General features: G+C 44.7%; 1 protein-coding gene across 1 annotated transcript; it reads left to right on the top strand.

Annotated features, from left to right (window-relative positions):
* Positions 1-60,359: 60,359 nt before the first annotated feature.
* On the top strand, positions 60,360-124,810 carry LOC138249216 (adiponectin-like). The gene is made up of 3 exons (XM_069203194.1): positions 60,360-60,406; positions 99,300-99,501; positions 122,918-124,810. Exons 2-3 carry the CDS (start codon positions 99,300-99,302, stop codon positions 123,142-123,144), a joined length of 429 nt encoding a protein of 142 aa, XP_069059295.1. The 5' UTR covers positions 60,360-60,406; the 3' UTR covers positions 123,145-124,810.
* The last annotated feature ends 19,369 nt before the right edge of the window (positions 124,811-144,179 follow it).

Here is a 144,179-nt window from a genome sequence, read left to right as displayed (position 1 = left end):
TGAAGCAACCACAACTTTCTTTGGACCAGTAACCCCCCCCCCAGTTGAGATTCACAACAGCCATGGGGTGGCTAAGAGTGTTGTTATGAGCGTCTGTCACTTGGTACTGGTGACCAAGTAGGTGTTGTTGAGGGTGTACCAGTTTCTCTATTACCATGGTAACACTGGCACCTGTGTCCTGTAGGCATGAACCTCAACACCATTTATTAGGGGAAGTTGCTTGTACTTATCTATAGTAAGGGGACAAGCAACCAAGGTGGCCAAATCAATGGCACCTTCAGAGACTAACACAGCCTCTGTGGTCTCCCTAACAAGACGAACCCCAACTAAATTACCAAAAGTGAGCCCAGCTACTCCCTTGGATTGGCTATTAGTAGGTTTGCTCCCACCACCACTGCTATTACTAGGGGCACTAGAGTTTGCAGTAGGGGTTGTGGTAGTGGGAGGTTTGGTGTTTTTCTTTGGACAACTGGCATCAGTTGTCCAATGGCATTTGACTTTACACAAATAACACCAAGGCCTTTTAACTTGATTTGAAGAGGATTTGGACCCACCACCCCCACCAGAGGATTTTTGTGGGCCTGATGAAGACTCAGTTTTACTTTTGTCCCCACCCTTGTCAGAAGACTTTCCAGCCTTCTTCTTGCCATCCTTGTCCCCCCCTGTATGAACTTTTCTGTTCACTCTTGTTTTGACCCATTTGTCTGCCTTCTTTCCCAATTCTTGGGGAGAGGTCAGATCTGAGTCCACTAGATATTGGTGTAACAAGTCAGAGACACAGTTATTGGAAAGCAGAGAGAGCATAACCACTGAGGTTCTGGTTAGCAGAGCCTCAGTGAGACAGTTAGTCATCACACAGGGAACACATACAGGGCACATACTTATGAGCACTGGGCCCCTGCCTGGCAGGGTCCCAGTGACACACAGACTAAAACAACATATATAAAGTGAAATATGGGGGTAACATGCCAGGCAAGATGGTACTTTCCTACAGTGCCATCACAGTCCTTAGAAGTGGGTTTTTCCGGTTGATCCTGCAAAGAACCACTAACCGACCCTGTTACGCAGATTGGAACCAACGCATCCCCTTCGATGCTTCATTACCACACCACCCCTACTGTGAGGATTGAGGACACAGCATAAGCCCCGAAGACAGCATGCCGCTGTTGTGCGAATGGGAGCACAGCACTGCCGACTGCACAAGGCATCGTCCTCTCTGCGTGGCTTGGAATGGACGAGTCACCTTCATCCTCCAGATTGACGCCGATACATAGCTTCACTGCTTTCTTCAGCATGGTCCCCGAACTGACGCATCAACATAACTGCGCCAATTAGAATCAATGCATGCCAAGGATCAGGGCACTTTTGCTCAGTTGGCCCTCCATGGGTCTTGTAGACAGCCTGTATTTCTTTTCTTTTTTTTTTTTTTTTTTTATTGGAAGGAAACACATAACACATATATACTTATGTCATTCTACACTGAAGGCTTAAAAAAAAAAAAAAAAGAAGAAAGAAAATATTACCAAATTACATCATACGTACTACAAAACACAAAGCCTAGCCTCCCCTCGAACTCTATCTAAAAGTGATACCCATTGATTCATTCAAAAGGGAGTGGCCCGATCATTATGGGCCTGTATCCAAGCCTGAAACAGACCCCATATTATCTTCCCTTTCCTCCTGGCTTGTCTCCCCTTCCGTTCATACAGTGACATCTCCAAGTGATATACAGACAGCAACCTAGCCAGCCATTGTTGCCAGGACTGGGGTCGTAGGTCCAGCCATGCTGTTGATAAACAGATTCGAAACACCGCCATAGCTACAAAGATAAACGCTCTGTGAGGTCCAGCGATTTCGCCATCAGTCCCGAAGACCATAATCTCAGGCGTAAGGACAAGATCATAGCTCACTATCTCCTTCAACACAGATTGAATACCTTCCCTTGAGGCTTTCAACTCCCCACATGTAGCCATCATATGTATAATATCTGCACCATGCATCCCACATCTTGGACAGTTTGTTCCTGATACACATCCCCATTTGGCGAGATGGGCTGGTGTATGATACAGATCAAACAAGGTCTTGTAATGCTGTGCTTGTAGGGAAGATGATAATAGGATAGTATATCCCAATTCCAGTGATCTCACAAAATTATTACTACCATCCGCCAGCTTCTTACTCCACCTCTCCTTGTTCTTTTCTAGATCATCTGCTTCTTCTACCATTAAAGTAGGGTACATTGACCTAATAGTTATGCTGGGCTTAGCCAGAATATCATTCAACAGTTGATTACTTTTAAATCCCTGGACCCCCCCTGTTTTTTTCGCGAAAAAGTTCCTTATCTGTAGATATTTGAAAAAGTCCCTTTTCTGTAAACCATATTGCTCCTGAAGATCTCGAAACGTCTTGACCCCCGAGTTGTCGAAAAGGTTTCCTAGCCTGGTAATACCTGATGTACACCACTTTGCCATATATCTATCATGAAATATTTCAGGAAGTAATGGATTCTTCTCGATCATGGTATAATAGTTGTATCTACCAAATCCTTTCTTTTTACACCATAATCGCCAACACTTGTGAGCCGCTCCTAGGACTTTATATCTAGTTTTCTTATAATATCCCGGCTCATGGAATGTTACCAAACACCCATTGGCTGCAGCTCCTATCTGCAGCTCATATATATTGGGGCTATCTGCCTTTAAAGCGCCTTCTGTGTCAGATCCCAGTAGCAGACGCATATGCTGAAAGGCTGCTGCCATTTGATATAGTTTTACATTCGGCAGGGACCACCCACCCCTTTCACGGGGAAGAGACATAAATTTGCTCGATCTCCTACACTTGCCATACGCCCATATAAATCTCATAATTATTCTATCAATCTCTTTGAATTTTACGTTAGCAAAGTTCAATGGTATAGCACGAAATAGATACAACAACTTTGGGAGGAAGATCATCTTTATCATATTACATCGCCCTACAATGGTTAAATGTAGATTATTCCATCTGCATGTATCTTCTCTAAATTTGGCGAGTATAGGATCTATATTTAGATTTACCACTTCGTCTACTTTTGGTGTAATATTAATGCCTAAATATACTGCATGGTCCACCCTCCGTGGATCTTTAATATTTGTATATTGATTAGCCAACAGCTGTGTCTTAGCTCCATTTAACTGATACCCGGAAAACCTTCCGAATTTTTTCGTCACCACTTCAATCTCTCTCAGTGCTGAATCAGGAGAGGGTGTTAGTATGGCTATATCATCTGCATATGCTAAGACTTTGGTGTCCCATCCCTGCCTATGGATTGGTGGAATCTTGCTATTTTCTTCCAGTTGTCTCAGCAGAGGATCTATATACAAAGCAAACAGAAGAGGAGAGCAAGGGCACCCCTGCCTGGTGCCTCTCCTAATTAGTATAGTCTCAGATTGTCCTCCCATTAGTTGTATTTGCGCAATCGGGGATCTATATAAAGCCCTTACTGCTGTAATAAATTTCTTCCCTAGCCCATAATATTCCATAACATGCCATAAATACTTCCAATTCACCCGCTCAAATGCCTTCTCTGCATCCAAGAAAACAGCCGCCATAGGCTCTTTTGCTACTTCCGTAGAATCAAAGAGTGCTAGTACTCTCTGTATATGATTGGTTGTATCTCTTCCAGGGATAAACCCATGTTGCCGTGAAGAGACCAGCTTTTTAATCACCAATGCCAATCGAACTGCCAAGATCTTTGAATATATCTTGGCATCACTATTTATTAATGTGATCGGGCGATATGAGGCTGGATTTAACGGGGGTTTTCCCTTCTTATGAAATATAACTATATTAGCTAGATCCCAAGATGGGGGAATTTTCCCTCCATTTTGTACCTGAATATACAATTCCAACATAACCGGAAGCAGAGGTAGTTTGAAAACTTTATAAAATTCTAGAGGGATCAAATCAGGACCAGTAGCCTTCGCTGTGGGCAGATTGCTTATTGCTGTTTCTATTACTGAGACATCTATCTGTTCTCCCAGGCGTGCCTTATCTTCCTTATCTAGCTTTCCCAACTTAATGGGATAAAAGAATTCTAAAACATCTTCATCCGAATATACTGATGTTTCATCATAAAGTTCCTGATAATATCCATGGAACACCTTTCTGATCCCGCCCACTTCTGACGTTACCCGTCCTTGCCGATCTTTGATCTCCCTTATTACTCCTTCCGCTGTTTTCTGGGTTGCCCGGATCGCTAGTAGCCGTCCAACTTTTTCTCCAAACTCAAACCCTTGCGCGCGCTGCGTTAAATATTTCTCTGCTATTTTTTGGGCTATTACCTCATTTGCTGTTGCTTTTATTATGGCAACCTCTTCCTGTGCTTTCATTATATCTACTCCGGTTTCTATAGCTATAGCCAGCTGTCTTTCTGCAGACCGCAACTTCGCTTGAGACTCTATTATTTTCCCTTGAGCCTCCTTCTGTCTTTTAATACTAAAGCTTAATGTTTCACCACGAATACCAGCTTTCAGAGTATCCCAGACAATCTCTACTGGGGCTGAACCCTGATTAAACCCCAAAAATTCCGTTATCCACTTACTCATATGCTCACAATATTCTGGATTTTTTAAAAGTCCCCTTTCAAATGTCCATCTGCTGACTTTTGGTTCTAACCCATCCAATTCCACTTCAAGTACTAAAGGATTATGATCTGACACCATCCGTGAGTATAACTCGATCCTGGCTTGTTTTAAGAATACAGGGGAGATTAGAAAATAATCAAGCCGTGCTAATTTCACGTGTGGAGCCGAGTAATAAGTATATCCGGGATCGGGTTTGCGCAGCTTAACCCAAGCATCCACTAGCCCTAATTCTTGCTGAATAGCACCCATTGCCTTGTACACCCGAGGTTTACGCCCTTGATACTTCTCAGTTGTGGGTGCTAATAAATCCTGTAGTCCCTCCCACTAGCCATTAAAGTTAAAATCACCACAAATGATATAGGGAGGGGCCCATCCTGTAAGCTCAATAGCGAGGGTGTCAATTACAATCGGGTCATCCGTAACTACCCCATATATGGAACATAATGTAAAGCGATTATGGCCATATCTACATTCTACTATTACCCATCTTCCACCGGTATCGGCCTTTTGCCGAGTAAATTCTAGTTTACCAGTCTGGTCTAAAATCGCCACTCCTTTAGTTCTAGCTTCTTGTTTAGACCAGGCAATTGCCTTCAAACCAAGTGAGCCGAAGATCCTGGAATTTTTATATTCCACGTGAGTTTCCTGCAGGCAGAAAATATCTGCCTTAAAAGTTTTAAGTTCTTCGGCCACTCTCCTTCTTTTATGAGGATCGTTCAGACCACATATATTGATTGACACAATTCTGAGTCTAGCCATACCCCTTCCTTTTTGTAAATTCAAATCTTTTCTCTTTGCGAACCCTCAAGTTACCTATTCTAACTACACCATCTCTTGTGTTCCCTTTCCTTCCTTTTCTACTTCTTTGCCCCCTATCTCTCACCTCCATTGATCGTTTCCTTTCCATTTTCTCGCCCTGATTTATCCCTATCGCTCCTCCCCCAACCCCTCCTACTTTCCCCTTCCCATTCACACCCCCCCTTCCCTCCCCCAGGGCCAGTCGCCCCTTACCCCCTCCCTGGTCCCCTCCCTCCCCCCCTAATACTGGCCCCCCATTTTGTTGAGCAATCAGACCCCAAATGGCCTGAATGTTGGTGTTGTGCATGCATCGACCTACCCCACCCCCGGTGCCCCGAGTGCCTATATCTTCACGAGTTCTTCTATACTCTATATATTCACCCCCATTAAGTATTCTTTTGCCTTAATTTCTGATGTAAAGATTCTTACTTTTCCACTCATTACTGTTTTTAGCCTAGCGGGGGCCAACAAATAAGCCTCTCCTCCTTTCTCAAAGAACGGTTTAATAAGCTGCCGAAGCCGCCATCTCCGCTCAACTGTAGCATGACAGAAGTCGGGGCGGGTAAAGAAGGTAACCCCATTGCAGGAGCGTGGGGTATTGGGAGGAGTCTTATTGGCTACCTCTTGACGTACCAGATAGCTCCCGAAATATACCAAAATCGCTCTTGGGTATTTAGAGTCTGCCCGATGTCCCCCCTCCCGCCGGTTTATCGGGAACCTGTGAGCCCTCTGCACCTCATTGTCCCAATCCCGATTCCCCAGTTCTGGAAAGGCCCCACGCAAAAGAACAACCATATATGCCTGTATATTGTCCCCTTCTAGTCCTTCTGGTATACCCAGAAATCGTAGATTATTCCTTCTTTGTCTGTTTTCCAAATCTTCTATCTTCCACATCACGTCCGTCAGTTGTCCTTCTCGGGCAGTGTTCTGCTCTTTAAGAGTATCAATATCATCCTCGACTGCCACTATCCGATCTTCCATAGAGCATAGTTTGGCTTCAATTTCCATGCATGATTTCACTACCTTACGAACAGATCCTTGCAGCCGCTTTGTGGCGACCCTAGCCCGACGGCTTTCGATCCTAGTCTCCGTTTGTAGCTCTTTGATTGAACTATAAATTGACTGTAGGATCCCCGCCTCGGTGCCCATCGCGTGAGCATCACCAGTGTTACCAATACTCCCGGCTGCGGCTCCTGGATCGGTATTCTCTTTGATGGGGCTTTGGTTGCCACCGGTAAAGGTATCTGCCAGGCTTATCCCCGAATAGTCCCATCTTAAAGTCCTACCACTCATGGGTGCCGTAGTTTCTGAGCCCTCTTGTAAACCAGAACGTGATTTAACAGATTTCCGTTGACGAGCCTTACGTACTGTGTGTTCCCCACTTGGGGATTTGTTGCCCGTTTCAGAGGTCTCACTCTCATCAGTTTCACTGAAACTGCAGTCAGCGCTGCCAGGATCAGACTCCTCTGTCAGAGAGTAAAACTTGTCACTGCTTTCTCTGCCCCAGTCAGTTAATTGGGGATTTTTCCCCCCCATAATATTATCCCGTTTTTTAGGGCTGCCTAAGGGGTTAGTATAGTTGTTCTCCTCCACTGTATATCCTGATGGACTTCCAATTCTCCCCTCATTCTGAAGATCCAGCTGTTCGCCTTGCACCATTTGTTGGGTTTGCAGCTGTTCATTTCCGGGGGGACTGACCACTTTTCCGATTGCTTCCCGGCTGTTGTCTTGATTGCCTGATGGGCTTATTATGGGTTTATCACATTGATCTTGGTTTCCCATACTTGAGTCTAGAGGAGTTGATCCTATTCCCGGCCAGTTATGTTTCAGGGGGGGGGGTTGCATTTGCAGCAGAGGCATCTTGTACTCCACTGGCCAGAAAAGCCATTATAGTTGATTGATTTTTATCTTTCAATTTGTTTTCCAACAGGGAGATAGTGCTGTCGCTTATCTTAGCACTCATATTGGAGTCTTTCATCGATCCTGGGGCAGAAGTATTTTCCCCCCCGACTTTACCGGTTGTCGACATTAAGCGCTTATTTACTCCTGCTGACTCTCCTTTTCCCCTGCCAGAGCGTGCGCACTTAGCGCCTTCGCTTTTATTCCCCAGATACCTATTGACTTTGGGTGCCATATTTATTGTTATAGTCTGAGATAATAATCGAATAAGTCTTGTTATGCCCACCGCTGCCGACAATACCTCTGCTATTGTTTGTTTAATCACGCTCCTGAATGGCCGTGCAGGGGTAGACATATACCATAATATATTATTATGCGTGATCGGAAGCATTAACACTTCCTAGGGTTCTTCCTCTTCCTTCCCCTAAAAATAGAATCTTTCAACACTTTGCCAAATCATTTCTCGTCTATTTTCCTTCCACGTCCTTAATCGCTGTCATGTTATGACAAAAAAAAAAAAAAAGGCAGCTAAAACGGGTGCAGGTAAGCGCAGAGCCCTTAACAGTGGCTATTCCGGCGTGAGAAAGCGTGACTACTTAGTGTATAACAGACAATTGTCACTGAAACGCTGGTGTCCGGAGGGGATACAGTCAGCGCTGCTTGTAGCTATCTTAATGTATACTGCAGCTATAACAGCAGTCAGACACGGCGCGAGGCTCCAACAAACACAAGCTGTAGTCTTTGCATTTTGCGCCTTCACCTTATTGCAAAAAAACTAACCCCCTCGTGTTGTGTCTTCATTGTTGGGCCCGGCTGTTAGTTAGTAAAGTTTCAGCCCACGATCAGGCTTGAGCCGCCCTGCTCCGTAACGGCTCGTTAATTCGCGCTGTTACCTGCGAATGCCGTTGTTGAAAAACCACCGCCTCTGCCTCTGCCGCAACTCTCTCCTCCGTCCACGACAAAATCCCTTGGGACGCCGGAGGTTTGCCGGCAATTCTTCTCCGCTCCCGATCCTACCCGGCCGCAAACGCGGCACCAACTGCTGCGGCTTCGGGATCCCAAGTGGGCGGGGCAGGAAGCCTCGCAGTTACACGTCCACCATGTTGCCAGACAGCCTGTATTTCATTGAGGTCAGCGTGAGGTTTTGACTTCAGCCCGGTTTAGTGTGACTGGATTGCCCCGGTTGGTGCTTCCTGCTTCTAAGCACTACAGTTTCATTTATAATTTAAAAATTCATATCTCAACTTCCAGTTACTGGATTTTACTTGTTTTGTTCATTAAATTAAGCTCTATTTTTCTAACCTGATGTGGATTATTTTTGTGTGGTGTTTTCACTGTTGTACTGTTTGAAGTGTTGCACAAATACTTTACACATTGTCTCTTAAGTTAAGCCTGACTGCTCTGTGCCAAGCTACCAGAGGGTGAGCACAGGTTAACTTTTAGTGTGTATCTGACTTACCCTGGCTAGGGTTGTGGTTCCTGCTTGGACAGGGTGCATACCTCTGCCAACCAGAAACCCAATTTCTAACACTCCGTAGTCCACACAGAACCTCAAGTCAATAAACCTGTGCTTTGGTAAAAGAGCGACAGGACTAGACCAAGGACTACAAGATCACTCAATGACCCCAATGCCCAATGTTTTGGCAACCTTTTGCTTAATACATCCCTGAACCCGGTCAGACATTCTATACATCCTACCCTTCACTGGCAGACTGTTAGCTGTGTCTGTGTCATGCACACAGACAAGTATCATCCCTGGCTTCAGCAAGAAGAGGTTGGCAAAGCTTTCCAAAACCTCTCTATGCCCTCTCTGCTGCTCAGGCATTAATTTAAGATAACTGCACCCCTTCCACAGTACTATCCTTCATATCCCTATGCAACAAGTCAGGAAGAGGCTTCCTCTACTTCCACTGCCATAACCATGATATTCACTGTGTAGTTTCTGTGGAGGTAAGGCTTTAGCCTGTTCACATGGAACACCCTCTTGGGTTCCCTTGTGGCACCTGTGTCCACCAAGTAGTTTACCTCAGACGCTTTCTTAACTACTTTGTATGGCCCATATCATTTGTCCTCCAAAGCCCTGGGACAAACAGACTTCAGCCCCAACACCTCCTGCCCTTATTTAGTACCCAGTCAGTGAAGGTTTCTAGGTGTACCATTCCTCCATCAAGGCTTGACTAGCCTGAAGGATTTCATTTGCCTGATTCATGTATTGCGCCTTCAGCTTTCTGAGGCTGACCACATAGTCTACCACATTCTTCTGTGGGATTTCCTTCCCATCCTTCTCTAACTAAGGCAAGTGGACTCCTCATGGGGTGTTCTTACAGAAGTTCAAAGGGACTAAACCCTACTCCCTTCTGCAGAATCTCTTGGTAGGAAAATAAGAGGCATGGCAGGAGAAGATCCCACTTCCTCATGAGGTTCTCTGGTAGAGTTTCATTATGCTTTTCAGTGTTTTGTTAAACCACTTGACCAAACTATTGGTTTCTGGGTGGTATGCTGTGGAGATGTAGTATGTCACACCAGCTTGCTCCCACATCTCTCTCATGTAAGAGATGAAGTTGGTCCCCTGGTTGGCATTACCGTCCTTGGAAATCCAACCCTGGAAAAAATCCGTAGATGAATTCTTGCTATCACATTTGGAGTCATACTCCTCAGAGGTACAGCTTCAGGGTACCTGGTGGTGTGATCCACTACAGCCAAAGTATACTTGTTGCCTGACTCTGAGGAGGGTTCAAATGGACCCACAATGTCTATTCCCACCCTCTCAAGTGGAACACCTACAAATGTCAGAGGCACTAACTGTGTCTTTGTCTTCCCTCCTGTCTTATCACTCAGCTGGCAAGCTGGACAGGTTCTACAGAACTATTCCGTATCTCAGCGCATCCCTGACCTGTAGAACAGATGATCCAACGTATCCTGGGTTTTTCTAATCCCATAGTGTCCTGCTAAGAGCACTTTATGGGCTAGTGGCAACAGGACGTTCCTGTACACTAATAGAACCACTAGCCTCTTGATAGTACCTGGCTCAGGAGTTACCGGTTCACTATAAAGTAGAGCATCCTCCCAGCCAACATAGGTCCTGATTTCGAGTTTGGCAGAGGGGTTACTGCGTCACAAATGTGACGGATATCCCATCCGCAGTATTACAATTCCATAATAATTTATGGAGATCGTAATATTGCGGATGGGATATCCGTCACATTAGCGATGGAGTAACCCGTCAACCAACCTCTAAAACAGACCCATAGTGTTTCCTGACCACCCCTTTGCTTACCTGTTCTTGAGCTTCCTTCTGAAGTTCCTCAAGCGTAGGGCACTCTTCCTGTGCCTTCTGGAAATCTTTCAGATAGGCCCCCCAGCAGCTAACAACCCTTGTAGATCTGGAAGTGACCCAGACTTCAGCATATGGTCTGCTTCTGGAGTCTCATCCTCCTTTACTTTTGAAGTAGAAGTGATGACCTCCACGGCCACTGCCTTCCCAGAGTCTGTCCTTTCCTGCAAACCACCTTGCCCTAGTCCCTGCAAATCAGAGATGATCCCAGTCTTACCCTGAGACTGCAATGCATACAGTGCTCTGGTCAACACAGCTGACGTTGTCCAAGCCATAAAGACTTCTGGTCCAGGCATCAAGCCAGGCGTAATCACACCATTTCCCAAGAGACATCCAGTGCCTTGCTTTCCCGTACACCGACATAAACCATTGGCACTTTGCCATTAAGCTCAATCTCAAACTGGGAAAGTGGATACTCCATGCCCTCTCCACTGGCTACTAATCCTGTACCCTTAGTTCCAGGGAGTATCTCCTTAGGTTTAAGGTGCTTCCTTTTTACCATAATGCGGAAGGCTTCAGTATTCCTCAGGATTTCCTCCCATTGATACTAACTTCCTGCACAAATTCCAGCGTATTAGGATAGATGTGCTTCAGAGCATCTAGGTCCCTTTCCCAAATGCCCATAGGTACTATGTTGCGTGAAACCAGCCACTCTCAGGTACTTTTGCCTATGTGTAACAAGCTTGCTATCACAAGTCTGGCTATGTCAAGTTCCTTCTTTTGACAGTCTCTTTTGTAATGTCCCACCTTGTGGCACCTAAAATAAGCTGTGCTAAAAGGAATAAAACAAATTAAAACAAATAAATGAGCATATTATCTGGGAGAAAGGGCACAGGCTGCAAGCCTAAGCTAAATACTGTGCCAAGGCAAGGAGATAAAAATTGACCCACAACACTACACCCTCCTCCCTTTCACCCAGTATCTCAAACAGGACCCTAATAAAACTAGCAAGGACCTCTCTGTCCCTACTCCTGAGAATCCTCCACCCTCTGTCCCTACAGAGATCCTTCATCTGATCTATGGACATGGTGCTGAGGCCAATTCCCAACCCTGTGTTCTCCATTGCCTATGCATGTAGCCTTTATGTGTGAACAGAACAAAACTGGACTTATCGCAACTCTGCTGCAAATTGGAAACAGGCAATTCCACCTCTACATCTTTTGACTCCTTAGGCTTCCCACCGCTAGTCTGACAGAACCCTATTCAGAGGGCCATGGGGCACACTGGAGTTACTGGGTCCATCCGAGGTGGTTGAAGCCTTTTACCCCTGATGTCCCGGGTATACCCTACTAGGGATCTCGCCCCACTGGGTCTATCCCTCCTTCTGCACCTGACTCCCAGTTAAGTAGCATAGCACAAGCAGATAAGGCTCCCTCTGGGGGAAGTGTACATACACATCAGTGAACACAACTCATAACTCAATGTGCAAGCATTGCACACCCGGAGTGGTGTCTGCATTAGGGCTTTGGGGCCACGCCACTCCAATTTTGCGCCCTGTAAAATGTTTTCATGAACCTTACTTAAAATGGGCTGGTTACCTCATCTTTTATCTGTTCCGAGCATAATCGGAAAGTTTAGCCAACCATGTATGGGAATGTCTCCCTTAGGGCTTAGCATTTTACATCCCTTGATTATCATAGGAAAAGCTCTGCAGGAGTGATGACATCACGACAACAGTAAATTATGTCAGCAGAACTTTGAATTTTATTGAGTGAAAGCTGTAAAACATCTTATTTTTTTATTACTACATTTCTCTTGTCATTTACGTGAGATAATTCAATGCTACTCTGAAGAAGTGTGATCAAGCAAGCCACCTTCTGGAATATTGTATACAATGTTTATTGTATTAAACTACAATGAAATAATGCTTGTTGACATCAGCGCTCCAATAAATCATGACCTGCGGTAAAGTGCAGTGTTTCCATTGCATTTACACACCAAAGTGCATTTCAGTAAACATCACTTGTGTTCTTTGTGCCCCACCATTTTCATATTTCACCAGCCACCACTGGTGCACCCAATAAATCATTGTCCAGTCAATTACTTATTTTCTATGAAAGAAGTATTTTAATTCTAATTCTAACACATACAAAAATGAACGACATTCAAAAAGCAACAACACAGTTCCCCCCTTGAGTTAGGCACACTAGTAGTTGTTAAGCCATTCTTTGTCTACCCATTTCTTATGTAACGGATGTGCTGTCATTCCCCATTCACATGCAGCAACAACCAGGGTATGTAAACTACCAGACCCTGTTCATGGAGTATCCCCTCTTGGACTCAGTAAGATGTAGTCATTTAGAGTCAAGCAGTGATGCATCAACCAAAGGCGGCATATCCCCTGGAGACCAGTAGGCCCAGTTCTCAGTTTACCTGCTTCGGCGGTATGAAATCTGGCAGTAATGCAGTGCGTTCCTGGCTCATATCAGCAAAGGCAGGCTGCACATGTTCACTTGCGCAGCTCTTGGCAAGCGCCGGCTCTCCCCCCTGAGCCATGCTTACTAATGCTCTGATGATCAGAGTTGCTCCCGCTCCAGCCACATATGGTAGGTCCTTTTTCTTCCTTTAGCTGAGCTCCAATGGTATCTTCTCTGTCCTCGGGCCTCCTCAAACATACAACCCCTGCATCTTGGTCATCTTGGCTGTTTTGGGTTACGGCAACAACCCAGAATCTCCAGCCTCAGCACTCCCTCCACCAAATCTCACTGTTGGGTCACGATGCCCCATGACTCATCCTGGCGTCTGAGGTCACCCCAACTTCACACACAGTGGCCCCTCCTGGCATACGGGGTCGCCAAACCTTTACCACGTTGCACACAGGCGACTGCCTATTGATGCAACACTGCTCTTGTAGCATGGTGGCCACTCTTGGCATACCAGGTTGCTAACCTTTGCAACGTGGCACATGGGCAATAGCCCAATTGATGTGGCACTGCTCATCACTCAGGAGCCCCATACATCTGGAAACCGCTCTGAATCTCGCTTCCTCCAAAACACTCCTGCTCCAGACTCCAGGGCATGTGGCCTTGGTGTCTCTGGAGATGTCCCCTCACTCAGCAGGGAGACTAGCATGCTGGGACCCTAGCCCTGGTCACAGGTAGAAGTCATGCAGAGCTTCCCTGCCTCATGCAGCCTGGCTGGCTGCTCAGTAGATGGCAACCTATGGTGTCTCAGACTCCTCTACTTATAGTTCTTTTCCAGACACAAAAGGTGATGTAGGGTATGAACCTGAGGTTTGATGTTGGGATTCTACTTCTTTGAAATGGACATCTCTTCTCTTCATTCTTCCTCCTGTAGGATGTCTGTCACAGCAGGAAGGACTCCAAAGTTGATTAACCCACAACAAGATTCATGGGAGTGACCAGAGTGCACACCTGGATGTCAGTCACAATGATATGTGCATCAAAGATTAATCTTGGGCTCTTAGCCCTACCCTTTATGATTCTCTTATCAGGCCCATCTACCTTTTATGATATGTGTCCAGGATGCTTCCTTGTGATCTGTCACTCAATCAAAGAGCCCTTCAAAATGCACAGGGAGAGCCTCACTCCCACTCATCTGGTGCTTGTCCCATCCAGCTTACAGCAATGCAGCAATATACAATTCTGTCTGGAGGGTGTTCCTCTACTCCTCAAGTTTTCACCAGGCAGGCCTGGGATTCCCAAAATGGAACCGAAGGTCCGCCATGTAATATACAAGTGCGGGCACTTTTGCACTCAGTGCATTCACTGTCTAGCACTACTATTCTCATGCATTATGCTATCATCAGCATATCCACATATAACACATGGACTCAATCAGAGCACACTGTTTAGCACTACAGTGCCTCTGTACTGTACCAGAGTGTATAACTTTAAATCCACACTGCCAGTGCACACACATACACCTTATTCACACTATACCATACTTCACCCTACGTGTAGTGTATCCCCTTGAGAGCATAAATGCACTCATCACACGTTTACATCACACATGCACTTCCACATCAACCTGATGTAGGCCAGTGGTGAGTTAAACACACAGCAGTGGAACTTTTAAAAAGGTGGATGAGCCTGTAAGCCTAACCTCAGTGACACAGGTTTAAAAAGGACCTGTTACTGATCACTACAGGGTATGCTGCCACCATTGTGCTTGTGCTGTTTAACTCTAGGTGAAGGCAGTAGCCTTCCATCACTATGAGGGTAGCGCTTTGGGTGTCCCTCCTGGTCCAACAAGATTGCAATCCGTGAGATATGCCTATGTCATGCCACACACGCATGATCCACGTTTGACTATGACAAAACATCAGCATTAGGGATCCAGATAACAATGCAGTTGGGCACTCAGGGCAGGTGTACATGTCTCTCACCATGCAGAGGACATTTCCGTCCCAGCAAGGGTGAAGTTGATCCCTAGGCTGAGTGCATGTGACTTAATGTTAGTTGATGGCTGTATCTGTCCAGGTACATGTCATTGAGCCAGGTATGGAGTAGCTATTGGGTGTTATTGTGGTGAATAGAGGAAATTTCATCTTGGTGGGGGTGGATTTCAGGTTGGTACTATACATTTATGTCTAGAAAAGTTGCAGACAGTGTTCAAGGAATTGGTATCACAGGTGGAGGTGACTTTACCTAGGGATCTAGGGATATGTGTCATCAGCCTGTTGGTCTGTTTTGGTGTAATCTGGTGACAATTGATTTTATAAACTGCTTCATGAGCTGAAATTTGAATCCGAGCCCAGGTCAAGACTGGTTGTGAGAAGTGGACACCCCTTCATCCTGTTTTGGGATGGGGAACCAGTCCATAGTTATTGAATCTTGTTTTGAAAACTATTTGCTTCGTTTATTTGGGCTGAAGGTAGGGCAGTCTACTTCAGATGAGGAACAACTCCACCCTAGAGAATGAGAAGTGGCATTTGTAACTAAAATGTAAAAGGTTGATTTGCCACACGTGAGCCACAAACTAAACTACAAACACCCATGCCTTTTTTTAACACTGTTTATGGTGTGCCTTGACACCACACCTGTCACCAGACAATTATGTGAGCATCACTACAGGGGGACTTAGGCTCTGTCCACACGTTGGGAGCCAGGAGGACATGTTTGGATTGGAGAAGAAGTTGTGTACTTCCACAAAAAACTGCTTGCCCTCTAAGCAGCTCTGACCATTTTGTTTATTTATCCAGTGGCCTGAGCTTGAACTTTCAGGAGGGCACATATGGCACTATAGTGCTTCTGAAATGTCTTAGATAACTACATAATTTATGGTGTTTTCTATAGCAGCAGCACAGAGGAGGAAAACAGCCATTAACTACATGAATTTTTAGGAAAGTGCAACTGTCACCTGACCTTTTAATGACACCCATATTATTCTACAACTCTTTGCTTCCACACAAACGCATATACATTCCCATGCCATCTACTTGTAATGTTTCACATTCCCATACAACATTCATCTAAAGCCAGACATATTGGCACTGCCAATTCTTGTTCATACTTAGGGTGAAACTAAACTGTCCTTAGTAGAGATTTGATTTGCGGTCTACAAATAAAAACTTCAAAGAAAGAAGATCTGTGTGTGACCGGTAGTGTGAAATAATGTTTGCAGCCTATATAAAATGACCACGGTGGGCACATACACTAGGTGCAGGGCAGTGATAAGGCCAGTGCTAAGTGTTAGACTTCTGTACACAGCATGGCCAATGGCTATGCCTTGTGTCTACCGAACATGGAAGTTCCTAGCTGCACCGGACAATCTAGTTCCGGGTAAAGGACGTGTGCCAAAGCCGCACCCTGTGAACAGTGCCTGTAGTGCCTGCTTAGTGCCTACAGAGCATGACTAGAGTCCCTGCCCAGTAGGCAGGGAATGGCCCTTCCCATTAAGGAATGTTTTCAGTGATTTCCTTTGTTTTTTTTAATGCTATAACTTGAACCATGACCGCGATCTTTAAGGCACTCTTCAGGTCATGCTCTAGTCCAAGCACAATGCCAAGCGAAGATCACATCCTTTGCTCAATTTATGTACCCAATGAGCAGAGTGGCAGGGGTACAAGGCAGTGGACGTCAATCTGGATAATGCTTTGTGCTTTGTATGTACAGTGAATGGCCAGGGCACTGCCCCGAGGATATTGCAATTACAGGTTAAAGGATATCATACAAAAACTACAGAATTCACTGAAAAGATGTTCTTAACAGAATGCCTGGTTTGACTACTAAGATTATAAACTCACAGATTATATAAACCACTAAGAATTTCTATAAAATGCGGTACTTACCTAGAAGTTGTAGAATGTGCGAATGTGAGGTGTTTTTTTCACAAAAAAACTCAATTTTCATGAACATTATACAAAAGTATGCATATTATGTGAAATGTGTTTGCTCGGTATCTTGTGTGAAAATGTCATATGGAGTATACATCACGTAAAAAAAACATGAAAAATACCAGCAAGACTTGTAGACACAGAAAAAGTCTTTAGCAGCAATTTTAAAGGTCCCAGAAAACACTGTCTACTCAAACCATCTTTCTGTGGCACTAAGCTAAAACAATTGTGAGAATTTCACATAGAATTAAATTTGCCAGTTACACTTACGCAATCATGAAACTTCAAATGCATTGATATATGACGCCACACATGACGTCATATATAAATTCACTGGTGACATCATTTATTATAATATGTATAACATTACCGATGTTATCATAAATGTGCCATCCCATATGGTATTGCGTAGTGATCAAAGACTGCAGTACCACTGCTAGTTAATAGATGCCATTCAAAAGAAATGTTATTGATGTGATCCCATGTTTGTGTTTATAATTCATGAAGAATGTTTATTTTCGCTTCCTAAATGCTCTGTACACTTTATATTTTCTGGAATAAGTCATAAATCCCGATCTCTGGAAGGTTAGCGAGAGGCTACTGCATTCACAATAATGGCCAGGTTCCACTGATACTGTCATCCGTGTACTTGTAGGTCTGGCTGTAGACCGCATTAGCTGTGTACTAGATCAATTGTCAGTACTTTTCCAAAAGTGGCCGTTAGAGGAGTATTGATTTCTCACTGCATGCTATTGGCTGTTAGGTGTATCTTTCTACTTGAAGTGTTTTTCTTGCAATGCATAGGCAAGGACTATTTTAAATCCCCAAACGACAATGAATCCTCACACTTGTTGTCAAGTTTAGTAAACAATATTATCATTGCACATCACATGGCAAAACCACCATGCCATTATTAGGTTAGCAATGCACTCCCACCCAAACCTGGACCTAATATCATCACACTGCTGCTTCGTACTACAGCATTACCAGCACCATACTATCACATTAACAGTACTGCATGACTACCCAAAGAACCAAAGAAAACACCCCACCATTGCACTACCATCTTCCATCACTACCAAAATACCTCAGACCTGCACACTTTTACCCAGCACCCTGAGACTGCCACACACCACTACTGCACTAACCTCCCCATGCTTACACTATCAGCCACCTCTATCCCCCGATCATGCTCCAGTAAATACACTACTAACTCGCAGCATTGCACTGTTTTAGCACTGCAGTACAGCACTCACACTGTTGTGGATTCATTTTACACGTTTTTTGGGAACACATATATAAATTATCTTAGGCCTGTGGCCTGTGCCTTTCCACCTGCATACGTGCTCTGATTTCATTTATACATTTCATTCATTTTTAGCTTAGCCTGCTTTTCAGTGGGGATGTTGTATTTTTCTAATCAGCTGTGATTCTGCGAAAGTGTTGTTAGTATTTGTGTGCACAACGTTTCACCATGTACCTCTGTCCAAGACTGACAAGAACAGTACATGATAATCCAGCTAGCATTGTCACCACAAGAGTATGTAAACAGGCAGATGCCCACGTCAGGCCTATTTCACGGAAAAGAACTATGTTTTTTATAAAAACACTTTACAGGCCAAGAGAAACAGGTCATTTCAGCCAGGATATCCATCCATGCTGCATGCCATTTCACTACTGAACTCAGCCCTGTCTCTACCACCAGCAAAGGAGATGGCGGGCCTACCCCTATATTCCAGTTAAAGGGGTTGGGTGCTCCTCTCATAAACTAAGTACAGCCAGATTGGGCCATCACTGCTATGCTCTCGCTTAGGAGTTAGGGTTTTGGTAGAATTCACTGGTCACAACAATCCTAATCCTGCTATGTCTCATTGCCCTATTAATTGCAGCTCATATATTTTATTGTAGATTGCAGTCTTTTCAATAAATGTATTGAAAACCATCCTGCATTCTTTCTTTCACCTATGTGTGTTTATGAGACGTTTTGCTAATAAGAGAAATGAGTGAGATTTGTCGACCACGACTTTCCCTTGAGTGTCATGCATCAGGCTGCCACAAATCACTTTTGCTTTCTATGTTTGGGTGAGGTGCTGCTAGCTAGCCGAAGATGGTGTGGGATTGACTCAGTCACCCCACAAATGGTGGTATTGCTCCCCCGAATCCAGCAGTCTTGTTCCAATAACGAAAGTCCTATGATGACACCACTGAACCACTATTGTGTACATCCACACTCCTAAACACTTGTGGGGGCAAGGGAACTTGCTGTGCTGCACTGCATGAATGGAAGAGAACGGAAATGCTCAATGTTTTCAAAGATATGGAGCATTTCTGCTCACTCCTTGTGCTGTTGCACTATGTGCTGCCTAGCGCCTAGCGCCAACGCAGACACCCTTGCACAGTGCAAGTAGTGAGTGAGTAGTATTGTTCTATTACTGCAAAATACAGTTTGGGAATCATACCTCTGATGTGTGCACTACTTCCTCCCATACAAGCAACATCCCAGCAAAACTACACATCTAAGCATCACTCCCAACACTGCACTGTATAATCATCCCATAGGTGTAAAATGCAAACCCCAATATACAATTACCATTCCCAATCCAAATCTACAGCTTCATGAGTTCATCAATTGCCACCATACTACCAGAGTCCATTACTGCACTGTGACTGTTCTAAAGCACTTCCAACTAACAGAACCAAACTACCATCATCACACTGAAGAAGCCTGTTGCTGTGCTCCCTCCTCCCATGCCTACAACCCCCACAATGGCACTATCGCCAAAGTGTGGCATATGATCAACCGCACCCAAAAATTGCATCCAGCGCCACTGCAACACGCCCTTTACCACTGCATCACCATTACCCAGCATCAAATTACCCCCTACCATTGCCTCACAACAAAACATGACAACACACAATGGGGTAACAGAACAAAATCTACACAGTACGCCAACATAACACAACATACCAACAATAACAACACAATAACACAAATCCCAACCAAAACAACACATCACAAAAACTCTGCAAATGTGACAACAGAATACAATACAATGATAACTACAGAAAAAGACATCACAGTAACACCATAACAATAACACACAATCACAATAGGAGTGCAGCATACAGACGAAAATAACTTGACAACAGACAACATAACACAAGACTAAAAAAATACAGAACAACACATTGCAGTAGAAACACAACAATAACACCGCATAGAACTACTTTAGCAACAACAATAATAAGACAACAGTATAAAAATAGATAATTTGACAACAAAAAACAATACACTAACATATGACTACACAACATTATAACAGCAGTTAAACACACCAACAAAACACTTTAAACAACAAAACACACACTACTACAAGAACACAAAGGCAAACAATTACATAGCACAGGAGCTGCACAACTGCACAATAATACTAACACAACACAGCATGAGACAACATAATAATGAATCTGTTTTGAGCATGCGTGCTATGTTTTAGTGGTGTTTTTTTGTATTCTTATTGTGTTATGGGTGTGATTTGTTGTGTTATTTTAGAGTATTATTATTGTTATGTGAAATTGTGTTTGTTGTGTTCTGTTTTGGTGATATATGTTTGAAGTGTGTTGGGGCTTTAGTTGGGATTTTTTGGGGGATTTGTTTTTTTTGGAAGGCATAATAAATAAGGATCTCTTTTTATTGTCTTGGAAGTAAGGACATTGGCAATGTTTATGGATATGTTTAGTAAAAAAAAGTTTCATTGAGAATGGAGTACGCACAATGTGTGTTTTATTTTGGCTGTTAGACCTGACAGCCTTAGGGTGGTCTTGCCCCCAAATTTTTGCCTGCCTCTCTCCATTTTCTGATCTCGTTTTTGATGGCTTTATGACTCTGTGCACTTTACCACTGCTAACTAGTGCTAACGTGCTTGTGCTCTCTCCCTCAAATATTGGCAACATAGGGTTAACCTCCAATTGACATATTTATTTATTTATAAGTCCCTCGTAAAGTGCACTATGTGTACCCAGGGCATGTAAATACATTCCACTTGTGGGCCTGCAGCATTGGTTGTGCCACTCAATAAGTAGCCCTCTAACCATGTCTCAGGCCTGCCATTACAGAGGCTTTGTGCAGTTTTACACTGCCATGCCCACCTGGCAAAATTACCCTTTACCAGACCGAAGCCTTCCTTTTGTGTATATGTAGGTCACCCCTAAGTTAGGCCTTGGACACCCCAGAGGGCAGGATGCAATGTAGTTAAAAGGCAGGACTTGTACTTTTAAGTGTTACATGCCCTTGTAGTGAAAAACTCCCAAATTTGTTTTTCACAACAGCAAGGCCTATCTCTCCCATATGATAACATTGTGATTACCCTATGACATCATATAAGTGTAATTCACAATCTGGAAGAGATAAGTTTATCAAGTTTAGTGTCTCTGGTCTCACAATTTGAAATCACAACTTATGGTGAAGTCGGATTTTAAATTGCAGTTCTGAAAATGCCACTTTTAGAAAGTTGGCATTTTCTTGCTTTAGCCACTTGGTGCCTACTGCTTGTCTTCAATACACGTCTGGGGTGGGGTGATAGCTGGGCTTGTACATTCCCTCTAGAAAGCCACACATAAAGGGAGCTTAGGTGTGACTGATGGACCATCCATAGCTTGATGGGTAATCCTGGGCAGGACTGGAGGGAAGGGCTGACACTTACACCAGAATGGGCACCCACAAAGGGCTGCACCACCCACCTGTAGTGAGGGGGCAAGGCAGGGCAGGCAGAGTGGACCTTTCTTTGAAGCCTATGCCACTTCAAAGGCACAACTGGGTATAAGTACTGAACCTCTGACCCTACCAACTCAATACAATTCTGTACCTGAGGATACTGTGCCAAGAAGAAGGACTGTTGTGCTGCTGAAAGGACTGTCACTCTGCTGGAATATGCTGCACTGCTCTGCTCTGCTGACCTGCTGCCTTCTGCCCTCCTTGCCTGGTAGTGAGAAGGACTGGACCTACATCTCTCCAACCGAGAGTGATTCCAAGAGCTTGCTCGCCTCCTGTTGTCTGAAGTCTCAGGGACACAAAAGACTTCCAACTCACCTGCTACAGCACCTGGACTCTGCAAACTGTGAGTCTTGCCCTGCCAAGTGGTGCAAATTCAGTCCTGAGCCCCTGGAAGTGGGTATAAAGTGCTACTCCTGCAGAACCAGCGCATAGCCGCTGTTGTGAGGGACAGAACTGGCGCATCGCCCCCACTGTGTGGATCGGAAATAGTGCATCATCTATACTGTGGAGATCAACTCTGATGCGTTGCCACTGCTGCAAGGCCAGAACTGGTGCATCGTCTTTGGAACAGCCTCAACTCGGAGCCACCACATAGCTGCTGCTGCATAGTGACATTCGACACATCTCCTCCATTGCATGGGTCAAATCCAGTGCATTGCCTTCAGAACCACCGCACTTTGGTATTGCCGCTTCTTCATCACTGTGTGGAGAAAATTGACACATCTCCTCTGCTGTGGGGCTCGACACCAGCGCATCACCTCCTCTGCTCCCTGCATCAACGCAACCAGGATCAAGGCACTTTTGTTCAGCGGGCCTCACTGTGTCCTTGTAGTCGGCCCGTACTCCAAGGTGGTCGGCCTGAACTCTTGACTTTGTCCCAGTCTAGTGTAACCAGATGTCATATGTTGGAAATGCAATATCTGTAGATAGCAAATTCCCTTGCAAAAGAAAGTGAACAAATGAAAGGCTGTGTCAATGGCATGAAGCAAAGCAACAAGATCGGATGTTTCAAAAGAACATATGTATGTGTGAGTGTCCAACAGGTTGCCACTGTCCAAGCCTACCTAGACCTGAATATATGACAGACAATCAGAACACTACTTTGTCACTTTGCACATGCAGTGAGTGCACATAAAATAGAGGGGTCAAGAACATTTCACAATACCGATCACAGTAATTTACTGCCTGAATATGAAAGTCAGCATGTAGAAGTGTCCAAAGTATCAGGACATGGTCACCATTTGCAATGACACAGAGAACTGGAAGATGCATATATAAAACAATGTGTATATATAACACAGAATGTTCAATACTGTAAGAGATATGTATGAGTTAGTCAGTATACATAACATACATGGACCGGTATGTCTTTGTAACAATGTGCATAATTAATAGCAGTTGTATTTTTTTTTACTTTCAGCTGACCAAGGATATGGTTTGCAGCTATGGGTCATGACCCCATTTGTACATCCCCAGACAGAGCTAGAAAAACAGTTCAACTAGGGACTGATCAAGACAAGGAATGTGGTTGAACGGACATCTGGAGTACTGAAGTCTAGGTTCTGATGTCTGGACATGTCAGGGGGAAGATATAACCCCCCCATGGTGTGCAAAATTATACATGTGTACTGGTGTGTTTGACCCTCCACAATGTATGTGCAAGAACTAATGTCCAGTGGGACTCAGAGCCTGAAGAAACTGACCAAATGGAGGAGGATAACGGAGGAGATATCCACCACATAATGGCTGGTTGGCAGCAACACAACAACATGGTTGCCAATCTTTTTCCATGGAATTATGACATGATGGACAAATTGTCCGTAATTGTCTGAAATGTTCAACATTAGAATAAATGTTTGAACTAATTCATTTTGTTGTCTTTATGTTATAGTCAATGTAAACATTAAGTCACTCGCATCTTCTCAACTAGAAGTAGGCCTAAACATGTGTCAATCATGTTGCCAGAAGTGTTGAGCAACATGGGCACATGGCTCTAAATATTTAATCAACCAACTCAACAATGGAATTTGTCGCAGTGAACTGCATGTAAGGGACAGGCCAGGTTTGCCAAATATCCACATCTAAATAGTACATCTCTGTTCTCACATACTTGAACAGTGCAGTCCTGCACAACTAGCAGTCTTGCTGTGTTCTGCTGCAGCAAAGTGTGTTTAATATGGTACTCAGAGAGTGATGGAACACAAATCACCCAATATGTCTATACTTGAGACAAACCACTCATTGTAGCGTGTCTCACCAATGTGGTAACATGCAGAATGTCAGCACTTTGCAGAAGCAAATTTTGTTGCACATGTCATCACAGATCATGAGTGACAGTTGTCATGGACAAAGACCAAATATTGAGTGTACAAGTAAAAATAAATTTGTAAAGAAGGCATACATGCATGTGTGGGGGTCCTCAAAATACTACACATGTGAGTCTATTCCTGGCCATATTGCCATATATCCCACACCAGGCCACAGTTAACAAAATACAAATTTGACATGCACTGCGCAGCAATGCGATGAGACTCAAAGTCCTGTAACAAAACACTATGAACAGATGACCTTGCAATGTGAGACATTACCCAGAGAAGTAAGACAATGGAGATGCTTTTACAAACATCACACCACCTGAAGAATACAGAGATGGCAAAAGTGTGAAGTGTCCATGTCAAAAGTCACACAAAAATGTGTGTGTATATACAGTAACTCATTGAACATGGTGCAATGGAGGTTTTGGATATGACCTTACCTCTGCATGAGAACCCGTGCCCTGAGTGTACATGTGCATAGTTGAGGGGATCACAAATCATGTATCATCCCAAATGGGTAATAGCATTTGAGTGTGTGCCATTACAAAGGTCTGTGTCATGGACTGCATTCTTCATAGACCAGGAGGGGCACACAAAGACCTGCCCCCAGAGTAGATATACTGTTACTGCCTTTGACAGGAATAAAACAGAGCTAAAACTAAAGTGGGTTTGGCAGCATGATATTTATTGAATAGTAGCAGTGAACATGACCATGTGGCCCTAGTTCACTGCGGTAAGGCCTACTGGCTCACTCACCTATTCAAAGGGTCTGTTGCTGTGTGTTACACTCACCCCTGCCCAACATCATATTGATCAAAAAATGTGTACATGATAAAACCATGTGCACAATGCATGTGCCCGTGCAAGATACACACAACACATAGGTTCAAATGTGGAACAGTGTGCACAGGGTGAGTATGTGGGTGCTGGTAGACTGTATTCACCATCAGACACTTTAGCACAGTCCATAGGGAGTGTAGAACCAAACAGTGTGTGATGCCTAAGTGTGTGCACTGCAAAGCATGATGCTTGTGGTCGGCTAATACATGTGGATCATAGTACTGCTTTTCTAATGTAATGTCCTGTGACTGTAAACAGAGGGGCATATAATGATCATGGCCACACAGTGACTCACAGATAGTCACCCTACTGCACTGTTATGTGTGAAAGCAAACATATCTAAGAGAATACAAATCATTCCTGCCCTTTCCCTGCAGCAGTGCTGTTTTGGCTGCCTAGGGCCAACACAGGCACACTCACACCATGAAGCTAGGGTGCTTGTATCACATTCAGGAATGTATTTGTGCATGAAGGTGAGCCTTACTGCTAAGCAAAATATCCTGAGAGCCATATTCTGCCATCTTTGTGTGCTGCACAATGCAGCACACGTTGAAAGATGAAGTAACAAGAAGATTTAAGGGTCTATCTCCTTGCAATGCCACTCCTGGTGCATTCCCAGGTTTACCTGCTTTGGTAAGTCTGGGAATGTGTCTAAAACCATGAGATGTGACTGAATACCCACATGCAATGGTTATGAAGACTTTCTCTTGTGCAGAGTAAGGCAATGCAGTGATTTGCAATGCATTGTGTCACTAGAGATTAATGACACTTTTCAGGGCTACACAAGGTGGTCTTGTGTGGCTCAACAAATATCTGAATAGATTTGCATTGTCAATTTGCCATGGTACGGGTGCAGGTGCCACACATATTGGGTCATAGCAGTGAGTGCAGAAGTGTCTGCCACCACATTACATGGAGGACCTTGCCTAGCTTTGTGTGCTAAGACATGGCTGGCTGACAAACATATGTGCAATAGTGGAGTTACACCAGATGTATTAAGAAAGTCCAGTAAATCTGCAAGCTGGGTGGCACATACACTGTAGTATGAGTGAGCCAGCCTGTCGCTGTGCTTCCCTAAGTGTGTGTTGCATCCATGACACACCAGTGGAAGGATTCCTGACACATCACATGAATAAAGAGATTGGGCAGAACAGGGAATACAATAGGGTGGGCCTTAGGCCCCAAGAGCAATCTTCACATGCACATATAAATGTGGGGGACATCTAGGTGTGTACCCTGGTACCTGTTGTGATAACTGATGTGTGATCATGCTGTCATGATTCCTGCCTTGCTGTGCTGTCATGTTGCCTGCTATTCCCCTGCCTGGATAAAGAGGAATGCACATGCATTCCTTGAACCCAGGCTGACTCTACGGCCCATGTGCCTGCCCTACTATTATGAGGTGACATGAACATGAAAGACTTACAACCACCCAGATTCACCACCTGGACAATGCCCTCTGTCACACAGACCTGCCAAGTGGTGCCACCCCAGTCCACAGCTCTGCCAATTACCACACAACACAAGGAATACTAACCCATTTTGTACAAATCCCTGCATCACCGCAGGTATCTAAGTACATCTAATTCTACTACAAATCACGAAAGTCATTTTTATAATTAGTCTAAAATGTTGAAATGTCACACATAAATACGCTATGACCACTGAAATGTCACACATCAGCAAACTGAAAACTTGGCAGGTATAAGCCCAGGACCAATAGAGGTGGGCCCAAGGTGTATAATCCTGGATTTCACAGTCTCTATAGTTAATACCACAAATTAGGCCAGTTGTGTGGGTCAGACCTGTTGAACGGCACATTGAACTAGTTGCTCTATTTAGAAGCTGTGCATTGACACAAATACCTGGAACAGACTCCAGAAGTGCCACTGCGCAGTGCAGCCATCGCACATGGGCCATTTGACTAGCAATGCATCATAAAAAATGATTCATTTGTCAGAAATGGGTGGGATACACCTGGGAAATGATGCAATGGGTGTGCCAGATTGCATACTAGGTAGTGTTCAAGTTACTTTCACTTTCTCTAATAGTGTGTTAGTTTGTGCTTGGTGTTGGAGGTGTTTTGGAGAGTGGCTATGAATGATATTGTATTTTGGTCTTGGTGGTGTCTAATTTGTCCCTGTGTTGTGAGATTTATATGGCTTTTGTGTCTTTTAATATTGTAGTGTCTGAATATTTGTCTTTGTATTGTGTTTGTCTTTTTAGTTTTTTTTAAAATTAGGGTTAGATATAATGTTAATGGGAGTTCCTCTGGCCTTTTGTTTGTCAGTTAAGGATAGGAACATGTTGAGAAGGGGTAGGGGAAAGACTTTTTCGGAGGAAGAGTTGGGTGGACTCTTGCGGTTAATAATTGATTATCTGCCCAGGATGCTGGCCTCTGGGGTTAGGGTCAGCCAGAGGTACCCTCCCCCAAAGACCGCAAGGACAGGTGGGGAGAGGGTCCGGTTCTATGTTAAGTACTTTGGCCAGGATCAGACTGTCATCCAAATCAAATATCACTGGGCAGACATGGTTGCATGGGAGCAAGATCTTATGGACCTGCTTGGACTGGCGATTGGAAGCCCAGTAGGTATGCATGTATGTATCATCTGCATGTTGTAATGTAACTATAGCAGTCATGCCAAATGGTAACAATTTAGGGTCATTATTTGGTTTGTTGTATTTTGACAATGCAGCATGTAACAGCAAACATGTCCATTGCAATGATTAAATGTTAAGCTTTTAAACTAGCCTAAGAGATGTTTGTGTGCCTCAGAGTGCCTACATTAAGCCAGCATAAAGCAAACCAGTGGCAATAGCTGAGTTGCCATACCCTGGGACAAGGGGAGGATCAATAGTTTGTGGGTGGTATTATACAACAAAAATTAAAGGAGTTATGAGCATTCCCTTCTTTAACATACGAGATTGGCCAGGCAATGCTCCCAAAATGACAGTGCACCACCATTGCTGGATAAGGAGAAAATATATATGCAATTTCCATCAATGTTAAAACGTTCCATGTGTGATGCCTTGTGCTGTACACATACAGTTTAATAGGCTTCCAACAAATGTTAATGCACAGAAATGTGACTTACTAGAAAGGACAAACAAAACCTTTGTACAAAGCATGCATCCTTCTACAACTTGGAAATGTACAATGAAATTCTGGTATTCAGCACTATGTGCACCAGCGCCAATACAAAATATGATATAGGCTTAACGATGTCATAGACACTGTAAACCTGTCCTTTCACATCACAGCAATACCTTGTTCCGCTTAGGGCCAATGGTGTCACCCATGTGTCATGGTAGAATGGGGCCTGACACGATGCTGCCCAGCTTATTTATAAAAAAACAGATGCCTGAGGAATGCTTCTGGCATGTGATGAAAATATACCTCCAACATCAAGCAAAAGCAGCCCTGCAAGATGAATGGCTGCAACCCATTTTAATACAATGCATAAATATGTGTGCTTAGAGAGTTGTATATATCTGATATACTGGGATGACATAGTTATTAGCATTTAATTTTGACTGTGTGTGACTGCACTACTTACAATGAAATGTCCAAGACGTTGTCCTCTAGGTGTACTTCTCCCATATGCCCAGGGTGAGGTGGACAGCTTCAGAGACCCCCGTGCTACCAGTAAGTGTAATAAGTACATGTATATAGATTTTTTACATAAGTGTGTGATCTATATAATTGTAACACTGTGATGTCTTTTGGGAGCTATCATTCACCTACAAACAATTTTCAGTCAGTGTGCCAAACCAACAGAACACGGCCGCAGAATAATTTGTAATGAACTAGGAGACATATTACTGTGAATGATGGGTCACTGTAAGCAGGGCCACATTCTATAAACTTTTTAAAATCTGTGGTGAGATTAGCATATCTATAGTCTTGATGCTTTTAGCACAGAATCCATCATCTGGGGCATACTCTGCAAGTGTTTAACATAAACAAATGTGGTCATACTGGATACAGCACAAGGCTAACATATCTGGTTTCATCATAAGTAGCATCTAAGTCCCCTGAACTTGGTTCATTTTGTCTGGGCAGGTTTATGTTGCATTTGTGCGAAAGTGTGTATGACACAGGTGCTGATGATGTGCAGTAGTAATACACAGACACTGTTAACAATTGTGAAAAGAAAGGTATCACAAATTCATGGTAATATCAGTCAATATGACACATTTATTTTCTATGCAGCACACTATGCTCATCCATGTTGCATTCATATGAGCTCTCCTGCTACATAATTCCAGGGTGACTGACCATAAGTGTGCCAAGATAAACCTGGGGTGAAAGACTGAAAATGTTCGTACACACATAACTATCCCTGTATCTGTGTGTCAACTCTAAAGTATAATTCAGATCCTCCAAGATATCGCAATTTCGTGATTCACAAAATGCCCGCAAGATTTATGAAGTCCTGCTTTGGCCATAAAATTAAACTAACTTGCAGCGAAAAACGGAAGTTGCGAGCCTTTACTCCCGTCGTGCTGGTTTTGTTGCTCTCAGTTTAAAGCCAGCAGCGCTAGAAAAGGGCAGTGCTCATAACAGCTTGCAGACATTAATGGAGCTAGGCACAGTGTCAAAGGTAGAGCACGGACGGGGTAGAGCTGGGATTATAGTACCAGCAACAGCAGCACTTTGGGGAGATGAGCGGCCTCAAATAATTGAATCAGTCTAATTGGCATTGTGTTGCCAGCGGGACGAACGCTCTAGTCTACACATGGTTTGGCGTCTTCCTTCCAAACTCCTTCCGTGTACATACTTTATGTTCCCTTTCTTTTAGGAATACATGTTGCTGCACTGTGAAAATAGTTCAAATGCAGGAATTGATGTACTGGTGGCATACATTACACTGGGTAGCAACATTGTAGTCAACCTGCATCATGGTGCAAGGTTATAAACATTCAATGCCACAAACTTTTTGTCCAGATGAGTACTCCCACATGCATATGCACACGCTACTGAGATGCATTGTTTTATGTAAAATGTGTGTTGACAAATGTTGCCCTGGGAGAATGACTGTACAGAAATATGGATAAGTAAAAAGCAACATGTTTTTGAGACAAATATATACCAGAATGAATTAGTCAGATTACAGTCCATTTGCCTGAGCCTAAATTTGTGAAATGTACAAAAGTACTGTTTTGTAGGCGAAAAACCACTACCCCTAACCATGTTTTGCTTACCTGCCACTGATTAAGTAGTCAAAGTCTTCAATGCATACTTCCTTGTGTGACTCATGATGGGTGATGTAATGCAGAGACTAACTACCTTGATTGTCTTACCCTGTCAAGTTTGATGTGTGTAGATGACCACAATTATGCCCACTTGCATGATGCAAGTCCAAGACCTTAAGTTACAAATTTCATGCCATGTGTCCAATTTCAATTTCAAAACATCATCATGAGTGTGACTCATTGCTCTGAATGATATGGTTGTAATCACATTATGACTACAGTTCCATAGTGTGCATCTACACTCAGTGCACTTGACTCAGTTAGCCTTGCTCAAGTAGGAGATGTCTTAATACTCAATGTATAGTTTCCATATCTCCATATCATCATGTACAGTTAGTCTGAACAGACACATGATTGTATAACAACATCTGCATAGATTCCTACACATCATGTATATTTGCAAATTGTGCTAATTTTTTTAATTTCACCTCCATAGCCAACAGGACAGCTGACCAGGTGAAGACCTACAAAGCAAGAATGGAATGCTAATGCCACATTAGGCATGTCTCAAAGGCCTTCAGAAAATTTGTCAAACTTTATGAGAGGGCCAAGGCAACTGGGTCATGGAGAAGCCACATACTAGGGCCAAGAAGTGCATCCGGGGTCCCAAAGCCTGATATCACATAATGTGCAGCAGCAGCAAGCCCAACCCCAAGCAAGCCCAGACACATCTGCGGCCTAACAGCCACTACCTGCTCTGGCCAGATGCTAAGACGAAGGTGAGGCTCTGTGTTCTAATATTTTGTTCTCAGTGAACTCAAAAAATAACCAAGAAGAAGGACCAAATACAGAATGATCAGGCCAGCCTGAAAGAACAAATGAATAACATGCAAGATACAATAGTGCAGGATGCCCAATTTATGTAACTCTCTCCCTCTGTACATTACCCTTACCTTTTTTATTCTGATGTTTTTATATTCTGAAAATTAGAAATAGTGCTAGTTAGGGCTTGCAATAGGTATGTGGTAGGTAGGTGTTAGTTTTAAGATTTTTTAGTAGAGTTTTATAAATATGTTTTAACAGTTTTGTTTTAAGTTGGTGGGAGGCTGATGTTTAGTGTAAAAAATATAAAAACAAAAAGACCAAAACAAATATATATTTGTTTAGCGCTACATGTAGTTAGTATATCTTTAGGTGTAGTTGATGTTTGTATTGTACCACTCTATGTTTATTAAAGGGGGGTGTGGGGTTAATGTTTAACTTGTCATGCGTGTATGGTAGTTATGATAGTATAAGACAAGATAAATTTAGATAGTATAAGTTTAGGTAGTTTAACATTAGTGTAGGTATGTTAGGCTAGTGGTAGGCTCCCAACATGAAGCCCTTGCACTTTTTTTGTTATGTATAATTACGGGATTTGAATTTTCCTTGCTCCACCTTGTGGGCACAGGTATGATGCTAATTCATGATGAATATTGGCATGAGTATCTTCCTTTTACTGCTACAACTATGCAGATATATTTACAGGAGAATCATTATAGTGTGCCCATTGGTGTTATAATTTTAGGATGATGAAGTTGACACGTTCACTAAGTAACATTTATATAAGTATTAATGTGATTAGGAGCAGACTCTCAATGAGTGTCAGTCAAGCGACTGCCGCTTGATGTTACACACTAAGATTCTCTTGGGAGAGAAGACATTGCTCATTAGACCAAAGCAGAGGTTATAACTGGTGTAGGTGCATGCCCAAAGACAGCATGTGATTTTGAGTTTTGCTCACTCTACTTGTGATTCGAACAAGTCAGTTATAAATGTGCTCTTCCTCCATGGTATAGGTAGTCCTTTAAAAAAAAAATACAATTCAATTTTGAGGCTTTGTGCCGATTTGTGTACAATTGTTATTTTATGGAAGATGGATTGTCCTTCACAATCTTTATCAGGAGTCTCATTTTCCTGACCAACACCAACAGTTATAGAACAAGTAGATGACTAGACAGAGTCCATTTGAAGGCATGTCATGGGGCATGTAGAGGTGAGGAGAATTTCAGTGAGGAGGTACAAATTGCCAATATGGAAGGTATGAGTGTTTCAAAGTCCAAAAGTGGTTACAAACAACAGGTGCCCAAACAAAGAGTACTGTAGTGGGTGACAATAGAGGTGGCCTGATGTCAAACACAGGACCACTATGAAACTTGTCTGGAGGCACTGAAAAACTGGTGAAGTCCACATCTACATTCTCTGATGGATGTTGTGCCTCCCCTGTTTATGATGGAGTTTATATCGGAGGCATCTGAGACACACACACATCATGGGCCGAAGATGGGCTCCCCTGTCCCACCGGGCATCATCAGTTCCAGTAAGGCAACATGGAAATCCCTGACATGAGTATGGTTGCTTGCCAAAAAAGCAATAATGTTGCTATTGAGGTCACCCATTGTTGTTATGTAGGAGTCCAACTTGCGCCCCATGGATACCATGATGTTACGGATGGCCCCCAGCTGTGTGGCAACTTCAGTGGTGTCAGACGTAGAGGGCAGATGTTGTTCACTCTGCATCATGACACCAGCAATGTCACACAGGGACACATCAATCGAATGGAGATAAGTTTAGGCGTCTTTAATAGCCGTATTCAAACTCTTACTAGGACTCAGACAACTACAGACTCCTTCTAGGGTTTCCACTATGGTCTCCATCCCCTCCTGCACCTCATCAGGCTGGACTTCTACCACTTGCCGTTGAAATTCAACTTGGGAGTCCTCAACTGGGATTGCACAGCTAGATTGGGCCTGTTCTGTGGATGGCAGATCCTCTGGAGATCCTGCAACATTGTCCTTACTTGGTAAGACCAGAGGAGGAGATTCAATAGAGTCCAGGATTTGTCAGAAGGTGTCATCATCCATGTGTGGCAGGACAGTCCTTAACAGGTTGGTCATCAAGGAGAGGCTGCTCTACAGGAGGTGTTGTTTGTTTCTCTGAAAAGAGATAGGAATATGTCAGTATTGCTCAGTTATATATGTAAACCTAAGTATTTTTACTGACATTCATACTGTTTCTTTTCAGTTGTCAAATACACATGGATATGCAGCACATATGTTACAAGAAGTAGTTTAGGCCACGTTAGACTATTGTTACCTTACACATGGCAGATCCTTAACATTGTTCAGACTACCTCTGTATGGACAAGGGGTATCATTAGTTTACTGACACTAAACGCAGCGCAGCTTGGCAGCTTGCTGGCCTGTTCTTCATGAAAGAGGGAGTGCAGGTATTGGGCACCTTTTACATTGAATATAATTTTTGTGGTTAGTGCCTATTCTGATGTTACATTAGGTTCTTCACCCCACTTCTGAGACCATTGCACATTGTCACCAGGGTGCCAGCATTCCAATACCACAGCGCCCAAGTCATGTTATTTTGTTATGTTTCATAATTTATTTTGCACTCTGGCTTGCACACAGTAAACCACGAAAATCTGCCTTGCTGTACTGTTTTGCATGCAATCGTAACAAATTATGTGACATGGGGTCATATGTGCCACACATCCAGGTAACTTTACTCTTATAAATGGGGTCTCTAGCTGGCAGTGGTTTGTACCTTGTTCAAGTAAGGATCCATACTTTAGACAGGGCAAGGGAGCCACACAGCTAAGATATCCCCTGCTCACCCCCTAGGTAGCTTGGCTCAAGCATTCAGGCTTATCTCAGAGGCTATGCGTAAAGTATTTGTACACGCACACATAGTAACACAGTGAACACACCACAAACATACTCCACACCAGGTTGGAAAAATAGCCAATATTTATCTGAGTAAAACAAGACGAAAACAACTAAAATCCAACATACACAAGTAAAGATATCACTTTTTAAAGGTTTAAATATGTCTTAGTCCATAGGAATCAATGACTATATTTTTTAGCACAAAGTACCTGACATGTGTCAAAGACAATACAGGCTGCAGGGGAGTTGGGGCCCTGAAAAGGAAAGTGATGTGTCGCTTCCTTTCTAAGCAGGAGTGGTGATCAGGTGAGGCGATGCGTCAGTTCCTTACTGGCAGGGAAGGCGATGCATTGATTCTTTCCTTGCAGAAAAGGCAATGCGTTGATTTCCAGACATGCAGCCTCGGTTCCTTTCTGCGGTGCGGGTCAATGAGTAATTTAAGCCCATGCCAATGCATGGAAAATCCATATGCGTTGTGATGATGAAACCGCGGTGAAACAGGTGATGCGTCGATTCTGCATGCCTGCACCAATTTTTCAACTGCAAGACAGGCACTGTGCCGATTCCCCAGGTGTTTCATAGATTTTTCAGATGCAGCACATCGGTCTGTGGATTTTCTCCTTCAGGTCACCAGCTTAAGCTTCCAAGGGCCCAGGGACTGGAGTTGGCACCACTTGGCAAGTCAAGACTCTCAGCAGAAGAGCCCAGGCACTGGCAGATGAAGTCCATGATATCCCTGGGTCTTCTTACCATGAGGCAAGCTGAGTTCAAGCCCTCGTAGAATCTTAGAAAGCAGGATGTAGAAAGCAAAGCCCAGTCCTTTTACTCCTGGACAGAAGCAGCAAGCAGCAGGCCAGCACAGCAAAGCAACAGGCAGAGTGGCAGTCCCTCGTACAGCATCCATCTTTTTCCTGGCTGAATGCCCTCAGTCAAGAAGTGTTCGAACTATGTGGTGTCAGAGGTCCAGTACTTATACCCATTAATGTCTCTGAAGTAGGCAAACTTCAGAGAGAAGTCTTTGTCGTGTATAAGACCCTGCCTGTCCATGTCCTCGCCCCAGACACACTCCAGAGGATTGGAGACAAGCACAGCCTATTTCAGACGCAAGTGTTAGCTCTTCCCACCACTCTAGCTCAGGTAGACCCATCAGCCTGTTGATGGGTAATCAGGATATGCAGGGCACACCTCAGCTCCCTTTGTGGAACTGTCTAGAGTGAATGCACAAGCAGCCCAACTGTCATCCTGACCCAGACGTGTATTCAGCAGACCGGCAGAGGCACAGAATGGTTAAGTAAGAAAATGCCCATTTTCTAAAAGAGAACACACTTAGGGGCAAGGAACTGGGTACAGACAATGTCTCATTTAAAATTGCTCCTAGAGGAATTGTTTATATATAATTCGTGTACATAAGGTCCAGTCTTCAATTAATGAATAAGACAACTCCGTACTGTAAACAAATGTACAACAAATACAATGAATGTCCATTCCATAGACAACACTGTATTTAACCTCCCTAAATCACACAATTGTATCCCAACAGAAGATCCAGGCAGGGGTCAGAACCCTCCTCTTGACACAGTCCTGCACAATAATTGCTCAGTTTTCAGTCTCAGTTCAAACAATATCATGGTATTTCGATTCAGCTTGCCAAATGAGAAGGTAATGTCGACGTTTCAGTCTGCGGTGGCAGTCAGAGGTGTGTCAGACTATCATCAGGATTCAGTGTTGTAAAATAATACCTACACATAAGGAAAATTAATTATTAAACAGCACCTGCAATCTGACAAATCACACCATGTGTACCGCCTGTTGAACCCAAGAAAACACCACAAACACAGGTGTGGATACTAGTTTAAACCACCACCTACATGACAAAGAAAGTTCAAAAAGTACCTCAAAAACAGAAAATGTGCAAAACATAATACACTGTATCAGGCTCCCAACCAAAATAGCTACATTCCGCTACTTACAACACGTTGCAAAAATAGACTCCGTAGCAACACACAAGGGGGCTTCAACCTACAAGCCCAAGTAAACAAATCCACAATTATTAAAATATTGCCTCAATTGCAGCATATTCATACCTTCTAAATATGGGACCACTAGCGTCTGTCTCCATTCTCATCTGCTCAATCCATGCAAGTCAGTATCAAACATTGCTGGCCTTCCCGGCGTGTTTAAATAAGGGAGTGATGGGTCATGTGACCATTCCAGTGACTATGGCGGCCATCTTGAAATGGTAAAAATGACTAACTAATACCCAGAGTTTAGAGACAGTTGTAATTATGGTAAGTTTACTGTTGTGGACCTCAATAATTTAATAAATATAATATAATATCCATCTAGGCCATCCGCTCAGTCCACGTTAGTAAGATACACACGCTGCCGGTCTCCCTGATGCAGAGCATTCAAGTAGTAACATGTCACATGACCACTAAAATGACTGTGGCGGCCATCTTTAAGTGTAATAATGGTCCATTCAAATGCTCTATGACACTAAATCCACACTCACAACCCTGCTGTAGGTAGCCCCAGAGTCAAACTTATACACAGAACAGAAAGAAAAGATTGACCCAACCAATTATTCTCTGGGCATTATTAGCCAGCAACGACAACAACCAATACAACTTAATGTCAGAAATGGAAGTACAGATAAAGGGACTCACAACCCTCATATCATATATAAGAAATAAAAGCACACAATAGGTAATCATGAAAGGGCCCATACCCTATCTAGTGGAACTGCTAGATATTGATTCAGCATCTGCAATTGCAGGCACAGAACCATGAAACGAGGTTAAGATCCAGAACCCTCTATGTGGAATACATCACATTAACTGCTCCATTTAAGATAGTCCATCTACGACGTTTCCAGTATTTGCCATTCCACCAGTTGATTCAGACCCGTCTTCACTGCATCTGCAAGCCAAATCCATTGGTTCTCTTTAATGGTCAACAGGTGATCCCCATTTACACGTTTCTTCAAGGGTTTTATAACATCAAGTACAAACCAGTGCATCTCTTTGGGGGCATGTTTCATAAGATTGTAATGTTCAACCACAAGAGCATTCACAACATTACACTGTATTTGTGATTGATGTTGAATAATCCGTTTTCTGACCTCCTGAGTTGTTTAGAATATGGGTGTTGAATATGGGTGTTGAATACAATAAATAAAATGATTAGAACCACAGTTAGTGAAATGTTTGAGCTGCCAAGCTCTCTTATTTAGACAGCATGTTTTTACAATTCTGGTGGAAGCACATGCACTGCAGTTCCCACACGGGTAATATCTGACCCTTGGTGTTAGCCCCCAGATCTTACTCAATGTGTGTGGTTCTGGTTCAATGTAGGCTCTCACTAGACTGTCTTTCAAGTTTCTTCCCCTTTTGAAAGCAAATAATGGTTTCTCAAATGGAACGTCAAGATAGGCTAACAAATGCCAATTTTTGAAAATAATCTTTTTTAATTCCATTTGACTCTGAACCACAAGATGTAAGACAAGTCATACGAGAGTGAACAGCTTTCTCTTTGACCTGGAGTAAGGCTTGTCAGGAATCTTTTACCCAATCTATATGGATAGTCTCTCTTAATCAATTTAAACATTAAAGTCTTGGCTTCCAAAAATTTGTCGTCTTTCTTGGTGCAATTATGTTTAATCCTTAAGAATTGCCCAAGCGGTAAATTGTCCCTTAAATTCCTGGGATGATAGCTATTATATCTCAGTAGAGTATTTCTGGCAGTGGGTTTTGTATGTAGGCCTATTTATATATATATATATATATATATAGCTCACCCTCATCAACTGAAATTTTCAAATCTAAAATATTTATGAGATATGTATCATATTCAAGGGTAAATTTTAAATTTGTATTTTGATTATTAATCCTTTCATGAAACTGTAGTAAGTCACTTATTGGACCAGGCCAAACAAAGAAAATGTCCTCTATATAGTGGAGTTATTTTGTGATGTAACTTACATAAGGATTGCCCTTCTTATAGATGGTATGGCCACGTATAGATTCGCAAAATCAGGAGCAAAAATAGCTCCTATCGCTACTCCCTTTTTTTGTGAAAAGAACTCATAATTGAACAGGAAGTAAATGCGTTCCAGTGCAATCTGAGCACAGCCTGTGATAAAATCAGTGGGGACTCTATGAGGTCTGGTCTAGAGTCAAGAATGGTGGTAATTACCTCAAGTGCCTCACCTTGTGGAATACTGGAGTACAGGTTTTGTATATCCATCGTAACCAAGATGTCAACCTCAGGATTAAAAGGAGCCCCTTCTATTTGTGTAATAACAGACAGACTATCATTTGCGTATGAATTGTTTAGAGGTACAAACAGTTTGATGAAAAAATCAACATATTCTGCAAGTGACTATAAAACCGACTGGCAGTCAGCCATGGTGGGTCTTCCTGGTGGCTTCTTTATATCTTTATGGATTTTAGGTAAAACATAGACAGCTGGTATTGCAAAATCATCCTTATTAAGGTAGTCATATTCCATTTTACTTAACCACCCACCATGCAGACCCTTATTGGTCAGTTCAAGGATTTCACTTTTTATGGATGTGTCGGATCTTCCTTTTTTTTTTTTTTTTTTTTAATGTGAAGGATAATTTAGTTGTCTTAAAATGTACTGTTCATAATCTGTTCTATCTTGAATAATGATGCTTCCTCCTTTATCAGCAGGTTTGATAACTATATGTTTATTGCTGGGTAGGGAGGATAAAGCTTCATTTTGATCCCTAGTAAAGTTGGACTGCACATATTAGTGTTCCTTGAATACTTTCTCTACCTCAAACAGAACTGCATTCTCCTTTTAAATACACTGCACCCTGCCCATAGGGCTGCCTTGTGCCTACTTTAGGGGTGACTTACAGGTAATAGAAGGGAAGGTTTGGGCCTGGCAAGTAGGTGCACTTGACAAGTTGAAATGGCAGTTTATAACTGCACACAGACACTGCAGTGGCAGGCCTGAGACATATTTACAGGCCTCTCATGTAGGTGGCACAATCAGTGCTGCAGGTCCACTAGTAGCATTTGATTTACAGGCCCTGGGCACACACCATGCACTGTACTAGGGACTTACTAGTAAATCAAATATGCCAATCATGGAGAAAACAATCACCAATACATATAAGACAAAGAGCAGATACACTAGCACTGGTTAGCAGTGGTAAAGTGCCCAGAGTCCTAAAGCTAACAAAAACAGGCAAAAAATCGGAGAAAGAAGGCAAAAGGTTTGGGGCTAACCCTGCAAAAAGGGCCAGGTCCAACATCTACCCAGCAAGCAACCTTGCTTCACTGCAGGCATGGGTAAAGACACGTATGTATGATGCTTCAATTTTATTTTCCTTCAGTATTTTCCTAGCATGCGCATTTATCTCCAGAGTACAGAACGGTAGACACTGACCCCATCTCTGAATTGGATTACCAACATCCATATTGAAATGATCCAGCATCTCAAGCTCAGGCCATTGACTCAGGACCCAAGATACTCGTCTGCAGAGTCCCATTAATCCCTTTACTCAGCCACACTCAGGCAATAACCATTCAGACCCAGCCACTATACTTAATCTCACACACTGATGACACACATACCATACAATGACTCTTAGAAGACACAAAACCACCAACATGTTTAGCTTATGCTGTTGTTCAGCATGCCTACCTGTATGTGAGAGTAATGGGTCATACTGAACCTCAGTAGATGCTAGTGAGGATATTCTGCAAAATGCACCTACCCTGTTTGCCCATGCAATTTGGCCCACAAACCTCACCCTCCAACCATCCCAGACATGTGACCATCATCCTGGACACCTACATTACCCTTACAATTCACAAATCCCTGCTTCACATCAACCTGATTTTACATATGTTGCATAGTCAAACGTCTTGTCTTCTTTTTCCCTCCTGACACGTGTGACACCATCCCCCGGCCCTAATCACATGTAGACTGTAGTACACCAATTCCTTCTACCATAGCATCTCTGCACAGCTGCAACACAAGTGTTAAACTATCATACACAGCAGTGCCTGATTATTACTCACCCTAACTTGCGGCACACACATCACTACTATAGATACAATTATGTGACACCATTGAGAGAAAATGACAGTTTAATCTGCTCCATCATACCTACAAGGCACTACACAACCTGGGCCCCACTAGGTCACACACTATCTACGCTCCCAAAAAAACATGAACCTCTGCTGTGCATCACTTGCATTAACTTCCACTGCCAAACTCCATATGAGCACAACAGGGTGCAGGGTGGTCTCTTACATGGCAGCCAACACCTGTAATAACCTCATCCAGCACATCAGGACAGCTGGGTGCAAAATGGTTCAGTTCAATTGACTGTACACCTGGCTCTACATATCCTCATCCTTGGTGAGCCGGCACTCAGCACGCGAATACTCTCTTGGATGAGAAGTTAGCACTCTAGCAGAGCACAGTACTAAACAATCCATTCCACTTTTGTCTGTGTAGCTCCAAGGCAAGCACACTTGCTATATGGTGCAAGGAAGCCGGCATTGACACTCACAAATCTGCACAGTTTCCAATAGACATGCATGATGTGCTGCTCCAGTTGCAGTTTTTTGCTTTATATTAGGGGATTTATAATCTAAGTCTATCATGTTGTAGATAGGACCACAAGTCCCATGATTAATTGGACAACCTGGATTGTACCAACACATCACACATAGATGAGTGAAAGTTAGCAGAGCTGGTGATAACCATATGTGACAGGGCAATTATTTCAGATTTATGTAATGCATGAATTCATATGTGAGACATTCCTGCCCTTTCACATGAACACAGTGCAGCGCATCACAGCAAAATTACTTACTGTTTTGCATTACAAATCTCTTTAATATGGCCCATGGTCCCTGTAGTTGTTCCTGGTCCTCAACCGCAGCACTGTCCTGTCGGGCAACTCCTGCCACAAACTCTGTTAGGATGGGTGACACCACCTGCTCCTCCAATGGGTACAAGTCCTCCTGGAGATCATAGTCTGTCCTAGACATCTCTGTCTTAAGGTTCTTGACCAATTTCTCTTTGGTCCTGCGCTTATAGTCATGCCCCCTTTTTTTCAACTCCAGCACTGTCCTCCTCGTTTGCCCTACACTGTTGATTTTGTCCAGTATGGATTTCCAAATGGCTTTGATCTTCCCTACTGGCAATTTGGAGGCAACAAAGAGAAGGTATTTACTTTTTGTCACGTCAGCTATTAATATTTAGTCCTCCTCCTCGATTAAATTGGTCTTCCACTTTCTCCTCCTCTAGCCTGCCGTCTGGTCAACTTGGCTAGGGTTAGGATGGTTGCCCTCCTGACTTGTAGATGGTGCTCTTCCATTTTGTGCAGTTATTTTTAGTCTGCTATTCTGATTTCTGAAATGCGTTTTTTTTTTTTTACACTTCCTGCAATGCAACGCAATGCAACGCATTCCTAAGTGATGCAATGCTGACTTGCGGCACTTACAAGTGCTTTATGACACGCAAATCAGCTTTATGTCACGTAGGGGCCAGTTGCCTTACAACACATTGCGTCCGTTTTCAAAGAACATTTTTTGCACATCTTCAGAGCTTACGACATGGTGCGCTGTTCCATAAATTTGGCAGATCCATATCTCAAGAAAATGGTGTTATAGAGTGCAAGGTTTTTTTTGAGGTTACGCTGCTGCAATGCTGAGTTGCATCACTTCTCATAAATATGGCCCTTGATGTGAAAACTACTCTAGATGAAGCTGCCATATACTCATCCTTGAAAGCATCAAGAAGATGGACTAGTTGGATGTCACTTGAATTCAAAGGTCTTAGAAGTTGAATCATTAGAAGTATCTCCAAAATTCTTGATCTGACAAAATGAAGAACTGTGCGTTTATCTTCTGTTAAAATACTGGTTTTCTGTCCTATTTTCACAGATTACCTGCAAAGGCCTAGTGCTAACAGTAGCAATTACTCAAGTTCTCTTAAGGAGTGTGACTTCAAGAATTTGAATTCCATCATGACAGTGGTTAAAGTGTATTGGTTCTTGTTTTATAACTCACAATATCCCTAGACTATATTTTTGGGACCGTCATTACGTTCACTGGATGATTTGAAAAGGAACGTTTGTTACTAAAACCTGCAGTTACAATGGCTTTTTTTGTGATGCACCTTGTCATAGTTGTAGGCCTTTTTCTTGTTTGAGATGTTAAAACTGCTTTTTTACTTGAACAGGAACAAATCCGCCCTGTTATTGACTATCCTGACTGAACAGTTTTTAGTGAGTAAGCAGCACTTCAAGATATTATCGGTGCACATTTACTTCCCCTCTTCTCACTAATTCTTAGGCAGGTGGGATGAGCCATGTAGTCCTTGACTTTTTATATTTTAACGCGGATTTCTAATGCCTCAATTGACAAGGAATGATATTTTAAACATTTGCTTTCCAAGCCAGTGTTCTTCTACTCCACTGTATGGAGTTTTCTTGTCTTTCCTTTAGACTAATTACAGCAACTGTGGGATATGAGTTATTATACAGGAGGTTGTTTTCTGCCTTTGTTTCAACTGATTTCACTAATATTTTTTGTGCCATGCATTGTGGGTTAAGTATTGCTTCTATTACAGGGGACACAGCATTTAAGATATTGTTTAAGTCACTTACCAATTTCTCCTTTATTTTTATGATGGACTAAAGTACTCTCTGTAGTGCTTGGAGCATTTCAGAAACATTCACATACTTACCAGAAAGGTTCTGTTAGAAATGGAGTCTTTGTTTGGCAGTCAGGTTACCCCCTGTCCAAGCAAGGACCCTCACTTTAGTCAGGGCAAAGGAGAAACACACCTGGTTAACCCCCACTCACCCACTTGGTAGCTTGGCACAAGCAGGCAGGCTTAACCCAGAAGTAATGTGTAAAGTATTTGTAGCAACACACACTACAGTAATACAGTAAAACACTACAAAATGCCATGCCAGTTTAGAAAAATAGGCAATATTTATCTAAATTAAACAAGGCCAAAACAACAAAAATCCAACATACACAAGTTAAAATATGAACTTTCAAAAGAATATGAGTCTTACTCCCTAGAAAACAATTGAAACGATGATTCTGCACAAAGTACCTGGTTTGTGTCAAAGGTAAAGCCGCACGGGCGAGTGTGCATCGGAAAAGTCATTGATGCATCGATTCCTTCCTCGCAAGGGAGGCCATGCGCCGTTTCTTCTCTGGTCGGGTCAGCGATGTTTCGTTTTACTCCCTCGCAAGAAAGCGATGCATCAATTTCCAGACGGGGCACCTCAGATCCATGCAGAGTCAGGATGACTTTGATGGCCAGGGACAATGCTTTGAAAATCCAGTCACACACTGTGTTAGAAAACCACACTGTGTGGGGCTTGTGTCATTATCAGCAGCCACAAGCAGGTGTTGCGTGTCATTTCTCCAGCCGCAATGCGTCGATCTCCCAGCCCCGATGCAGGTGGAGCGTGGATTTCAGCCGCAAAACCGGTGGCGCGTCATTTGTCAGCCGCATTGCAGATGGTGCATCGAAAATATCCCCGCACGGTGTTCTGTCTGTGGATTTTCAGCTCTTGTTCTGCCAACTTCACCTTTCAAGTGCCCAGGGACTGGATAGGGCACCACTTAGCAGGGCAGGAGTCTCAGCAAAGAGTCCAGGTGCTGGCAGAGGAAGTCTTTCATGGCCCTGAGACTTCAAAACAGGGGGGAAGCTCAGTTCAAGCCCATGGAGATCCTTCACAAGCAGGAATATACCACAAAGTCCAGTCTTCGTCCCCTTTCACAGGCAGAAGCAGCAACTGCAGGATAGCCCAAGAAAGCACAGCCACAGGCAGGGCAGCACTTCTCCTCAGCTCTTCAGCACTTCTCCTTGGCAGAGGTTGCTCTTGAATCCAGAAGTGATCTAATTTCTAGGGTTTTTGGGTCCAATACGAATACCCCTTTCTGCCTTTGAAGTTGGTAAACTTCAAAGGGAAGTCTCTCTTGTTTGCAAGATCTTGCCTGGCCCAGGGGGTTGGAGACTACATTGTGGGATGGCAGGCACAGTCCATTCAGGTGTAAGTGACCATTCCTCCCTCCACTCTAGGTCAGATGGCCCATCAGGATATGCAGGCTACACCCCAGCTACCTTTGTCTCACTGTCTAGAGAGGATTCACAAACAGCCTGACTGTCAAACTGACCCAGACAGGGAATCCACAAACAATCAGAGTCACAGAATGGTTTAAGCAAGAAATTGCCTAATTTCTAAAAGTGGCATTTTCAAACTAACAATCTAAAACCCAACTTCACTAAAAGATGTATATTTAAATTGTGATTTTAGAGACCCCAAACTCCATATGTCTATCTGCTCTCAAAGGGAATCTGCACTTTAATAATATTTAAAGGCAACCCCCATGTTAACCTATGAGAGAGATAGGCCTTGCAAAAGCGAAAACAGAATTTAGCAGTACTTCACTGTTAGGACATGTAAACCACATCAGTACATGTCCCACCTTTAATATACACTGCACCCTGCCCATGGAGCTACCTACGGCATACCTTAGGGGTGCCTTACGTGTATAGAAAGGGAAGGTTTGGGCCTGGCAAGTGGATACACTTGCCAAGTCGAATTGGCAGTTTATAACCACACACACAGACACTGCAGTGGCAAGTCTAAGCCATGTTTACAGGGCTAAACATGTGGATGGCAGAACCAGTGCTGCAGGTCCACTAGTAGAATTTGATTTACAGGCCCTGGGCACCTCTAGTGCACTTTACTAGGGATGTACTAAGTAAATCAAATATGCCAATCATGGATAGCCAATTACACATACATTTTACACAGGATCATCTGTACTTTAGCACTGGTTATCAGCGGTAAAGTTGCCAGAGTATAAAAAACAGCAAAAACAGAGTCCAGCACACATCAACAACCTGGAAAATAGAGGCAAAAAGTTAGGGGAGACCACGTCAAGGATGCCAAGTCTAACAGGTGCTTTTCATTGTCAGGTTAAAAACCAGGGAAACAGAGTAAGTTGCCTTGATTTATACATTGGTGCTGGTAATTAGAAGTGCTATGATCAGGTGATTTTGTTTATAATACAATTGAATTGGCAGGACTTCAAAGAAACAGATGAAGAAATAGGTCTATAGTCCGGAAGTCTAAAATTCATCCTCAATCCCTGTTCCTTCACTCTCAAATTATAAGGCAGCAACAGACAACAGGTGTGAATGAAAAACCAAGTTAAGTGTGTCTGGGACAGACCAAGAGGAATCAGATGAAAACTTCAGTCATCGCCTTACCATTGAATGACTGTTTTTTTGTAATTCATATTAAGAAGCAATGAAATGCAGGTAGTAGCAAAGAACAAGACTAATGGGGCTGAAAGTAAATCAATTGAAAATCAGGAAGAGCCCCACTCTGTTCAAAACATTTCTTTTGAATTTAATAGCCATGTCCATTTTAGGTCCCAAACATCAAAGGAAAAGAACATTCAGGCAACCGTTTCTAACCTTCAGTTTTGAAAACTTCAAACTATGATAAAAACTCACGTCTCCCAGAAGGACTGCCTTTTCCTGCTTTCTTCTCCTCCTGGTACTTTTCCATCTTTCCCTTCTCTTCCACAGGACAAACAGGCAAGCACCACTTACCCACCTCCAGCCATCGTAAGCCTCCCTCCCAACAGTCGTAGCCTGTGCTGTGCCTCGGCGTGGTTCGCACGTTGGTTCTCCAGAAAGGTACCTTGCTTGGTGGCAGAAAAGAAGATGGCAGGGTTTAGACCACGAGCCTGAGCAGGGCAGGCGTTACCATGCCTGGGCTTCTCTCTCCATGGTGCAAGCCGCAGTGGCCCATGGTCAAAGAGCAATGCCAGTTCCAGTAACCCAGCAGCCCAACAACAACAATGTCCAACATCTCTGTAGAGTGTTATGGCATTGTAATCTTATGGGGAAGGATGAGGGGCTGAGAGAGCAGCTATTCCGTTAAAACACGCACTCCTGTGAATTGGTCTCGCTTAATTGGCTTATTGAATTGTGCTGTAAGGCAATAGTAGATAGTGCAAGAAATGCACCAGCGGTGAAGAAGTTACAAGTCATATGTGGATCCACATAAATGAGCACCATTGTGCTTTGACTGGACTGCAGTTTAAAAGCAATACACTGACACTTGCCAAGGAAAAGTCCAAATGCCACATAGAAAAAAATGTTTTTATATTAGCTAGGTCACTCCCTAAAGTGTGCATTGTGTCAGGAGGCAAACTGTGAATATATGCAAACCACAATCACTATTGAACCTGCAGTCTCCCCAAAACCTGGATGGCCAACCAAGAATTAAATACCGTGCTGAAACCCAGGGCTTTTCTGGAAATGGAAAAAACAAGATAAATTGGGTATAGGTTGGGTCCAGAGCAAGTCTGAAAGATAAATCCAAGCACTGAGAGAAAATAAACAAGAGATAAGAGTCTAATTGCAAGCTTTTAGGTTAAAATGCAACACAACTGGTAAAGAACATCAAATTCACCCTAAAATGCTGAGTTGGTGCTGTCGTCTGCATAGGAATTTACAAGGCTGCAAAGCAGGTCCAAGACTATAAAGAAAGAAAACAATAAGTCCATGGTAAAGGGAAATGAGGGAGCGGCAAAACAAGAAGGGGGCACAATACAGGGAGGCTATGTGCAAACTGGAAACTAAGATAAATTCACCAACTTGCAGTGTTGATTGGTAAAGAGTTATCTTCCCTGTGGCCTTTGATACCATCTCTGGCTAAAGTAACCTGGAAGTTAAAGTTTTCACAGAAAGTAAAGACATGCAAATATAGTAAAGGACAGAGTTCCTGTGTATGTTACACCACTGTGTTCGTTATGTTCAGCCTCCTTCTTTTCCAAAGTGGACACCATGCATGCAAAAGAGAGTGCTTTTCCCAAAATGCCTACTGCATACTGGATTTGCTGCCAGCAAGCACACAAAATTGGCAGAAGCCACTTTATCAACCCTCGATGAATCTTTCTTCCGTAAAGAGATCTCTATAGGTTAGTGGCATGTGTGGTCTAGTGCGACACTGTGACTGGGACTGATTTCTGACAATTATCCTAGAGGGCTGAGTGTTTATGGTATAACAATGTAGCAGACTACATATTGGAAATCGTAAACAATTATCAAAATCTCTTTTTACTGTGTAGACAAAACTGTTGCTTCAGTAATCAGCCTATTTTTAATAAAACCATGGTTTGATAGGAAAGAGCTGAAACTCCTAGTGCAATGATTAAAAGTTAATTTTCACTTAGTGTTGGACCTGACCCTTTCTATAGGGTCATCCCCAAACCTTTTGCCTTCCTCCTCCTATTTTTTCTGACCTCTTTTTGTTGATTCTAGGACTCTGAGCATTTTATCACTGCTGATCAGAGCTAAAGTGCATGTGCTCTCCGTTCTAAATGTGGTATGATTGGCTTACACCTAATTGGCGCAGTTAATTTACCTGTAAGTCCTTTGTACAGTGGTATCCCTATATCCAGGGCCTATAAATTAAAGGCCACTGGTGGGCACAGTGGCTACACTTTCTCGCTAATTTCAACTGGAGCCTGTTGTGGAAAGAACCGTGGGTGCTGGCCAGTCAATTAGAGCTATTCACAGATGCAGCCGGGGGGGAAGGCTTCGTGCAATGCTTGGCTCAGCATGGACTGCGGCAAGGTGGCCTAGCAGGTGGGAGAGCAAGGGCATGACGTGGAATATTACATTAATGAAGTTATTCCCCATTGTAGTGGCATTTATGCGCCTTTTACGGCACCTGGTGGACTGTTAGTTAAAAGGGAACATAGGAATCCGGGCGAGGCAAATAACAGGCTGTGAAAACAACATTGCTGATACCTTGTCTCGTTCCCAGTGGCAGAGGTTCAGAGAACTGGCACTGGAGGCGGAGAAAGAAATGACGCAGATACCTGGTTTTGGACCTAGCCCTTTCTACAGCGTAATTCCTCAAACTTTTTGCCTTTCCCTCCTAATCTTTTTCTGTCTCTTTTTGGCTGACGTTTTGACTCTGGGCACTTTATCACTGCTAATCAGTGCTAAAGTGCATGTGCTTTCCCTTGTAAACTTGGTATAATTGGCTTGTATCTTATTGGCACATTTAATTTAACTGTAAGTACCTTATACAGTGGTTTCCCTATACTCATGGCCTGTTAATTAAATGTTACTAGTGGGCCTGCAGCGCAGCTTGCGCCACCCACTGAAGTAGCCTTTCAAACCTGTCTCAGGCCTGCTACCGCAGGGCCTGCATGCGCAGTTTACTGCCAAAGGGACCTGGCATCTAACTTTACTTGCCAGGCCTGGAACTCCCCTTTTACTACATATATGCCACTCCTAAGGTAGACCTTAACTAGCACTATGGGCAGGGTGCTGTGTATGTAAAAAGTAGGACATGTGTCTGTATGTACTACATGTCCTGGTAGTGACAAACAGCCTATTTGGTTTCTCACTGCTGTGAGTGCTGCCTTTCTCATAGGATTGTGTTGGAAATGCTCTAACACATGTCTAACCTGTATTGTCTAATCTATGAAGGGTAGCGTAGGCATGTTTGGTATAGCTGCTGTAGGTGAATATTTTATTGCTATTATAGAAATGCCACTTTTAGAAAGTGGGCATTTCTCTGTGCTTATGACTCTGGTGTTTTGCAGCTTACCTCCAAGCCACGACTGAGGCATAGTGACAGCTGGGCTTTGTGCATACTTTTAAGACAGCCTGTACACAGGGAATGTGGAGGTGTCACAAGAGTCCATCTGCATATTGAATGGTCTTCCTGGGCTGGGAGAAGGAGAGGAGAGGCGAGGCATTTATAAAGGCTGTGCCCTGGCCTCACACAAAGGGCTCCATTACCCCCCACTGACATCTGGAACCAGTGCTGGAGGAGAAAGGGGACACTCCTGGAACTGGTTAGTACTGCTTGGAACCCTTTCTCCCCCTTCTGCGCAAAATGAGTATAAGTACGGGGGGTCTTCCCCCACATTTGTAGACACTAATGGACTACTGAACTGGGCACTGGATGCTGCTGTTAAGACTCGCCAGGAACCGCCTTGGGACTGCTGCTGCTGTGCAGTCCTGTGACCTGCTTGGCCACTGAGAGGGACTGCCACTGCTTCTTGACCCTTGTGCTGGCCTGCTTGCTTGGGCCCTGCAGCCCTGTGCCCCATTGCTGTCTCCAGGGGCTGTGTGGTGTGCCCCCTGTTCCCCTGCATTTCCCCTTCCTCGAGGCGCAGGAAGGGTGCCTGGACATATGTTTTTCTAGCACAAGGAGAGCACTGGAGGCACGGAAGCACTGTGTTCCCTCTGTGCTGGCCGATCAGGAGCGCTACCTAATGCTTTTCTAAAAGTGCCTGAAGAGCGCTGCATTTCACTGATTTCCTAAGCACAAGAAAAACCCTTGTCTTTATCTCCCTTGGCGCAGGGAGCACCTGTGTCCCCTGGTGTGTGGTTACCCCCCTCCCCTCTCTGACGTGGGAGAGGTCGCGAGAGCTGGGGAGCTAGCGCAGATGAGTGCATGCTATGTAGTGCCCCCTGGCCACTATCAGGCACCTCCTATGGTACAATGACTGCCGCGGCCCAGGCCGCACACTGAACACATCGCCAGGAGGTGAGGAAGCTGCTGGGATCTGGTGGTGGCTGCCCCGTGGACCCGCGGGCCCCCACTTTGCTGTGTAATAACTGCTGGGAGATTAGGAGAGATCTCCCCGCCCCTGTGGAAGGCGTGCTGTGCGAGAGGCAGCAGCCCTACCATATGGATACGGACGGCTTCAGAGCATATTCTTTTCTTGTCTTGGTGTTGGGGCATCTGAGTTGGCAACCCTCCCCCCCCCCATAACCACAGTACTGCATTTCTAGTGATAGGGACCCACATAAGGAGAGCAGGATCATTACCCTGTCCACTGGCAAAGCACCATATTACATGTAATAGGCACGAAGGTGCCTCTGAGCCCCTCTATGGATGTGGGGTTACCGTATTCCCTGTAGTAGGAGTACATTAGCTCCTTTGCTGGGGTGGGCATGCCTATGATTTGTATGATGGTGGAACATTGCCCTCTATATGCATTATGATTATGTCTGAGCATTCCTGATAAGGAGTTTTACTATGACGTGCTTTTTTTTGGTAATAAAGACAACCTGACTACTGCTTGTGTTGCAGCATAACCAGTAACCTATATGTTTGCCTGACTACTGCTTATTGTTGCAGAGTACTAGTAACCTGTGTGATGTTCTGACAGATGCTTGTGTAGCAGGGTATTACTGATACATGTTTTGTTTGGTCTAATGTTGTTTTACGCAATACAGTTTATTTTCATATAACTTGCTTTTGTGTTTCCTTTGTGGTGCATTTATTGTGCCATGTGTGTTGTGCAATCACTTTACACATTGCCTCTGGGATGAGCCTGACTTCTCGTGCCAAGCTACCAAGGGGGGGACAGCGGTTATCTTGGGTGTGTAACTCCCTTGTCCTGCCTAGAGTGCTGGGTTCTGCCTGGCTTAGGTGCATACCCTAGCCAGTCAGAAACCCCATTTCCAACATTGGTGATCAGAGGTGAGGATAGGACTTGCACAATACCATTGTGACTCATTGTTGCACCACAAATTGCACTTAGACCATTACATGGTTTCTCTCTCCTGATTTCTCTCATTGTTTTTTTCCTGTTTTCAGCTCTCACACCTGGGTATTTTGTTGTTGCACTTGTGTTTAGTGTACTTTGTCAAAATGGGGCTTATCTTTAACATAGAGGACCTGTTGTATTATACTCAGGAGAAATTGGGAGTTTTCTGTAGGGAGATCCCTACCATAGAGTGGGGACCTCGTGAGATCTGTATATTTTTTTTAAAGATTTGTAACACATGACCGGGGAGTGGGGAGTGTTCTTAAGGAGTACCCAGAGGGTCCTGACTGTAGGGAGGGTTCCCAATGGGAGGGCTCCCAGGCCTCATCCCTAGTGAGCACTGAAGAGATGGCCCAGAAAGGAGGGAATGACTGGGCGGGGACACCAGTTGAAAGGGAAGGCCCCATTGATAGGGAATCCCTTGCTGGGTCCAGTATTAACAGCAGTGTCACCTCCCATTCCTTGTCGCCTGATGAGCTCAGAGATAGGTGGGAAGAGAGGGACCTGAAGTTGCAGCTGGCGCGGCTGGCTGTGGAGGAGAGAAGGGCTGAGGTAAAGAAGACCTTAGTCCAGGAGAGGATGGCAGAGGCAGAGAGGGCCTTTGCCAGAGAGAGACTTGCTGCTGAGCACAGTCTGAAAGGTCTGGACTCACAGACACTGCCGGTGGAGTCCAGTGGTGGTAGCAATCTTGAGTGCAGTGGCAAGGACAATCCCCGCATGCCCACAGACTTGGTACCCGGGTCCCAAGCGGGGGAGGACATACGTCAGTGGTTGAGGGAATATGAGGAGGCTCTGGTAGCTCGCAGGATCCTTGCGAAGGATTGGGGGACTGGCCTCGGAAGCTATATTCCTGAGGAGGGGATGGATGCACTACTGACCCTGGAATGGAATGGAAAGACGGCAGACATCTGTGTGAGTGCCAGAGGGTCTGGTAAGGCATTTGGGGTGTTCCTGAGGGGAGTGGCCTAGGTATTTCCCAACAAGGTGAGGTGGGGAAGACTTGCAGTGTAGTAGGATGGGTAAAAGATCCCATGTCCAATCTCAGAGGAGAGGGATTGGGGGTGGGCTGAGTCCCAGGATGCCCAAGATGCAGTCCCAGAACCTGGAGGGTTCCATGAGGGAACGCCAAGAGGGGGGCCTAGCCTGTACCGTAGGGCCATCTGCTGAGAGGGACCCCATAATGTCAGGAGGATTTGGGCGGGTGGCTGTCATCAGCGCTCCGCCTGTCCTGGTGTCTGGTAGTACCACACCAGAGTGGAGGAGACAGGAGGTCAGACAAGGGGTTCTGAGGGGGTTGCAGTCCCCAGTGGTGAACCTGCAAGGTCAGGGGTCAGCTCTGAGTTCAGAGCCCCCTAGGAAGGACCCAAGTGATACAATTTCTGGTCTCAAGGAGATTCAGGCTCTGCCACGTGGGCAGGGGTCAGGAGACCGGTGCCAGACAGACTTTAGTGCAACCCCTAGGGAAGGTGTTTCCCTTGTGGTGGGGGTAGGCATACTCCCCGGGAAGTCCTCGCTTGCCAAGCAGTAGTCCAGTCTAAGGGTACAGACCCTAGGCTGGATGGTCAGGTTCAGGGGGTAAACTCTGACCTGATGGGGGGTGGTTGGCCCAATCACACCCCTGGTGTGACTTCTAGGGGTACTCTCCATGGTGGGGGGGGGGCAGAACTCCAGAAGTAGGGGCGGGGAGGGAGAAACTCACCCCGGTCCCCGGTTCGATCCAAGGGTGCAGACCCTCGGTTGGGAGGCCAGTTGCAGGGTGTTGCCCCTTTGCTGGCAGAAGAATTGTACAGGATGGCTGTTCCCAGTGCCCTGACAGTTCTGCATTTTGGTGGACCACTCCTAGGAGAAGGTGGCGGGACCCTAGAAGGAGGGGAAGGAGAGCCTCGCCCCTAACCCCTCTGCAGCTTATGGGTGCCGACCCTAGGCTGGAGCACCAGCGGTAGGATAGAACCCCTGAACTGGTAGGAAGTGGAGTGGAGAGAGGATGCCAGGCACCTGGGGGTACCGCACACCACTCTGAGAGGTTTCAGAGACCAGAGGCCCCTGGCTGGCCTGGGTCCTGGCTCTGGCAGCTAGGAGCCCCCATGGGTTAGCCTAGGCTGTCTGGGAAGCATTGACAGAGGGATCCAACTGGGATCAGATTGGCGTAGAACTGAAACGTGCCCCTGCAGTTCCAGGCCAGGGTCCATGTTCCATTGCCCCAACCAGGGAAAGCCATCAAGGATCTTTGAAGTGCGTGGAATTTCCTGACTCCCCTGCCCTGGCTCCAAGCTGGCTGCAATAACAGCATGGAGTTGATGAGTAATTTGTGTGAAGGCAGAGCACAACCTATTCAGTGGAGCTGTGCTCAGCTCTGCCACCCCCTTCCCATCCTGCCAACAGGTGCTCCATTCAGGCACATCTAAACCCCCTATTGTGTGAGTGCCTGGGAGGAATTCACAAAGTCTGTCAGTTACACTCAGTCATGTGACCTCAGACAGGCTGTAGGCACAAAGGGACTAAGGGCAGGAAATGCCAACTTTCTAAAGATGTCTTTTTTCACAATTGTAATTAAAAATCAACCTTACCATTGAAGAGTAGTTTTTGTCACAATTTCATAGGAACCAAGCATCAACTGGCTAACTGGCCCCAATCAAAAGTCAGCACTTATTAAATGTAATAAGGCAACTCAATGTATACCTATGGGATAGGTAGGACTCACAGAAGTGAAAAACAAATGTAAGTTTTTCCCTACTACATGTAAAACTTAAACGTACATGTCCAACTTTTTAATTACAAGGGTCCCTGCCATATAGGCTACCTAGGGCCTAATTTAGGGGTGATGTTTGCAACAAAAAGGGAGTTTGCGGCTTTACAAGGGAGTGATATTGCCAAGCCGATGTTAAAACTGCATTCAGGTTGCACTGGCAGGCCAGGGACATGTTTTAAGGTGCTACTTGAGTGTGTGGCAGAACAGGTGCTGCAGGCCCACTGGTAGTATTTAATTTACAGGCCAGCCCTGGGAATGTGGTATGCCACTCTAACAGGGACTTATAAGTAAATTAAGTATGCCAATCAGGTGTAAGCCAATTAAACCACGCCTAGAGGAGTGAGCACAAGCACTTTAGAATTGGTTAGCAGTGGTAACTAAGGGAAACAAAAATGATTTTCAGCACAAAAATGGAAGTAAGTAAGCAAAAAGTTTGGGGGGAAACCACCCTAATGCTGCCAGGTCTAACAGGAATTCTATTTTGTTGTCTTGAGCCTGAAAATGGTTGGTACTTGTCGAACTTAACATGCATATCACTCTCTCCTCTTCTCCTGTCTGAAGATTTGTAAATGTAGGGTACAGTGTGAGATCTGTTTTGCTTCAAATCTTTGGAAGCATTGCTTCAGAACATTATTTGTGAGCACCTCAATTTTGAGTAGCTATATATCTTCTTGGTCTCCCATGCTCCAGCTCATTACATATGGTCTGAAGAGATGAATGCCTCACACTGCTTAATACCACTACAACTCAGGCCTCTCAAGCCTATAGTGGGCCAGATCTTCAGCGGAGCCCACTTACCGCTCACTGTGCCTTCACCAGCTTGTGGAAGTGAGTCCAGAGCAGTTTACATCCAGCTGACTTTTCCCCAACAATTACACAGTATCCCTGAATCTTTTCTCAGATTTTGAAAACATGCTTATGTGGGTAAATAGGAAATTCACATTTCAAATCATCAGAATTTTGAATGATTGCTGCGCCTTTGTTTATGGAATACATGCTCTGTTGCCCTGGGTGACAACCAGAAGTGGGGAGAGGCCCCATCCCCTCACCTTTATACGTAAAGAGTGTCTGTCAGGCTGAGCAAAGGCCAGCCTGACAACCACACTTTTGTTCAGATCAGGCAGCCAGGGCCTATAGAGAAGCTAAATGTGCAGTCGCCTGCCTGAGATGAACTTTGCAGGGCTGAAGATGTCACAGCCTGGTGGGTGTGACCTCCTCAGCCTGGCAAAGCACCTCGAGGACCACCCGCTCATGAGGAGGGGGAGAGTCAATGATAGCCTCTGACCTGGACGCTTGAGCTTTAACCCCTATAATACCCACTGCCGGGTGTCTATCAGTGACACTGCATCACAGAGTGTGGTGGGGTAAGCAGACTCACTGACCCCATCCCACTCTATAACTAATATGGACTGCCTCTTTCTCTCATTGGCTAACCTAAGGTCAGGAGATGGCAGTCCCAATCCTTCTGGACCCACAAAAGCTTCCCTCTAAGAGACACTTCAGCAGTTAGTTTTTTTTTTTTTTTTAAGTTTTGGTGCCTGTGTGCATGTACGAATGTGACTGTATTTCTGAGTGTATGCTGTGAATGGGTGTGCGTGTGTGTGTGTTTGTGTGAGTGCATGAGTGTGAGTGATTGTGCATGTGTGGCATCCCCCTACCCACCTGATCTGCACTGCTGACTTGGATTACCTTAAGGATTTTTACAGTCATTTTTGAGACATTGATCTGTTAGGCACACAAATTGAGGGCCTCATAGGGTCTTGTTTCAAAGCCCTTTATTTATATACGCCTGCCGGGGCTGACACCCCGCAGGACTCAGCCTGTGCAAAGCACTGAAAACTCCTTTTTGCCACATTTACAGACTATGGGCCTGATTTTAACCTTGGCGGACGGCGGAGGCCGTCCGCCAAGGTTCCGCCGCCAAATGACCGCACCGCGGTCACAAGACCGCGGCGGCCATTCTAACATTTCCTCTGGGCCGGCGGGCGCTCTCCAAAAGAGCGCCCGCCGGCCCAGAGGAAATGCCCCTGCAACGAGGACGCCGGCTCAGAATTGAGCCGGCGTAGTTGCAGGGGTGCGACGGGTGCAGTTTGCACCTGTCGCGTATTTCAGTGTCTGCATGGCAGACACTGAAATACTTTGAGGGGCCCTCTTACGGGGGCCCCTGCCGTGCCCATGCCATTGGCATGGGCACGGCAGGGGCCCCCAGGGGCCCCGCGGCACCCCCTACCGCCATCCTGTTCATGGCGGGTTTCCCGCCATGAACAGGATGGCGGTAGGGGCTGTCAGAATCCTCATGGCGGCGGAGCGCGCTCCGCCGCCATGAAGGATTCCCCCGAGCAGCGGTAAGTCGGCGGGAGCCCGCCGACTTGCCGCTTCTGACCGCGGCTGAACCGCCGCGGTCAGAATGCTCGTGGGAGCACCGCCAGCCTGTTGGCGGTGCTGGCCGCCAGGGTCAGAATGACCCCCTATCTGTCTTCTGGGAAGATTATATGGCTAGCTACCTAGTTCAAAAGGACATTCATCACTTATATCAAGATAAGCCAAGAAGTTAGGTTAACCATACCATGTACCTCTATCACAGTTTCCTAGAATACGTAAAAAGGGCTTTTAATTGACATGTGAGCAAGGACCCGATATTCCTGGGCCTAAATACTGTTACTCATTCGGGTTTAAATACATTGTGATGCCTATTATTTGGTTCAGGTACACCAGCCAGAATCAGATGTTCTGGTCCTGAAGTGTCACAACCTCAAATAAGTATTAAGACTCTATGTGTTCTGCATTAATGTTAAATGCATTTATTCTTTGTTACGCAATGCATATATCCTGCTTCTTCTTTGAGCATGGCACTGCTATTTTTTTCTTCTAAATCTTGATGTCTTGTCTATGACAAAAAAGCAACAGAAACCCTGTGGTTACCTCTAACAGATAATCCAAAATAATTGCTAAACCAGTGAAACGTACACAATCTTCACAAATAAATGTCTCCTTCATTAACTTCCAGGGAATGTCAACCATCTATAAAACACAATGCCATTGAACTCCCTGAAATGCTTGTAAGATAAACCACATCATGATCCAGTTCACATAGCTTTTATGGTGCTTTTGGCAAAGTCACCCAACGCATGTCATTGATCCTTGCCTCTTTCTACTTTTACCATTGAATAGAGTCAGACTGGCCTACAAGGCAATCTGGCACTGCCAGACAGGCTAGACTGAAAGGTCAGTGTAGGGGACAGATTTTTGGCTGTTTGTGGCCGACTTGAATCTCTCTGTAGGCTTTTAACCACGTCCACTCTTGCTATTCATTCTTTGTTGTGCTTGTCTTAAATGCAGTTCTTAATTTGTGCTTGCTGTTTCCGGTGCTGAGCACCGGCACTTATTTTTGAGGGCCGGCGCCTATTCTTCTGCCTCAAACATTTGCTGCGAACAAAAGACAAATATGGGAAAGACAGAGGTAGAGAAAAACTAAAAAAGCGTCACAATGAGAGAAAGCAGAAAGCTGCAAGAGTGAGCTGAAGGGGCAGGGAGTGGCTTTAAGTGGTTTGAAGAGGCCTGAGATGGCTTCCGGATTACGCTGCCTCGGTATTCTGTGTTCCCACATTTAATTGCAGCAGCCGCGTGTGTAAGAGGAAGACTTTGAGCTCCGGCATGTTTTTATGCACAAATTAAGCAGTGCTTAAATGCTTCATTTTTATTGGTGCATTTTGTGAAATGTCCCTCCTTTGTGTGCCGAGTTCCCTTCCAGGCGATTTCACTAAGTGAACATTTTTGTTGGCCATCACACTACGTCACACTTCCTCCTGTTACAGGGTGTGAAGGCCCCTCCTCCGGTTTCCCTTTCATCCCAGCCGCGATCCTTTCTAGACATTCACGCAGGGAGCCATTAACTCTCGTTTCCTCATGTACTTCATTTTGTCGAGTTATTTTAGCAATTATAGCCTCTGGCACCCGAGTGGTAACTGCTTTGTTTTAAAGTATTTTTTCTGCTTTGGTTGCCATTCTTCGACAGGGACACATCTCAACACTGGGGATGCTTCTCCACGCATCGCGATTATTTGAGTTTGAACACTTGTTGCCAAGTTACACAGGCGCTCCCGATGTGTGCTGGCTTCTTGCAGCCTCAAAGGCAGTGCTTGAAATGGGAAAATAGAAGTGCAGGTACTCTGTAACAGAGTACCTGCTTATTTCTGAGAAGTGCTGGTACTCTCCAATTAAAAGTACTGCGTTTTTCTTGAGCAGTTTGGGTACTCTCCCTCTCAAAATAAAAAAGTGCCGGTACTCCGTGTCGGACAGTCCCGGCCCATTTAAAGCACTGAAGGTAAGCACAAAGTGGCTGCATTTACTCCACTGAATTTCCACATAGTTTCTTACAATGTTTTTGTTCAGGTAATCTCATGAAGACACATCAAATCGTTGGCGATTTATGGCCTTCTTTTTCAGTTAAGACGAACCATTCCTGGTCCATACAGTAAGTGTGACTGTGTTCCTCTTCATGGTGCTGGTTCCCGAATACACTTCCCATCCATTTGTCACTTCTGTAAATTCCCGTGACAAATGTTATGTTTTTCAAAATCCATTTCAGGCTCCTTTCAATTGCGTGGAGCTCAGTAAATCCTGCCTAACGCGTCTTCAGGGTGATGGTTCAGGAATAAACCTATTACCCATGTGGCATTTGTGTAATCATTATTTTCCCATGATTAAAGTCATGTTCTTCAATGTCTATTTCAGATCCCCTTTAATTACGCTCAGCGAGTACTGCATTTTTTAGCTACTCTGACAGGTTACTGTGCAATGGTGTCCCACACCTCCATTAATTGCCGATCCTCACTTAAAAGACATATTGCACTTGCTTGTTGTGAAATATATTTGTGCCGCGGGTGACCCCAACAAACAACACGTTTGAAAGGGGATTGACTGACTCCCATTAGTGATTATATATCTATATCTTTGTGTTCCTTTCTTTGATCTCTGTTATTCTTGGCTGGGAACTGCACAATGTCCTTGGTGCAGTCAGTCACGTCTTAGGGGTAAGGGGGCAGGGGTGGGGCTGCGTATGGCGGGGGAGACAAAAAAATAACAACAACAAAAACTTACGTTCCTCGCTGTGCCGCTCCTCTGAACCCATAGCAGGCACAGGCTCCCAGCCTACCCTGCGGCCTGTCCCAACACTGCATTCATGATGCTGGCAGCATGAAAGCAGCGTTGGGATTGGCTGGAGGGCCCTGGCTTGGCGCTCCGAGGCAGAGTGGGAGCCTGCTGTCTCCAACTCGGCAACACAGTGCCGGGTTGGAGACAGCCCAGTGCGCATGTGTGTTTGGCCGGCCCGAGACAGCCAGCCAAACATACCAGCACAGTGAGGGGAGTGATGTGCACTCCTCCTCTGTCTTTGTCACACCCCATGGCCCACCCCTTTTACAATAAAACAATAGTAAACATAGGCCCAGATTTAAGAGGGCCTAGCACCTCCTTGCACCACATTAGCGTCATTTTTTATGGCGAGCGCTCCGTCCCATTCTGTAATCTCTCTTTGGGCTTCCAACCACACCCATGTCATGTCAGTCACTTACATTGGTTCGTGGGCTTGCCTTTTAAAATCCGCTTGCTTTTATTTGTGAAAGGCATGCATACATCATGCCTTTTCTGGTAAACTACTAAAAACATACAAGGCTCGATGTTTTCAGCATGGTGTCTAGACTACTTTCTCTGTTTATTTTCCACGCAGCACGATCTCGCTGCATTTTACATCGTGCGATCGCGCTGCGTTTTTTTTCTTTACAACGCTAATAGCTCTAACTCGAGCAAATGCGAGACCCGTTGCATTGAAAATGCTTGTTTTTTTATGCTAATGTGGCCCAACGAGGCCAAAATCGCTGCACCATATTTACAATGTGGTGCAATGCATGCATTGCACGCACTTTGCAACCCCTTGTGCCACATTATACCTGTGGCAGGCATAATGTATGCAAAGGGGGTGTTCCCCCATTAGGGGGACCGCAAAAATGGCGCAGTGGAATCGAAGAGATTCCACTGTGTCATTTTTTTGCGGCTACTTTTAACGCCTGCACAGAGCAGGCTTTAAAAGAGGGCACACCTTTGCTTTCAATAAGCCCCTATGTACTGTGCAGGATTAGTGCTAAAATGTTTGCACTAATCCTACACAGTACATCAATAGCATGACAAATTTCCATAATATTGCCCCTACACTGCGCCATGATGCGCGGTATATTAAATATGCTGCATGCATGGTGGCGGTAGGGAGGCGCTAAGGGGCGCAAGAAAAGTGGTAGTGCATTGGAAGCAGCGCCACTTTTCCTAAATCAGGCCCATAGTTTATTATTGTTTTATTGTAAAAGGTTTGCAGCTGCTGCTACTGGTGGGGGGGGGGGGGGGGGGACGCTCCTATGAGTCAGATGAGCAGTATGAGCAATGTCAGTACAGACACTCATATATCCAAAATGTACTCCGTATACCGAACATCTCCTGTTTTTAACTTACTGTTCAGAATACCTGCATATTTACTTATTAATCAGCTTTGTTTTGTCAATGTACCTTTTACAGATCTAGGCAACAGTACACCATAGGATTCCTGTTCACTCATTGTAATCCAGTGACAGAAACTTGGTTGTCTGTAGTACATATGTATTTCCAGTAGCCTCAAGTGCTAGACTGGATGCTTGCCTGTAGTGTACTGTAGAAAGTCGGTCATCCAGGTGAAATAACTCATTGTTCATCACTGAAGTGAGATCATGTTGATAGTACATCGTCTTTGAGTGACACCCGCAAATTGTCTTAAATCTAATAAGGACTTCAGCGGTTAAACTGTATTTTGACAATAAAATTATTAGGAAGAATTAGCTACCCTTACCTTTTATTGTTATTAATAAAGTTTGTGAAAAACAATATGTAGTGTGGTAGTACGGTCTTGGGAGACATGTTTCTAACGAAACCAGGGGCCAGCGATAACAAAGAAAGTAAGCTTGCTCAGTTAACTGGCTCAGATTATTATTTGTATTATATGAGGGCGTGACATTTTAAGGCTGCACGGAGGGAGGCGTACATGATAATGTGACAATTTTGGTGGTTTATATTTAACTGAAAGGTAATACGTTAACGAAAGGTTTAGTCTTTCTGAGAAAAGTATTTAATGCACTGAAGAAACGGAGCCCTATGCAGGTTAATTTGAAAAACAGGAAGATTCGAGACGACAGTTTGCAGAGAACACCCTGTAGGAAAGGTGAGTGAGTGCCATATTATTGAAACAAAGCCATTCTGTCCAGGGCAACTTTCACAGTAAACCAAGTTAAAAGGGAAAACAATTCACTTTCTTTTAGGTAATTTATAAACTCTGATAATCTTAACGCTTTAGGATTGACCAATAGTTATCAATAGTTGGAAGTAAATTAAAGGAGCAAACGAAAGGAGGGAGTCAGATCTTTGAAATTAAGTGGCCATCGAAAAGCAGATTATAGAATATATTTAATGTGTTTATGCTAAATCAGGTGTTACATTCAGTTAATCTGAAAGACATTTCATAATTGGTCGGTGATTGCAGTGTTATCTGCGCGTTTTCATTTTTACATTTCTGCTCAGGATCGCCAGCTGTTTTCAGTGGTGCTAACCACAAGACTCACACCTCTGGAGTTGCATGACCTCCATTAATAAGACACTGCATATATCTAAACACTCTATAACTAATAAAAATGAGAACAATTCCTGATCTTCATTTCTCAAACGTTCTACCAATCCGATACTGAGAGTAAATTGCTTTGATCAATAAGGAATTATTAAAGACACAGAAATCTGTGAATTTTGCATTCCCTCCAATGATTTGCACACATTTCCAGCTTTTGACGGATTTACACAAATACCACGGTTATGATTAATAATGCCCCCAAATTGTAAATTCTCATGGGCATGCCTACTGCCCTATGGTCAATCTTGAAGCTTGCGAAGGATTGTCTTCAGGAATACAATTTGAAGAGTGGAAATAATATGAATTTGTAAACGTAGCTTGTTTTTCTTTTTTCCCTAGTTGTAAATATTTTTTCATGAGCAAAAAAATCCTTCTTCTAGATCCCAGGAAATATAGGGGTGGTTTGGTATTCTTATCAAAGACCTTGGTGCTATGTGTAGGTGTGCAAAGTTAAAACACATTGAGAATGTTTCAGGAATAACCACATTGTAAAAAAACGTTATTGGGATTCACTCCACTCCACCTTACTTGGGAACAACCAAGTGACAAACCCTAAACACTGAGGAGCATATTTATACTCCATTTACGCCGCATTTGCATAATTTTCTTTGACGCAAAATTGGAGCAAAACTAACTTCATATTTATAATTTCATGTTAGACCCGTCTAACGTCTAAATATTGGAGTTTGCAGCATTTTTTAGATGCGTGAACCAACCTTACGTCGGTGAGATGCAAGGTAGGCATTGCCATTGATAGAGCGTTCCGACCATATAATTTACCTGTATCTCGGACGCTCCTGGGTCGACGAATCTTTTGACCTAGTTGGGCTCTCCCCACCCGAGAGAAACTCAAGTTCAATCAAATCAAATAATCAATATTGAACATAGGCAGTTCCACGAACAACGTAACACTTAACAATTAATCCAGACATCATTTCGGCGAAACCGTGACCTTTCGGCCGCGAATAACCACACCAGTTTATGCTAAATTAGTGAATTTATTTCCCTATATTAACAAAGCTAGCACAATGTAAATGTGTCTCAACACCAAATGATAAATGTAAATGAACATTAATAACTGTCCATATCTACGGAAAAGATGCAATCTATGCAGCATTTGAATAATAATGCCTTCTATAATGGCAACGCAAACTACTAAAACAATAATCTGTAATGAACTAATTGCATACATTGATCAGCATAACAAGGTCTCAAATTGCATCGTGCATCGAATGAATCCTCATCTAACCTCAAATTAGCATCAGCATGTGGGACTTCATGCAAAACAATTTAGTAACATTAATTTGGAAAACTCCTAACTAGGGCACTAATCAAAATCAGCAGTTGGTTACCTAAAGAGGAAACACAATGCAATTGTACATTTATATCTTTTCATATTTACCAAATTCAATCAGCATTCAAGGAAGTCTTCGTCTCGCAGGTACCAGGATCGATCGACATTAGGGCGGGGCAAAGGGTAGGGTGGATGGGGCAATTGCCTCACGGCGGCAAGACTAAAGGACAACTACTTCATGCAAGGGGCAGATCAAAGTTAAAGTCTCTAGGGCAAGAATCTCTTTCTCTCGATTAGAGAAAGCATCAGCGTCTCATTCAAAGTGGCGTCGCAGCAAGGTGGGCCATAATATCTGCAATGTCTCGATGGGCAATGTTCAATAATGGCTCGCAATGGCTATAATGGCTGCTTCCTCTTTGTGCACCTGGGTTTTATAGACAACAGTTCAAATCCAGTAGGGTCTTCCATTGGAGGGTTCATAGGTTAGCTTCAAATTGTTCAATCAAAAACAACAGTTTACAAGCTTTTACTTAAGCATACATTATCCTTGGAGTCGGGTACGTAGGTTGCAACATTTTGTACCAATTAACTCACTCTCAGAGCTTCCATTGTCCGCACCTGCAGATTGACCTTGGAGTGAAGAGAAAAATGCCAGGCTGGCACGAAACTTTAAGATAGCATGTGAACGAGCCCACTGGAAAAGTACAGCTTCAAGCCGAAATACACGTTTATTAGCACATTGGAAAAATACGAGCATCTAAACCGTGAGACAAAGCAACTAGGCCGAAGCCTCTACTAAAGTTATGCTAAGCTAATACATTTTAAACAAGCAAATCATAGCACACGTTTACGATTATGTCGGATTAGTACATTTCTAATACATCACGTTATATAAAGCACGCTTATAAATGTTGGCAAACTACTCTGAGGGCACATTTTGTCCCCGTACAATCTTTGTTAATTCGGTTAAAGTCACACATGATTATTGCTACACTACGTTTATGCGTTAATAAATGTAAAACCTTCATTCCCGCGTCACCACCATCTAAAAAATGGTGCTAACCCCAAAGCCCCATATTTATCCCCCGTGCTAAAATGACTCGTGGGAGGAGGGGCTAAATAATGGTGAAAAGCTTGCTTTGCCCCATTATTTGATGCCTGGGTCAGACCAAGCATTACGGGACCTGTGGACCCATTTCTATGGTTGAACACCATGGAATGGGTCCACAGGTGCCCTCCTCAAGCCCCAGGAACACCCCCACCCACACTAGAGGGACACCGGAGAATGGGGGACCCCATCCCGGGTAGGTAGTGTAAGTACAGGTAAGTTTTTTTTTTTTTTAAAGTAAAGTGCGGTCGGGGGCCCAACTTGGGGCCCTTTGCATGGCACAAGCTGCAATGGCCATGCCCAGGGGACACTGGTCCCCTGTGCTGGCCTTGGCGGTGGTGGGCATAACTTCTGTCTTTTCTAAGACAGAAGTCAAGTGGTATGGATGTTTTTGCACCAGGAAATTATGCTAGGCTGGTTATAAGCATATTTTTTTGCCTCTAACCAGCCTAACCACATTTTTTAGTGCAAAGCCCCCTTCCTCCATACCGCCACCCGATCCAGCTAACGTCATTTCCCCAGACGCTAGCCCATCCTTTGCGCCGGCTTGCGGGAATCACGCAAGCTGGCGCTATACTTTTTGATGCAAAACTGCATTTGCGCAGTTTTGCGTCAAAAAGTATAAATATGGGCCTGAGTTGCAGGAAATCCATCATATGGTCAGATCAAAGCTTCCATTTCCTACACCAAATATCCACATATTCTGGTTGTGTGGATTGGAATCAGAAATACATACTTGCAGAATACTGATGATAATTTGTGAGCACCCAAGCGAACATTGATTGTTCATAAAGTATTGTTACTTTGCCCAATGAACCCTGGAAAGGTTTAGACAGCAAGTCTTTTCCATCTAAGTACCCAGGATCTAGAACAACATCCCTGTATCTATTAGTGCTCTAATGCAGCACCCTATGCTTGCCTTTGCCCATACGCAGCACACTGCTTTCTTTTGGCTAGGTTCCTGTTTTAGAAATACCTATACCAACACACATAAGAACTAAAAGATACCTTTGTTTTCTACTTTACTTTGTTTTCTAGTATTGCACTAGAATTATTCTATTTCCTATTCAGAAACCAAGTTACATGTGGATGAAAAACCCACAAGAGAAAGAAAGGAATAGATGTTTTGCATTATAAAATTGCCTGATATAATAGTTTCCATGATAACTGGAACAAACCGGAGAATATAATCTCTGCAACATTGAGGCTGTAGTTTTCCTACTATGAAAACTCCGCTGGCATGCATATGAACATTTTCATTTATGCACATAATCTCTTCACTTTGAACTATGAATTTGAAAATACAGCACATATTAGTTCCCTCTCCATGAGGAGTAACATTTCTGGTACAAAACAAGTGATAGGTTTGATACTTAGCAGTGTCAAGCAGCTGAAAAAAGCACACAGAAAGTGCATTTTTGTTATCATAATACATGTAATTTCCATGAAGATTATATTTGCATTTCACATGAAAATTGAATTCGAGGACGGATGTCACGTGCAAAAGCCACACGAAATTCTGATAGAAGCAGAGAAAGTCTCTTCTCCAGGGTTCTACAGTTCCTGCATAATATTTTCTACTGCAGACAAAACCTATAACAAATTGCAAGACCACAGAGTGGAAAACAAAATGCAGAATTATCATAATACAAAGTACACACATTTTGCATGATTTCGACTTTGTAATAAAGATTGTTCATGGGCTAGATGTATCCTGCCTGAGAGGGAGAAATAGATAGTCTGTGCTTTTTGACAAGTGGAAAGGTTAGTGTGATCGTAAAAGTATAAAAATATCAAAGGCACATGGCAACATGCATTGAAAGGTGACATGTCCTGTGAGAATTGCAGAACCTACATTTTTCCCAGGTATTTCCAGAACTGTGTTTTTTCACACTAACGCGTAGCTCTTTAACCCGATCTGGCAGTGAACAGTATTTTTTGGCAAACAGAGTAGCCTTTGCCAAACAGTGCTGTACGCTTGAGAAAGATAATTAGTCAACATAATGCTAAACATGGAATAATCGGCCAAATATGGTTATGTTGTATTACATTGTCTTTAAAATTCTGCAATCACAAATTAAACATTTACAAACATGCTGCACACAGTATATGCAAGCAAAGCAATGTGTATGGTTATTCATATATAAAAGCAAATACAAGTGGACTGCTTCCAGAAATGAGCACAGCTCAGTCAGTCAGTCAAAAATTTTATTTCGCTGCATTTCTGTAGCGTAAAAGTACATAAATATGTCACAATCAACAATAATAAAAAAAACTTCAAACATCCATCTAAGTAAACCATAAAACATAAAAAATAACAGCAATGTCATTAAACTCAGCTTGACTCAAAAGGCACACTGGGTGTGGTGACTTGTACAATTGGATATACTAATGTGCCTTAGCAATTTAACTTGTGTTCCATTCACAAAGGTCACATTCTGCTGTAGTGCAAAACAGGCTATTCGGTTACTTGCTAAGACTGGAAAACAGACAGCTCGGCTACAATTCCTAAAGCCAATGCTCTTCAAAACAGGTACCAGTGTTCGTGTATATTTACACCGGCCTCCCAAAATAAGGCCCATATTTATACTTTTTGACGCTAAACTGCGCTAACGCAGTTTAGCGTCAAAAAATTTAGCGCTGTCTAACGCCATTCTGAAGCGCCATGCGGGCGCCGTATTTATGGAATGGCGTTAGCCGGCGCTAGCAGACCGGCGCTGCCTGGTGTGCGTGGAAAAAAACCACGTAGACCAGGCAGCGCCGGCGTAGGGGGAAAATGGCGTTAGGGCGTCTTAAAATGGGGCAAGTCAGGTTGAGGCAAAAAAATCGCCTCAACCCGATTTGTGCCATTATTTTCGACGCCCAGACGCCATTTAAATGACTCCTGTCTTAGTAAAGACAGGAGTCATGCCCCCTTGCCCAATGGCTATGCCCAGGGGACTTATGTCCCCTGGGCATGGTCATTGGGCATAGTGGCATGTAGGGGGGCACAAATCAGGCCCCCCTATGCGACCAAAAAAAATTAAAAAATATAAAAAATTATACTTACCTGAACTTACCTGAATGTCCCTGGGGTGGGTCCCTCCATCCTTGGGTGTCCTCCTGGGGTGGGCAGGGGTGGCAGGGGGGGTCCCTGGGGGCAGGGGAGGGCACATGTGGGCTCATTTTGAGCCCACAGGCCCCTTAACGCCTACCCTGACCCAGGCGTTAAATAGTGGCGCAAATGCGGGGTTTTTTGACCCGCCAACTCCCGGGCGTGATTTTTGCCCGGGAGTATAAATACGACGCATTTGCGTCGCCGTCATTTTTTTAGACGGGAACGCCTTCCTTGCATCTCATTAACGCAAGGAAGGCGTTCACGCAAAAAAATGACGCTATTTGCCCATACTTTGGCGCTAGACGCGTCTAACGCCAAAGTATAAATATGGCGTTCGTTTTGTGCCGAATTCGGCGCAAACGGAGTATAAATACGGGCCTAAGTTTATAGACTGACAGATCGGGCAGCCAAAATGTACCTGCAGATAGGAAAGCGGGAGAACGTTAAACCAGCCCACCCAAAAACTTGCTATTCTCTTTGGATCACTTGATCTAACAGAGCTACTTAAGAGACTACCACAGGGTAGAAGAACCATGGAGTTCAGGGGCTGAAACTTTGGAACATTCTCAGACCTTAACAGTACACAGAAGTCTTTTAGCTGCAAACAACCTTTTCAAAAAGGCTTATAGCTAAGTCTTACTTCATCATGAAGTGGGATTGAAGAACTTTCGATCTAGGTTTACCCTTCGCGCCCAACTAATTTTAACCCTCATGCTTTTAGTACTATAACTTTCATGTATTTACTGTCTGTTCCCAGGCTCTGAAGCTGCCTTTGTGATGCAGCAATGTATTCCCATAAATAAATATAGTATTAATATTGAAAAGCGGAATTCAATAGCGCTGACCTAGACTCATATTTTGATTTGTCTGAACGTGGATGCATACCATCCCTGGGTACCTATCATCTATTTAATCAAAAGTTTTCCTAGATATTTCTCTGTATGTTTCCATGCTGCCAACAGGAATTATGTATTTTCATACACCAATAAGTTCTACTGTTTTCCTTTTTTCTGAAAATAGAAAACTTGAGCAAATCTCTTCATCACAATAGATAAGTCCTTAAAAATGACTGTATTATAAAGGAGAATGCTAAGAACATGAGGCAAAAATAATAGTTTTTTCCCGGGTGACAGAGCCTTCAGGGGCGTAGACCAGACTGCAGTCAGCTGCTCAGAATCAGAGCAGGCAGCTCCACAAAATGGCATAAGACAGCAGCCTTAGTGCACCACCTATTGAACGCCTCATTTTTTCTGTGTATGCCAAGCGCTAAAACTAGCAGAGAATGTAGCAACCCAAACCAATATCTTGCATGAGCAAAGCAGACCATGGAAGCACATCGCTTCCGACTCACTCACCCACCATTAGCGTCCCACACCCTCATCTCATCCGGTTGTGTCCTTCAGAAATAAATATTCCTAGTGCTTTTTAGCAGCTACTGGAAATAAATATTCACGCCAATCATTCTCAGTGTAGACCCCACCACACCAAACCCACTGGTTCATCCTTCTTAGACCATAACATCCCACCCTTCTATTTTATTGTTGTTCTAAAAAACGTCCAGATCTATGGAAAGTGGTATTGGTGAAATCAGCTTTAACAAGGGTACAACTGAGTTGGGCAACAGTGACATCTGTGATTTACAGTGCTATAATTACAAATACTTGCCTGGCTTAATGCGGAAGGAAGCAACGATTGGCATAGAATGGAAATCATTCACATGCTACTGAAAAGAGGAAAAAGCAGAGTACAGAGAGAGCACTAGTTGTGCAAAATGTTACATGCTCTGTGAAGTAAAACTTGACTCTTCAAAAAGTCCCTCATTTAATAAACTGCCCATCGTTTACACCAATATGTGCTGTTTCTAACAGAATGCAATTTGGAGTTTAGAAATAACCATCTAAAAAATTAGAGATGCCACGTAAGTGCGAAACCTGGGTTGATATAGTGAGTCACATTATATTTATTTTCATTAATTACAAAACAAGGATCGATGATGCTCACGTCTGCACTTACCATGTCCAAAGTCATCCACGGAGGTTGACACAGGTGACGAGTCGTTGTTTTTCTTCTGTACACAAAGTAAAGCCTTCTCGCCTTTGATCTGCCCATCTAAAACTCTCATCCTCTTTTTCAAAACAGTCTCTCAATAAAGATGCGACATAAAATTAAAACAAAAATAATCGAGGTTCCCAAACCTTACAACCCACAAGGGTAAAATTTAGTTTTCTTTTTTTAGATATTCTTGGTTCACTATCAGACTTTGTCCCTCCTCAATGCAGTCATAGGACAATCAAACATTATTAAAGGTTATCCAGGAAGGTGTAAATGCCCTGTCAGAGTTGTAGGATGACTGCACATCCTGCAACAAAGCTATGGAATTTCTCTAAAATGGTCACATGGCTCATACAATGTTAGCAAACATGAACAATTTGTGACCGCTACCAGATCTTGAACGTTATGGTGCAAAATGGAAGATAGCAATCCTTTGAAAACTGGATTATTTGTAATGCAAATCTTACTGTACACATTCCTAATGTTTGCTCACAACAAAAACCAACTGGCAATAGGAACTATCACGGAGCTCGACAAAGTGAAGCAAAGTGACCAGGAACATTAGCTGATCACCCATTTTAAGGTTAGGTCATGTCAGCTTCTTGAAATGTTTGTATATTGTAACTTTCGGGTCCAAGTGACCTAACATCAGGTCAGTGATCTAAATCTTGGGGGTTGGAGGGCTACAACCTCGGTAATTAAGGGGGGTGACCACAGTCTGACCAACAGGTACAACAGTGTGTGAGCCCAGGAGGAGTCTACTGAGCTCCCCTCAATTCTTGCAGTTGGTTCTGGGTTTCTGATAAGGGGTAGAAAGGTCTAATAGGCACAGTGTCCACGTCTTTGAACTGCTGTGAGCTTACAGGCAGTCAACGGTAGGGCAGGCATGTAGACTTTTTTATAGCACTGAGCTAATGGGCAGCACTCTATGGGGGTCATTCTGACCGCCAGGGCAAGAATGACAGAAGCACCGCCAACAGGCTGGCGGTGCTTCAATCCCCATTCTGACCGCGGCGGTAAAGCCGCTGTCGCCCCGCCGGGGCCGGCGGTTTTCCGCCGTTTTTGCCCCGGCTGGGAGAATCCGCCAGGGCAGCGCTGCAATTTGCAGCGCTGCCCTGGGGATTCTGACCCCCTTACCGCCAGCCTGTTTCTGGCGGTTTTCACCGCCAGGAAGAGGCTGGCAGTAAGGCGTGTCCTGGAGCCCCTGGGGGCCCCTGCACTGCCCATGCCGTTGGCATGGGCAGTGCAGGGGCCCCCTAACAGGGCCCCGGACAGCTTTTCACTGTCTGCCTAGCAGACAGTGAAAAGCGTGATGGGTGCAACTGCACCCGTCGCACGGCCGCAACACCGCCGGCTCCATTCGGAGCCGGCTCCTGTGTTGCGGCCTCATTCCCGCAGGCCCAGCGGGAATGTCAGAATGGGGGCCGCGGAATTTTGGACGCATGGCGGCCAAATGGCGGTTTCTGCCTGGCGGGCGGCGGTAGCCGGCCGCCAAGGTTGGAATGACCCCCTATGTCACGTTTGGTCCACCCAGGCCTTCTTTCATTGATCTTTGCAAGGTAGAGTAGCTCCATCTTGCATGGAAAAGTCATGGCCGCTGGGCAGCAGTCCTCTGCCAAGCAATCAGTTAGTTCTCTCAGATCATAAACACAACCTACCAGATGGACTGTCCTTGTTTATCTCTGTGGGTGCAGCCATCCCACCTTACGATCACAACACAAACATACAGGTGGTTCACCACGTGCAACATACAGTGTGCGCACGTGCCTTATCATTATTGAAAAACCCAGGCACATAATGCTCACTTAAAACACACAAATGAGCCCCATTTGCCTCACGTCACTGGACTTAACATAGAATGGGACGCCAGTAGGCATCATCTTTTTGCAGCTACTGCACCCCAAAATACTGCTAACACCATACATGATCTGAGACAAGAGGGTGAAAGGGAACTAGCACCTCCACACAGCACTGTGGGGAGCTATACAGGGTTTTTCTGCTGTTTGGGGAGTCCTTTTGGATCAGGGACTCTGCAACCTGTTTTTAAAGAAACAAATAGAAAAATCACAGGGCAAAAGGAAAATATTAGAAATGGTACAGGTACACAAACGACGGGGGCTTTCATCCAGACACTATGGCCCTCATTACAACCCTGGCGGTTGGTGTTAAAGCAGCAGTAATACCGCCAACAGGCCAGCGGTTAAAAAATGGGATCACAACCATGGTGGAAACCGCCAACACAGACAGCCACTTTAACACTCCGACCGCCACAGCGGTAGCAACAAACACCGCAGCGGTAACCGCCAACAGACAGGCGGAAGTCAATGTACTGCCCACCCCATCACAACCCACCAATCCGCCAGCTTTTCCGGGGCAGTACCAACGCCATCAAAAGCACGGCAGAAACAGGACTTGGAAGGGAAACCACTCACCGCTCAACACAAACGAAGAACCAGAACACCATGAAGCACGAGTTACAGGTCCTGCCCATGCTGGTCTACCTCCTCATCTACCAGGGATACCAAAGGCGGCTGCGACGACCACGGTGAGTACTGCACCTAGTACACAGGGGAGGGGGAGGAAAAAGAGAGTGACACATACATGCAACACGCCACACCACCACCCTCACTCCCACCCTCACCCACAACACCATACACACAAACACATGCAACAACATAACATTTACACCCTGTAACCCCCTGGAAGAATGCAAGGACAAAATGAAGTGAGTCAAATCAGTGAATAATATAAATAGGCAGATATACGTAACAAATAGAAAAACAGTATTTACAAAAATATACAATATGTACATAAGGCCGTACATTGTCCTTCCCAAATGTCCGTGGGCCACTGGGCCAAAAATCATGGGCCAAGCCCACACTTGACTCAAGCATCAATACGGAGAGAACACTGCAAGGGCATCAGGTCGAAAACACACAGGCACCTCAGGGGGACGGCGAAGGTGGGGGTGGGGGGGACCTCAGCCGGAAGATGGGACAATGCCACTGCTCCTGGAGGGGGTTCCATGCCCACAGCAATGTCCTGGGGAGTGCAAAGCCACGGTCTCTCAAGTGGGTGGTTTGTCCACTGCTTGGTACTGGGGATTGCAAAGCCACAGTCTCTCAAGTGGGTGGGTAGCCCACTGCTTGGTCCTGGGGAGTGCAAAGCCAGTCTCTCTAGTGGGTGATTTGCCCACTGCTTGGTCCTGGGGAGTGCAATGCCACAGTCTCTCTAGTGGCTGGTTTGCCCACTGCTTGGTCCTGGGAAGTGCAAAGCCACAGTCTCTCTAGTGCAGTGGTCTTCAAACTTTTTAATACCGCGCCCCCCCAGTTGAAAAATAAGTCATTGGGCCCCCCTCAGAATTTTTCACAATTATTTTAGAAAGATGGCAATGTTTAAATAGGCATAAACCTATTTAAACGTAGCAGTTAAGTACTGTTACCTTTTTAAAACTGCAATAACATGCTTCTGCTTAAAACAAAGGCATGTTATCTGTATAATATTTCTTTTGGCCAGAGTTTGGCGCTCCCCCCCGGGATCACTTGAGGCCCCCGAAGGGGGGCCCGCCCCCCAGTTTGAAGACCTCTGCTCTAGTGGGTGTTTTGCCCACTGCTTGGTCCTGGGAAGTGCAAAGCCACAGTCTCTCTAGTGGATGGCTTCTACACTGGTTCTGGAGGGGGCCTTGTGCCCATTGTGCTTCATCATACCAAGGAGGGGGTGAGTGGATGCATATCTCCACTGGTTCTGGAGGGGGCCTTGTGCCCAGTGAAGCAGCACTTGGGATGTTGCAGTTCACATTCCCTCACCTGGGTGTCTGAGGCACGAGATTTGCAGAGACCAGGTTGCATGATAGTCCATGGAGGCAGGGCTAGCCTCCATCCTGTGGCGGCTGAGGCTGCAAACTGGTGGTAGTGCCGGTGCTGGTGGGGGTGCTGCCAGTGGTGGTGGGAGGCTCCAGCCCGTCTCCTGCAGCCGTGGACGGCTTCCCACTGGGGCTGCTGCTGCTGGTAGTGGTCCTACTGTCAGCGGTGCAGGTGACGGTGCTTGCGGCGGTGCTTGCGGTGGGGCTGCTGGCGGTGCTGGCCGTGGTGCAGGTGCCGGTGATGCCAGTGGTGGAGATAGGCTCCAGCCCTTCTCCTGCAGCCTCGGACGGCTGCCCACTGGGGATGCTGCTGCTGACAGTAGTGATGCTAGCAGCGGTGCAGGTGGCGATGCTTGCGGCGGGGCTGCTGGCGGTGCTGCCTGCGGTGCAGGTGGCGGGGCTGGCGGTTGTGCTGGTGGGCAACAGGTGCTCATCTGCAGCCTCCGACGGCTGAAGTGCCTTGCCTTGGGTTTTCTGCCCCTTCATCACCTTGGCAGATACTGTTGTGACCTTCGCTCTGGCAGCTGGAGTTTTGGAGGAGGCCTTGCTGGGTGGGTCGTGCTCCTTGCCCTTGCTGCATGTTGTCCCCTTCTTCACCTTGGCAGGTGGCTTAATGGTTTTGTCCTTTGCAGGGGTTGGTGGCACACTGTCTGGGCTGACGGTTGCCCCCTTTGAGCCTCTGTGAGTTGCATGTACCACAGCGGATGCCGACTTGGTGGCTGAGGTGCTGTCCTGAATCTGGACACCCTGGCCCGAGGGGAAGGACGGGGGGAAGGGGTAGGGAAGAAGTCAATGTTTGCCAGGAAAAGCTTTTTAGACACAATGGGGCGGGAAGAGGGAGAGGGTTTGGGAATGGTTGTAGGAGGTGTCTGTCTGCTGAGTTTGGGTGAAGGTGCATGGGCTGGATGCTGTTGTGAGGTGGATGGCTGTTGGGTGGGTGGGTGCTTGTATTTGTGTACTTTGGGAGGAGGGGTTACAGACACACTGGGAGAGGACACAGGGGATGTGTGCATGGATGTGGGGGTGGTGACTGCCAGTGAGGGGTGAGTAGTGATGGGCGTGCTGGTGATGGAGGTAGTGGATGAGGATGTAGGACATACAGGTGTGAGTGGAGACGCTACTGGGAGGGAGGTGGGCGAGGAGGAGGAGGGGGACACAGTGGAGGCAGTGGATGTTGGTGTATCTGCATGGGGATGGTGCTTGTGTGAGTGCCTGTGGGATGATGTGTGGTGCTTGTGTTTGCCTGAGCCACTTCTGTGTGTTGATTTGGGTGAATGCTGGTCTGAAGGTGTGCCTGGGATAGGCTGGGGTTGAGGGGATTGGGACTGGGCAGAGGAAGTTGGAGGGGGGAGGCTAGAGACAGGGACAATGGGTGCCATCAGTGCGGAGGCCAGAGCCTGAAATGCTCTCTGTTGGGCCGCCACGCCAGAGGGGCTGCTGGGAGGGCGGCGCTGGTGGGGGGGGGCTGGCGGCTGTACCTGTTGTTGGGGTGGGCACAGAGGTGTCCGCCACCGCCAGGGAGCTTCCATCGGAGGACGAGTTGCTGTCTGTGGTCCCCCCTCCTGTCCCCAGCGTGGTGCTCCCCTCACCCTCCATCCCTCTGGTACCCTCACCCTCAGTGGATTCGGCCTCCAGGCCCATGTGAGATGCAGCTCCCTCCGTCGCCGGTGCCTCTGCTCCTCCGCCAGATGATGCTAATACACACAAGGACAGGGTGACAAAACAAAAAGGTGGGGGAGAGACAGAGGATACACTTGGTCAATGCCAGCAACACCACTACCGTTGGGGTACACAACACACAGGGAGCAGCCCTATGCACTAGGCCATGCCCAACCATTTACTAAGATAGTCACCAGCCCATGGGGTACAATGCCTAACGCCATTAGCTGCACACCTGAAACCCACAGGGCCTTGCCCAGTAGTAGATGCCAACCAACACTATTGGGGTAAGAGTGCTTCAGAGCCTGCCCAACAAGGGATCTACCCTGCCATCTTCGCCCTGTCCTAGGGGCACCCATAGCCCACATCCCCCACCCAGGAACCTCTTAACACGCGCAATGTCAGGATTCTGAATCTGTACTCACCCCTTTGTGGCTGCTGTGATGCCTTCAAGCGCCCATCCAACTCCGGATAGGCCACCGCCAGGATGCGGATTATCAGGGGGTCATGGAGCGACGGGCACCCCTTCCTCAGTGGGAGGCCAGCCCCACTGGGCCTCCGCCATCTTCTTTGCCCAGCGGCGCAGGTCCTCTCACCTCTTGCGGCAGTGGGTGCTCCGCCTGTAAAAGACCCCAAGGGTCCGCACCTCCTTGGCGATGGCACGCCAAATACCCTTTTTTCTGGTGGGCGCTGTTCTGCATGGAAAAGATAGCAGAAAAGGGAATTTGTCAACCGTCCGGACTGTCACATTCATGGCCCACCATATCCCTCCCATCCCCTGACGCACATACATTGACGACCTTACATGCAACACTCTGGTCAGGACGCCGCTGCCCCCCCCCCACATTTGGCTTACATACACAGCACTCCATACATTCATGGCCCACGCATCATGCTCACAGTTTACTCACCTGTTTGTCTGGAGGACCATAGAGTAACATGTACTGGGGTAGGACCCCATGCACCTGTTTTTCCAACTCCTCCGCAGTGAAGTCAGGGGCCCTTTCCCCAGACACATGAGCCAATGTCGCTTCCAGACACAGGTCACACCAGCACTTGCAGCGTAGGTCCTCTCCTATTGAAAGTCAGGTAGCAAGTGAGTGAAGAGATATAAAATGGCGGTGACGTCCTCAGCGGTGCGTACCGTCACCGCCGGCGTACATCGCCATTGGCTCCGGGAACCCATAGGGCCCAATGATAACCAATGCGAAGTTGCGCTGCGGTCTTCAACCGCCTACCGCGAGGGCGCACAACGCCAGCGGAATTACCTCATTTCCACTTGTCCCTCCTCACAGGTCAGGCAGCCGCCATTTTAGGGGGGCACAGGGCATGGCATCTAACTGCGTCACAGCAGACACTGGCACAGCAACTGATTGTCGGATTTACATCTTGTTTCTGTAAAGTATACAAATCATCATTAGTGCAATAGATGTGGGAATATGACCCTCTGCTCACCGGTTTCTTCCATAGGCTTCAACTGCTGAGGCTGAATATGAGATGGTGGCATCCTCCCATCTACAGACCCCTGGTGGACCTTGCGACAATGGAGCACAGACACATTATCATAACCTACAGACTTGATCTTGTCACACTCCAAGCACTGTGTGCCCAATTGGAGCCAGACCTGATGTCAGCTATCCGCCAGCCCACAGGTATCCCCCCTCTAGTGCAGGTCCTGTCAGTGCTTCGTTTCCTTGCTAGTGGTTCCTTCCAAACAACAGTGGCCACGGCATCAGGGATGTCGCAGCCAATGTTCTCCAACATGTTGACCAGAGTGTTGTCAGCCCTGCTGAAATACATGCGCAGCTACATCGTGTTCCCCCAGGTGGAGGATTTGGCCACAGTGAAAGCTGACTTTTATGCCCTGGGACATATCCCCAACATCATTGGTGCCATTGATGGTACACATGTGGCATTTGTCCCCACCCCCCGGAGAAATGAACAAGTTTTCAGGAATAGAAAAAGCTATCACCCAATGAATGTGCAGATGGTGTGTTTGGCGGACCAGTACATCTCCCATGTGAATGCTAAATATCCTGGCTCTGTGCATGACACCTTTATCTTGAGGAATAGCAGCATCTCATATGTGATGGGCCAACTCCAGAGGCACCTGGTGTGGCTAATAGGTGAGCCCAAGGTCCCCACACACTATGAGTAGGTGTATGGGTATGGGGTTGTCCCTAAGGGTTAGTGTGTGTCTAACAGTTGTCCCTCAATATATTCAGGTGCCTCTGGTTACCCCAACCTCTCATGGCTACTGACCCCAGTGAGGAATGCCAGGACAAGGGCAGAGGAACGTTACAATGAGGCACATGGGCGTACAAGGAGGATATTGAAAGGACCTTCGGCCTCCTTAAGGCCAGGTTCTGGTGCCTCCATCTGACAGGTGGCTCCCTGTACTATTCACCCAAGAAGGTGTGCCAGATCATCGTTGCATGTTGCATGTTTCACAACCTGGCCTTGAGACGTCAGGTGCCTTTTCTGCAGGAGAGTGTGCCTGGAGATGGTCTTGTGGCAGTGGTGGAGCCTGTGGACAGTGAGGAAGAGGAGGCAGAGGAAGAAGATGTTGACAACAGAAGCAATATAATTCAGCAGTACTTCCAGTGACACACAGGTAAGACACTGTAAGTTCACTTTACATTTCAGTTTTCTATTGGACATTGTACATGGCAGCCTCTTTCCCTATGTCTATGGCCACTGACTATACACTTTGGCATCTCTATTTTCAGATCTCTGTGCCCCACTCTGGCTCCAGCTATGTGGACTGCTGCCCATCAAAGGTCATTCCAAAGAATATTTCACTGTACATTTGAGTTGCAATGCTTTGATAATGTTGTACTAATACATGTGTGAATCATTTTACAGACTCCAGATTAGTATTTGTTCCAAGGGTGTTTATTTAAGTGCGCATAAGTAGAGGGGGATTTGCAATGGGCTGGGCTGATGGTGGAGGAAAGTCCATGGTAGAGTCCAGTATCACAGGTGCATTGTCCAATGGGGCATAGGAAGGGGAGTACTGGCAGTTCAAGGTGGACACGGTGACAGAGTGGGACAGAAGGGTGACAATCAGGAGAGTCTTATTTCCTGGCGAGGTCTTGGCAATGTTCTCTGGCTTCTGCCTGGATCTCAGGGGCCATTTGTGGGGTGGTTCTCCTTCTGCAGGGGTGCTGGTGGTCTGTTGTTCCTGTGGCAGAGCCTGCTGTCCACTAGTGCCGGCGGAGGTGAAAGGCTGTTCATTGGTTTGGCTAGTGTCAGGCGCCCGTTGTTTGTGCCACTGCCTCCCTCATGGTCTTGCCCATGTCAGCCAGCACCCCTGCAATGGTGACCAGGATGGTGTAGATGTTTTTTAGGTCATTCCTGATCCCCAGGTACTGTCTCTCCTGCAGCCGCTGGGTCTCCTGCAACTTGGTCAATATCTGGCCCATCGTCTCCTGGGAATGGTGGTCTGATCCCAGGATGTTGGAGAGTGCCTCGTGGAGAGTGGGTTCCCTGGGCCAGTCCTCCCCTTGTCGCACAGCAGTCCTCCTATCTTCCCTGTTGTTCTGTGCCTCTGTCCCATGAACCGTGTGTCTACTGCAACTGACCCTAGGACCCTGATTGTCCTGGGTTTGTGGGGTTGCCTGGGGTCCCTGTAGTGGTGGACACACTGCTGATTGACGTGTCCTGGGGACAGTGGCATGGGCCCGCTGGGTGGGTGCTGTGATGGTGTTTCCTGAGGGGGGAGGCTCTGTGGTAGATTGGGACTGTGGCAGGGGAACCGACTGTCTAGAGGTCCCGGATGGGCTAGGTTGGTCATCCTGATCCAGGCGTGTAGAGCTGCTGTTGTCAAAGTGGGCCTCTTCGGGGGGGGACTGGATGCAGCTGGCACCTCCTCTCCAGTGATGTTGAGTATGGGTCCTGTGGGGATGCAAACGCAGGGTTATTGTATCTGCGTGTGCCATCTTGTGCATGGTGTGTGTTTCCCTGTATGATTGTGATTTCTCTGTCAGCGTGGCCTTGTGTGAGTGGTGATTTTGTGGGCTGGGTGAGTCTCTCTACTGGGCATGCTGTGGTGATGGGTGTCCATGCAGGTCTGTGTTTGGGGTCCATGCATTGGTGTTACATGCAGGGCTTGGTATTGGGATGGGTGGGTTGTGATGGTGGGGTATGTGTGAGGTGGTGGAGTGATGGGGGTGAGGGTAGGAGTTTGTGATGGCATACAGGTAGGGTGGGGGGATAAAGTAGTAAAGATTTGACTTACCAGTGTCCAGTTCTCCTGCTACTCCTGCGAGGCCCTCAGGATGCGTTATTGCCAAGGCTTGCTCCTCCCATGTTGTTAGTTGTGGGGGAGGAGGTGAGGGTCCACCGCCAGTCCTCTGTACTGCTATCTGGTGTCTTGCAACCACGGAATGCACCTTCCCCCATAGGTCGTTCCACCTCTTCCTGATGTCATCCCTTGTTCTGGGGTGCTGTCCCACGGCATTAACCCTGTCCACAATTCTCTGCCATAGCTCCATTTTCCTAGTAATGGACATTTGCTGCACCTGTGATCCAAATAGCTGTGGCTCTAACCGGATGATTTCCTCCACCATGACCCTTAGCTCCTCCTCTGAAAACCTGGGTTGTCTTTGGGGTGCCATGGATGTGGTGTGAGTGATATGTGTGAGGATGTGTGGGGTGATGTGTTAGGGTGTATGCTGTGATGTGCGTGGATGGTGTATGGGTGATGATGTTCTGTGGCTCAGATTGAGTGTGTGCTCCTGGCTTGTGTCTCTCTGTGTTAACAATCTTGTTTTTCATTGAAAGGGTTGTGGGTAATGTGGGTGTGTGTTTTATAGTGGTGTAAGTGTGTGGGTGTGGTGTGTGTATATGTGTCAGGTGTGTGTAGTTTGAATTGTCCAATGTGGTGGTGTTTTGTAAATGTGTGTGTATTTTGTGCGCAGCGGTGTGTACCGCCAATGGTTTACCGCGGTTGAAAGACAGCTGCAGTGATTCGTGGGTCGTGATACTGTGGGTGTATTCCTGTTGGCGTAACGGTGTGGGTTTTGCTATCACCAGTTTATCACTGACCTTTTGGCTGGTGGACTTGTGTGGGTGTCTGTATAGTGACGGAATTCTCTGTGTGGGTCATAATAACCGTAGCGGAATACAGCTGCGGGCACGGTATGTTGGCGACCGTCAGCACGGCGGTAGGCGGCATTTACCGCCACAGTTGTAATGAGGGCCTATGTCACATTTTGGGAATGTTGCTCAACTAAAGGTTTCCACCTCACCAGAGTCCAGGTTCTAGAGAGGTCAATAAATGGTCATCAACCCATCGATGATCACCTGATCTACAGGGAGATATGTCTTTTTATAAAAGAATGTACACTGAAATACCTATTGCAATTTGTACTCCAATTAATCCATGTATGCCCAGTAACAGTATCTTAAGAATACATTGTTCTGTGAGCTTCATCTTTGAATTTACCAGACCACATAACCTGTCAGTGTGTTCATGACCAGACAAAACAGCAGTGATTATAATGGGCAGCTATGCCTGGTGCCACGTTCAACCCACTACTGGGACGATCTCACACTTCTCATGTGGACCCACACAAACGGGTTTTTTACCTTAGGCAAATCCGAACAGACAAATGAAGTCCAAACTTCCTGCTCATTGCACTGCATACAAGTATTCTCTTCCAAAGATATCAAAACCCTTCTCCTTGCCAAGGTGGATCTACTATTATAAATGAATGCCTGTGCAGATTCCCACAATTAGGAGAAAAAAGATGCCTGTGTTTAGAGAACGTTTGCCACACAGAATTCAACCACTCTGGGGTGCACTAAGAATTTTAACACTCTCATCACTGTGGTGTCCAGGAGCTTCCCAATGATCTCACAGCTCAGGTTTAACATGTATGGTCATGGTAGGAGGATCTGTCCGTTTCAGTTTGAAGATTTATTCTACAATGGCTTCTGCTTACCAGTGGAAGGGAGTTTCTCATCATGCCTTCAGCTGATGCAGAGTTACACACATCAAGTAGATGCTGTGAAAGCACCCTCTGGGTGCATCATAGAAACCTACACGGAGCCCATCTGGGCCAAGAATCTTGCCTCCACCATTATATTAATGGGTGCCCTAACTTCAGATGTAGTGATCTGTACTTCTAGTAACCCCCATAGTTCTAGAAAGAGACTAGGGAGGCAAACAGTTATCAAAACATTGACAAGCTCTTCCCTATGCCGGGTGGGATGTTTCCAATACAGAACGGAGTACTGCTTCACACAAATTGCATTCATTTCAGTCTGGATGTGAGTCAGCATTCCATTATTGCTCCTCATCATTATCACATCTGACCTTCATGAGTCTGCACACATGAAATATATATGCAACTTTCCTGCCATATCTTCTCCGCATTTTGTCAGTTTATGAACTGAATTTGTGGCATCTCACCCTTTTCTACAATGGTGTTCTAAAGCCAAGTCTCTGAGAACTACTCTCCTAGCACCGCTGCTCTAATATAAGCTCTACTGAGTACACAAACTAGCCATTCCCTTTGTCATTGTCATAGCCCTTGATCACATCCCCTAATATCCACTAAAAGGACACATTGCTGACACTTGCAAGCACCGTGATGGAAATGGAAAGCATGAAGTATGGTCGGTCTCATTCACTTATGGCCAGACAGAATTTTGCACAAAAAATCAGAATTAATCATCAGATAGCACTTAACACCAATAGGCATATTGTGCTATAAGCACGGAAGGTCACAAACAGTTCAACAGAACAGATGCATCTGCAGTACTTGCCTCAGTGGAAACAGTTGCATTGTAAATCATGACTGATTTGGCAGACTATTCAATAATTAATTCATTGCGTAAAATGGACCTTGCCCCTGACCGTTCCCATTCTATTTGTGCTGGAACCATCAATTCTTCTCCACTGAACCACAACTCTAGGATATGGGTGAGTGAAATTGATTTTTTTTCTCGTGTTAGCAGAAATGTCTTGCGACAATGACACACATCAGTTTGAGTGGCATGCTCACATTCCCCAAAGGGATGTTTACACAGAGTCCTGAATTTATTTCAGTGAATGATCAAATTGGGACAGTAAGAATACAGTGCCAGATGGCCTAACCTTTGTTATAGTCATAAATGGTTCGATTCAGTGTTTGTAACTATCAAAATTCTTTTTTCTATATACTAATTCCATTTTAGGATTTTCATACTTCTAAAATGGGATTCTGAATTGATACTGACTGGTATCAGAAGGGGCATGCTGGTGGCATCCCTCCTTCCAAATACTGAATTAGCACGGTATCTGTAAATATTTTGTGACTGAAATCTTGTTGCAAAACACTGAGAATTTACAAGCACCTCGTAGGAGTAGGTAAGACATTTGTAAAAGGGAAAGTGTCCCTTTGCAACCCCTTTCCCTTTGTGAATGTAAAAAAACTGTTTGTTCAAGAGTAGGCTGTTGTCCAGGGGAGCAAGGCTAACTCAAACAATTTTACAAAGAAAAATATTTTTTTTAACAGTCTCATTTCTTTGAATGAAAACTGATGGCATTTAAACGAACCTGCTTCACTTAAAAGCAATCACAGACATGGGAGTCTGCTGGCCCCTGCAGGACACCATCCATGGCCTCTAATCTTTTGCCTTTTGCCACCAACCTACTTAATATTCTTGAGGTACTTTGGATTGAGAACCATTGCGATTTGGATTTTTAAGAACTGGCCTATTGCTATATAAATTCGTTTTTATACATCTCCACTGGTTGCAATTTGCTCCCATTATTTTGAGACCAGATATTTGTGCATCTGACGCTCAGGTTTATCATTGCTGTGAAACAATTCTTTATTGAAACTTTGCTTGTAATGATTAGTTTCCTCTTAACCTTGTTAATTTCAAACAAAATAGTTACAACAATTATTACAACATTTATAATAATATATTATAACATAGGTTGCATCTTCCTCTAAAAGTCCAGGTCACTTTTTGTAAACATAAATGACTCTGGTTGAATGAAGAAAACATATAACATAATACAAACAGGATTTCTCAGGGGATGAGGTCTAGTTCTCACCTAAAAGTTATCTATTTCCACCAGTGGAGAGATTAAGGAGAATTCTAGCTATGGCATCTAAGGAGAGCTCTGGGTAGAGGCCCTTGTGAGCCGTTTGTATGGTTAGTGTTGGAGACTTAAGACTGTAGGTTTCTGCAATAACTCTTTAATGGACAGCCCTGTAGAGACCCAGTATCCATTCCAATACCAATCCCAGCCCTTGGCAATCTTGTTGTTCTTACTACACTTTTGGCTATTTTGAGCTTGCAGGATTGTCTAAATGTTCAAATCAAGTGTGCATTTGGTACATATTTGGCCCAGATCATGGCTAATAAGGGGGTCTTACATGCGAGGAATCATGGCAAGGGTTTCTGCTGGCTCCCCCTTATCAACTGGTCATGGATGAGTGGAATCTCCAGTCTAGTAGCTAAGAATTCAGAATGGTTCACAGGGTAAGAGTAGAGGAGGTTCAGGGGGAAGGAATACAGGGGAGGATTCAATCTGTGTGTTGCTCATCATCATGTGGAAAGGGGGGCCTGATTTGGAGAAACACTTCTAGTTGATCCTGTAAATTATAAATTAATTTGTCATAGGAGTTAGCAATTTTAGTTAACCATTCATTGTGCATTGCGATATAGGGGCATCACCGGTGTCTTGGTATATACACTTTGGCTGTGGTCCGTGTTGTCACCAGCCAAATTGTTTGATGGTTTTTGGGATTTCTTGATGTTTAGTCATGTCCTATTGCTAGCCTATTCGTGGGCTTGCTTGGAAGTATAAGTTCTTTGGTTCTGCTTAACGTCCCCCACATTCTTCAATACATAACAATTGTTCTGTGTGACTAATTTAATCAGAGCTATATGCCAATCAGTCTAGAATCTCTGTGATTACTTGGAGTAAATTACAGTATTCAATTTAATTGGAAATGAACTCTTAATTCTAAATGGATGCTCCAGAATGTGATCAACAAGCGAACAATGCTGGACTTTTAAATCAATTTCATCATATGTATATTAGTTTCAGTTTCCAACATATATCATGGTTCAATATATTAAGGTGTGAGAAAGTGAATCAAATGTGCACTCGATGGAGTGCTCACATATAAATACACAAATACAGACCAGACATTCTTATGATATAGTGTACATTTACCAATAGTATCATCAGAATAGTAACTGCCTGGGGTAGCCTGTCCAGAGTCCCTCCCTTATTCCAAACAAAGTTATTAAACCATATGGGAAAATTTGTCGACGTGTTGATCCCAAATTATTTATGAGGTCTCCTCAGGACGCCTTAGCCTACCACTCACACCTTACACCTCCGTGTGGTCACCTATTCCTTCCTAGTAACCAATCTAGTTACAGTCTCGAATTGAACAGCTATCCTCTAAGGTAGCCTGTGAGGCTCCAATTCCATCTGTGTTATGCCTCAATCCCATTAGCCATCAAACTAATATTATAGTACGAGTCAATTGTGTATTGGAAACCTTCAACTTCTGGTTTCAGCCTGATGCCTCGGGGCAAGAATTACATCTCCACGCCGGCCCTCTTAGTGTCTGCGTCTACAAATTCTTGACAAATATGAGCCTATTCTTAGGCAGGAACGGAGTATTTGTAGTATATCGCAAATGGTCTGGTTTGATTACTAACATGAGAAGTTGCTTGCTGCCTTAGAGGTTTGGCTGGCATCCAATTTGAGTATTAGGCTATTTTAAAGTAGTTAAAATTCCATCTTGCCTTTCTAAAGCCTGACTTGTGGGATTCTAAGTGTTCAGATAATTTCTGCTTTGTGTGTTGCTGTTGAAACACTGCTTGTCATGCTTCTCTCAGTGACACCTTCAGGGATTTAGAGACCCTGTTGATACTGAGGGCCAGGCGCTATTCCCATTGCTTTTGACGCTGCCCCAGATTTATGAGAAATTGTAATTCTGTGACAGAGCAAAAAACTAACACCATCCCAAGGGTGGCGTTAGCATGCCGCAGCGAGGAGTAATATTTTTGTTCCTCATTGTTTTTACTTTTTCTATGTGTGCTGTATCCTGCAGCACACATAGAAGGAGCAAAAGGCCACAAATGATTGTTTCTGTGCAGGAAGGTTGCCCTTCCTGCACATAAACAATCATTCAAAAATGATGATTTGGTACTTCTATGTGTGCCAAATCGCTGTTGTAGATTGTTTATGTCAGGAAGGGACAACTTCCAGCACATAAACAATCACACCCCTCAACGCAAATACCCTTGCACTATGGTGCAAGGATGCCTGCGTTGGCTCTGGCAACTAAATTTAGTGCTGGCGCAGGAGGAAACAGAGGGGTGTGCCATATTTTTGTAAATACGGCACATCCCTGTGTTTCAAAAGTGGCACAGCGTGGCTGTGCAACTTTTGTCGCAGCACGTGCTGCACCACTTTTTTGTAAATTTGGGCCTGAGTGTCTTATTAAGGCCTGAAAATATTTGTCAGTTATTGCCCCATATCAGTAATTATCGTGGTATTGGGAGAAAGGGGTAATTCTGTGGGGGGATAAGGAAGTGTATGCCTTAAGGAGTGGGTACTCGGGTTTTATTTCCACATTTGGTCTGATCCCATACACCTTTCCTCTTGTATACGTTTTGGTAAGTTGAAGCTTATTCAGTTGCCAAGCATAAGTTGACGCTTATTCAGTTGTCAAGCATTCCCTATTGAAAACATTGATGAATGTTGTTAATCATTGTCTGATAAGAGGGCATACCTTTAGATATGGAAAAAACATTTTAGTGTTACCTGTGCAATTTTGAAACAACACTTCAAGTTTTTGTCATCATAGATATTAAACGACATGGGTGACAAACATGACCCATGTGGAACACCTTATAGAACATGGAGAGCTGATTACATGGCTACTCCAATCTTAACCTATGCTGCTGATCTTTCAAGAGTGATACAAACCACCTGCCAAGAACCTCTGACACCCCCACCACCTCAGGCATCCCCCAAAACAGGGTGCTGTGCTCCAAAGTTTTGAAGGCAAAGGATGGGTCTAATAGCAATACATTTGCTGGATCCCTTCTGTCGATGATCTGGAAAAGCATGTCCTGCATATCTAGGAAGGTGCCTAATATGGCTTGGTTTGGATAAGATGTGATTTCTTTCGAGACGAGTCTTCAACTATGGCTTTCTCCAATAACTGTAATATGAAGGATCTATTGATAATGTGGCTAACGTTTCTGTGTTCTCTTGGTACAAAAATGCTTTTTCATTTTTCATGATTACTTGAAGCTTTCTGCAATACAACCAGATCAGAAAGAATAGTTTATAATATGAACTTGGGATGGGGCTAAAACTTCACTGGAGATATTTTCTACAATGCTGGACAAGTGGTCCTCTCAAAAATGGGTAGAGGTAATCTCTAATTGCCTCCATTGTAATCTGTGAAAGAAGAACCTAACTTCCTCTTCACCCATCTTCTCCAGTGCCACATTTTCAAAATATTTTCTATTTTTGGTAATCGTTTGTCAAACATTAAAGATGTTATTATCCAAGAAATTATGCATCTCTTGGCACAATTCTGTCATGGATGGCATTGCCTCCTCTATGCAACCAAGATGACAATAGTATGAATAGTGCCAAAAGCTCTTTTTTGCTGCCTTTTTCCCCCAAAACGTTTTGCCTGGCTAACTGAAAGGCTTTTTTATATGGAAAATGGAGTTTATCCCAATTTTGCCTTAACTGTTTTTTCTGCCAGACTATTTTGGCTTGTTGTACTTTGGCTTTTCTAATATTCAGCTTCTTGGAAACTCCCCATTGCCCAAATGATGGTTTACAAAAAATTGAATAACCTCAAGTTAAGCAGACAATTATCCATCAATACCCCACTTGTTTGGACCCCTACTCCTGGGCTGAGGTTCACCATTGAGTAACCACTTGATCAGCGAAGGTCAGACAATCTCATTTAAAGCCATTTCGGGGAGTACCAGAAGGAAAGTCATCATCAGCAGCAGAGTCATACGACTTTCAATATGAGTTTTTGGGATAAGAATGTGTTTCACTGTGGCAGATTGGGTTTTTTCTTTAAACCTGAATGATAACCATAAAAATACTATTACAGGTCTATCTGCTATGGTGGATGCTATTTGTGCCTTTATGAACAGAAACTATGCTGTAGTGAACCCTTCTAAGACAGATTGTGTCCATCTATATCAAAGCAATTCTTTCAGAATCATCCTTATAAGCCAGATTCAAAGTTGAACGCTCCTCTCCTGTTTCTGTGGTGAGAGATCTCTGATTGGTTCTAAATACAAAGCTGAACATGGACAACCAATCAGAAAACATTACTAAGATCTTTTCTTATCAGATTCGCACACAAGGATGTACTTTTTCTTTCCTGCACTTTAATCACAGGATTATGGTAGCTAATGTATTTGTACAATTGTTTATTCACTATGACAATTTGGACTATGGTTCTCGTACTAAGTCTGCGATCATAGTTTCCAAAGAGTGCAATACTTATTAGTCAGGGTGGGATGTCTTAACCTGAAAATGTTTGATTCTGAATACCTGTGCCAGTGTCACTGGCTTCCAGTGGATAAACGCATCCACTGGAAAGTTTGCCTGCATGATGTATAGAATCTGTCATGACCTTGCTCCCAAATTTCCCACTAAAACGTTCATAAAGTATAGTCCTTCACAGACTCATACGTCTGAACATAAAACCACCTTCAATATTTCTCACACCAGATATTCTAAATGGGGCTTGATATCCTTTCATTTCGATTGTGCCTGTCTTTTGAATTGTAGTTCTCTGGTGATATGTCTTTACTCCTCTGTTAAAGTTCAGGAAACCCCTAAAAACCTTGCTATCCCCCTAGTGAATCAACTAATTGTATCTCTGTCCTTTGTCAGCTGTTCCCTGTTTAGTCCAAAATACTTCATCACTGTTAAAAATGGGGTCTCTAGTTGGCAGTGGTTTGTACCCTGTCCAAGTAGGGACCCTCACTCTAGTCAGGGTAAGGAGTCCACACAGCTAAGATAACTCCAGCTCACCCCTTGGTAGCTTGGCACAAGCAGTCAGGCTTATCTCAGAGGCAATGTGTAAAGTATTTGTACACACACACACACACACACACAGTACCACAGTAAAAACACCACAAAAATACTCCACAACAGTTTAGAAAATTAGCCAATATTTATCTGAATAACACAAAACCAAAATGGCAAAAATCAAACATGCACAAACAAGGATATGAATTTTTAAAGATTAAGGTGGTCATTATGATTCTGGCGGTGTTGGACCACCCTTCTGGCGGTGGAGGTGCGACCACCGACAGGGTGGCGGTCCGAACTGCTGTAATATGAGACAGGTAGAAAAATGTGAGCAGAGCAGCCTCTTCACCACTGCTACCGTCAGAGTGGGAGAGCCGCCGCCGACGGCGGGCCATCTTCAGGCAGGCGGAAAGGCCCTTCCCGCCCACCGTAATACGAAACACCACCCTGCCAAGATTTCCAGGGCGGAACCACCGCCACACAAAGCCTGGCGGAAGTGAGCCAAACATAAGGAAACACTCACCGTGGGGACACAGATGATGCCGAGGCCGACATGGAGCGTGAACTGGAAGTCTTCCCAGTGCTGATCTTTGCGACATTCCTCCACGACCGTGACCGCTGACGAAGACGACAACGGTGAGTACAGCCGCCTAGCACACAAGGAAGGGAAGGGGACATTACACACCCGCACACCACATGCATCCCCCACACACACCACCAGGCCCACACACATGCACACAGACACCTTTACACACACACACACACCCTCACCACCAACACCCTCCCAAACTAGGTACACAATCTGTACAGGTAAAGACTTATCTGACACATGCACAGCAAAAAAAATGCGGAGCACATACCTGTGTGCACCACCCTCCCACATTAAAACGCAGGACTAGGGAAGAACATTGCAACAACATGTCTGTTGGCCAGATATATTAAATCAGAAACTGGAGGCAGAAAAATAAGTGCAGACAAGGCCATGGGCCAGTCCACTCAAATTGGCCCGTTGGGCTCACAAGGCCCCCACTTGACTCCTACCACAACCATGGCCTTCACAGGGAAGGGGCATTAATGGAGCAGGCAGGCACCTCAGGGAGCAGGGGTAGGAGGTGGTGGGGTGGGGAGTCAGGATTGGGAGGGGTCTTCCCTGGCTTAGGTTTCGGAGTGGGTAGGGTGTTGTCCTTGCCCTGGGAAGGAGTGTGGGTGGGCATGGACCAGGGGGTAGGAGTGGGATCAGCCTCCTACATGTCCTTTTCCTCCCTGGGAAAGGGGCACAGGACTGTGGAGGGATGAATGGGGAGGATACTGATGAGGAAGGAGTGGATTTTGTGAGGGCAAGGCAGCATTTAGCAACAAGACGGGGCGGGCCAGTGGGTTAAAAAAGGTTGACACAGGAAAGGAAAAGCTTCTCAGGTGCATATGCAGGGGTTTTGGAGACAGGTTTGGGAGTGGAGGTAGAGGGAGTGGAAGTATGTGGTGTAGGCATGCTGTCAGTTGATGCACATGTGTGCTTCATCTGCTCATGTCTGGTGGATGGCTGTTGCATGGATGTGTGGGTACGTTTGCGTGTACTGGGAGGAGGGGCAGAAACAGTGGGAGCAGACTGGCAGCTAGTGTAGATGGATGTTGTGCGTGTTTCTGCAGGTCTGGTGAGTGGGCTGCAAGTAACTCTGAAAGTTGTTGTGGTGACTGCGGGTGTGGTGTCTGGGGTGCATGAGTGGATGTCAGCAGTTGTGGTGACTATGAGAATGGTGGCTGGACCAGTGACTGAGGGTGCAGAGAATGTGGGTGTGCATTGTGAGGTGACAGACAGGGAGGAGGGGTGGTTGACACAATGGGGGAAGTGACTGTTGTGGTGTGTGCAATTGGATGTTGGGTGTGTGCATGCTTGTGGTGGGACGTGTAGTGCCTGTGTTCCTCTTTGACTTTCTTGTGCGTTGGCTTGGGTGCAGGCCTGTCTGTTTGTGTGCTTGGGATGGGTGAAGGGAGTGGGGTACTGGAAGGGGCAGAGGAGGTGGGAGGGGGACGGATGAACCAGGGACACTGGCTGCTGTCAAAGAGGAGGCCAGAGCCTAAAATGATCTCTGTAGGCCAGACCTGGCACCATGAATGCCTTCTAAGTATGCATTGCTGCATCTGGGATGCCAGCCCCTGGATGACATTCACAATGGATGTCTGCCCTACAGAGATGGTTCTCAGGAGGTCAATAGCCTCCTCATTGAGGAAAGCAGGACTGACTAGGGCATGGGGAGAGGTGTCTGCGGCAATGGAGGCGCCCACCCTCCTGGGTGAACGGACACAGGCAACTTGAGGGGTAGCTACTGGGAGGGCGGTGCTGGTACGGGGTGGTGGAAGATCTTGTATGTCCAGTGTTTCCAGCAGAGTCCGCCACCACCAGAGAGCTGCCATCGGAGGAGCTGTCAGAGTCACTACCTGCAGTGGTAGTTGCCTCCTCCGTGGTGCTCCCCTTGCCCTCTATCCCACTGGTCCCCACGGCGTCGGTGGTCTTTGCCTCCAGGGTCTCGTGGGCAGCAACATCCCCACTCGCCCGTGCCTCTGCTCCTTCGCCAGATGATGCTAATGCACACATGAACACAAGAACACAAAGGGGGAGTAGGAAAAAAGAAGGATGCAGGCTGTCAATACCTGCTTGAATGGCATGTTGGCACAAATGCACTCCCACCCGTCCCAGACACTATCCCTCAACATCACCCACTACATCAAGGTAAGTACCTCTGAGTGGTGCTCTAGCTCCCACAATACACTGCCCTACCTACACTACACTGCCCAACTACATCGCCATCCATTCTGTACATTTGCAAATAGGTTGAGTTTGAACAAGGGAGAGGGATGCTGTCCCACCACAATGTGTCCAGTCTCAGAAGACATACATCAAACCCACTAGGCCTCCCTTGGGACCTGTGACATGGCAAAATACCCATCCCTTATAAGCAGAATTAACAATCCCAATAAAGGAAAGGGGGACGCCTGCATGGACATACCTTAGTACCACCCAGCCACTACGTGCCAACCACCCTTTTGCACCCAGCTATACTTCACAATAAGCAATGTTAACAGTGGTGGTATTCACCCCCTTGTGGCTACTATGTTGCCTTCAAGCGCCCATCCAACTCAGGATTGGCCACCGCCAGAATGCGGGCCATTAGCGGGGTCATGGTCCGACGGGCACCCCTTCCTCGTTGGGAGGCCATCCCCAGCTGGGCCTCTGCAGTCTTCCATGCCCAGCGTCTCAGGTTCTCCCACCGCATCCTGCAGTGGGTGCTTCGCCGGCTGTATACCCCCAGGGTCCGAACTTCTTTGGCGATGGCTTACCAGTATCCCTTCTTCTGATGGGCGCTAACCTGCATGTAACACACAGAGGAAAAAGAAGCTGTGAGTCGGTTGCTCCATTAACACATGGGACACAACAACACCTGCAAATTTTCCATTCAGACTTACTGTCATCCATGAGCTTACACACGTACGCCCTGGCACACTGCACCTACCCATGCCCACATTTTCCAGTCAATCGCACAATCCTCCCATGAATTGGCACACATTCCTAGGACGCATGAATACCACTCACCTGGTCGCCCATACAGCTTTGCGTACAAGGGTAGGACCCTGTCCACCAGCTTCACCAACTCCAGCGATGTGAAGGCTGGGGCCCATTCCCCTGTAGCCCCTGACATTTCCAGGACCAGAGCAGGACACAGCAGCACACACAGTGGAGCAGTGGTCATCTTGAGGTGCAGGAGTCAAGTGGCATAGGCAACCTAAAATGTTGGTGTAGACCGCAGCGGTGTGCACCATCGGCGCCGACGGTAATCTTCATTGGCCCCTGTTACCCATAGACAACAATGTTATCCAATGAGCATACGCACCATGGTGAACACCGCCTACCGCCATGACGACATAGGGCAGCAGTATGATGTCACTTCCTACTTTCCACAACCTGTATGACTGGAGACTGCCATTTTATGTACAAAACATTTACCAAACAGGATAGGGGCACTGTATATGGTGCCATTTTGTCTACCGTGTGGTTGCAAGTATGCCTACACTGTTGAGTGTCCCATCTACAGGAATCACGACACATTGCCCATTCAGGGTTAGATCCAGCTTCAGGACTGTTACTGTGTAGTGTGTGTGGAATACACATGGAATGGATGTGAGAGGTGAATGTAGAGTAATCAGTCCTACACAACATCTATCAAACTTTTTCCCCACACAGCTTCCGACCCAGGTGGAGAGGGAGGGCTCCATCTGTCTACAGACCCCTGGTTGATATGGCTACCATGGAGGAGTGCTACATCATACTCACTTATCGCCTGAACCGTAACTCAATCTGTGAGCTGGGTGACCAATTGGAGCCTGAACTCAAGCCTGCAATTAGAAACCCATTTGCCATCCCTCCAACATTGCAGGTACTATCAGTCCTACATTTCTTAGCAACTGGGTCATTTCAGGTGACAGTGAGCATGGCATCCGGTGTGTCACAGCCAATGTTCAGCAACATCCTTACGAAATTCCTGTGTGGAATCATACAACACATGCAGAGCTACATCCAGTTTCCCCAAAGCCATGATCTCACTACTGTGAAATCAGATTTTTATGCCAGTGCCAACATACCATATGTGATTGGTGCCATAGATGGCACCCACATACCCATAATCACCCCCCAAGCCAATGAACAGGTGTATAGGAATCGAAAAAAACTACCACTCACTGAATGTACAGTTGGTCTGTCTTGCAGATCAGTATATCTCACAGGTGGCTAAACAAATCTCTGGATCTGTCCATGATGTCTTCATACTGAGGAACAGCAGTGTGCCACAAATGATGACACTACTACGTAGGAGAGAGCTTGGCTAATAGGTGGGTGTGTATAACACAGATCTGCCATCATACATGACTGTCACCTTGTTAGATTTGCAGCAAAGTGTGTTTTTAACTAACTTTTAGCCCGCTTCCCAGGTGATTCAGGATATCCAAACATGCAGTGGCTCCTGACATCTGTGAGAAATCCCAGGACAGATGCAGAACACCGGTATAATGATACCCGTGCTCACACAAGAAGGGTGATTGAGTGGACCACTGGGCTCCTGAAGGCCAGATTCCGCTGCCTGCACATGTCTGGTGGATCACTGTACTATGCCCCTGACAAGGTGTGCCAGATTGTAGTGGTCTGCTGCATGCTCCATAATTTGGCTCTGAGGAAACATGCTCTACTAATGGAAGAGGGGGATGCTGCACTGCCACACGTGGCATCTCAGGGGATGGATGACAGTGACGGAGAACATGAGGAGGTTGAAGTTGGCTCAAGGAGCCAACTAATACAGCTCTACTTCCAAGGAATCTCAGGTACATGTTGCAGTATTATGTTAGCTAAATTGTGCTGGATATCAGTGGCAGATAGTGACTGAACCTCCACAGTGCTGTGTCGATAGGAGTATGTGTATGTGTGGATGTCGGGGAATCCACTTTTAGCCATCTGCAGAGTATTAAACAGAGGGCTCAGAGTAGTTTTATACATCATCATCACCTGCATGACACTGTGGTGGCTTTATTCTCCACATACCTCTGACAGGGCTGGTGTCTGGAGCTCATCAGGATATTCTTAATGGATGTGACACGTGGTGGTGCAAGGGCTGACAGTTGTCCTGGTAGGTTGGCATTCTTGGACACTATGGTGAGTGATGTAATGTTCTGTTTTCATCTGCCACTCTACATACACATCCATGTAAATATGTGTTTTTACAAAGGTATATGTGCTACCTTTAATCTAGTTCCATATGCTGTAATGGAGGGGGGGAGAATGTCTGGCAGCAAATGTGGCAAAAGTCGTATTGGTACAGTGCAGTTAAAAGTGTGTTGCATTTCCCTTGCTGACAGATGCTGCTATGGTGTCCTACCCCTGACATATGGGTACATCATGGATGTTGATGGGATGAGTTTAACACTGCTGGAGTGTACACTGTCACATACTTACCCTCCACCTCTCTGTACAATGTGTTCCTGCAAGATGTGTGTACTTAGGTTCATGTTTGATGATGTCACTTACATGTAAATCTGAAACATTGGTATGAAATAAAAACAATCTTTTGGTGTGATGAGGTACTGTTTATTGATGTTGTGCATTACAATAATGATGGGAATGTGGAAGAGACTGGGCACATGGTGAACAAAATACTCTGTTACATTCCACAAGCTGTTGGTAGCACAGGGGCAGAATAGATGAGGCCAATGTGAAATGGGAAAATGGCAGTGGATAGTCAACAAGTCTTGGTCTTGGCTACTGAGTCACTGGTTTGTCTGGGTCTCTGGCCACGTTTGCAAGGGAGTTCCTGGGCTATAGGGGTAGTTGTGCGGGTGTCCTGTGAGTCCTCTGGTAGGGCCATTATTCCACTGGCTGCTGCAGATGTTGATGGCTGGGCTGTGTCCTGGGTAGTAGAAGGGCCCTGCTGGTGGATAGTGGACTCTGGCAAGATGTAAGGCAACCTCTGCAGCACCCCTGCAATAGAGGCCATGGTAGAATTGAGTTGTTTCCATTGCTCCATGGCCTCCTGGTGGTGTGACACCTGCAGCCTCTGGTTGTCCTGCAACGTGGCCAGGATCTGGTCCATCCTGTCCTGGGAATGGTGGTATGCCCCCAGGACCTCTGATATGGCCTCATGGGCAGCCGCATCCCTCCTTGCCCCATCCCCTGTGCCACTGACACCCTCCTACTGGGTCTAGCCCCCTGGGCCTGTGTCCCCATCACAGGTGGGCAAGTCTCACTTGCACTGGGGCATTCATCGTCCTGCCTGGTGATGGGTGGTGACTCCAATCTTTGTACAGGTGGGCAGACAGTTCATGGCCTGGAGACACTGGTGTGGGGTCGTTGGGCCACTGGTGATGGTGGCGGCTCAGTGGTGGTGGTGTCAGTGGTGTCCTGGGTGGGGCTTCTGGAGACTGACTACCCAGGGATGTGGGATGGGCCAGTGAACTCCTCTTGGTCCAGTCATGATGTTGCACTCTCCTCACTGGGACCTTCTTCTTCTTCTTTTGGTGGGGGATTTGCACTTCTTGCCATCTCAGGCTGGGTGTCATGGGATGTGGTAACTGTGTGTCACATCAATGAGTATTTAGTTTCCTGCAATGTGTAATGACTTGTGGCTGGTGGGTGATGGGGCAGTGGCAGTGCGGTACGGGATTTGGCATTGACAGTAGTGTCCAGGGGTATTTTTGTAGTTTTCTATGTGTTTGTTTTGTAGTTTTTGCCATTGTCGTATTTCTATTCGTTTTTCCGACCCCTATGCTGGCATTGCCATTTCCCTTGAAGCACTAGCCACCTGTTTGCTGTGCTTCCATTCCCAATCACTTGCATGCAGGTGCACATCAGGATAGGTGTGATGAATTTTTGGATTAAGGCATTGGTGGTGCATTGTGGGGGATGTGGTGCAGCATACATTACATGCAGGGGTTGGTTTTCGTGCTCACAGGGCGGTGTCGTGAGTTGGATGGGGTGGTGTGGGCATGCAGGGATTCTGGGTACAGTTGAATTTGGGATGCTGGATGAGCATGGGATAGGGTGTTTAGTGTTAGTGATAGGGGTAGGGTGAGACATGCATTACAGTGAGTCCAGTGAGGCCCTCCGAGGTGCAGGATAGCCAAGACCTTCTCCGTAGGGGGTGCAATGGTGTGTGATGTGCATGGTGTTGTAAGGGTGAGTTGGTGGGGGTGGTGTGGTGTGTGTGTGTGTGTGTACGTGAGGGTCCTGGTTGGGGGTGTGTGTTGGTGTATAGTTTGTGTTGTCTAGTGTTGTGTGAATTGTGTAACAGGTTTGTAGAGTGCGTGCATCGTATTCGTGGCAATATCTATGGGGCAATTGGCGTTGCAAAGGACTGTGGAATGTATGTGTATGTGTTTTATAGTGCTGTGTGGGTGTGTGTGGTGTCTGTATATGTGTCACAGGTGTGCGGCTTTTGAATAACCCAATGCATGGTCTTGTTCTTGGTGGGTGCCATCACTATCTGCGGCGGTCTGTACCACCAATGGTGATCCGCTGTTGAATGACCGTGGGGCTGATTTGTGGATCATATTATGGCGGGCGGGCTTTTTGTTGGTGTGGCGGTGATGGGTTTCTGAGTCCTGCCTTTCTGCCATCGTTGGCCCTGGCGGTGTGTGAAATGTAAGAAATTTTTGGCGTTTTCCCTTTTTGTACTCATAATACGGCGGAATTCATTCCGCCGACACTGCCGGTCTTTTTGAGGCCACAAGCACAGCGGTCGGCAGTCTTTACCACAAAACTCATAATGAGGGACTAAATCTCAGTAAGGTGCAGAAACACAATAGCTCCAACTGGGGCTATCATGACGTCTTGCTGGTGTAATTCCCAACAGTCTGACGCCACTTGCAAGGAGGGCTGGCCGGTCGCACAGACCCCAGGTACAGTACCTTTGGAAAACCAGGAAACAAAGACATTGCACAAAGTCAGGGAGGTGACGCGTCACTGGAGCCAGTGCGACGTAGATTCCTTACTGCTACTGGGAGGTGAGGCGTCAGTTCCTTACTGTGAGGCAGGGAAGGTGAGGCGTTGGTTCATTTAGTTGCAGGGGAGGTGATGTGGCATCAGTGGCAAGGTGTCAGTTCCTTACGATCCGCTGAGGTTGATAAATTCAGCAGGTCAAGACACGAGGCGTCAACTTCGTGGTGTCACAATCACACCACAGACACAGGCGCTGCGGCAGAGTCGGAGTTGGGTGTCCCGGACGTCGGTGACACGGGACTCGGAACTCACGCTGTGATTGGACTCCGGAGGTGCGGCAGCGGTGTCAGGCCTGCAACATCAGTCATGGTCATTGCACTCTGCAGGGACCATGACTCCAGTGCAGGCCGCAGTGTGGAGTTGGACAGTGACACCTGTTCCGAAGTTGCTCTGGAGTCAATGTACTGGGTTCCTTCTTGGTTACACCAGAACTCACTTCCAAGAGCCCAGGAAATGGATTTGGCATTTTGAGTAAATTTGCAAATAATTTTCAAAGGCGTCTGCTATGTTAAGTTCAATTTGCAGTCGTTTACAATCTTCTTGACCCTGATAAGTCACTCTATTCGCCAGCATACACCGTTCATGCGCTGCAGCCCTCCGGTAAAATATGTTTTGCAAATTATTTGCACATTTACGGCTTGATCTTGTCCCTTTCATTCACAACAGCGCACATGTGCTAACTTATGGTTATTGTTTTCGATTTCAAGTTTTTGCCCTTCCCTCTGTAAACCTTGAACGTGGCTATCTTTGTGTCACACCTAGGACAGGACAATTTCCCTGAAATAGCCCTGAAAAAGTCCAAGGAGTGGAAGGAACACATGTCAACTGAATCATCTCTATTTCATCTCATGTCTGACTGAAGTTACTGCATCAGAACAACTATTTTGTTGTCATGTACACCAAGAGGAATAAAATACACCACAATATCAGTAATTGGATGTTTGTGACTACTAAAGGAACACTTTTCCATTGCAGACTCTCTAAAAATAAGGACTATATTGTGCCATGATAGGGCTAAGAATTCTATATAATCTGAGTGCCCCCTTCTGAATTTCATGTAGTAGTTCCTGAATTTCATGTTTAGTTTCGCTGCACAGAACAGTTGGGTGATAATTCCACACATGTGACCACCCCACACAGTGAGAATGCTACACTCTAGTCTTAGGCTTCACTTTTGGAGTATGCAGTAGGTTTCCTGTGGAGAGGGTTAGGGTCCTGTCTGGTTGAAAGTGGGTGATCCTCTGGAAGCAGTAAATGGAGAAGTCACTCATGAGGGCTTTATGGAGGGGACATGAAACCTTAAACTTAATGCCAGCTGTCACAGGCAACGAGTGCAGTGAACTACTTGCCACGGACACATGGTCCCTTTTCCAGGCAAAAGACCAGGGGTATGGTTGTGTTCTGAGCGATCTAGAGTTTCTGCATGAGTCTTTGTGGAAACGCTGAAGACAACTGATATAAATATTGTAGGTGGAAGTTCATTAATGTCCCAACCATATAGTGATATATGTTGGGATTGGTAAGAGGAAGGATGGGGTTTAGTAATTACAAATGAGAAAAAACAACACTTCACAACAACAGCTTTAATCTGAGGGAGTAACTTTAGAGTTAGATCAAAGAGAACTTCTGAATTGTTTACTTGATTGTGAACTAGTGTCTTGGATCTGAAGAAGGCGAGCAGAGACAAACCCAAATGATGTCTCTGTTGGTTCCAATTAGGAGTGGTTAATTATTTCACTTTTGCTCAGGAATTAAAGATGGTTTCTCTCCATCCATATATTACTGCTTTGGTGATATTGATCCAAGGCTATGAGATGATGTTCTTTGACTGTTGGGCATACTTCCAGTTGCGTGTCCATTAACATATGAATGTCATTTAATCTGATCTTTTGAAATAGGCAAGAGTCTGAGTGTCAGTCTACTGCGACGCATGGAGGGTATCTGCACTCTATGGAAACTCTGTGGCAACTCTCAGACAAAATAGGTATGTAAGAAGGCTCAGTGTTAACTGAGAACAGCTGGGTGCACTGGTAATGAAACAAAATCCCCACTTAGTTGAAGAATTGACATGGGTAAACAAGATATTCTTGGTAGAACTAGGAGAGCATCTGCGAAGTCAAAAAACAGTAAGGTAATAATTAAATGAATGTCTAGTGAGAGTCAGTGAAGCTCCAAGCACAGGAATATTAAATTGATTAGGCCAAGTGTGTAGTAAGCCTCCGGAAGACAAGGTGAACCTAGTTAAATAGGGAATGGTGAATTAGCTAAAACAGTGACTCTGAAAAGTTCCTCTCTGTATAAGCGAAAGAGTTCCCAGTGACTCAAAGGTTGCTAAAGTATGGTCCAAAGAAAATAGCTAAGATCCAAATAAACCAATTGAAGAATTACATTGTGCATGAATCCAAAGAGCTCTCCCATACAGGGTCAAAAAACAATTCCACAACACTTTCACAAAGGCCTCAGCAACAGCAGCAGCTTTGGAAACAAAGTATCTGAACTAACACATTGAAAATGTGACTCTTAAAGTGTTGCTCATGTGATTGAACCAAAGATCAGGAGCGAGTTAGGAAATGTAGTGCAACTTAACACAACCATCTCATACTGCTCTTTAATGCATTGAATGAGGTGCACCTTTTCCCACTGGAAACAGCTGAGGAAAACAAGGGTCTCTGTGCTTATCTTCTTGGATCATTTGTTGTTTCCACACTGGCTATCCATTCTCTTGGAAGAATAAAAAATGTTCGCCCACAAAACAGTGTGTTTATAAAGGGCACACAAATAATTTTTTTGCAGTTTTTATATAGTGAGAACTTGACTCGGGCATATTGGAGTGCCTTACATGAACCAGGTACATGGGGTGCAGGCATGCACCCAAAGGGGCATGAAAGAGTCAAAGCAAAAACACTGCAAAGGCCAAGACTAAGAACTGATGCCCAGGAAGGGTATATAATAGGTAGAAAGGATGTTGTACCCGCACCCCGAGGTGAGGAGTGAAGGTGGCGGTGTGAGGGTGCCAGGAACAAACTGCGAGCATTAGATGGCCAATAAGAGCCCAGGACGATTTTTAAAATAACTACTCAGGCGGGTTTGAGGGTTCAAATGAAGCTGCTGCAACCAGACCCCCGGGTGGGCTGGGCAGCACGTCAAATGAAGACCCATGCAATCACACCAAATGAGCAAGTAATAAAAGCAGATAATGTAGTGATGGCGAGGCAGTGAAAGGAGATAAGCATAGGGATGATGGAAAGGCCACACCTGTCACAGCGAGGCGACACACCAGGTGCTTACCTTGGGATGCTATGACAGGGTAAGACAGTCAGAGAGAGGTACATGAATCACAGCACTTGCAGCCCAGGTCCGCCACAAGGTAGGACACAATGAATTGTCAAAAGTAGCAATGGCCGTTACTCTTCTGGACTGTTGGTGGTGTATTCTGGCAACGGAGACAGAGTAGTCTCCACCGTCAACATACTGAAGGTTTGCCCAATTCTAAATGAGGTGAGTGGACCTTCTTTTTGGTGGAGAGGGTACTCAGTCGCTGTTGTGATGGAGTGCCCTCTACCACAAACTATAAACCAGGCCCTTTATTTTTACCAGGATTATTGTTTAATTTTGTATTTGGAAATGAGAAAAAATACTGCAAAGTAACATGTTCCATTTTCCACTATGCCATGTTTTGCAGAATGGATCACAAAGTTTACTAATCTGCTTTAATTCTTAACTCTTACTGTAGATGCACTGAGCATATTTATCTGAGCAGAACAACTTTTTGTTACAGATGGCTTTTTTGACCACACTATTCTTTGTCTGCTTACTGAGTGGCAGCCTGCAGACTACTGATTCTCAAGCTTCAGAGGATAAACACAAATACTGCCAGGCAGGAACACCAGGCTTACCGGGTATCCCCGGCACCCATGGACCTATCGGGAGGGATGGAAAAGATGGTGCACCTGGACAGAAAGGAGAAAAAGGAGAAAAAGGTATGTAATATATTTCATTCAACAATCAGAGGAATCTTTTGAGACCAAGAGGTCAAACAGCAGTTTGCTCTTTCTTAACTATATATGACTTTAATAATTTAATTTACAGAGATTTGCTAATGCATACTCAAAACATGAATAATCATAATCATGCATTGTCTTTGGTTTTTTATAACAGCCCTTACTACCAAGTCATATGTTCATACCTCTGGGTAGATACACTCTCTCAACCTTATTAAACTTCGAGTGTATACATTGTTCTCTTCTACCCACACTACATTTTGGGGGATATATCAGTGGACTTAGTTGTCTTCCCTTCCTGTAAAGCACTTAGCGATAGGTGCATGTCAGGCATTGTGATGATGGTGGAAGCAATCTGGTGTAACAATAATTAATAGTAAAATAACATATGCATTACCTACTAGTCTTTCTATTTTATCACATTCATTTGAAAGCACTAAAATCAACAAAGCAAGGGTACAATAAGTCTGAAAAAGGACCATGCTATCACTGAAGGTACAATTATATATCTCAGATCTACAGTTTCATGATCTTACAGATACATCTAGAAAAGGTAAAAGAAATATTAGCAGATAGCGACAAACAGCAGTGCTAGTGCCTTTAGCTGAGAATTCTTCAGCCCACTCATTGATCGAAGCTGAACACTGAGCGGTAAAGCAAATTTCACCAATTCAGAACTGTCCTTTTCCTTGATGTGCAGCAATGTCTTCAATGCTGTGCAGCCATGATCTTGTACCATACCCCCCTTGACAGTGAATGCAATAATTCATTACTCTGTTGTCATAGCACAGGAGGACAACATACCCTTTACCTGCTCACTGAAAGCAAACACTACCTGTGTTTCTATTTCCAGTTCTTTACATTAGGATTAAATGCAAGTATTCTACAGAGTTCTTAGAAAACAATATCTTCATGAGCTTATTGAATGGAAGGTACATCTTCCTTCTGTTCAGAACCATGAACTGCTACCACTTAAACCACACACGTTTCTTATGAAGGTTGCTATTCTTGAGAGTGAAGATTTCACCTCTTTGGTAAAGAACAGTAAATCTTGTGGATCCTCCAATTGCATCATACAGTTATGGTTGCTTAAAAACCTGTTACTTAACTATGCACACTTGACATCTATCTTGAAAGCTTCATTGGTTTTAGGCATTGTTCCTGTATAATTTAAACAGGCTTATCATATATCTCAGTTGAAAAAAATCCTCACTAGATACAGACAATCCATCAAATTATAGGCCAATTTCTCAACTTCCCCACTTGGCTAAATTTCCTAGCTATCCAAGCATGTGGACTCTTCTGCTTCAAATGCGTGCAAGGGTTCAGCCGGGGTGCAGTACTGAAACATTGGTATTTGCTGTCTTGGATGAGGTGCGTCAATATGCTGATAATGATATTCCAACAGCCCTGATCCATTCGGATTGCCTTGTAGCATCTGACACTGGGGACTCCCAGGTCCTGTCTAATAGATTGGAAGTCCTTGGTGTGTAGAACTGTACTCTTGTCTGATTTAGAGACGTATTAACAAACATATTTCAACAGGTATCTCTTTCTCCATTAATATTGTCTGCCAGATCTTTGGGGTGCAGTGTTTGTCGGGGCTTACTCTTTAACCCTCTGCTTTTCAATCTTTATATGATCCCTTAGGCACACCTCATTCAATATTTCAGCTTCTCTATGTTTGTGTATTCTGATGACGCAAACATTATCCTTACAATTTCGGGTATTGAAACAGAGTGCTCCATTAACTTACACACTCCCTGGAGAAGGTTCAGAATTTAATGTTTTTCAGTAAACAGAAGTTGGACGGGCATCAGCCCGAGTCACTGTACTTTACACATCTCACCCTTAGTAGGAGCTTTATTGTTTGACAACTTAAATGATAAACTCATGCCTATCATCTTTGTCAAAGATCTTGGTATACATTTAACACAACACTTTCTTTATTGACTTAGACAATAGACCCTGTAGTGAGAGCCTACGTGTTTCCACTTTGGACTCTGAAACAGATTTTCTGCTTATTATCTTTCTCTCACAAAATACAAATGCTTTTCTGAATTTACTAGCAGATACCCTACACAAACTGTCCCTCAAGCAGAATTCAGCTACTAGGATGTAGCTGGGATGAAAAAATGCTGATCATGTTTCATCTGCTCTTATCTGCTTGAATTGGATGCCTGCCCAGAAGAGAGAATGATTTTGACAAACCCCACTACCATGTTGGTTCTCGTTGCACAAAGACAGTCACATGGGCTAGAGTCTTTCCTCCTCTTAGCACCAAAGTTCAGAAACTCCCCAGTCTTCAGAGGAACTTTTTTGGTGGCAGCTCTCACAAAGTGTAATTTGCATCTGCTATTCTTATGCCTAGAACTTTCTCTTTTGAAATTCAGGTAATCCTTAAAGGCCTGCCGTATGGATAATTGACCTGGCATTGGTGAGTGCTTACTGTTTTGCTAGTGATGGAGCATTTACCTGTTATGCTCTTAAATGAGGTCAGCAACCCTGAAATCCTGCAAAGGGTTGAACTAGAGATGGGGAAACAAATCCATTCAACATTGTCAATTTTTAAACAATGTAACCATATTGGCCACACACTGAAAACAAATGTCGGAAATACAGTTGAAGAGATTTATTACTAGTTAATACTCAGGTTAATGTAGACAATTCTCAAAAATATACTGTAAAGATACAGAATAACAACGAGACAGCCATAATGCTGGAAGAACTGTAGGCATTCTGACATTAGGCTACACATAATACCAACAGCAAAATCTGATGCTGAGAAAACAAATGCTGATTTAATCTATTGCACATTAGTGCAATTTAGAAACATCTAACTAAACAAGCTACGGGCCATCCGAAATCTCCTAAAGAAACCTAAGGAATGAACAAAAATCATTTGGAAAATTGTCATTTGGGGCAAAAAGTAAATGGCCCATGAAGGTAAACAGCAGGCAAAAAGTGTAGGTGTGAGCATATCAGAACCTTGGTCAGGAGTCTTCTCAGAGAATCAAGTGTAAGCCAAAGTTACACTCAGCAAGCATTTGAGAATGGGGAAAGCTAGAGGTCTGTACATCTCCAAGTCCAAGGGAATCTGCTCCTTACGTAGTTAGGATTGGTCTGTTTAATCAATAAGGGAAAACGTCCTAGTTAAAACAGCAGTTCGATAAGATAACACTTCCTCTGAACAGGAAAGTTCCAGTACCATCTTCTCACGTCTCTCGGGTACTTTGCAACAAGTTAATTCCTTCCCAAGACCATCCTGAGAAGGTAAATGTCCTTGTTCTCCTGTACGACTTTGCAACATGATTGAATAGAGGCAGTCATGTTTTCTTTCAGTCTGTCGGTGTTCTTATCTAAGGTTACTTTTTCAGGCTGTCTGTGAATAAGACAATAGCATCTCTAGTTCCAAACTACCATTTCTCTGAACAAATACCTTAAAGAAATGACATGTTAACAAAAATGAAAAATAGTTTCTCACTTTTAGGAAAATTGTGATTGAGGCCTAGTACAGATAACATAAAGAAATACATGCATAATACATACAATTAATGTTATATTAAACTGTGCATATCAATATTTCAACAAAAAAATCAATTATACTTTGTCAGTTTTATGCTGCATGTTACAGTAAAATGGAAAACAAAAAAAACTGTCAACACATGTAAATGAATATGATGGAGAACTACATTTCTTCAACGTTAATCAATAATTTCGGTATATATGTTAAATCAATCCCAATTAGTGTAAGGATCAATATGCAATGTTAATATATGATTACATTTCTATTAATAAAGTCATACCACATAGTTTTGTTCATCTATCACTATAGTGAATGCAATGCTTTATGCATGTCAAGAGCAGCACTTTGCATTTAATACTACATTAGTTCATACATCTAGTTCAATAATATGACCACATATAGGTCATGATTATGACATCAGGGACGATAGCAATCTACGCTATTACAATGCCCCCTTTAATGGCAAATCAAGCCATCACAGCAATTTGTAATCTGATGTTGTCAATGAGACAGATCAAAATCTCAGAGATCGACCTAGGAAAGGTCTTCTCGACCCCTTTAACTGCTTAATGTCATTGTAATACAATGTTCTTCTATCTTCAAGTTCTACTTTCTTTTCTCTTTTTCACCCCTCCTCATCTTAAATCTGCTGTATCCCTTGTAAAGTACAAATAGCACCAACACACATAGAGTAATTACCAACGAAGATCTCAAGATTCTTCCAACAATTCCACTTCCCAAGTTTCCAAACCATTTTCCAATAGCTTGATATCCACTACCCATAGCTTCACAGGCACCTGTCATTTCTAGCTCTTTTAAGTCTCCTTTCAGGTCAGTAATGTTCTTAATATACTTCCTCAGCTCCTTACTGTTACCAGGGATATAAGTGCAACATTGTTGAACTTTTAGCCCCTTGCAGACTCCGCCCTCCTTCATGAGAAGGATGTCTAATGCAAATCTGTTTTGCAAAGCCATTGATCTGTTAGCAATCATCTCCGTATCTACTACCAGGAAACCTCCTGCAGTGTCAGTACTTGTCAGTAGTTAACTTATCTACTACTGTTCTTATCTTAAGATCATTCAAAATCACTCCTACTGATGGAATCAACACTCCAAAGATGTCTCCTACAACCTCTGAAGGACTAACATCTCTCCTAGTTCTGGTGTGTATCTTCATTTCCCACACAGGATCATCTAAATGTCCCACATGATAAATCTTTGAAAAAAATATCCCTGAATAACATGTACTATACCATCCTTCAGGCAATCTAAAATAAGCACAGTTTCCATAAATGAAAGACACTACAGGTATAGTGGTATCCTGTCCAGCTAACATAAAGGTCCAATTGCTCTTGAACTGAAAAATGTCTTCATTCACTCGTTCCTAAAAATTTTGTGTCTGTCTTTGATTTGTTTTTTTATACACAACGGGGCATAATTACAAACCCCTAGCACCTGCCAGCGTTACATTAGCATCATTTGTTTTAAGCAAATGTGGCATTAGGAAGGCTTTTATGCCGCTCCGTATTTGCAAAGTGGTGCAATGCTCGCATTGTGCCACTTTGCACCCCTTGCACCACATTATGCCTGCGCAGGCAAAATGTGGGCATGGGGGGTGCTCCAGCACTAGGAAGCCCACAAAAATGGCGCAGTGAAATATACTTGATTTCACTGCACCATTTTTGGTGTCATTTTTAATGCCTGCTCATATCAGGCATTAAAATGATGCACCCATATAACCTATGGGCCTCCTTGTACTTTGATGCACTAGCGCCAAAATTTTTGACTCTAGTGCAGCACAATGCCACAAAAACATAAAAAATTGTGACTGTATTGCGCTAACGACCGCCATGGTGCACCTTATTGTAAATATGGCACACCCATGGTGTCATTAGGTGGGGCAGGGGCAACAAAAGAAATCTGGTGCATCAGCACTGATGCACCAGTTTCCTGTAAATATGCCCCATAGTTTCCCTACTTGTTGCAAACCTAGGGTCAAAGCAGCTTGATTGCCTGCGGCCAATTTGTCAGTTTCCTCTTGCTCTCAACCTCAAAACTCCTATACCCTTCTGCACATTTGTCATCATTCTCCTCCTTCTGCCTTCTGCTTGCCCCTAAAACTCCTTTTCTACTCTGGTCAAAATACAGGTTAAATTATTTCTCTAGTCGTTAACTGTACCAAATGTCAAGATAGATTCAAAGAATCCTCCTACTGTGTCTTTGTTCTTTGTTTTGGAGATGTTGCTCAAATGTTTCTTGATGGGGACAACTGAAACAAACTAAATCATATTTAGAATAATAATATTGGAAATATCTTTGCCCATAGATGTGAGTCAACAATAAACTACATGAAATACCATATGTCAAGGGCAGACTATGATATGTTATTCCCTTGCTAGCTGAGGCAGGCAATTGCATGCACACGTAGCGATTCTTTGCACCCATGGTGTCAATTTACTCATAAATCAATTTATAATACACATTTGATGAAAGATCTCCGCTAGAAGTATCTACATGTAATGGCTTCTCATGTATCCACTGTTTTCTATCACTAGCTGGTGGTGCACTAGTTGACCTAATGTTCCCTACTTTAAAATGTGTAGCCAAAGTCAACCCTATAAGTAATGAGATCATTACTATAAATGAAATAGCTGAAACACCCGCACACATGTATTTGCAACTACTACGTTTGTGTCTAGGCTCCATGGCTTGTCTTGATTCAGACCGCTTAATAAAATGCAGCAGCAGCAACAGCAATTGTCTCTTTCAATCTTTTCATTTGAGCAAAGCAAAAGCAAACTCTGTCCTTTCAAAGGTTTATGGCAATGTCCTCTTGAGACTACTCCGTGTTGTTCTAAACCTACAAATTATAATTTTTCATAAATGTGCAGTTAAAAATCACAAATAACTATTTCCAGACTATAATTTCTCGGTCCATCAAGGGCAGTGCAATTTCAAATATCAGTTCAGGCACAAGAATCAGTTCAAAAACGTACAGCTGAATTTGTACTGTTAAGACAAAAGATTTCAAATTCTATCTCCCAGAAATTTTCTGCAAAATATGTCCATTCGGGTGCAGTGAACCTACGGACTACTGGCCTTCCATCATCACCGTCACTTTGGTCATACTCTGCAGTCCCCATGGAATAGTTTGTGGAATTTGCACCTCAGGGACAGTCTGCTCTTTTGGCTACTGGTCTCCAGGCACAACTCTATTTACTACAGCACAATTTCAGGATCTGAGCTTTGTGTAGTCAACATTTCTTGTCTTGACCCTTCTGTACCAACATCAGCTGTTGACTCACTCAAACCCTCCCAGACCGTACATGTGTTGTTTCAGTCACTTGTTCATCCCCAACAGCTTGACTAACCTGCTCCCTCCATCTCACTATAACTAGCCCTTCAGGGACAGGTGCGGTTTTATCAAGGGGGCCCAGAACGTTGCAAGTATGTGCCTTATAGATCCAATTTGGTAGATCTTCACCCTTCACAGCTGTCGTGGTTACAAGAATGATCTGGCAAGGCCCCTTCCACTTATGCTCCAAGCACGGCTTCTGAACGTGTTTCTTGACCATCACCTAGTCACATAGGCACAGGACATGACACCTGTGGCTGTATTGTGGCTTCTTCAAATTGATGAGACATAGAACAAACCCCATCAGCCAGTCCGCTGCAGTAATCAAGTACCAAGTTATCTGTCATGTTCACAAATGCATCTGCAGGCACAACTGGCAATGTCATGGCATTGCCAATGAGGAGAGAGTCCTGTCTTTCTGTCTGAAGTACAGTGTGACTCATAAACACAAGAAGCAGTGCATCTGGCTATTTCAAAGAAGTAGAAGCACATACTTTAGCCAGTCTGGGGTCCAAAATGCCATTGGCTTGCTCCACGAGCTCCGAAGCCTCAGGTCTGTAACTGTAACATAGTCTCTGCTCAACTTGCAATGTTGCACACAGTAACTTCAGGACCTCACTGTTAAAATGTGTCCTTCGGTGTGAATCAAAAGAAGATGGGAACTATCATTGCTCCTGGTCGGGTAATTTTCAACCCAATGGGAGAAAATGCATACAATGACCAAGACATATCTCAGTCCATTGCACACTGCAAGCTCTATGACATCTAGCTGTGTCCTATTGAAAGGACTAATGGAACTGCCTATGTGGCTCATGGTTACTGCAGTTCGTTTTCATACATTCACCTACTGACGTGTCACACCTGTGACGCAAAGTTTCTGCCATCAATCTGAACCTAAGGTTAAAACATATCTGACGGAAAAGACGCACCACGACATCATGTCCTGCATGAGCTGGACCAAGGGAATGTTTCGCTATATGGAACTCTTTGGCATCACAGCTCCTCCATCATTTGAAACCCAAACATCATCATCATCATCTTGTTTAACACATTCTGCTCTAATCCAACTCTGTGGTTCCTCTTCTTTCAATTCGTCCTGCAACCTTTTCACTTCCTTCCATGTATCTTCAGCAGTTAACAAGAGATTGTAATTTGTCTCATCAGAACCCACATTCATACATTCACCATTAAATGCACAGGTGTTCAAAGCACAGTATCCTGCCACTTCATCAGTGTAATTGTTACCAACAGAGACATAATCATTCCCTTTGTGGTGAGCAGGTCACTTGGCAACCGCAATCTGAGTTGGCAATTGCAATGCATTCAATAAATCATAGACTTTGTCTCCATTCCTGATCAGAGTTCCAAAAGACATCATGAAACCTCTCTGGGACCACAGCTGTCCAAAGTTATGAATGACACCAAAGCCATATATACTAGCAGTGAAAATTGTCACTTTCAACTGGTCTGAAACACAGCATGCGCTTGTAAGAGCCATTAATTCAGCTACTTGGGCAGAAAAGGCTATGATCACTTCTGAGACAGTACAGACTGCATAGGCAGCTCTCAGATTTCCTTCATGGTCACTCAAAAAGGAGCCATCAAAAAACATCACATAATCAGATTCATCAAGTGGGGTCTCTTGCATATCAGATCTTGGCTTGGTGCACCATTCATTGACATCTAGAGTCGTGCTCAATTTCATCATCATCATCAGTCACAGGTAAATGAAGTAGACTTGCTGGATTCAAAGTAGTACATCGACGTAAAGTAACATTAAGAGCAGTCAAGATAGTCTATTCACACCTCGTAAGCTGCTATTTGCTAAGTGCTGTGTCTTTATGCTGGTTAGAAAAGTCTTAACAGAGTTGGGTACAAAAACATTCTGGGGATGACCCATAACAGTGCTTTCACACTGAACAATATTGACATCTAAGGCTGCAAGTGACTTGAGACAGCCAGGCAATGCCAAAACCACTGGGTCAAGTATGCCGGGAAAATATGCGACCAGTCTGTGCGTGTTTCTGTGTATCTGAGTAAGCACTGAGAGCGCGCATCCCTCCCTCTCAATCAGGCATTGCCAGAGTCTGGGCACAACAGAGATTTTCTCTCAGCTCTGTGAAGGCACGCATGCAGTCGTCATCCAATGGTATCGGATCAGACACATCCTACTGTGTAAGCCTCTGTAAAGACTTGTCCAAAAGGGAAAAGTTTGGAATCCACTGACGACAGTAGCCAACCATTCCCAAGAAACATCCTGACTTCTTTTGAGTTGTCGGGGGGTAATTTTCAGAACTGCTGAGATTCTCTCTTGTGACACCTTCCATGCACCTTTCTCAACGTGATGTCCAAGGAATAAGACCTCTTACTTACAGTACTGCAATTTGGTCGGGGAAACTTTACATCTATTCTCAGCTAAGTGGTCCAACCCAGCAATTGTGTCATAGCTGCAAGCATCCTGAGTATTTGATGCCACTAAAAGGCCATCAATATACTGGATCAAGACTCAATAAAAGGGCATCTCTAAGGACTCCAAGTTATTCTTCTTCAGAATCTGGTTGAATATGGAAAGACTCTCCATATACACTTATGGGACTCTGCACCATGCCAAAACATGACTGCTGACCCAAAATGCAAAGAGAAACTGGCTCCTGTCATACAAATGTATGGAGAAAAATGCTTGGCACAGGTAAATCACAATAAACTACTCACCTTCACATGGGATCTGAAACAAAATCACTGCTAGATTTGGTACCATGGGACAACAAAGAATCAAAATTTCATTGATCTTTCTAAGGTCCTGGACAATGCAGTACTTTCCACTGGGCTTCCACAGTCCCATAACGGGAGAGTTACATGGACTCCCCATTATCCCTTTTAATATCCCTTGCTTGATAATAAAATCAATCACTGGGGTAATTCCTGAAATCGTTTCTGGAGTCAAATTGTATTGCTGTTATTGGTATAGGTTCAACACCTTTGATGAGACCTATATATTTACCTGAAAAGCCCAGCCGTTAGATAACACTGTGTATTTCAGATCTGTGGGTAAATCGTCACAAGTTAACATGGGATAAAATGTGACATTCGAGGTTTAATTATTATTGTGAAAACTAACCCTTCTTCATGAGTCTGAATCTCTATGCCTTTTGGAGTGCAACAGATGGAACAATTGAGCTTAAATAACAAGTCTCAACCAAGCAGACTCACAGGACTCAAATTACACAACACAAATTGGTACACATCTTCTAAGGATCCTATCTTTACGGGTGCAGCTGCTGTAACAGGCCTTGTGAACTGTTTGTTTGCAACACCTACAACTTGGATTCACTTTCCCAAGAGGGGCAGGCTGGGAACCTCTGCTGTTCTCATAGTAGAGCGCATAGCACCAATGTCGACCAAAAATGACATGTGATATCCATTCACATTACCATCAATGTATGGACCACTCTGGTCTACCTCTAAGGATGCACCAAGCATGTATTCCTCCTCCCCCGTGCACCATCATTGTGGCAAATCTGGAAAATACTCATCATCCATCGAGAGCACAGGGTACTGATTCACAAAGGGATTGGATTTGGCATTTGGAACTTGATTTAAATTGGGTCTCTGGACATTTGCCCTTGGCTGGGGAATCAGTGCTTGTGGAACTTGCATTGGTTGTCTCTAGGGTACATCTGAATTTAGCATTCTTGGTTTCTGCACTTACTGGGTCTGCATCTATCTACCTCCCTGTGTTTGCACAAAACCATCATTCTGCAAAGAATGTCCCTACTAATGGTACTGTAGACGACATCTCACAACCAGATCCTCTTACACAGCAGACAAAAACAACAACAACCAAGTGTCTTAAACACTTGTATAACTATCCCGGGATCTTAGGCCACATCGGATCCATTAACCAACTCAACTTTTTAGAAGTAAGCATCACATTCACACAACAACTTCAAATCTCTGCCAAACACTTCACAATCAACTCACTTTACTGCAATCTTAAGCATAAGCAATGTGAAATGCAACCCTGATAATACTCACACATCTGCTGTATAGGAATGACCCTGGAACTCCATTAATCCTCTGAACAAACCATGGGCTCAAAGTTTTGAGCTGGGATTGGGCAAAGCCTTCATGGGGCACTCTAAATTCCCTATCTCTGTCTCCCTGAGGACAAAACCATCCTCTGCTACCAGCTCTGAGGGAGCATTTACCTGTTATGTTCTTAAATAAGGTGGACAACCTAAAAGTCCTGCAAAGGGTTGAACTTGAGGTAGGGAAACAAATCCATTCAACATCAGCAACGGTTTAAACAGTGTAACCAATCTGGCCAAACACTGAAAACCCAAGTCAGAAATACAGTTAAAGGGTTTTATTACAAGTTAGCACTCAGGTTAATGTAGACAAATTCTCATAAACATATTGTAAAGATACAGAATAACAATGGCACAGCCATAACGGCGGAAGAACTGTAGGCGTGCTAACATAAGACAAACTAATAATTCAGTTACCGCTACACAGAATATCAACAGCAAATTTGATGCTCAGAAAACAAATGCTAGTGCAAACTATTACACAATAGTGCAATTTAGAATCATCTTACTAAATAAGGTAAGGGCACTCTGAAATCTCCTAAAGAAACCTAAAAATGCATTTGTCTTACATTTAAAGGAAACAGAGTCTAAGAATGGAAAACATATGAAGGACAAAAATAATTTGGAAAAATGTCATTAAGGGCAAAAAGTAAATGACCAATGAAGGTAAAAAGCGGGCAAAAAGTGAAGGTGTCAGCATATCAGAAACTCGGTCAAGAGTGTTCTAAGTGCAAGCCAAAGTTACACTCGGCAAGCATTTGGGAATAGGGAAAGCTAGAGGTCTGTACCTCTACAAGTACAAAGGGGATCTACTCCTATGGTGGTCAGGATAGGTCTGTCTAATCCAATAAGAGATAGTGGTAGTAACAACAGCAGTTTAATTAGGTAACACCTCCTCTCAACAGGAAAGTTCCAGTTCCATCTTCTCAAGAGTGCTTTACAGCAAGTTCATTCCTTCCCAAGACCATTCTGGAAAGGTAAACGCCCTTGGTCTCCTATACGACTTTGCAGCACGGTTGAATAGAAGCAATCACATTTTCTTTCAGTCTCTCTGAGTACCTTTCCAAGGCTATTTTTTCAGGCTTTTTATGAATAAGACAACAACATCCCTATTTCCAAACTAACATTTCTCTGCCCAAATACTTAAAAGAAATTACACTTTAGCAAGAATGAAAAACAGTTCTCACATTTAGGAAAATTATGATTCAGGCCCGGTACTGTTAAATAAGAGAAATGCACTCCTGGCACATTCGATTAATGTTATACTATACTGTGCATATCAATGTTTCAACATAAAATGGCAATTATACTTTGTCATTTTTAAACTCCATGTTACAGTAAAATGCAAAATGAAATAAATTGTCAACACATATAAGTGAATATAATGGAGAACTACATTTCTTCAATGTTAATCAATAATTTCAGCATACATTTTAAGAAATCTATTATCGTTTCAGGATGGGTCAATCCCAATTAGCGTAAAGAACAATATGCAAAGTTAATATTATGATTACAATTCACTTTCATGATTACATTTCTATTAATAAAGTCATACAACATAGTTTTCTTCGTCTATCACCACAGTGAATGTTGTGTATCAAGAGCAACACTTTACATTCAATACTACATTAGTTAATTAATTTAGTTAGATAATATGGTCAGACATAGGTCATGATTGTGATGTCATGGAGGATAGCAATCTACGTTATTCCATTAGCTTTGGAGTAATGTTTCAGCACCAAGGGCCACATGTAGGAAAGTCCGAGATTGCGACTCAGAAATTGCGAGTCTGTCCGAGTCGCAATCTCAGATGCAGAACGGTGTCTCAGACACCGTCTGCGACTCGCTATGGGGTCGCAAAGACCCACCTCATCAATATTCATGAGGTGGGTCGCATTTTGCGACCCCATAGCTGAGAAAATGTACATAAACTTAATCATACACCATAGCTGCTAGGCATCTGTTTATCTTTATTATGTTGCCATGTGCTCGACAAACCTCCTGAACTTTGATGATTGACCTTGTGTTCACAGCCTTGGGCTGCAAACTGCTTATCGCTGTAATTTACTTGTTCTAACCGTAGTTCCGAGAATGTTTGTGCTTAATCAGTTACTGCCAGAATAGGTTCGTACAGGTCGTTGCCACCTCCTGCCAACTGCATGTGTACCTTCTCCCACCACACGTGTATCCCTGAAATATTCTGAAGGCCGCAGAGGACCTTGTATACGCTAGGGGTGGAGTTGTCCTCTGACTAAGCAGTTTTGTGTGTATATAAGGTTGGGTGCCCCAGAGTGAAGGGGCAGCCTCCGTAGGATAGTCACTTCACTGTCCTGGGACTCTGTATTAGCTCGAGCTATAATCCATGTAATAAACTCTTTATTCCTCCTGTTGGTGACTCCGCTTGATTTGTGTACTCTCTGCTATACGGACCCTGAGGACTAGGGTGTCCCTCCACCGCTGGGCAGGAGACCCCGGGTGGGGATTCTATCTTTCCTGGTTCCTCAGTTGGTGCCCGAACAGGGACCCGAGTCAGGCATCCAGGGGACCGACCAGGTGACGGAGGACTCACGATTGGACTTCCAAGGGAGGCTCCCTACACCAGATTCTGAGCTTCGTTCTCTGTCGTGGACCTGCGGATCTCCACTGTGTGTCTTCCAGCCGGCTCGACTTCTCCTGGCGCTGTCTGAATTCGGGTCTATGTTTTCCATGAACTACTGGAGTCCCCAACTGTCGGACTATAACAGAAGTGTCAGGTAAGGACGGGAGTTGAAAGATTCCTGCCTGAAAATAGGTCTGTGAGTATTGTACCGTTTCTATCGCTCTTTGCAAAGATCAACATCAGTGGTAAGACTGACCTCAGTTGTCATTTAAGTATATAGGAAGCAAAGGGCATATTTGCCACTCATTTGGTGTATTCAAACCACTATTGTAAGATTTTTTTTTTTTTTAAATACTGGAATAATGCCAGCGTTCAGTTGTTTTAGGAAATTGTGTTGTTGTCTTTGCAGTACGGACTCCCGCCTGGAGGAAACATGCCCGCTCCTCCGGCCGGGACTCCGAATCATGATATATATGTTAAATATGGCATAGGTCCGATTATCTGGTCTGATATATGGAGAAAAAGAACCAAAGGTAGTTCTGATTTACAATGGCCTATTCATGGGACATTTGATAAAGATAAATTAGACTATTTACAGGAACGTTTGTTTGTGACAAAACGTAGACCAGGGATGTTTGATTCACTACGGACTTGGCAGAAAGAAGCAGACCAAAGACGTAGGAAGGCAGAGAAAGAATTACAGAGACATAAGACCAGGACGGTGACTGAAAAGGGATATGACTCTGATGTAGCTGAACATCAACAGAAAATTTTTGAACATGACCGAAGGCTTCACTTACAAACTGATAAGTGTTACCCTTCTAGGACAGTAGTGGATAAGCCACAAGAGGAAGACCCCCTTTTAAACGATATGTTAGATTAACCCCCGTTATATACTCCACCAATATGTCCTACACTACATCCTCAACCTGCACCAGGTGACCCTATTGTGCCACCCCCTGTTGGATCTCAGGCGAGTGCTCCGCCACCCACCACCACCCCTCCTGTCACCAGACCTATAGAGGATACACCCCGCCCGACTGTACACACCCCTCGACTGGCCCCCGTTTGGCCCACCCCTGACTCCTGTTTAGACACCACACATACCCCCGTCCCATGACTCTGCGAAAGCACACCCTCCGCGGACACTTGTTCTCTAATTCTCAAGAGGAAGATGTCATTGAAGAAATGACACGGAGGTGGATGACTAATTGGAATGACTATGGGGTCAGGGACATTGTCCACACTATGAAACAATGGGATAGTTTAGTTCAGTTACATGCAGCTACCCTTATGTGTAACATTATAATACAAGAATATGAGGATGATGGTTCCTCAGCTCCTGCGGGACTGGTGGACCTCCGAAAACGCCCCTCTACTGGACTGCCGTTTGGTTCTGGTCTACATGATTATGTTGTTACTCTTCTCGTATATAGGGACCGCCTGTGGACATGTAGCCCTTCTATAAGGGCATCCATGTTTCCCATGAGAGAGGTTCCTCCGGTTTGGCGAGAGCCGGTGATGGATAATGCTGGCCAAGTTATTACCGCAGGGCATTTTCAACAAATGTGGGTACACACCCCATGGAAAAGATCTGAAACATGTACCCTAAAAGCCACCTTACCTGACCCCCGTAAGAATCCTGCAGGATATTATAAAGAACTGCAACAAATTCTTGAATCCTGTACTATGACGTTGTCCGATATTGACATGTTATTGGCAGCAGTAGTCCCGCAGGAAGTATGGTCAAAAGTACGGAGGCACGACCATGCTGAACTAGGGGGCACGTGGGACCAATTGCAAGCAGCAGAAAGGGACAGGGTTGGGGGAGCGAAACCAGACCCACTTATATTGGCTCTCCCACTGCGTATTTTGGATTTAATGAAGACCATACTTGCACTACACAGGATAAATTGGGATAAATTGGCCGCCTGTAAACAGAAAAAGGACGAGGGTGTTTCAGACTTTTATACAAGGTTTGAGGGTGTCTTTTCTGATTACAGCGGCCAAGACATGACTACTGAAGGGGGGATAAGACTCTGAGTTGACAAATTTGTGGACAATTTATTACCAGACATAAAGGGAAAATTGAAATTGTGTGAAAGTACGTGGCCAGTCTCTACTGCCACTGGAATACTGACAATGGCCCAATATTATGAGAACAGGGAGATAGAAGAACAAAACGAAGGAGTTGAAAACAAAGGTGTTATTTCAGCAGGCCTACTCTCAGCCCCGTCAACAGCAGTCCAGATCAAGGTCTCAAGGACCTCCCAATGACAGAAGGCAGTCCCAACGCCCTCCCCGTTCTTCCCTCTCCTACAATCAGTGCGCCTATTGCAAGCAGGAGGGCCACTGGAAGAATGACTGCCCCAATAAGAACAACTCCACAGGCCGCTCCATGCCCCCACCGCAACAGGACAACAGACCACGTGGTAGGTCTGGTCCTGCAGACAGACCCTGCCAGCAGGCCCCTTCACGGTCCCATAGTACCCCCCGCCCGAATTATTTTGATGCTTCATCCCAGCATCAATATTTTAATGACGACTATGAAGCGTATGAAGGTCCGGGGTCCTCCTTTGACTAGGACAGCCGTCGACAGAGGGGGGGTGTGACCAGTTTCTATTCCTGTTAGGCAGAATGGCCCTCACGTTGAGGTACAATTAGACGGTACTTCACATGATTTTTTGGTAGATACTGGGGCCACCAAACGTTCTGTTAAACAGGAAGAGGTCCAAGGGGTCCCTCTGTCTGGCAATGTTAACGTCTCTAAGGGTTTTTCTGGTGTTCCGGTGGCTAACCCCGTCTCCCAGCCGCTGCATGTTGCTATAGGTCCTTACACCATTAGCTCCCCTCTCATTCTTACTTCGGCCTGTAGTGAGAATTTATTGGGTTTGGACCTAGTAAAGAAATTGTACGCCACCATTTATTGCTCTCCGGATGGAGTTCATGTCACTTTAGGTCCAAATATTTCCCCGTCACAACTTTTGTCAAAACCACTTCCACCCGAGCTTCGAGATTTGCCAGACATTTTATGGGCCACACATAAGGATGATGTTGGATGTCTGGACATACCACCGTATGTCATACGCTTGAAAGCCAATGCCAAATTACCTCGTCTTCCCCAATACAAATTATCCCAACACATTGAACAACAACTCAAAAATATTGTGACCCAGTTGATTGATTTGGGTGTCATTGAAGAAACGCGTGGTAATGATTGTAACAGTCCTGTTCATAAAAAATTATCTGATGGCACCGCGTCTCCAGGACTCCGATTTGTTATTGATTTACGGGCGGTCAATCAGATTGTAATACCCCAGTTCCCTGTTGTTCCTGACATTACGACATTATTAACAATGATACCTGCCTCCGCTACTTGGTTCTCTGTTATCGATCTTAAGAATGCATTCTTTAGCATTCCCATTCATCCAGATAGCAGGCACATCTTTGGGTTTTCACTGGGTGGTCGCAGTTTCCGGTTCTGTCGCGCTCCACAAGGCTATACTGAACACCTAGCATTTTTAGCCAAGCCCTCAAGGGTCAATTGGATACCCTTGTTTTTCCTTGCTCCTCGATGCTGGTTCAATATGTGGATGACCTTTTAATAGCATCCACTTCAGAACAAAATTGTAAAACAGATACTGTAGCCTTATTGAAACATCTTGCACACCATCACCATAAGGTCTCCCTCTCCAAATTGCAATATTGTAGACAGGAGGTTATATACCTAGGACATCTCCTGTCTAATACAAGCTATACGAGACATACCGGTTCCAAGGACACAGAGAGAGGTTAGGGCCTTTATAGGTATTACCTCTTTCTGTCGTCAATGGATTCCTAATTATTATCTTTTGATAAAACCGTTTTTGCATCTCACCCACAAAGATTGTCCTGAAACAATTGAATGGAATGACGATTTTCAGTTTGGTTTTGATGAATTGAAAAATACACTCTGCACAGCACCTGTACTGGGTACGCCTGATTATCGTAAAGATTTTCAGTTATATGTGAGCGAGAGAAATGGATGTTCACTATCAGTGTTAACCCAAGAGCATGGCGGCAAACAACGCCCCTGTGCTTATTTTTCGGCCCTACTGGATCCAGTGGCCCGTGCACTCCCGAGCTGTCTACGGGCAGTAGCCACTGCAGCGGTCGCAGTGCGCCAGTCGGCCAGGATAGTCATGGATTCACCCCTCACCCTGTTGGTCCCACACACTGTTGACGCACTATTAAACAAAACAAAAACACAGCATCTTACTAATGCACGATTAACTACTTATGAACTGACACTTTTAGCTAGTCATATAACATTTAAAAGGTGCAACACGCTCAGTCCTGCCACTTTATTGGCAATTTCTGAAAAAACAGAAGATTCTTATGATGACATACATGACTGCATTCTCCGGACGGAGGATGAAACAAAAGGGAGAGTGGACTTACAGGACACTCCACTGAAAGACCCTGATGGCATATTATATGTAGTTGGCTCATGCATCAGGCTACCCAATGGCACTACCTCTGCAGCCTATGCAGTTACAACAGCTACCACTGTAGTTGAAACAGCTAGAATACCACATAACTCTGCTCAGGCCGCAGAATTAATAGCTCTAACACAAGCCTGTGAGTTAAGTAAAGGACTTAATGTGAACGTTTACACGGAAGGTCAGTATGCATTTGGCGTAGCTCACAATTTTGGTCGCTTGTGGGCAGAACGAGGATTCCTCACATGGGACACGTATTCAACATGGGACCCTTATAACTAACTTACTTTCTGCCCTGGCATTGCCCAAAACAGTGGCTATCATGAAGTGTAGTGCACACAAAAAGGTGACAGATGAAACTGGACGGGGCAACGCCCTAGCCGATCAGACAGCAAAAGATACAGCGTATGCAAAGACAGGACACATGTATGTGGTAGATAGTACAGAGAAGGTTTGTCCCCATGAAATATTTGGGAACATGGTAGAGAGTGTCAGGAAGATACAGGATGAGGCAACTGAACAGGAGAGAAAGGAATGGGAAGAAGGGAAGGCCAAGTTAGATGAAAATATGCTGTGCTGGACAGATCTGTCACAGAGGGAAAGATGGATGTTACCCGATGCATTCGTTCTGCCAGTAGTGACTATTGCCCATGGTCCTGCACACGTTAGTGCGAAAAGCATCTGTAATTTGCTTGATCCGGTTTGGTCTAATAAAAATATCAGAAGAGTAGCTGACCAACTGGTTCAATCCTGCATGATTTGTTTACAACATAACATAGGGAAGGGTGCCTCAGTCCCCGCTGGGCATTTTTCACCACCAACGTATCCCTTTGAAGTACTACAAATGGATTATATTGAGATGGAAAGGTGTAACAACTTGAAATATGTCCTAGTTGTGGTCTGTATGTTTAGTAAGTGGGTAGAAGCTTACCCTACTAAAGATAATACTGCCCTTACTACCGCAAAGGTACTTCTGAAGGAATTCTTCCCACAGTTTGGGGTCCCAAGGTATGTCTGGTCAGATAATGGGAGTCATTTTGTAGGGCAGGTGATGAAAAGGGTGTGTGAAGGGTTGGGCCTCCGCCAGAATTTCCATGCAGCTAACCACCCCCAGTCAGCAGGACTAGTTGAAAAATATAATGGCACACTTAAATTGAAGATGTCAAAGATATGCGCAGAACGCGGTATACGGTGGCCGGACGCGTTGCCCCTGGCTTTAATGTCTGTGAGGATGACGCCTCACTCTAGATCAGGGTTGTCACCCCATGAGATAGGGATGGGAAGGCCATCAACTGTCTGGGGGGTCCCTCGACCTCACAAGTACTCAGAACTAGAACATCCTGTTTTGATGGACTATTTAAATGAACTCACTAATTCTTTGCGTTCTATTCACCAACAGGTGCGTGAAGTACTCCCATCTGTATCCACTGATCCAGGTCACAAGATACTACCTGGCGACTGGGTTCTCACAAAGAATTTCCAGCGGAAAAAGAGTCTCGAACCTCGATGGAAAGGTCCGCGACAGGTCTTTCTTGCTACTCGAACAGCAGTTAAAGTCGAGGGAGCTAAGAATTGGATACATGCATCCCACTGTAAGAAAGTACCCCTACTCGTACCCTCTGATGAAATAAAAAGTGGTGACCACCCGACGACTGAGGACCATTTCAGCAACACTACGCGGAGTGATAAAAAACAGAACAACACTGTGCTGCAGGAGGTTCCCTCAGATTTAGGTTACACTGAACAATTGTTTCCTGACCATACCATACCACAGTCCACAAGATATGATTTCTACCCACGAAAATAAGAAAATGAACAATGAACTGATTGCTTGTCCCCTGTACTAAGTCTGACGATAGCTGCAGGGCCGTGATTTTGTCTGTCGGGGCGGACCAGAGTGTGTCAATAGGACTGCTGGTATCACCCCACAGTGAAGCAACCACCAGTCACAGGCAGCACTTAGGTCAGACCAACTGCTAGTGGGACAAGAAATAAAGAGAAATGGGTGTTATACAAGAAGACAAGAGGAAAAAGAAGAAAATAAGTAATTTAAAAAGACTATTAGCCCACATATCGCTTGTCTCACCATAACAATACTATTGTTGGTACTTCTGTCTTGCATTGGGTGGGTAATACATGATTCTGATTCAGAGGTCTCACCAACTACGCCACCGCCTTCAGAACACAGCCATGTTTCCTTACCACCCCATGAGGAAGGACGACGTAAGGAATATGAAAACAATACCTTCATATCTATGTTACATCAACATCAGCTGGCTGTAAATAGAACAAATTGTTGGATATGTGGCTTGCTACCGAGTTCCATGCAAAGAAGGTTGCCATATATTTCATTCCCTTTTTCTTTTGATGGCTCCTGCAGAGCCTGGTATGAACTATCAGCCATTTGGGCTACCTCAATGGATGCTACTAATTCCGAACTATTGGTCACCGACCTATACCGGTTATGCTGGCCCACTGGAACGAGAGTTTATGGAACAAAGGAAGAAAAGTCAGAATATGCTGACCGACGAAATAGGTCTACTGACATATATTTTTTATCCTTTAATACCACACCCCGGATTGGCCGAAGATTTTTTGTAACACAGGTCAAGGCTCCACTTTGTTTTCAGAAAAGTGGTAATAGAAGTGTAGGTGCCAGTAACTGTAATGCTACGGTAATATTGAATGGAATTAATTGGCCTACCATGATACCATCACGAAACTCGTATTTTGTTTGTGGTAATAATGCCTACACCTCCTTGGTACCCACCTGGACCGGCACGTGTTACATTGCTTGGTTACTACCACCAACTTACACAGCTGGCCCTCAACACCACAGGACTCGGAGAGGGGTAATATCTGCAGAAGATACCTCAGCACAAGAAGCACTGGACTACTTTAAAGGAGTCCTACCATTTTGGGGCCCTATGATGAACAGTAGGGATATCAGACATCTCACACGAGTCGTGGAAGCAACAATAAATGAAACAGCAGGAGCTCTGAGTAACATCACTGAAGAGCTCGCTGCTGACCGCCTTGTTACTCTTCAAAATAGAATGGTTCTTGACATCATCTTGGCGGACCGTGGTGGAGTTTGTACTTTGATCGGATCGAGCTGCTGCGTTTATATACCAGACAATGCCCCTTCAGTGTATAAAGCTATTCAAAGGTTGCATACAATAGCTTCCACAATACACCAAGACGAAGGAACATGGTCCTTGACCGACTGGTTTTGGGGTTTGATTTCCCAATGGGGCTGGAAGATACTAATATTCCTTTTTGTGCTCGCTGCTGTATTCCTCACCTGTTGTCTTTGTGTACAGTGCCTACCTGCTTTGTGCGGTTGCTGTATGGCATCCCTTGCCCCCTGGCCTGTTCGCCCTCCTCAACACAAGGCTATGCTGTCCCTTGAGCAGGAGATAAAAGACCTTATGTCCATTAACATAGACACTGAATGACGTTCAAACTTGCCTCACAATGGCAAAAGGAGGGATTGAGAAACTGTACATAAACTTAATCATACACCATAGCTGCTAGGCATCTGTTTATTTTTATTATGTTGCCATGTGCTCGACAAACCTCCTGAACTTTGATGATTGACCTTGTGTTCACAGCCTTGGGCTGCAATCTGCTTATCGCTGTAATTTACTTGTTCTAACCGTAGTTCCGAGAATGTTTGTGCTTAATCAGTAACTGCCAGAACAGGTTTGTACAGGTCGTTGCCACCTCCTGCCAGCTGCATCTGTACCTTCTCCCACCACACGTGTATACCTGAAATATTCTGAAGGCCGCAGAGGACCTTGAATACGCTAGGGGTGGAGTTGTCCTCTGACTAAGCAGTTTTGTGTGTATATAAGGTTGGGTGCCCCAGAGTGAAGGGGCAGCCTCCGTAGGATAGTCACTTGACTGTCCTGGGACTCTGTATTAGCTCGAGCTATAATCCATGGAATAAACTTCTCTTTATTCCTCCTGTTGGTGACTCCGCTTGATTTGTGTACTCTCTGCTATACGGACCCTGAGGACTAGGGTGTCCCTCCACCGCTGGGAAGGAGACCCCGGGTGGGGATTCTATCTTTCCTGGTTCATCAATAGCGAGTCCCTGCACTCACAGGGATCGTGGCCTGCTGAAGTCAGCAGACCCCCATGTCTGTGACTGCTTTTTAAATAAAGCAGGTTTTTTTTTTCATTTTGCAGCCCATTTTCCTTAAAGGAAAACGAGTTGCAAAATGAAAAAACTTCCGAAACCATTTGGTTTTGTTTTTTCAGATTAGGCAGTGGTCCATCCATAGGACCACTGCCTGCTCTGAAAAAATATTTTTGTCGACATTCACAAAGGGGAAGGGGTCCCATGGGGACCCCTTCCCTTTTGCGAATGAGTTACCACCAGTGTGACACTGGTGGTAACTGCGACTTGCTTTGCGACCGCATTCGCGGTCACAAAGCAATTCTGAATTGCGATGCGAGTCGCAAATAGGAAGGGAACACCCCTTCCTATTTGCGAGTCACATTCACAACCGACTCGCAATTTGTGAATGTGCATCGTGTTAGGCCGTTTGCATGGCGCAAACTGCGATTTTCGCAGTGTGCACCATGCAAACGGCTACCTACATCTGGCCCCAAGTTACTCACTGGTGAAGGTAGCACTTTATAAAACTGTATAAATAAATTATATAGCTAGTGACTGAAATATTGCTCAGCTATATATAGAGACTCGTATACAAAGGGGATTAGGAAAAAAAAGCCACTCCCCCACTCTCTCCTGTTTCCTACCAAAAATAGAATGAATTATGTGGCATCCAGTCCTGCTTTTCCCCTGCGCATCTGGTCACACAAACACCACAGCTTCTCATATTTGTGTGCTATATATCCATGGCTGACACCACCTGCTGCACAGTGAGCACTCCAACATAACTTGGTCAAACCAGCTTCCGAAAATAGTTTAAGACATGAGAAATAAATCGATAGCCAAAGAAGCAAACAGAAATGCTTGAAGACTGACAACTGAATCAATGTACATGTTACACTCAAACCTACTGCATCGTTTGTCGAGGTACATTTTAAACCCTAGTGTGTGTTGTGTTCCCCCTATAAGGGGACCAGTTTAGTTAGTTCTGTTATTGCTGGTTCGTAAGCTCGATATATGTTCTGATTTATGAAGCAGAGACTCTACTTGAAATAAAGTTATGTCCATATCTCTGTGCACTTCGCCGAAGTAAAATACAAATCACCCCACCCATCCCCAACAAAATGTCTAGTTATTATAATATTTTCAAAAGACAGTTAGACAGTATAATTGTTTGGATGACCTACGCAATGATTTTGAACCCTATTCTTTCCTATTTCTAGGTCTTATAGGAGAAAATGGCTCCACAGGTTCTCCTGGAAAAGCTGGCCCCTCGGGACCTCAAGGGCTTCCAGGACATCCAGGATTAGTTGGGGTTCCTGGATTTTCAGGAGTCCCAGGAACACCTGGGTTACCAGGTGAGCCAGTGGGGCGAGATGCTGAACTCTATGCCTTCCACGTTGCACTGACGACAAAGGCTCCTCCCTCGAATAAACCCATTCAGTTTTAATTTTTTTTTTACAATGATCAACATGTTTACAACACGGACACGGGAAAATTTGTAGCGCCTGTAAATGGAATTTACTTTCTCACGTACCAGCTGACTGTGTTTAGTACTAGCACGCACATTAAATTGAATAAAAATGGCGTCGTTCTACAGTATACTTCTAAATCTTTTGCCGGCAGTACAACGCAAGCATCAGGTGCCGCCATTTTAAAACTTGCCAAAGGTGACAGTATTTGGTTAGAAGACACAGTAAACCCAAGTGGCCTATATGCTGATAATAACGACGACACAACTTTTACTGGGTTCTTGTTGCACATGCTGTGACATTTTTATATTTTATTTAATACTGCAGGTACATAAAGATTCTGCATTACACACTTCATGTATATAAGAAGTGTACAAAGTGTAGTTATTTGCATTGCAGCTGTTGATATCTACCTCAGTGCACTAACAAGCCTCATAATGGACTATTTGGCTTTGAAACAGCACTATCTTGGTACATTTTAGGTTTCACTACAAACAGCTTTAGCTCTCTGACAAGACCTATTGTCACTGCACATTCTTACTTGCCACCCAGGATCACCGTTATCCACCCTATCACTTTGCTCACTGCCCTTCCGGTGTCATGCTATGCACCCTTTTACTCTGCAGTGGCTGCTGTTGGCATTATGACCCATCCCCTTCTCTTCTGCTCAGTGTCATGCCCCAGCAGTTAAGAGCATCGATTTGTTTCAATGACTGCTCCTTGGGACGCCTCCTCCCCATTTCATGCCAATATTTTGACCTGTGTCAGTACTATAATGAGCTCAATAATATAGCCAAGCGGTTGGACACTTTGCTCAGACACTTTTGCTAGGCTGCATGTGAGAGTCCTCTTATGTTTTGCCGGGCTTAGCCCAGGGGCGGTGAAACTAGGGGTGTGGCAGATGCTGTACCTCTCCCACACCTGAAGGCAGCTGAGAAAGAGAATGGAAAATAGAAAGAATTTTCAATAATTTTTCATTCCAGGCAGCATTAGCTGTTTCTTCTAATTCAGTCAATGTCTACAAATATTAGCAAGCATTTGTAATGCAATGGGTCTTGCATTTGCTCGAGTTAGAGCTATTAGCGTTGTAAATTTCTAACTGGACTTTTCTTGCCACATAATTTGAAAATGAAAAGTAAAACAGTTGACATAAGCAAGCCGAAAAGCGTCAAAGCGTCATGGCCGTCATGAGCATGAGCGCAAAGGAGAGACACAAAAGGAAAAAGAAGTTCGCTCGCAATCAAACATATTGGCAAACGTACAATTATCCATGTAACAGGGTGGATGTCCAAGGCAGTAACAAAACTGCCCCAAAGAGGGACAAACGTAAAGCATTTACCAATGATAACAAAGTATTTTCGATAGGCGAGCCCATGAACGAGTGATAGTGATGGGCGTGCGGTGGGCGCAGCTTTTCAGCTGCCATCACTTTACTCAGCTTTTAAAACTTCTCTTGCATGCAACATATTCACAATAGCAGTTGCAGCTAACCTCCTGTGGCAGTGCGTGCATACAATCTTTGCTCACTAATTCACAGCTATAGAGACTCAGGCCCTCATTCTAACTGTGGCGGGCGGCGGTTGCCGGCCGCCAGGCGGGAAGCGCCATTTGGCCGCCACGCGGCCAAAATACCGCTTCCCGCATTCTGACATTCCCGCTGAGCCGTCGGGCGCTAAGCAAGTTAGCGCCCGCCGGCCCAGCGGGAATGAGGGCCGCAACACAGGAGCCGGCTCCGAATGGAGCCGGCGGTGTTACGGCGGTGCGACGGGTGCAGTTGCACCCGTCGCTCTTTTCACTGTCTGCTAAGCAGACAGTGAAAAGCCGCCCTGGGCCCTGTTAGGGGACCCCTGCACTGCCCATGCCAGGGGCCCCAGGACACCTGTTCCCGCCAGCCTCTTCCTGGCGGTGAAAACCGCCAGAAACAGGCTGGCGGGAAGGGGGTCAGAATCCCCAAGGCAGCGCTGCTTGCAGCGCTGCCCTGGCGGATTCGCCCAGCCGGGGGTAAACCGGCGGGAAACCGCCAGCCCCGGTTTTCTGACCGCGGCTTTACCGCCGCGGTCAGAATGGGCTAGGAAGCACCGCCTGCCTGTTGGCGGTGCTTCCGTCATTCGCGGCCTTGGCGGTCTTTGACCGCCAGCGTCGGAATGACCCCCTCAGTTTCAAAGTGCTCTAATAGCAGATACTAGAATAAATTTACTGAAGCAGAACACATCCTATTTACCTTATCAACCTCAGAAGGATGAAAAGCTGAATATGCTCTGCAGATACCTGACCCTTTGATCCACCTTCAAAGCAATGAGATGAAGTTGAAAAACGTACGTTTGTGGGCATTCACAAACTCCAGTCTGACCTCTCCCACCCTTGAATTGGTGCCAAGTTACTCTAGCCTTGGGCCGCAGTAACTTCCCTTGTAGGGTTGGAAGGAGAACGATCACTCCCAAATTTGGTGGGGAGTTTAGGGAAGGGCTTTCTCCATAGGGAAAAATGTTTTCCTTGAGGAGAAAAAAAAATACAAAAAATGTGCATTTGCTAAGCTGGGGATGTGACCATGTGGGAAATGTCACATGACGTTTCCATTAGCACGACCGGAAACCTGAGTCTGGTGCAACTTTCCAAGCATACGACTGGAAATCTTTGTGAATTGAAAAAAAACTTTGAAATATAGTATTAGCACGTTATGCTGACTTTAAATGTAAATGGTTAGGCATGTATCGCTATCTGTTTTTCTATCCATTGATAATCATACATAAATGCAAATTGCATTGAACTGAATGATTTCCAATAAACTAAATTATAGATAGACTGTCACATACTATATTTTGATGACTTCCATTTCTGCCATTGTCAATGCACCTAAAACTACAATACACTCGTACCATTTAACAGTGATTCATTTGTCTCTCCCTAATCTAGCTTTGGAACATTTACTGTATAGTGCCCTTCATGTTGTCAGCTTCACCTAAGACTATAGCAACTCTCAAAGGAAAGATATTGTTTTGTTAAAAGAGAAACAGATATAATGATGAACTATGAATTTTGATTGATTTTAATAAAACAAATTGATAAATACAATGTGTACCTTTTCCTGTTTATTCTGCAGCTGTTTAGTAAATACTCAAAACCAGCCTATATAGGTCTGAGCATCCTAAAGTCGTCTAATGTAAGGGTTCAGTGACTACCGATTTTCAGTCCTGCAATGAATTATGAAAGTCAGTCAGCCAGTGCTTAATTTGTAAATAAAAACGTGCCGGTGCCCACAGATCTCCTCTGAAAAGAATGGGGGTCGGGAGGTGAAGCTGGACATTAGAGAGGCCCACGGTGAACGCCTCATGGTGTCGGAAACCAGAAGGCAGGGCCAGTGAGCCCTCGAAAAAGCCCGCAAAGGGCTTATTGCAGATTGGTGGTAGGTTTTGAATGCATCAATCGAAAACAGGTGCAGGCTGAGACCCAAAGTTTAAGAGGGGTCCAGCCCACGAAAGAATCGTTGAGGATTCTGAACATCGCTGCGTGGACACGACGAGAGACACGCCGCCGGAGTGTCCCCACAGCAATAGGAGGATGTGCGGTGAGCGGTGCAGAAAGAGGCATTCTGGGCGGCTCACTGCAGTGACTGCAAGGAAGAGCGCTCCCCCCCGGCAAGGAGAAGCAGCAGGAGGGGTACGAGCATGCCAACAAAGAAAAAACACAGTCGGCGCCAAGTGGGGCCTTGGGAAACAGAAGCAGCCAACTTCTCTTCATGCTGGAAATAGTGGCCCGGCGTGAGCGCTGCAGCTCTCCAGACTGTGCCTGGGACCCGGAGGAGCAGGTGTCAAAGCAGTGTGAAAGAAGCTTGGTGACATTGGAAAAAAAAAACAGGAAGCCCAGGAGATCGCCGACCAGGGTGGAACGAAGCACACGCGGTGAGTCAGAGCGAACGCTAGAAGTGAGGGCTCTACTCCAAGCGCGTCCATAAACATTCTCACAGTGAAGCGCTCGGGGGAGTGAGATACAGGGGAGACACCTGAGGCTTAATAGTTAATGGCATAGATTCTCATGTTGAGAGTTGAGGGTTCTACTCCAGGTCTGTCTGTAGACTTTTTCACTGTTGATTGGCCAAAAAAGAGGGGAGGATGGGAGTGCTAACAAACAGCAATAAACAGCCTCTGCAAGGAGCCAAGCAGCACAAAGGGTGAAAAGTAGATGCAGTAAAACAAAGAGGTCCAGGGAAGCGTGCAGGAGCGAGTCACCAGAGGATTGCACGGCCCTCTTGGCGGGGGACAGCAGGTGAGCGGGTATTCGTAAGGGCCATCGGGGGAAGCAGGATTGCAATGTCCGCTACACAGGGCAGAGCACGGGGTAGCCTTGTGGCAGATGGCAGCACAGGAGAAGGCGCGTGCCACCAGGCAGAGTGCGCAAGGGCTGGGCAGGAATCTGACAAGAAGAAAGATAGTGACAAAGAAGCGGGGCAAGGACAGAGAAAGAAAAGGAAGATCCCACCAAGGTTTGGGCCAAGGGGCCAGGCCAAGCAGTGGATCAAAGTAAACCAGCAACCTCCTTCACCTTTGCCTGGAGAGCCGCCAAGAATGGCAAGGGAGACAGGTCTAGCTGGCTTCATACCATTGGCAGTCAAGGAGAGTATTTGGAGAAAGAAATGTATTTACATTTTTTCACTCCTGGAGGTGTGCAAAGCAGGGCTTGATTTGTCAATACAGGATAAAAAGGAGGAATTAAAAAAGGAAAGGTGTAGGCCCAGAGTGGAGAAAACCAATGAGAATTAGCTCAGGGCATTTAGGATACTAGCCAGTGTATATAATGAGAAATTCCCAGAGAGTGCAGTAGCACTATATTTACACGAACAGCGAGTACTTGCGGCCCAGCAATTATATCAGGGTGAGGCATGGCTGCGTTATGATGAGGGTTTTAGGGAGAAGGTGCAAGTATGGCAGACAATCGAATGGGACCAACAAGCTGGTGAAGGGTACACAAACCATATTGTAGCTGCCAGGGAAAGGGTGGCCAATCGGGAATTCATTTTTCATCCACAATGGGGAAAAAGGTGATTTGAGGCGGGCCAACAAACTGCTGGAAATATGACAAAGACAAGTGTAAGTTGGAGTAGGCTTGTAAATTTAGGCATTGCTGCAGCAATTGCAGGGGAGCCCACCCTTTACTGGAATGCAAGAAACAAAGAGGGGGAGGTGATCATAAGGATGCCAGGAAACAACCAAACAGCCAACAGTGAGGAAGGCAATAAAAGGATAGTGGCCTCGCCCCCCAGCCACGTACCCCTATTTCGGTCAGCAGGCTGCTGTAATTGTTGAAAGAATACCCAAAGGCAAAAGACAAACAATTGTTAGTGGAAGGTTTTAGTACAGGTTTTATTATACCCTCACAGGCCCCCCCTAAGATGCGTGTGTGTAGAAACTTGAAGTCAGTCAGGTACAAGGGTGCAGCAGCACAACAAAAGATAGACAAGGAGGTCTTATTGTGCAGAGTAGCAGGCCCATTCAGGGACCCCTCCTAAAACATCTTATAGTTTCCCCACTGGGCCTAGTGTAAAGAAAGGCACAAGAAAAATTCAGGCTGATACACCATCTATCATATCCACCAGGCGAATCAGTGAACGATGGGCTGGAACAGGGCAAGTGTTCTGTTGCTTACGCAATGGTGGATGACGTAGGTGACCTAATCAGAGCAGCAGGCAGAGGAGCATTGTTGGCAAAGGCAGGTATTGAGTCCACATTCCACCTTTTGCCAGTACACCCTGAAAGCTATCATGTGCTGGGGCGTAAGCTGAATGACCAGTTCTACTATGACAAATGTGTCCCCAATGGGGTGCGCCATCTCTTGATCTTATTTTGAGGACTTCAGCAGTTTCTTGGAGTAGGGCTAAGGGTAAGACAGACTGTGAATCCTTACTGCAATCCTTTGGCGAGTTAACAGAGGAGCTGGGTGTGCCACTTGCTAAGGAGAAAACTGAAGGGCCAGTGATGACTTTAGTGCTCTTGGGTATAGAGCTTGACACAGTGGAAGGAGTGTGCTGGCTCCCTCAAGCAAAATTGGAAGAAATGAAAGGGTGGATTAAGATGCTCAGCAAAGCAAAAAAGCAGCTCTGGGGGGAATTCAACAGCTATTGGGTAGGCTGAATTTTGCCACCACTGTGATCCCGGCAGGCAGGCCATTCGCCAGGCATTTAGCGTGGCTAACAAGGGGGCTAATGAAAAAACCTGATAGGACAGACTGACCAGAGGGGGGAAGGAGGACCTGGTACATTGGCTAAAAGTTCTTGTTAAATTCAATGGGAGCCTGTTGTGGAGAGAACAGTGGGTGCAGGCCAGTCAATTAGAGCTATTCACAGATGCAATCGGGGGGGGGAGGCTTCAGTGCAATGCTTGGCGCAGCATGGTCTGCGGCACGATGGTCTAGCCGGCGGGAGACCAAGGGCAGGAATATTACGTTACTGAAGTTGTTCCCATTGTAGTGCCATTTACAATTTGAGGTGCAGGTTAAGCTAACAAGCAGGTCACGCTGTGGTTCGATACCCATGCAATAGTGCAGGCTATAAATTCAGGCACAGAACCCACCAGTGATGCACCTTTTAAGGCAGGTGGTGGGGTGCTAGTTAAAAGAGATCATAGGAATCAGGGCAAGGCAAATACCAGGCTGTGAAAACAACATTGCTGACACCTTGACTCATACTCAATGGCAGACATTCAGAGAACTGGCACAGAAGGTAGACAAAGAAATGACGCAGATACCTGGCCACTTGTGGAAATTGGTGGACCCAAGTTGTCAACATTAGTGGTTCACGCCCTAGCCCCAAAAACCAACGCAAGATATCGTAAGTGCTGGGAGACATTCAGTGGGGCAACAGGGGCAAAGGGGCCAAGTGCTTTAACGACACAGGATGTGCAAAACTTCATTGCAAAGGCATTTGTGAATGGCCAGAGCAGGGGCTGGACGCAGACTCTTTTGAGCGCAGTAGCCTTTTACGCTAAGCTGGTGGGAAAAGAAGACCCCACTAGTACTTTTCTGTGCAGGGTGGCCATGAAAGTTTGGAGCATGTTACAGCCCAAATAACAAGACAAGAGGTGCCCAATCGAGTTTGATATTTTAAAGCCGCTATTAGAAAAACTTGCTGCGGTGTGTGTGGATGAGCACAAGCATCTGTTATTTAAGGCATCCTTTAGTTTGCCCTTCTTTGGGGCACTTAGAGTGGATGAGCTAACAGCACCAGCAAGAGCAAAAGCTAGGGGGGGGCATGCCTGAAAGGCAGGGATGTAACGTTGGGGCAGGATTGAGTGGTGATACACCTGAGAAGGTAAAAAACTGACCAGTTGGGCAAAGGTAAAAGGTCATGATTAAATTGCCTTGAGAATAGCAGTTTTTTCCCAGTATGTTTGTTGAGGGCATATGCAGGCAAGGGGCCCCAACCAGACAAGCCATTATTCCGGCATAAAGATGGTTCCTACTTAAGCAGGTTCCAATTTATTGTGGTCATGAGAATGACACTGGGGAGAATTGGCCTCAACTCCAGCAGCCATGGCTCTCACTCCTTCAGAAGAGGTGCTGCAACCACTGCAGCAGCCCATGGTCTTGACGAAAAGCATCAAGCGCATAGAGCACTGGAAATTGAGGGCTTTTAAGATGTATGTAAGGCCTTTCAGCTCCTAATCCTGCTTCTCTTTCGACTGGCCCAGGTGGGGAATGCCATGCAGCATGGATTGTGGGCCACTCATTCATGTCCGGAGCACAAAAGTGGGCAGATGTGCAGAATGCTTATCAGGGCTTATTATTGCATAAGACAAGGGTGGTTTGGCTAGGCCAGCCAGGTATGAGGTGGGAGCAGCTGTTGCCACTTATAAAAAGGGCAATCAACACAGAAAGATGGCCTTTTTTAACTGGTAATTTAGTGTGCTTATTAATGTCATAATATGCAATTTGATCTGCAATTCTTCAACATAGAAAACACCATGATAATAACTGGCAAACAATGACATACTATGGGATTGATATGGTCACAACCTCAGTAAGGGAAGGAGGGAGAGTTCTCAAATTACACCAACTAAAATAGAAATACATCATGAAACTGGGGACAAAGGTGCCTTTTGAATTGAACAATGATGAGGAGATGTATATACATTTATAACCAACAGTGATGCTGCGGAACACTGGGAGTGAGCCCGTACATTTAGGAAGTGGTGAAAGTTGTAATATGAAAGTGTGATATACAAAACAGGTGGAAGGACACAGTAATATAGAACAGGGAAGATGATAAATTAGCCTTGGAAAGATGGGTAAACTACTGTCAAACATTGTAAGTAGTAAGAATGCAGTGAAATTAAGAGTATTAAACCAAACAGGATACAAATAAGGAAGGGTTACCACTAAATGTTGAAGCAAATTGGTATATTGTAGTACTCGGTCAGTAATCACAAATAACAGATGGGAACTCCCTCATCAGAAGACTGACAGTGAAACGTGAAAAAATTTCAGTATTTTAAAAAGTTGCAAATTTGAGCTATTGATTATGAACTACGTACATGAAATTATTGCTGCCCTTTCAAAGTAAAAGCACTCAAATCATTTTATGACATGACTTAAGTTTAAATTAGGGAGGCTGTAAAAATATAAAGATGTGTTTTTAAATGAGTAGATAACTGCATGGGGTAATGCGGTTTATATGACAAACTACAGCACCTCAAATGCCTTTATTATGAGCAACATGGAGTAGTTGTATATAGATTGTTTGAAAGAAGGGTTAAAAGGACTAACGTACTGTCATCAAGACCTGTTGGTTGAAATGCATCAGTGGATGCTGTCTTAGAGCAATAAAATTACAACTTTATGACTTTCCTAGAGTGTGGTGAGTCTGTTTTGGAGTATATATATATATATATATATATATATATAGACCTCTATCTATCTATCTATCTATCTATCTATCTATCTATCTATCTATCTATCTATCTATCTATCTATCTATCTATCTATCTATCTATCTATCTCTCTCTCTCTCTCTCTATATATATATATATATATATATATATCAAAACAAAACCCTTTCATGGTTAGAGTGATGCATAATGTATGCAAAAAAAAAGAGAGAACTCTGGGTAGTTCCCAAGTTTAGGTGGAGAGCTGCAGTTTCAGCAGTTCCATGTGTGTGTGAGCAATGCCGACTCCCACAGGAGGCGGGGAGCCCACTGGGACTGTGGGGGCCTTGAGGCCCCCGTTGTCCCATCAAAGAGTGGTGGGTACCCTGGGTGCGTTCAGGGCACCCACAAGGACATGACTGTGCCCCTGGGGATGGGGTCTCCTTTGCCAGAAACGGCCTAGGTAGGGGGACCATGTGGCATCCCTCTCATTTCAATTATTAAAAGATGGCCTGGGAGAGGTGGTGGTTCCTGGGGAGTCCGCGTGACCCCTCTAACTATTTTGAATTTATTATCCTGGGGGAGGTGGTGGTCTCTGGAGGGGTCTGCACGGTCCCCCTTAGATTTACTTAATGCAGCCCCAGGGAGGTGGTGGCCCCGGGGGGGAGTCAACGTGCCCCCCCTAACAAATTACATAATGTAGTCCTGGGGCCTGGGGGAATCCGTGTGACCCCCACATATATTTATTTAATGTTGTCCTGGGTAGGTGGCGGTCTCTGGCATCTGGGGGTGGGGGAATCAGCCCAGCCTCCCACCATTTTTTGTTAAGTATCCCCGAGGAGGTGGTAGCCCCTGGGGCCCAAGGTGGACCATGCGGCCCCCCCATACATTTATTTAATGTTGCCCAGGAGAAATGATGGTCCCCAGGGTCTGGGGGGTCTGCACAGCCCCTGTAAAAAATGTTGTTATAGAACCCCAGGGCGGTTGTGGTTCCCTGGACCTGGCGGGCCTGTGTGACCCCTAACTACTTTTTAATTTGCTGGCCAGGTGAAGGTGTTGCATGGCATGGGGTTGGGTTGACATAGGGGGTTGGCCATAGGGACTGGCTGCACTTTGCATGGGCAGTGCAGGGGCCCCAGTGCAGAGCCCCGTCGTGCAGGTCACTGCCCGATTTTCGGGCAGTGATCTGCGCGACGGGTGCAACTTCACCTGCCGCACAGAGGCATTGACAGCAGCTCCATGTGGTTTCCACCCGCCGGCTCACAGAAATGTTCATTATCTGGCTGGCTGGGTTCCGGGGTCGCTGGCGGTCAGTGTTTTGACCGCCAGCATGAACACGGCAGTTGTTTCCGCCATGTTCAGAATGACCACCATAGTAATTAAAATTTCTTTATGTTAAAAAAACATAGAAATTCACTGAAAAACCCAAAGGTTACAGGAACGTTATAGTTAGGTTCTGAATTTGCTCGCACAAAAAGTAGAAATTCAGCAGTTAGAGTTATTTCAAGTAACTATACTTCACGCCCTAAGGTAACTATAACTCGTGCCCTCACCATGCACTGCTAATTGCCTCAGATATTGCAGCACTCATGACACAACCTTTATAGCTTTGTAAAGGGAATATTATCAATGAAACATTAGCAGTGAAATTCTTGAAGAGAAAACTGTGCATGGCAGGGGCCATGAGTTATAGTTATTTTAAGGCACGAGTACCCTTTCCACCAAACTCTTAATCAGGCTTTTAGCCTTTGTCTTAGAAAAGTGAGAAATCACTAGGAACTGGAAGGGTCTGAGGGGTCCCCGGGTGGCGGTCTGGAGACTACAGCTCGAGAGATGGGCAGGTCATGAGAGGATAATCTGGCTCCAGGATGCCAGGTGCAGGCAAGGATCCCTAGACACAGCCAGAGCTTGGGAGACCTTAGTAGATTCTTTAACACACCCCAACCTCTCAATGCCGGAGAAAAAGCTTGGTACCCCCTAGAATTGTTGCCATTTCTTAAGACTAACCCTCCATAGGAAAATAATGGAAGCAAAATATACACAGGCCGAACTCCACAGAGGCTCAAAATCAAAACCACACAGAGGTGTGCAGCTGCTCACATAAGAGAACCACCCTTTCATCCAATTATAAGAATTGTCAGAGCTCAGGGCACATCCAAGGGGAGACGAGGGAACAGGAAGGTTATTGTTCATGACTGTTTCTCTTGCTGATGGTGTGTCTTTAACATTCGATATGAAAAGAAATGACATAGTGTGACTTAACACCAAACTGTACCTTACTATCAAATGCCAATAAAATGTGTTTAAAAAAACAAGTGTGCTTTTAGATTTTGTTGAAACTGTATTCCCACAATGCTTGCCATACCACCCAATTTTGGGATTTTGGGAAATTTTATTATTCAATTGAGGAGAGTCCCAAAATAAGTTAATTCATATTACACCTTTTTTGTCTGGATATATAAAATTGATCTGTGAACTAAATGTTGTTAATTTCTCCTGGATTTGGCCTAAAAGGAGAGTAATTTTATTATTTTTCTACCTCTCATATATTCACTCTAACTGAGAGATCTGCCCACCTTATTTCATTTTCACTAGGAGTATCTGGTAAGTGTGAGTGGGTAAGATGGGAGGCCGGGATGTGTGGTGACTTCTCTTCTGTGAGACACATGAGTGAGATTATTCAAAAATTGGGATGTTCAGTAGCAGATGTATTATGGACTGCTGAAGGTTCACCCATCTGCCACCATCTTGCCTTAGCGCCCATCGAAGTTTTTGAATTATTCATTTTGTATGTATTATCCTTAGGTTTGAAAAAAAGAGTTGCTCTTCAAGATCCAGCAACAGGTGGCTGTGTTTAACCGCTAAAACTGAGAACAATTACTTCCCCTGGTCCACTGCTTCCAAAATCATCACTTCACCTTATTCGATGCACATGTTTAAATTCTAACCTCCTCTTTTCTCAGACTACTGAGATCACATTAATGCTCTCTTGACAACTAGTTCCTCAACCTCTACTCTTCGTATGCAAGTAATCAGTCCTGCACTAGACCTCTACTTTGCCACCAGCACATGCTCAACCTTCAACTTGCCTTTTCAGAAAGCAAGCAGTTAGCCTTAGCACCTACCCGAACCCAAGGACCTTAATAATATACTCATCATTACTAGAGTGATTGATTGCCTTCACTGTCTTACATAGGAAAGACTGTTTCTGTGTTTGCAAGCCCCCATTCAAATAAAAAAAAAACTTAATTGAGTCATTCTTCCTCAATTTCCATGTGTTTGATCATTTTCCCTTCTATTCCAACACTCATGGAGAAGCCTTCTATTTCACCTGAACTCCGCAAACACACTGAGCGCCATCACTAAACATCTAAATAGGTGCTTCCTCTAAATTAAAGTAGACCTCATCATCACCACCACCACTGACTGTGGGCAACTCAATTACTCCTAGGACTGGAATCGACAGTGATCCATGTGCCCACAGATACGTTTTTATATGCTGTCTGCACAGCAATTAATTATATTTGATTTGCAGCATTCCCGGTTAAGATACTCAACAAATAAACTAGATATATATTAAAATATGATTGTGAGATATTCATTAGTGTCTAGAGGTCAGTTTGGATCAGTTATGCAAACAGATTAAATGAAGTAATTTTTCAGAATATAGTGATTAAGACTGAAACCTGCAAAGTATGTGCAATTCATAGGCATGTATTTATGAAGAGCTTACTTTTTTGTTATGTTCCTGATTGGATCATTCACAGTCACTTGTCAATACATATTTTCCTGCACATCATCAGCAAAAAGATCACAAGCTCTTTTGAATGTCCATTCCACCACTTCAGTATTAAAAGTCCTTGTCATAAAATTGTGAGAAATGTTAAAATCTCAAGCAAATGTTCAAGACATACTCAAAAAAGTTCCAAAATCTGCTGGGTATTTCTTACAATGGTATCAAAAAGCAGTCACATGACCAACCCCTTCACCTACCACGCCCACCCAGGCCCCAATTGTGCTGTGTACTTATAGAAAGTCATCTTCTGTTCTCAGGTTGTCACAGGCGTACAATCAAAGAGACTCAGTTCACATGGCTGTATCGACTGTAGGCAGCAAGAAAAAAAATAGTCTCATCAAACCACGGTATATACACAGCTTACATGTTTAGTGCTCAGGAGAGTTAAATGGATGTGCAATCTGTAATTGCTACCTTGATGTGTATTCCTTCAAAATGGTACACCCAGCGAAAACTATCTTTCTGTGCGTCCCATTCCCTATTTTATTTGTGGGACAACCACTTGTCTCACATGTAGGACATTCATGAAACATCCACCCATGCAAAGAGGTGGGGTAGTGGCTTCCCAGTGAGGATTTATGTTGCTCTGAGCTATTACCAATCCTATATCTAAGCAAGACCCACATAGTGATTTGTATTAATATCTGGAAATATGTGAAGGAGAATAAACTTTGGAGTGGATAGGATCAAAAACTAGGGCCAGACCCAAAGTCATGAGATCCCCTTTCCAGAAGACGTGGATAAAAGTACACTCCCAAATGATGAGGAGAAAAATAGCTGTTGCATGGTAACAATGTGAAGGTGTTGGGGAAGAGTCCCATCACGTTTTGTAAGGGTGAATATGTGTGTAATACACTGTGTGGCAGTACCTGAACTGAATAATGGAAAATTAGGTATGTCTACATCACATGGAGCTATGAGGACATCCTCCAATCCTCGTCCGACAGTTCACCAATGTCCACCTCCCACTGCTCCTGCAGAGAGGAAAATGATTCAGAGGAGATAATCACCATGGATTGTTAAAGGAGAGACTGCTTTTTCTCCCCCAGTGCTCCCATCATGATCTTGGTCTCAAGTGGGTTGAAGTGTGCAATGTCCATGAAATATCTAAGCTAAAGGGTGATAGCATTGCGCACATTAATATAACATGCAAAAAATGGGATTTATAACGGGTGATTTTCTTTTGCAGATTCAAAAATGAATGATGAAAAGACTTGGAAAATATGTCCATAGACTAGGAAATGATGAGTTTCTATTCAGTAATGCCCTGAAGGGAGTCTACTTGGTGCATTCTGGAGAGTGAAGTGGGGAAAGATGAGATGGGGCTCCTTTAGGAATTCAATTAAGCATTTTGCAGCGAAGAGCTGCTTTTTAGTCTCCCTGAAGCACTGCAATATTAGTACATGGTAGGGGTGAAGGGTGGCATTGCAGTCTCTGTTGTTCCTGGTTAAAATGGGCCACTCTGTGAGACAAGCCTTTTTTTCTTTCCCATGATCACTATTTAGTGTGGCTGATGACAGCCAGGTGGAGAAAGCTCACCACTCCTAGTGCCTTTGCTGTGGGTGCTGCAGGCTGGAGATTATCCTGCTGTGTGGATCAATACTCTATATGAGAGCTGTGTATGGAGAACAGCCAGGAGAGGACATTTGAAAGAGAACAACCCCAAACTGGTTGTGAAAGTGCAGATAGTGGATCCACATCTCCTGTCTGCTTTGATTGCATAACCTACTTGTTGTTCCAGTTCTTTATGATCAAGCAACAGAGTGCTTCATAGTGTATTAAGAGGACTGCTGTGCAACAGATTTACTGTCTGCCTGACAGTTCCCTTCACAGAGGTGAGAGGACATCACATGAATTTTCTCCATGTTGCAAGTGCCAATTACCTGTACTGAAGTGTCTAGGAGCCAGCCTACCTGCTGAGTAAGAAGCCTGCCATTGCTACAAGAGAAGTAACTGTCTCTGATGTGGGTATGGAGAAGCAAATATGACTGAAAAGCAATCTGGGCGCACTGGTGTCAGTAAGCCCTAGACTCTCCAGTGTAATGATTCCTTTAGGATATAGTGGAGAGGTGGAGTGACCTAAGCCACTGAGCTTGTGAAACCAGAGCATGGTCCAAATCTACAGGGGCTGCACTGAGTCACAGCATGACTTAGAGCTACTGTGCAACTTGAGATCTCAGTGTCCACCATTCAACCAGCAAGGCTTGTGGGAGGCCACACCAGCTGTTCGAGCCCAGCTGCGTGGACCTACACTGATCTACATCCAAACAGCTAGAACCTGCTGCACCGAGCAACTGCTGTACTAGTTGTGAGAAAATCCAGCACTTCTCTAAGCAGCAGTCCCTAACTAAAGCTATATCTCCCTGATGCAACCACTGAGGAGGTCAAGAGGAAATACAGGCTCACACACAGTCCCAAAGAGGGCGCGAGTGACCATCGGAGGACCATCCCATTTAAAGACGATGCGCTAGCCAGGGCAGGACTGGGAACCCAAAGCAGCCCTGGCAATTTTATCTGACCAGTCCCCGCACAGAAGCTGGAGGCGAGAGTGAGTGGATTATGCTGGATTGCTGCTTTTGTTACTGGAGGCCGACATTGCAGCACCATTGTAAAACCGGCCCACAGTAACAAAAGCGGCCCCCACCCCAGCTGCCTGGGAAAATGCCCGCTACAGCCATTCCGGCCCTGGTGCTAACACAAGAGCACAGGGGCAATCTACACCTGAGACTGTACAAAAGTGGACTACAGGTAGAGGGGTTTGAAACACTTCTCAAGCAGCAATCACAATTATTTTCATGGTGAAGTCACAAGCACACCCTAAATTAACCTCTGCTCAACCCTTGTGTAGCTTGACACAGAGCAGTCAGGATTAACTCAGTGGCAATGTGTAAAGTATTTATGCAACACTTCAAGCAGTAACACAGGAAAAACACACCACAAAATGATTCCACAACAGAGTTACAAAAATTGTGCATTTTTTATAATTAAAACAATATCAAATCACAAAAGTCCAATCAGTAGCACTGTAGATATGTAGGTTTAAAAATGTTAGTAAATATAGTGCCAAGAGGCACAAAACTCCAACTGTGGATATCTGGTTGTGTCGGACCGGGACAGTCACAAGTTCAGGCCAACTACAATTGTGTGTGGGCTGGCCAAAGAGACCTAGTTTAGCCACTGAATAAAGTACCTTAAATCATGGTTTCCAGAGCATTATGAGGATCTGTGTCAAAGATGCATTGTGCAGCCTAAGCGATGTGTTGGTTTCGAGGAGCGGCGGGGCTACAGTGTGCAGTCCTGTGCCATCATTGAGGATCCAGCCGATGAAGGCTTTCAATGTGAAGTCTGGCGATGAGGATGCATTGTGTAGTCAGGATGATGTGTTGGTTCCGAGAAACTGTGAGGCTGTGATGCAGAGTCCAGCATCGTCGTCAAGGATGCTGTCTATCAGAGATGCGAGGGTCTGTGCCGAGGATCCATCGCACAGCAGCAATTCCAATGAACAGATAGGCTGCGATGCAACGGTTCTGATCCAAGCAGCAGCATTCTGCTTGGGGTGGCGCCGTGCAGCAGAGGTGATATATCCATTCCACAGGATCCACAGAGGTTGGCAGAGCACTTTAGGCCCACTTTCAAGGATTTGATGATGGGGTGGCACTACTTGGCAGGGCAGATTCACAGATGTAGAGTCCAGTTGCTGGGTTCAAGGTTTTTGGAGCCTTCTATCCCTGAGGCTCTCGTTAGCAGGTCAGCCAACTAGCTCTTGGAATCACTTTGGGATCCTGGGTTCAGCAGATGCAGGTCCAGTCCTTCTGACCCAGTCATGAGGGCAGCAGGTCAACACAGCAGAGTGGCTGTCCTTTCAGTAGAACAGCAGTCCTTCTTTCTGGCAGAGTATCCAAAGGTCCAGAAGTTTCTTCAAGAGGTGGTGTTTGTGGTCCAATATTTATACTTGATGCTCTTCTTCTGGTAGGTGGTAAAAGCTTTTAGAAAATCCATTTGAAGTCACCAGACAACCTGCCTTTCCTTTTCTCGCTCCAGACTAACTACAGGGGGTATGCAGTCCTTTGTATGGAGGAAGTACACAGCCTATTCAAGTTTAAGTAGGGCTGGGCCCACTTTGCCCTCTCATCCTGCCAGTAATGGCTCATCCAGGCATAACTACGTTCTTTATTGTGTGCGGCTGGCTAGGAGGAATACATAAAGCCCAACTGTGAGGTACACTCAGTCATGTGACCCAGGAAGAGGTTACAGGCACTAAATGGCTAAGCAGGAAAATGCCAACTTTCTAAAAGTGGTATTTTCAAAACTAATTTAAAATCCGACTTTACCATAAGGGAGTATATTTTATTACAATTCCAAAAACACCAAACATGAGCTGTTCACCTGTTCCTATTTGGAAATTACAGCTTATTAAATATAATAGGGTAACCCCAATGTTATCTTATGGGAGAGGTGGGCATGAACATCAATTTACCAAAATACTAGGAGTAGCGGAAGTGGCATCACACACCCTTTGACCTTCAATTTCAAACTCACATTCATTCCTACACATAAACACACACATACTCTCTCTCACATAGACACACACTAACCTGCAAGCACACACACATCATACACTTAAGAACACTTTTTTTACTTACCTCAGCTGTCTGGGAAGGCTATATTTCAGCTAGTTGTACTCCATTTTTTTTATTACACTAACGGTGAAAAATTAAACTTTTTTCACTATTAATGTAATAGAACATTGAGAGAAAGCAGAATGGAACCCTGACTGAAGTCCATAAGGATGAGCTACCACTGTGTACTTGGCACTGATTTTGTCACCTCTGAAGTCAGGGGTCACAAATACAATGCCAAGGGTTGCAAAGGGCAAGGCATATGTTGCAACTGTGACTCCCTGGTGACCCCTAAATTACATCCATGGAGGTAGGCTTTGCAGCAGTGAAAAACAAATGTAAGTGTTTTTCACTACCAGGACATATAGAACTTAAATGACATCCTACTTTCAAATACACTGCATCCTGCTCTCTGGGCTGTCCAGAGCGTACCCTAGAGGTGACTATGTATTAAAAAGGAAGCTTTAGACCTGGCAAAAGGTTTAGGCCTGGCAAAAGATTGAATTTGCCAGGTCGTAATGGCAGATTAAAACTACTAACACAGGCCGCAATGGCAGTCCGAGGCATTTTTTAAGGTCTACTTAAGTAAGTGGCTTAATCAGTGATGCAGGCCCACCAGTAGCATTAAATTTACAGGCCCTGCGCACGTGTAGTTCCACTTTACTAGGGACTTACAAGTAAATTAAATATGCCAAATGGGTATAAGTCAATGTTATCATGTTTAAGAAGTGAGCACATGGACTTTAGCACTGGCTAGCAGTGGTAAAGTGTGCAGAGTCCTAAGACCAGCAAAAAAAACAAGATCAGCAACAAAATGAAGGAGGAACGGAAAAAGTGTGGGAGAGGACCACCAGAAGGCTGACAGGTCTAACACGGTCCCTGGCAGGTAGCTACTTGGAAAAGAGGCGAGAAGACACGCCAAATTAGTCTAGCGCTAGGACACTAAATTGTATTTTGTACATTGCCAAATGAGTAATATTTAGTTTAAATGTGCATTAAAGTACTTTTACTCTTGAAAGTCAAGCACTATGCTGGACAATCATTTGAGCTCGTCTACCCTCAAACTACCTTCCTGGGAAGCCAGTGACTGCTCACCATCACTACAGGTGAAAGTTCAGTGCTGAAGTAGCTATCCTTGGTGCAGTTTGTAGAGCAGTAGTAGGACAGACTGTGGGAAATTAAAGTCAAACAACCTGATTCCCCACGGTTGTGGCTCAGTAAACTCCTGTTTGTTTCATGGCCCCACAACAGGGTCTGGCACAAGTCTTCTGTTAATTAACCAGTGAAGGCTACTTAGAGCTCAGAGAAGTGGAGGCTTTGCCATAAATGAGTAGAGCTCCCACAGATTGGGGTTTCTCCCAAGGTGTGGGAGCCCTGGGTCGGAAAAGTACCTGACACAATGGCAGAAGACTCCGTCACCATCAGGAAAATGTCTCTTTTGCTTTTTCAGAACAACACTCTGCTTTAGTTTTTACCTTTTTGTGACAAGCAAAAGAGAATGCCAAGTGTTCAGCATCTACATTGGTGCCCACTCAGCATTCAGCTCTAAAGAAAGCGCACTTACCACACCAGAAGACCAACTTTTTCACAGAGATCCCTACCAAGATGGCATGATCTCTAAATACAGGGGTGGGGGTGTCCTGGACTAGAGGATCGAAAGCCACTGTCTACCAGGCGGTCTGGCAGGCCACCCCTCAAACACCAAATGACCACACCGGCCTGTCTAAACCTTGTAAAGTTCATAGAAAGAATCATAAATCAATTCCAGGTTTGGTTCATCATGTCTAGCTGTAAGTGCATAAATATATTAACGTTTTAAAGCATAAACTTTTGTAACCAACTTAGTTAGGCTATTAAATGGAAGCTCTCACTTCCTAGCTATACGAGGTTATCATCTTGGGACGTAGCGTGCTTTTTCAAAATTGATATGTTGTATAAGCTTGTTTCGATGAAGACACCCCTCACCTTAACTATTTGGAGAGACTTTTGTCTGATTTTTCTGCGATCACTGCTGTGTATTAGTTAATAAGTACATTTTGGAGACTCAATTCAAACACAGAGTGCTGACGTTTTCCTTGATATGGTACATACATTCTCCCTTTTCCCTTGGTGCTACACTTAACACTGGTGAAATAACTGTAACTGTGGTCTTAGCAAATAATAAACGGAGATAGATGATTTGACCAAGATTGCGCACATTGTTAGGATGTGTAATCTGGGGAAGGGCAGATCTATGGTGTAGATGAAATGCCTTGATACAACAAGTTAAAGAGATAATCCCCCTGGCCAACATTTTTAAAGTCACGTGTTTTATGGCTTTATCAGTTTGGACAGTCAGTGAGCAGCATAGCAACATTGGAGGACATGGGAATTTTGTGGGCCGCTTTTTTTTGTTGTAATAATTCGTGCAACGGTTCAAGCATGTAAAAATGTTCAGTTAATGTTAGTGTGCCATAGAACAATTGTACTGCAATACTGAATTACAATTATTCTCTGACATAGTAACATAATATTATAGAGTCAAACTGAAAAGGCACGACCAACTTTGCTGGCTTTCTTAAAGTTTAAAATACAAAATTGACTCAAGAAACTAAAAAGTCAAAAATAATTTTGTCTAAAAAAATAACCAACCCTTTGTATTTGAAAAAATTAATAAGATGCATCCATATTAAATATAAAGTTGGATATCTGAAAAAAAACCTATAGAGGAAAGACCATAATAACTCACCCAACAATATAACATTAGTACAAAGTACAAGAGACCAGTAATGGGAAACTGCAATCGTGAGCTCTAGCAACAGTCCAAAATGATGAAGAAACAACACAAAGTTAAAGACCCTGAAAAAAATGGTAGAAAAGTAAAAATAAAAAAGAATTCCACGCCATAGAAATCAATGTTCCAAAATATATTTTATTACATATAAAATAAAAAATAAAAAATTATACCAATAATTCCCATGTTTAGAAAATGTGCAAAATGAATACTCATTTATTAAAAATACCGATCCAAATATTTAACCAATTTTTCAATACCTTTTACAGGGAAACATCACTTACAAAGCAGTCAATACAACCCTATGCACTTACCACGCTGCCATTATCACGAATATGCGTCTAACATGCATGCCTTTACCACGCATGCCTTTACCATACATATGTGTGGTGACGGCAGAGAGAGCGGTCTAGCTGTCCAGATGGAACAGGAAGGAGCAAAGAGCAGAGGAGAGAGAGTTAAGTGAGGCTAGGGAAGAGTTTGGGGGGGATGGGTTTGGGGTAGTTTCTAGGACAGGACAAGGTTTGGGTAGTTTTTAGGACAGGGAGACGTAGGTTTTAGGGTCCAGGGTGGGGGTCGGGGCGGGTAGTATTTAGGACAGTGCAGGGTAGGTTTTAGGGAACAGGCTGGGTCGTGGGGGTCGGTTAGTTTTTAGGACAGTGCAGTGTATGTTTTAGGGTACAGGGCAGGGGAGGCAGGTTGGGTAGTTTTTAGAACAGGACAGGGTAGGTTTTAGGGTTCAGCGTGGGGGCTAGGGGTCAGGGTAGTTTTTAGGACTGTGCAGTGTAGGATTTAGGGTAAAGGGCGGGGGGGGGTTGGGTAGTTTTTAGGACAGGGCAGAGTAGGTTTTAGGGTTCAGGGCAGGGGCAGTGGGCCAAGGTAGGTTTTAGGACAGGTCAGGGTAGGTTTTAGGGTTTGGGGCGGGATGGGGGTCAGGTAGTTTTTAGGACAGGTTGGGGTAGGTTTTAGG

The sequence above is a fragment of the Pleurodeles waltl genome, chromosome 8 (genome assembly GCF_031143425.1).
Source record: "Pleurodeles waltl isolate 20211129_DDA chromosome 8, aPleWal1.hap1.20221129, whole genome shotgun sequence".
In the NCBI taxonomy this organism is placed as follows: domain Eukaryota; kingdom Metazoa; phylum Chordata; class Amphibia; order Caudata; family Salamandridae; genus Pleurodeles; species Pleurodeles waltl.
Note: the sequence above shows the minus strand (reverse complement) of the source record. Positions and strands in the feature narration are given on the sequence as shown.

What these genes read in the sequence shown, in the direction of transcription:
- LOC138249216 (XM_069203194.1), top strand. Translation starts at nt 99,300, where the DNA reads ATGGCTTTTTTGACCACACTATTCTTTGTCTGCTTACTGAGTGGCAGC. An exon ending in AGGAGAAAAAGGAGAAAAAG is followed by an intron (nt 99,502 to 122,917) that starts GTATGTAATATA and finishes TCCTATTTCTAG; the next exon opens with GTCTTATAGGAGAAAATGGC.